The sequence below is a fragment of the Mustela nivalis genome, assembly GCF_964662115.1.
Source record: "Mustela nivalis genome assembly, chromosome: 17".
NCBI classification, from domain to species: domain Eukaryota; kingdom Metazoa; phylum Chordata; class Mammalia; order Carnivora; family Mustelidae; genus Mustela; species Mustela nivalis.
Window position 1 is genome coordinate 57,135,772 of NC_139036.1, and position 117,654 is coordinate 57,253,425.

General features: G+C 53.7%; 7 protein-coding genes and 3 long non-coding RNA genes across 26 annotated transcripts in view; 5 read left to right on the forward strand and 5 right to left on the reverse strand.

Annotated features, from left to right (window-relative positions):
* Positions 1 to 1,239, forward strand: part of LOC309851852 — a 3,011-nt gene extending 1,772 nt beyond the window's left edge. Inside the window, exon 3 of the long non-coding RNA XR_014304956.1 lies at positions 1,078 to 1,239. This is a non-coding gene — a long non-coding RNA (uncharacterized lncRNA). The remainder of the gene's footprint in view (positions 1 to 1,077) is intronic.
* A 5,701-nt stretch (positions 1,240 to 6,940) lies between these two features.
* TRIM65 (tripartite motif containing 65) lies at positions 6,941 to 12,220 on the reverse strand. 2 transcript variants are annotated; one of them, XM_082705240.1, is made up of 6 exons: positions 11,451 to 12,220; positions 10,092 to 10,187; positions 9,607 to 9,840; positions 9,349 to 9,523; positions 9,182 to 9,247; positions 6,941 to 8,725 (listed from the first exon to the last, which is right to left on the reverse strand). In XM_082705240.1, exons 1-6 carry the CDS (start codon positions 11,856 to 11,858, stop codon positions 8,151 to 8,153), a joined length of 1,554 nt encoding a protein of 517 aa, XP_082561366.1. In that variant the 5' UTR covers positions 11,859 to 12,220; the 3' UTR covers positions 6,941 to 8,150. The 2 variants fall into 2 exon arrangements, with proteins under 2 accessions (XP_082561366.1, XP_082561367.1); XM_082705241.1 differs by having other exon boundaries at positions 9,106 to 9,247; positions 11,451 to 11,923.
* LOC309850825 lies at positions 11,691 to 12,596 on the forward strand. The gene is made up of 2 exons (XR_014304452.1): positions 11,691 to 11,826; positions 12,217 to 12,596. It is a non-coding gene; the product is annotated as an uncharacterized lncRNA (long non-coding RNA).
* A 1,083-nt stretch (positions 12,597 to 13,679) lies between these two features.
* On the reverse strand, positions 13,680 to 19,690 carry MRPL38 (mitochondrial ribosomal protein L38). The gene is made up of 9 exons (XM_082705254.1): positions 19,542 to 19,690; positions 19,255 to 19,434; positions 16,754 to 16,888; positions 16,464 to 16,672; positions 15,880 to 15,952; positions 15,704 to 15,749; positions 14,614 to 14,772; positions 14,237 to 14,373; positions 13,680 to 14,038 (listed from the first exon to the last, which is right to left on the reverse strand). Exons 1-9 carry the CDS (start codon positions 19,606 to 19,608, stop codon positions 13,902 to 13,904), a joined length of 1,143 nt encoding a protein of 380 aa, XP_082561380.1. The 5' UTR covers positions 19,609 to 19,690; the 3' UTR covers positions 13,680 to 13,901.
* A 1,320-nt stretch (positions 19,691 to 21,010) lies between these two features.
* FBF1 (Fas binding factor 1) lies at positions 21,011 to 44,613 on the reverse strand. Of its 11 annotated transcripts, none has more exons than XM_082705180.1 (31): positions 44,463 to 44,613; positions 43,975 to 44,039; positions 43,158 to 43,243; positions 42,571 to 42,598; positions 41,507 to 41,548; positions 39,761 to 39,854; positions 38,644 to 38,704; positions 37,812 to 37,862; positions 35,833 to 35,974; positions 35,306 to 35,383; positions 34,410 to 34,529; positions 33,963 to 34,101; positions 33,693 to 33,826; positions 32,837 to 32,936; positions 31,318 to 31,797; positions 30,106 to 30,204; positions 29,670 to 29,758; positions 29,443 to 29,501; positions 28,530 to 28,685; positions 28,332 to 28,432; positions 27,998 to 28,201; positions 27,245 to 27,352; positions 27,021 to 27,160; positions 26,814 to 26,932; positions 25,881 to 26,003; positions 25,602 to 25,787; positions 24,997 to 25,173; positions 24,778 to 24,915; positions 24,568 to 24,685; positions 23,076 to 23,185; positions 21,011 to 22,482 (listed from the first exon to the last, which is right to left on the reverse strand). In XM_082705180.1, exons 3-31 carry the CDS (start codon positions 43,158 to 43,160, stop codon positions 22,399 to 22,401), a joined length of 3,483 nt encoding a protein of 1,160 aa, XP_082561306.1. In that variant the 5' UTR covers positions 43,161 to 43,243; positions 43,975 to 44,039; positions 44,463 to 44,613; the 3' UTR covers positions 21,011 to 22,398. The 11 variants fall into 11 exon arrangements, with proteins under 11 accessions (XP_082561306.1, XP_082561296.1, XP_082561302.1 ...); XM_082705170.1 differs by having other exon boundaries at positions 27,998 to 28,204; XM_082705176.1 differs by having other exon boundaries at positions 27,998 to 28,204; positions 31,318 to 31,794; positions 44,463 to 44,603.
* Positions 44,614 to 48,216: 3,603 nt separating this feature from the next.
* On the reverse strand, positions 48,217 to 70,496 carry ACOX1 (acyl-CoA oxidase 1). 3 transcript variants are annotated; one of them, XM_082705233.1, is made up of 15 exons: positions 70,242 to 70,496; positions 69,814 to 69,973; positions 64,500 to 64,660; positions 57,896 to 58,056; positions 55,783 to 55,890; positions 54,840 to 54,959; positions 54,583 to 54,698; positions 54,035 to 54,204; positions 52,779 to 52,941; positions 51,911 to 52,101; positions 51,243 to 51,422; positions 51,004 to 51,109; positions 50,705 to 50,848; positions 50,345 to 50,551; positions 48,217 to 49,655 (listed from the first exon to the last, which is right to left on the reverse strand). In XM_082705233.1, the coding sequence occupies exons 3-15, from the start codon at positions 64,562 to 64,564 to the stop codon at positions 49,605 to 49,607; spliced, it is 1,782 nt and encodes a 593-aa protein (XP_082561359.1). In that variant the 5' UTR covers positions 64,565 to 64,660; positions 69,814 to 69,973; positions 70,242 to 70,496; the 3' UTR covers positions 48,217 to 49,604. The 3 variants fall into 3 exon arrangements, with proteins under 3 accessions (XP_082561359.1, XP_082561357.1, XP_082561358.1); XM_082705231.1 differs by lacking the exon at positions 64,500 to 64,660; XM_082705232.1 differs by lacking the exon at positions 57,896 to 58,056.
* A 150-nt stretch (positions 70,497 to 70,646) lies between these two features.
* TEN1 (TEN1 subunit of CST complex) lies at positions 70,647 to 89,409 on the forward strand. Of its 2 annotated transcripts, none has more exons than XM_082705290.1 (4): positions 70,647 to 70,778; positions 79,387 to 79,507; positions 82,464 to 82,618; positions 88,972 to 89,409. In XM_082705290.1, exons 2-4 carry the CDS (start codon positions 79,419 to 79,421, stop codon positions 89,091 to 89,093), a joined length of 366 nt encoding a protein of 121 aa, XP_082561416.1. In that variant the 5' UTR covers positions 70,647 to 70,778; positions 79,387 to 79,418; the 3' UTR covers positions 89,094 to 89,409. The 2 variants fall into 2 exon arrangements, with proteins under 2 accessions (XP_082561416.1, XP_082561415.1); XM_082705289.1 differs by having other exon boundaries at positions 70,659 to 70,790.
* Positions 89,330 to 93,984, forward strand: CDK3 (cyclin dependent kinase 3). The gene is made up of 8 exons (XM_082705259.1): positions 89,330 to 89,508; positions 90,031 to 90,156; positions 90,450 to 90,527; positions 90,601 to 90,721; positions 90,821 to 90,991; positions 91,086 to 91,187; positions 91,440 to 91,643; positions 93,280 to 93,984. Exons 1-8 carry the CDS (start codon positions 89,420 to 89,422, stop codon positions 93,403 to 93,405), a joined length of 1,017 nt encoding a protein of 338 aa, XP_082561385.1. The 5' UTR covers positions 89,330 to 89,419; the 3' UTR covers positions 93,406 to 93,984.
* Positions 93,985 to 94,291: 307 nt separating this feature from the next.
* On the reverse strand, positions 94,292 to 110,832 carry EVPL (envoplakin). 3 transcript variants are annotated; one of them, XM_082705136.1, is made up of 22 exons: positions 110,488 to 110,832; positions 107,954 to 108,053; positions 107,467 to 107,621; positions 107,242 to 107,368; positions 106,359 to 106,484; positions 106,114 to 106,152; positions 105,824 to 105,985; positions 105,614 to 105,721; positions 105,339 to 105,434; positions 104,007 to 104,132; positions 103,349 to 103,495; positions 103,004 to 103,158; positions 102,735 to 102,832; positions 102,291 to 102,463; positions 101,198 to 101,376; positions 100,967 to 101,105; positions 100,645 to 100,838; positions 100,133 to 100,283; positions 99,130 to 99,213; positions 98,912 to 99,022; positions 98,709 to 98,801; positions 94,292 to 97,994 (listed from the first exon to the last, which is right to left on the reverse strand). In XM_082705136.1, exons 1-22 carry the CDS (start codon positions 110,583 to 110,585, stop codon positions 94,554 to 94,556), a joined length of 6,102 nt encoding a protein of 2,033 aa, XP_082561262.1. In that variant the 5' UTR covers positions 110,586 to 110,832; the 3' UTR covers positions 94,292 to 94,553. The 3 variants fall into 3 exon arrangements, with proteins under 3 accessions (XP_082561262.1, XP_082561263.1, XP_082561264.1); XM_082705137.1 differs by lacking the exon at positions 110,488 to 110,832 and adding an exon at positions 110,244 to 110,258; XM_082705138.1 differs by lacking the exon at positions 110,488 to 110,832 and adding an exon at positions 109,050 to 109,068.
* Positions 110,833 to 113,881: 3,049 nt separating this feature from the next.
* LOC309850837 lies at positions 113,882 to 116,536 on the forward strand. Its single transcript, XR_014304463.1, has 2 exons — positions 113,882 to 113,979; positions 115,757 to 116,536. It is a non-coding gene; the product is annotated as an uncharacterized lncRNA (long non-coding RNA).
* Positions 116,537 to 117,654: the final 1,118 nt, after the last annotated feature.

Consider the following 117,654-nt stretch of genomic DNA (forward strand, 5'->3'; position numbering starts at 1 on the left):
TCATGACTGTTGCTGTTTGCCAAGCCCCAGGATCAGTTGGGAGGCTCAGGCATAGTGCCACCAAGCTCCAAGGCTTGGCAGGCAGGCTGCCCAGGCTCGCTGAGATCACAGACCCGCCTGGCTCTGGAGGGGTGAGGGGTGCCAGTTGGGCTGGGGCGTGTTCATGGACAAGTGCCAGCCGGCCTCCGGCTTCCCAGCCCAGAGCCTGCCCAGGAAGATCTGCGTCCCTAGGAAAGTATAGAGCTGTGATTTGTCAAGACAGTGGTGATGTTTTTTTTTTCTTTTCTTTCAAGATTTTATTTAAAATCTTTACATAGGGACACCTGGGTGGCTCAGTGGGTTAAAGCCTCTGCCTTCAGCTCAGGTCATGATCCCAGGGCGCTGGGATCAAGCCTTGCATCAGGCTCTCTGCTTAGCAGGGAGCCTGCTTCCTCCTCTCTCTCTGCTTGCCTCTCTGCCAACTTGTGATCTCTGTCAAATAAAATCTTGAAAAAAAAAAAACTTTAAATAAAAATTTTAAAAATTTAAAACCTCCAAGCCGAAGGCGGAGGTTTTAACCCACTAAGCCACCCAGGTGCCCCTCCATCATCGTAGCTTTAAGATTGCCCAACATATTCATTCTCTTTTTGGAATGAATTGGCTCCTAAGGGGAGAAGGTAATGCATTTTTGAGGTCTGCAGGAGCACGCTCACGCCTGCGTCTCACTCTGCCTTTGCAAGAACTATGTCTTAAAGGATGAGAAATGGAATTCCGACAGTTTACGTATCTTGCTAGAGGTCACACAACTCATCCAGAGGAGACAGAATGCAAACCCAGAAAGTGAAACCTGACAATGATCCTACACCTCATATATGAACCTGTCTACAGGGCTGCAGTATTGCTTGAAAGGGAAAGAAAACGGTCAGACTGAAGCAAAAACAAGCAAAACCTCCCAGCAAATGGGAGTAATGAGCCAGCCATTCCCAGCCTCGCTCGCGTCGCGTCTGTGAAATTGACACGGGACTCAGACCATGTCCCAAGGTAACACTGAATGGTTTTGATGTACTTTTCTTTTTACGTTTGTTTATTTATTTTCAGTAATCTCTACACCCAACGTGGGGATCGAACCCATGACCCCAAGATTAAGAGTCGCATGCTCTTCAAACTGAGCCAGCCAGGCACCCCGTTTGGATCTGTATCCATTTCAAAATAATAGAATTTTAAAAGTAATTAAACTTTTTAAAATTTAAATTCAATTAATTAACCTATAGTGAGTGTATTATTAGTTTCAGAGGTAGAGTTCAGTGATTCATCAGCTGTTTGTAACACCCCGTGCTCACTACATCACGGGCCGTCCTTAGTGCTCATCGCCCGTCACCCCATGCCCCCAGCAGCAACCCTCAGTTTGTTTCTTATGATTAAGGTCTCTTATGTTTTGTCTCCCTCTCTGATTTCCTCTTGTTCTGTTTCCCTCCCTTCCCCTATGCTCCTGTTTTGTTTCTTAAATTCCACATGAGTGAAATCATATTGTTTTTCTGATTGAATTATTTTGCTTAGCATAATACCCTCTGGTTCCATCCACGTCATTGGAAGTGGCAAGATTTTTCATTTTTTTGGTGGTTGAGGAATATTCCATTGTATCTATATACCCCATCTTCTTTAGCCACTCACCTGTTGATGGACATCTGGGCTCTTTCCCTAGTTCAGCTATTGTAGACATTCCTGCTATAAACATTCGGGTGCATGTGCCCCTTTGGATCACTATGTTTGTATCTTTAGAGTAAATACTCAGTAGTGCAATTGCTGGGTTGTAGGGTAGCTCTATTTTCAACTCTTTGAGGAACCTCCATGCTGTTTTCCAGAATGGCTGCACCAGCTTGCATTTCTACCAACAGTGTAAAAGCATCCTCACCAATATCTGTCGTTTCCTGACTTGTTAATACTTTACTACTTTTGGCCATTCTTACTGGCGTTAGATGGGATCTCATTGATTTGATTTGTATTTCCCTGATGTCAAGCGATGTTGAGTATTTTTTCACGTGTCTGTTGGCCATTTGTATGTCTTCTTTGGAGAATTATCTGTTCATGTCTTCTACCCATTTCTTGATTGCATTATCTGTTCTTTGGGTGTTGAGTTTGATAAGTTCTTTATAGATTTCGGATATTAGCCCTTTATCTAATAAGACATTAGCAAATATCTTGTCCCATTCTGTCAGCTGCCTTTTGGTTTTGTTGACTGTTTCCTTTGTTGTGCAAAAGCTTTTTTTTTTTTTTTTTAAGATTTTATTTATTTATTTGACCGACAGGGATCACAAGTAGGCAGAGAGGCAGGCAGAGAGAGAGGGAAGGAAGGAGACTCTCTGACGAGGGGCTTGATCCCAGGACCCTGGGATCATGACCTGAGAAAAGGCAGACGCTTAATGACTGAGCCACCCAGGTTCCCCAAGAGCTTTTTTTTTTTTTTTTAAGGTTTTATTTATTTATTTGACAGAGATCACAAGGAGGTATAGAGGCAGGCGGGGTCAAACGGAAGCAGGCTCCCTGCTGAGCAGAGAGCCCGATGTGGGGCTCAATCCCAGGACCCTGAGATCACGACCTGAGTCGAAGGCAGAGGCTTAACCTACTGAGCCACCCAGGGCCCCTGCCCCAAAAGCTTTTTATCTTGAAGTCCCAATGGCTCATTTTGCCTTTGTTTCCCTGACCTTTGGAGACTTGTCCAGCAAGAAGTTGCTACGGCTGAGGTCACAGAGGTTGCTGCCTGTGTTCTCCTCTAGGATTTTTTGATAGATTCCTGTCTCACATTTAGGTCTTTCAACCGTTTTGAGTCTATTTTTGTGTATGGTATAAGAAAATGGTCCAGTTTCATTCTTCTGCATGTGGCTGTTCAATTTCCCAACACCATTTGTTGAAGAGACTGTCTTTTTCCATTGGACATTCTTTCCTGCTTTGTCAAAGATTAGTTGACCATAGAGTCGAGGGTCCATTTCTGGATTCTCTATTCTGTTCCCCTGATCTATGTGTCTGCTTTTGGGCCAGTACCAGGCTGTCTTGATGATGACAGCTTTGTCATAGACCTTGAAGTCCGGAATTGTGATGCCATCACGTTTGGTTTTCTTTTTCTACATTCCTGTGGCTATTCAGTGTCTTTTCTGGTTTCATACAAATTTTAGGATTATTTGTTCCAGCTCTGTGAAAAATATTGGTCGTCTTTTGATAGTAATGTGTAGATTGCTCTGGGAAGCATAAACATTTTATGCTTAAAATGCTTAAAATATGTTAAAATATTTTAATGTGCTTAATATGCTTAAAATATGTTAAAATATTTTAACAATATTTGTTCTTCCAACCCATGAACATGGAACATTTTTCCATTTTTTTTGTGTCTTCCTCAGTTTCTCTCATGAGTGCTCAATAGCTTTCGGAGTACGTATCTTTTCCCTCTTAGGGAAAGGTATCTTATGGTTTTTGGTGCAATTGTAATTGGGATCGACTCCTTAATTTCTTTCTTCTGTCTCATGGTTAGTATATAGAAATATAGCATTTCTGTGCCTTGACTTTATCTCCTGCCATGTTGCTGAATTCCTGTATGAGTTCTAGCAATTTTGGGGTGGAGTCTTTTGGGTTTTTCACATAGAGTATCATGTCATCTGTAGAGAGAGTTTGACTTCTTTGCTGATTTGGGTGTCTTTTATTCCTTTTTGTTAACTGCTAAGGCTAGGTCTTCTAGTACAATGTTGGACAACAGTGGTGAGAGCGGACACCCCTGTCCTGTTCCTGCCCTTAGGGGAAAACCTCTGTTTTTTCTCACTGAAAATTTCGCTGTGGGCTTTTGTATATGGCTTTTATGATATTGAGGTATGTTCTCTCTATCGCTACACTGTGAAGAGTTTTAATCAGGAAAGTATCCTGTACTTTGTCAGATTTTTCTTTTCCTGCATCTCTTGAGAGGATCATACAGATCTTGTCCTTTCATTTATTAACGTCGTGTATCACAATGATTGATTTGTGGATGTTGAACCACCCTTGCAGCCCAGGAATAAATCCCTCTTGGTTGTGGTGAATACTCTTTTTAATATACTGTTGGATCCTACTGGCTAGTTTCTTTCTTTCTTTCTTTCTTTCTTTCTTTCTTTCTTTCTTTCTTTCTTTCTTTCTTTCTTTCTTTCTTTTTTAAAAGATTTTATTTATTTATTTGACAGAGATCACAAGCAGGCAGAGAGGCAGGCAGAGAGAGAGAGGAGGAAGCAGGCTCCCTGCTGAGCAGAGAGCCCGATGCGGGGCTCGATCCCAGGACCCTGAGATCATGACCTGAGGCGAAGGTAGAGGCTTTAACCCACTGAGCCACTCAGGCGCCCCGTACTGGCTAGTTTCTTGGTGAGAATTTTTGTATCCGTGTTCATCAAGAATATTGGTTTGTAATTCTTTCTGGTGGGGTTTGGATTGAGGTCTGGTTTTGTCTGGTTCTGGGATCAAGATAATGCTGTCCTCATAGAAGGAGTCTGGAAGTTTTCCTTCCATTTCTTTTTTTTTCTGGGACAACTTCGGAAGAAAAGGTATTACTTCTTCTTTAAATGTTGGGTAGAATTCCCCTGGGAAGCTGTCTGTCTCTTGTTTGTTGGGAGATTTTGATAACTGCTTCCGTTTCCTGGCTGATTATGGGTCTGTTCAGGTTTTCTATTTCTTCCTGTTTCAGTTTGGGTAGCTCAGTTTTTAGGAATGCATCCATTTCTTCCGGATTGCCTAATTTGCTGGCCTAGAGTTGCTCATAACATGTTCTTATAATTGTCTTTCTTCAGTGTTGGTTGTGATCTCTCCTCTTTCATTCATGATTTTATTTATTTGGGTCTTTTTTCTTTTTGATAAGTCTGGCCAGGGGGTCATCGATCTTATTATTTTTTTCCAAGAACTGACTCCTAGTTTCATCAATTTGTTCTACTGTTCTTTTGGTTTCTATTTCATTGATTTCTGCTCTAATCTTTATTCTCTCCTCCTGCTGAAGTTAGGTTTTATTTGCTGTTCTTTCTCCAAAAAGTAAACAATTTTATGAGCCTTGTAACAAAAGCTGGCCGTTCTGTGTCCCAGCTGCTCCAGATGCTTGCTCCCATGACTGCCAGCTTCAACATCTTAGCTATTACTTTTTGCATTTAGTGCCTCATCTGCAAAGCACATGCTCGTTAGCCTTGAAAATCCTGGTGGATGTTCATGCCCAAGTTTCTGGAGACTTCAGTTCTTTACCACTTCTCTTCTGTGTTGAGTTCCCTGTTGCTTGGGTCTCAGGTCTTCCTTCCCCTTCATTGACTTTACTTCTTTCCTTTGGAAAAGCACATCTTCTGGGGGCTTCCTGAGAATGGATGTGAAAGTGCCTACAATGGTCTTTGTTCAAGCTCTGACACTGTTTGGCTGGGTATAGAATTCTAGAATGGAAATCCTTTGTCCTCGGAGTGGCTCCATAGTCTTCTAGCTTCCTCTCCCATGTTACTAGAAGCCACATCTCCTACATTCGCCATGCTGTTCCCTCCCATCCCTTCCTGCCTGGGGAACAGCAACCTCCAACCCAACTCCCTCAACTCCCCTGGCACCTGAGATGTCTTTTAAAATCTCTCCTGTCCCCTTGCCCTGTCTCGGTGTGCCTGTGTGCCCATCCTCCTGATTCGGCCTCAAAGAAGCCCCAATACTAGAGGGGCAGAGATTTTGGAAACACCCACAGTCTAATCAAATCCCCCTCACAAATGTTACACCCCAAAATCCATGCTCTTTTTTCCCCTCCTAATGTGTTTTTCCTGGAGAGGAGACAGACTTCTGTCAGAACTGGGTGGATTGAGGGCATTTCATTTGAAGCAGCTTTCCAATAATTTGCAAATGCCTGCCCCATGCCTACTTGAAAAGCACAGTCTACAAAAGGGCCAGCGGCATCTCATCTCATAAATAAGGTCAACAGTCACAATAAGGAACATTCCTACAGAACAATATGGAAAGGACTGACGACCTGATGAAACACAGTATCATAGAATGAAGACCCCAAACCCTTCCCACCACAGAAGCAGAGGGGGCTCTCTTCCTTTCTCTCCCTCTTTCAGAGCGTGGGAGCAGCCTGTCGCACATGCGTGCTGGGGCTTTGGGCTGGGGGGTGGGTTGGGGGTGGTGATGGTCAGAATCTGTACATGGCGAGAGCCACCAATGCCGGCCACTGGGCCAGCCCAATCCTGCTTCCCTCCCTGCTGGGTCTCTCAGCAACTGTTGGCCAAGCTGTGCAGCAAGGTGACTGTCTACTGTCACTCAGTCAGGATGTGCACTGCGAGAGCCCCCTCCCCATGTCTGGGGAGTCCCCAACTTCGGAGTCCTCCTCGAAGCTTGTTGCCCGGGCTGTACTGACCAGAGGCCTGGCCCCGCTCTTGAACAGAGCCACAGGCTGGGGAGGCACCTGCAGGATGGGGCGTGCAGCTGGGGGCCACAGCTGGGGCCACGGGATTGCATGTGTTATCCTTTAAAAAAATTCTTGCAAAATAATTATTCATGAGTATGTAAAAATGCACATATAGCACCAACAGCTGTAAAGCCAACATCCTTGTAACCACCACCCAGATCAAGAAGTGAAGTGTTCTGAGTAACAGAATTACAGCTGCTCTAGGTCGCAGCGCCCACTTCCAGAAACACTAACAAACATACGTCCTGGTATCATCAGGAAAGCATCGTTGGAGTAGGAAAAACACAATCTTTTCTACTCGAAGTAGGAAAAACAAAACAAAAACAAAGTAGGAAAAACAAAAACAAAGCCAGTGCCAGCCCAGCGCTATACAACAACACTGTACTTAGTCCCCACACCCTGGGTGATGGGGGCAGGGGCCAAGGCTGTGCCCAGCTAAGACGGCTGATCGGAGCGGGGGCGGGGAGGGCCTGCCTGCCTCAAGGTTGCTTCATTTTGACCACATGTATACAAAACAGAATCTTCAGGTGCTCATCATTATTATTATTTTTGAAGATTTTATTTATTTAAGGGGGGAGGGGTAGAGGGAGGGAGCGGAAGGGTCTTACGGAGACCCTGACATCACGCCCCGAGCAGAAACCAAGACACCCAGGTGCCCCTTATGCTTCTGTTGAGTAACTCCACTGAACTCAGCCTACTTACATAGCCACGGACAGGGGCAAAGCTTCCTGCTCAGAAATACACATTGTGGTGGAATTTTTACAGCCCCAAATAAAACAATGCCAACATGTCTGATATGGGGTCCCCTGAGCAATCCAAAAGTAGAGTGTCCTTACGAGAGCTTTCATAGGCAGACAGGGCACACAGTAGAGAGTATCCTTGGCTTGCCCAAGTTTGCCCCTCTGCCACCTTGCTTTACACAAGACCTCCAAAGGTACCTGTCCGCACTAACCAAAAGAAATCCGGAACCATGCTAATGCAGGTCTTTTAGGAAAGCCAAGCGGCAGAATTTGAACTTTTGGAGAGTGGAGGGTACCTGTATTAGGGAAATAAATTCTGATATTCATTAGAAAGATTGTTTATATGGTAATCATTCAGGGGAAAATATTAATACCATGAAAAATGGGTATGCTAAATTACAAAAATGCAAAAAACACTGTTTTTAAAATGCAATCATAAGGATGTACAAAGGCAACGAAGATCTACCAAAATGTTAACAAAAACAAAAATAAAAGAGGAAAGAAGTAAAAAATCATTTTCTTTAGGTTTTCTGCAGGAATTGTCCATGCTTTGTGGCCCCCCACGACCTCCCGCCCACCGCCCCACTCCTTTGATCTACGTCACCTTCTCGGGAGGCCAGCGGGCCGCGGAGTGCGTCCGTGCACCACACTGTGCGGGGAGGCCTGACTGCGCATGCTCTGCTGCAGGACCAGGAGCCCACGGGCGCTGCGCCAGCCTCAGACCGCCGCGGCAGCGTGGAGAAGTGGGCTCTGCTTGGGCAGCGTCCTCTCGTTTTAGTCCCTTTCTTGTCCCCGTGTCCTTCAGTGATGCTGGAGAGTGACCTCTGGTTGGGGGCGCCCTCCCAACCTCTCTTCCCAAGTGGCGCAGCCTAGTTGAGTTGATGTTCTGGCCCAAAACTCGTCCCATTATCGCTGTGGCCTCAGGCCCCAAGCTAGGGGCTGGGCAGCTTTTGCGCACAAAGGTATGGTGGCCCGTTCCTGGCCCAGAGCTCCATCCCGTTCCTTCCTCAGCTGGGCTCCGAGGCCTCTTCCTGGAGCTCCGAAGGGAGCCTGGCCTCGGGCCGATGGCACAGGGTCAGAGTCCTACCCTCCAGGAGCCAGAAGACAGGGTAGAGGGGCTGGGTGAAGATGGCATGGAAGGTATGCAGGGGCTGGGCCCTGGGCTCCAGGCTGTAGAAGGTGAGGCAGCCAGAAGCCAGGTCCAAGTCCATGCCCAGGAGCCGCCCCGACACCTCTGGGAGGAGCTGGGCCTCCCCGTTGTGCCAGGCCTGCGCCCTGTCCTCCTGAACACAGAGCCCCCAGGAGCTTGGCCCGCGCCCGATATTGTCCGTGTGGGGCCCCTGCTTGCGCCGCGTCAGGTCTGGGTAGGCGACGCCCAGAGTCACCGAGTGGTTAGATGTGCGCACCTCCCAGTAGTGTCGCCCGTCCTGGAAGCTCTGGGTGCACCGCACCTGCCAGAGCTCGAAGCTGCTTGGCCCAGCCAGGTCCCGGGGCTTGTGACGGTGCTTTACCTGCTGGTCCTGCCGAGATACGTAGAGGTGGCGATTGGCGCTGTCCGGGTCGAAGGTCAGATTGCGGTAATCTGTCAGGGACAGACGAACGGGTGGAAGGTGAGCGGGCAGGCGCCTGTGAGCCTTCACTGTACTGTCCCCAGAGGCAGAGATGGCAACTGGAGCTCTGCCAGGGCAAAGCCACACGGCTGTCAGGCGTGCAGCCAGGGGCGATGTCCCCACAGCAGGCAGCCACCTCGTTTCAACGATGAAAAAAAATGAGTCTCCCCAAGGTAACCTAACTCGGTAACTAGTGGGAGAATCATAACCAAGCCCAGGTTTGCGGGGCCAGAATCTGCTTACATGCTCTGTTGGGTCCACGTGTAAGAGCCTGTCCTCCTAGGACAGGTGCACAGAGGGGGAAGGGCATGGGGCAGACACGGCATGTGCCCCCCCCCAGGTATACACGCACCTTCCCAGACATGCACAGTGTACACATGAACGCACAATGCACACACGTCTATGCACACACATGCCGGTCTCCTTACTCTGCCAGAGTTTCCTCCTCAGTGGACAAACTGGGCTTGGGACTGGTGCCAGGGGACCTGGGCCCTCTAGGAAGCAAAGAAGTGTTAGGGCAGCAATGGCCGGGGGAGTCCTGGTGGGCAGAGTTCTGACCCGCCCCCCAGCCCACCCGCCGTGGGGTCAGCCTTACCCACAGGGCCTGAATCAGCAGCCTCAGCAGGTGCCCTGGGGCGGTCCCCCTCCTCCAGGAGGAGGCCACACAGCTGGCTCAGTGACTCCTTCAGGCCGGCCAGCTGCTTATCTTCGTCCCACTTCAGAGGAGTCAGAGGCCCAAGAGGCGCTGGGGGGGCCAGGAGCTGCGATTCCTGAGCCCCAGGGACAGTTGCAGTGAGCCTGTGCGCTGGGGGCAGGGACGCTGGTCTCCCCAACCTGCCCTGAGGCCTGCTACCTGGAGGAAGGTGCGGTCATCCAGCTGCTGCAGGAGGTCCCGGACCCTGCGGTCATAACAAACCAGGGCCTCCCGGTGGCCCCGCAGTCGCTGTTCTGCTTCCTGGGCCTGTGCTAGTGCCTGGGTCTCAGCCACCTTGATGTCCTTCAGTGCCAAGGCCCGTCGCATCTCCAGGGCCTGCAGCAGGCGGCTGAACTTGCCCGAGATCATGGAGGCCAGGGTGCAGGCTGAGCTCTGTGTGGGCGAAGGAGTGGTGGCCTAGGGCGGCCCAGGCCAAGGCTGCCCTCTGGGCTGAGGGGTGGGGATGTGGGGAGCCAGGGCCCCTGGAACCTTTCCCCCGACCCTGCTTAGTCCCTCCCTCCCTGCTGCCCAGAGGCATTTTCAAGGCAGCTCACACCTACGACCCAGTGTCCTGGGAGGGCCTGGGGGCTGCCCACAGGACACAGCCTGAGCACGCAGTGGGGTAGAGCAGGTGGGCCCGGTACCTGGATCTGGCTGCTTTGCTGCTGCAGCTCCTCCAGCTGCCTCTCCGCCTGGGTCACCTGCTGCTGGCTGACCTCCAGCGTGGCTCTCAGCTGCGCCTGGGTGCCCACCAGGGAACAAGTGACAAGAGGGGACTGGGGATAGCTGTGAAGTCCTCCCCTCAATCAAGAAACAGGAGGGGATATGGGGAAACCCCTCCTCGTGCTGCCCCAGGCAAGGCTGACCAGTGGACCGGCCCCGGTCTGAGACAGGCGTGAACGGGGTCAGAGTCCCCGGGAGACCCAGACAGAGCCCATTCCCAACCCGCAGCGGGGAGGTACACAGGCAGAGCAGAGGCCTGGGGCTTTAAACCTGGCCTCCAGTTCTCTTGCAGGCTGAGCAACCTGGAGAGAGCACCCAAGGTCTCTGGGCTGTAAACATCCCGCACTACCCCCGTCACTAAATAGAGGGAGCCACACTTCCGGCTTCCGCAGCCGTGCAGGGAAGGGGGGACAGGTCCAAGCACCGAAGCTATGACCAGCGGGCAGTGTGGCACACGCACAGGGCGGGTTCTTCCAAATGCCTGGCCAGCCAGACCTCAGCCCCAGCTCTGGGCACGGGGAAGAGTTCACCCCTGTTTGTGACTCCTCTGGTGCCCTGGAGGGTCAGAATGTTGTGCTCTTATGGGAGCAGGACAAAGCAGCATTCCCAGCCCCTGGTCAAGAGTCTTTTGCTTCTGCTTCTCCAGGCCACACTTCCTTTATGAGTCAAGGGCCATCAAGATCCCCACTTCACAGATGAGAAAACAGGACAGAGAAGTTGTTAAACTGGCCGAAGCTGTCAGATCTTGCCAGACCCATTGTCTCTGCCCAGGCCCATGGCCTCCCCCACTGTACAATGTGCCACAGGCAGGAAGTGGGGAGGGGCACTCTCCTAGTTCCACCCGACCGTCCCCCAGGGATGCACGTCTGTCCTCTCACACCTTGGGCGTGCCCCTTCAGCCTGCACCTGCCATTTGCTTGTACCATCTGCCACTCCCTCCCTCCCTGTCGCTGTCACCTGCTGGCCTGCGCTACCCACTTGCATGGCCAGAGCCTCAGCGGTAACATCTCACCGTCATTCTCTGTGACTTCTGAAGCCACAGGGGCGCCCTCCAGCGCGCTAAAATAGTCGCCTGCAGAGCTCTTTCCTTCACTCCATTTCAGCCCCTCCGTGCTGGGGTCGTAACCCTGGGCCTGTCACCAACTCCGAAATCTCTATTCCAAGCACCTGTTTTCCCCTATTATTCGGGAACACACACGAACATCCCAAAGCCGCCTCCTGCTGAAGCTGCCCGCCCCAGCCTGGGCGCCGAGAGACAGGGCAGGGGACCCCCGTGTCACCTCGCGCTCCCGACGCTCATCGTCCAGTAGGGCCCGCTCGTGGAGGAGACACTCGTCCACGGTGCACGCGCTGCATATGCAACGAGCCTCGGTGCGGCAGAAGAGGTCGAGCGGCCGCCCGTGCCGGGGACAGCGCGCGCCCAGGGCGGAGCCAGAGGCGGAGGCCGAGTCCGGGCCGGGCCCCGCGCGCATCGCCTCGAGCACTGCGCTGAGCGCCACATTGCGGCGCAGCTCGGCGCCGTCGGGGAAGGGCTTCCGGCACTCGGGGCACGCCTTGTCGCAGCCGCGTCCCCAGTCCCCGATGCAGGCCCCGCAGAAGTTGTGGCCGCAGGACAGCGTCACCGGCTCCACGTAGAGCCCCAGGCAGATGGAGCAGGTCAGCACGTCCTCCAGCCGCGGCGCGGCCATGGCGAAGGCCGCAGCGAAGCTCTGCAGGCGGGGGCCGAAAGCGGGCGGGGCTAGGGGCGGGGCCTCCAGGGTCGGGCGGGCGGGGCTGCGAGGGGTGGGCGGGGCGGCGAGGGGCGGGCCCCGCGGGGCCCCGCGCGGGACGCGGGTCCTCCCGAGCCTGCCGGGGAAGCGAGGGCGCGTCTAGCTGGAGCGGGATCGGCTCTCGCCTCCCCTACCACCGACCTGGGCCCTCGCGGCTCCCACTTTCTTCCGTTCGTCCGGGCTCCGAGCCACCCTTGCTGCCTCACGCCGCCCCGGGGTGGGAGTTGGGGTCCGCCTGTCGGTGGTCCCATCCTGGGAGCTCCACCCTTTCCCCCAGACCCTCTAAGCAGCTCCTGTGTAGGGGAGCGGCCCCCGCCTCCAGGGACCAGAAACTTTGGGAACCCCGTTGGGCTTCGGAGCCTCTTCCTGGCTGAAGTCCCCCACGCAACACCTCTGGGCCCATCTGGAAACCTGGACCACAGCAGCTACTTCCCGGCCATTTTGGCGATGAAAGGAGACCGCACGAGGTCGCCCGGTCCGTGAGAGCGCTGGGCACGGGCTGGGCACTTTGGCGGGCTCTCCTGCCAGAAAGTGCTCTGCGGCCCTATTCCTTGTGCTGTTTCAGCCATCTGCCAGATTGGGGTGTCTCCTTTCTCTAAGCTGCGACAAACTTTGGTGCTTTTAAAGTAAACAGTGAGGTGGAAATTTCTGGTCACCAACTCAGAGACCAATCGAGTGTTTTTCTTCACCCCCCCCCCCCACAGTTCAATTGCTCTTGGAATCCACTCTCCGTGTGGGCCCCCTGCTGGGGAGTTCATTGTTCGCAGGTGGGGAGTTCTGGGAGCTTTTATTTATTTATTTAAAGATTTTATTTATTTACTTGACAGAGAGAGATCACAAGTAGGCAGAGAGGCAGGCAGAGAGAGAGGAGGAAGCAGGCTCCCTGCTGAGCAGAGCAGGATCCTGGGATCATGACCTGAGCGGAAGGCAGAGGCTTTAACCCACTGAGCCACCCAGGCGCCCCTCTTTTTTTAATTTAAAGAGTTTATTTGAAGGAAAGAGAGCAGAGAGCGAGCACACAAGGGGTGGGGGTGACCAGAGGGAGAGGGAGAAGCAGAACCCCTGCTCAACAGGGAGCCCAATGCAGGGCTTGATTCCAGGACCCCAAGATTATTACCTGAGCCGCCCAGACACCCCTGGAGCCTCACTCTTTATAGAGGATTAGCAGAGGAGAGGGGTTCTGGGTCTAACCCACCTGCCCTGGGGCAGTGTGCTGGGCCACAGGGAGTTGAAGGAGGATTAATTCCTGTTTTTGCTAACCAACCTGGCCTAATTTTGAGGCAGGGTTCCCTCTCGTGCAATGCAGCACTCCAGCTTCTGTGTTGTAATACGGGGAAGGTAGGTCTCCTCTTGACTGGCTACTTAGAGAGAGGAGAAAAAACACACTAACCACACAGAAGGGTACAGGGGCTTCTGGGTGTGCCCAGAGGTCTCACACCTGCTGCCCAGAGCACCCCAGCCTGCCCCGGGAGCCTGCCACTAGCCATGCTGTGAATATCCAGCCAGAAGCCAACGCTCAGGGCTGGCAAAGCTCTTTCAAGAGCTCTGTGGGAGCAGCCAAGCCCCACTGCCTTTCTTCTGGACCCATCTCCAGCCCCCTGATCTCAGGGCCCGACACCCTTCAGAGGCAGAGTTGAGGGGCTCACCTCCTGAGGTAGGAGCCAGTTCTCTTTCCATCCACGGAGGATTACAGAGCCATCGTGGGGTTGGAGCGCTCCCAGAACACAGATCCAGACTAGCTACAGCAAAAATCCTCTTTATTCACATGTCCTACCCCTGCCACCACTCCCAACAGTTCTTTTCATTCCCAAACCCTGGCCCTGCTGGGAGAGCCACAAAGGGGCTGCCTCAGGCAGGGCCTAGAAGCCCACAGCCCCGCCCAGTGGAGCTGTGTCTTTATTGTCCCTGCTGGCGGATCCCGAGGCCTGGTCTGCTTTCTGAGGTGGGTGGCACTCTGGCCACTTAGTAGATGCCGTAGGTGGGTTCGTGACTGTCCCTGTACCGGTCCAGGTAGCGCAGGGGCTGCCGGTGGGGGAAGCGCTTCTGCTTGGGGTGGTAAGGGGGTGGCCGCACGAACTCAAACACAGGCTCCCGCATGTCTGTAGGAAGAGGGGGTACGGGTGTGGACTGACGCTGGACTGAGCCCCTTTCCCTCGTCTGTTAGCCTGCGACTGCCCAGCCTGCCCACCCAAGAAGGGGCGTGCCTGCCAGTGGCACTTCCCCCTGGCAGGTCAGGAGAGGCCTGTGAGCTCAGGCCAGCTGCCCCTGCCCCCCCCCCCAGCCCACTCTGGCCTTACCCAGAAGCTGGTGGAAGATGTGGGTGACCGAATCATCCCAGCGGCACTGGAAAAAGGCCAGGCCAGCTGGTGTCATGGCTTCCTGGTGCTTCTTGTAGAAATCAAAGGTATGGAAGGTCCGCTGGGCAAGCTGGTAGCTGTAAGAAGATGGGGAGCATTTAAGAGCAGGGAATGGGGCCTCAGAGCCCCACACCCCTCCTGCAGCCCCACAGGGAATCCTGAGAAGCCCCTTAGGATCTGCCTAGCACGACTACCCACCTGCTGCCCACCTCAAGCCCAAGTTAAGGGACAGAGAACCGAGCAGGACAGACCATTCCTTGGGAAGGTGGCCCGAGAGGGGATAGAATGTGTTTGGGGGGTGGCAAGGGGGAGATTACCAGGGTGAGGGCCGGGTGTCCCCAGAGAAGTCAATTGGCTTATCCTGCTTGAAGAGCAGGAAGGCGAAGCGGTGGAAGCCGGAGCCGCGGGCAGGGAAGGGGGGCAGGTATGGACAAGTCTCCTGTCCTTCAGCCATGCTGTTGCCTGGGATATTGGTTCTGGAGAGAGGAAAAGTATCCATGAATTATCATGGATAATTCCCTAGATACTGATTTCACTTCCTGGGAGAACAAACCCTAAATGATCTTCATCCGACAGTCAAGTAGGAAGCCCAGCTCTGGGACCCCCTGGATAGATTCTAAACTTGTGAAGGAAACAGGAGGGGCTCAGAGGCTGGGGACGGATTCCTAGAGACGGTCAGGGAGAGAGTGAGGTCTAGCAGACCATTTACGAGGCCGCAGCGAGCCAATGGGGCCGGCTGGAGAGCCACACCAGCTCGGGCTGCATCTCGGTTTCCTGAAGGCTCCGGGGTTTGTGAGGGAGCATCTGCCCACCACGACACCATGATGGCCACGGACCTGCCCCACACAGAACTCCCCAGAGGGTCCCTCTGCTCAGACCGGTAACTGCAGTGACTAAAAATGAGAGAAACCAGCCTCCCAGTCACGCCCCAATCACCCAGAAGTCCCAAAGCTGGGGTCAGCCGCCTGACCTCCACCACCCTGGTGCCAGAGCCAAAGGCCACTGAAAAATAAGAAGAAACCCAGCTTGGGCGGCCACAACTGCCAGAGGCCTCTCGCCGTACTGTCACAGAGCCCCTCGGGGTGGCTAAGGCATGGGGTGGCATCGCCCTAGATTTCCAGAGGGGGAAAGGAGTTCAGGGAGACAAGAGGCCTGTGAGAACAGCCTATTGCCTGCTTTTTCTTCTGGACCTGTCTTCAGCCAGTGGATTACAGGGCTCTTGCCAGCATCCGGAAGCAGCAGTGTGGGCCGCCACCTCGGGGGTGGCGGGGACAGGGTGGAGGTTTAATCGAAAATCCCACCGCCAATCCCGGGTGGAGCCCAGACTGACGTTCAGGTGCAGCTCTTTCCAGCACGCCAGCGCCTCCTCACACGTCTCTGACCCCTTCCCCCCACCCAGGTACTCACACCAGCCAGTGGACGTATTCGGCATCTGGCTCCAACAGGTGTCCGTCTGCACACAAAGAGACCCCACTCACTGCGGGGCCCTGCGGCCCTTGGCCCTGGCCCCACCCCCAGGTCCCCAGAGCCCTGGCTCCTGGGAGGTGAGGGAGGCAGCGGCCTGGCGAGCCCCAGACGCCTACCCAAGTTGGTGAGCAGCAGTGTCCACATGGAGCCCTTGTCTGCCTCATAGGTCACCTCCGGGGCCTGGGCAGCCTGATGGGGAGAAAACAGGGACAGTGTCACCCCCACCAGGGACAGACCAGCTGCTGTAAACTGACCTTCTGGAGGGCAGGAATCTGAGGGAGCTTTGGAGAAGGGAGAGCCCACCCTGAACCAAACGCCCCTGACGGTCCTTTGAGGGGGCAGGTCAGCAACGAGAAGCGCGTAGAAGGAACCCGCACAGTTGCCTGGCCAGCACTCCCTCTGAACCACAGGGTGGTCGGCACATCAATGCGCAGGGGCTAATGGCAGGAGCACGTCAAGATGGCGCTTCTTTTCATCTTATATTCCTTCCTTCGTAATCACCGTGCTGCTGTTTACCAGGAAACCAAAAGGGGGAGACGGAGAACAGAACCCCAAACCGGCCTACACAGGTACCATGCTTATACCCTTAACCACCGTAAAACCACCTCTGGAAGTGCTTTCAAAAAGGAGCTGTCTGGGGTCCCGTGGTGAGACGTGTCTGCACACACAGTGTGGGAAAGGGGGACGAGCGAGCAGTTACCTCCGTGGGCGTGACCTCATTGCCGAGGTACACAGGCATCAAGTCGTCCTCACCCACGGCATAGGCCACATGCAGGGGGACTCGGGGCACAAAGGTGGCACCGTGGAACAGGTCTCGATAGAGGCCACAGTACTCAGCCAGACGCTGCTTGTGGTAGGGGCCACAGGTCTTCTCCCACTCGGCCCGCACAGCGTCCAGCGGGATGCGTGCTATAAGGGATGATGCTGGTTAGGATGCCCGGTGGGGGCAGTGACACTGACACGGTGGGGCCCCTCCCTGGGAGGGCTAACCTGTGCGGAGGCGGGCGGCTCGCTCCTCCTCTGAGTTCGCTCGCAGCTCTCGGAGGACCTGTTTCCGCTCCAGCAGCTGTTGGGTCCGGCAGACCTTGGGTGGGGGCAGCCCAATGTCAATCTTGTCTTTGGGATCTGGGGAGGGAAGATATGATGGAGAAAGTGGGATCAAGTCTCCGTGAAGCTTCCAGTCCTACCTAGTCCATTTCACTGGCCCAAGTTCTGCTGGTAAGCTACCCTTTATTCACAAGACTAAATCATACTGTGCAGTCGGTTTCACAGACCCGAGTAGGGTCCACCTGCTAAGCCAACTGGATTAGACTTGAGACTGCATTTTCTGATCCCTAAACCAGGTCACACTGTCTAGGTCATGGATTATACAGGTAGATGATCATCTCAATTATGGTGGGGATGACCTTTAAGCCTGTTTACACCTGGCCACGGGCATCCATCTGAGTCCCTGGCAGAATCAGCTGAAGGTATAAAGACTTAAAAGCAGCAGGCGCGCCTGGGTGGCTTAAGCCTCTGCCTTCGGCTCAGGTCATGATCTCAGGGTCCTGGGATCGAGCCCCGTATCGGGCTCTCTGCTCAGCAGGGAGCCTGCTTCCCCCCTCTCTTGGTCTGCCTCTCTGCCTACTTATGATTTCTCTCTCTGTCAAATAAAGATATAAAATCTTAAAAAAAAAAAAAAAGACTTAAAGAAGCATTTCTCATACTTTAACGGACTCACCATACAAGTCACTTGGGAAATTTGTTAAAATTCAGATTCTCAATCAACGGGTCAGTGTAGGGCCTGACTTTGCATTCCTAACAAGCTCCTAGGTAAAGTCTGTGCTGCTAGTCTCAGAACACACATTGAGTACAAAGGCCCAAGATGACTTTCGATCCAATACTTTTTCTGTTTACATTAGACAGCAACAATAAGATGCACTGAACCCTGATTAAAGATGGATTTGTCTAAAAAAAATCCAATGGACAGTTTTTTTTTTTTTTAAAGGTTTTATTTATTTACAGAAAGAGAGAGAGAGCAAACACAAGCAAGGGGAGTGGGAGAGGGAGGAGCAGGCTTCCTCCAAGCAGGGAGCCCCATGCGGGGCTCGATCCCAGGACTCCGGGATTGTGACCTGAGCCAAAGGCAGACTCTAACGACTAAGCCACCCAGGCGCCCCAACTGCGACCTTTAATATGACAAATTTGTGACGGTTATTTTATTTTACGCCGAGGAAACTGAAGCTCAGGCAAGTCACTCTGAGATAGGGAAAATGAAGGACTCCACAAAAATACGCTTTTTGCTCCTTTTTCTGCTTTTTCTTTTTTTTAAAGTAGACTCTATGCCAACATGGGGCTTGAACTCACAACCCCGAAATCAAGAGGTATGTGTTCTACCAACTGAGCCAGCCACTCACCCCTTCCTGCTTCTCTTTTTGCTAGGACCCACACCCCCACTTTATGGATGTCTTTTGTAAGGAATGAGGAATTAATGATGTCTTTAGAATAGCTAACATCTAAAGAAGAAGCAGGTAAGAATGACCCCATGAAGCCACAGCATGCGTGTTCCAGACAACCAGCTCTACACGTCTCAATGCCAAGATTCCCGGACTCCAAGGAATAACTCCTGGGCCCTTATCTTCGTTCTAACTGGTTCCTGGATGCCTGAGAGGACATATGCACCAGACCGCCATCCTCAATAAAACCCCCAGGCCCCAAGCAAAGAAGAGACTCCCTCCTCTCCTTTCTGAATCTCCCGGACACTGTCTGTACCTGCACTCTTTCTATACCTTCCAGAAACTCTGCTTGCACCTTCTGCTGCCTGGAATTTGATTCTCATCGGTTGTGCATCAGGGATCCTTCTCTAGGTCCCTGGACCTGGCCTGCCAGCATCGACTCCTACGAAGCTGATCTGGGTTTAAATCAGGCTCTGTGGATTCTATCCGTGCATCCTCGACCATCATAAAACTGCCTCCCTAAATGCCTTCCAAAGGGATGTACTCAGGAAGTACGTTGCTCAAGGGCAGGATCCCCGAGTCATTTTGCCCAGAGCTTTCAATTTCATTCAGGAAAGAACTGCACACCGATGTGCCCAGCACTATGCGGGCGCAAGGACCAAACAGTGGTCACGTCAGGCAAGATCCCTGTCTTCAGGGATCCCAATATGGGGAGAGGACCAGTGAAAAGAAAGTCAGGATAGAGTGTGGCCAGGGCTACACACAGTATTTTAGGACCACAGAAGAACGTTCTAACACGGAATTTGGGGCGGGGAAGAAATCTGGGAAGGATTTTAGAAGTATAATAAGGTTGAACTCTTAACAGCGGGGTAAGGGGATCTTCCAAATAAAGGAACCCAAAAGTGTGAAAAATCCTGCTGGGACTAAACCGCCCAAGCTGCGCACGTGGGCGCTGACAGACCCCCTCCGCCGGTGCTCGGGGAGGACGCCGGCGGCTCCCCAGCCCCCCGAGACGCGAGGCCGGCGCTCACAGCGCCTGCTCCGGTCGCCCCGCACCTGACTCCTCCCCGAAGTATTCCCGGTAGGTCCGCCACCAGTGCGGGTTCCTCGCCTCCTGCTCCGCCCGGCGCCGGTAGCGGTCGAAGCTGCGGTATTTCTCCAGCCGCTCCAGGTTGCTCACGTCGATGTCCTCGTTGGGCATCGGCCCTAAAGGGGCGGTCCGGCGGCTCAGGGCGGCTGCGGGCAGACAGCGGGACGTGAGGCTAGGCGCGGACGCTGGCTCGAGCCCCGGGGCTCGGGGTACACGGGGACCTCCACGAGCCCCCCCACCTCAGACCCCTCACCCGAGGTGCTGAAGCCCCGCCACCTCTGACTTCCAAACAGCGCGGCTCGCCACCAGGGCGCCGCCATCTTCCCCCAAGACGGCCCGCCGCCGCCGCCGCCGCCTAGGACCCCGCAGAGGTGGCCGGAGCAGCGCCTGAGCGCCCCGCCCGGCCCCGCCCCCGGGCTGGCGTCCTACGAGCCCCGCCCCCGCCGGGGCTCCGATTCCTCCTTCCCGAAAGGGTCGAGGTATTTCCCATAACCCGGCGACGGCGTCGAGCTCCGGAAGTGCCCGGTGGCCGGCGGGGCGGAGCTTCGGGCAGTGAGGAGGCGTGCGCTGCAGCCTGCCCCTCTGCAGAGGGCACCGAGAGCCTCCCAACACCGAGGCAAGCGGCGCGCCGGTCCTCGAACCCCGGCGTCTTGTATCCTAGGACGCTCCAAGGACGGGCTCGCTTGGAACTGAACTGTTTGAAAGTTGAGCACGGATTTCCACATGCATCAGTGGAAGCAAATAACGAGCACGGATGGCTCGTGAAGTGGAAGGAGGGCCCCTACCCCCCCACCCCGTGTCTTTTCTCATTGTCACTTAACACCTGTACTTATGTCTACAGCAAAATGGGTTAAGCATGTTATGACCTCGTGCAGTTTATAACTTTGAAGGGAGAAGGAGCAGCAGATACACAGCTGTGTAGCCCTCTAGTCTGTGGGCTGGGGTAAAAATTGATGGAAAGAGAAGTAAGCTACCTTCCACACCTTAATGCCAGGGGCAGGGACACGGAGCAGTCAGAGGCACTAAGTATCATTACAACAAAGGGCGGTGACCCGTCTCTACTTAGCTGTCTCATCCAGTGACACCACCCAGTGGTCCAAGCCAGAAATCTGGGGGTCCTCCTCCACACCTCTTCCTTCCTGACCCTCCATGCTAGACATCAGGTCCTGTGGGGTCACGTTTTCATGACGCCTGACTGCCACCCCCAGGAGTGCTGTCCTCCGTCTCCCCTGCAAGCAGCCTTCTCACCTGCCCCCTCCAGTGTGTCCCCAGCCTGGATGTGATTTCTAAAGTGCAAATAGAGGCTCACCGTTTAAGAGTAAGTGCGTACCCGCTGCCCTGAAGGTAAACGAGGCCATACAGACTGGCTTCCTAATTCTACTCTCATTTCTCTTTGTCTTGAAGGCCAAGCCCGCCCCTGTGGGTCTCCTTGCCGGGTGTCCCCTCTGTCAGGGGACTCAGTCAATGTCAGCTCCTGCCAGCTGTGCCCATGCTTACAGCCCTGCAGCTCTTCACACAGGGGCAACTCCTCAAGGTGTCTGTGGAGAGACGAAGCCGAATTCCCAGCTTCATGACGTTTCCAAGGGGACACTGATGCTTCCCTCCCCAGTGGAGGCACTACCCCAAGCAGCAGCTTGGAGATCTCGTGCCCCACAAGAGCTCGGTGTGCAGCATGGTCTTCTGGAAGGAGGCAGCGGAATGAGATGGCTGAGACACTGGGGCTTTGGAATCTGCCTCCAAGAAGAGGCCCTGCTATTTACTGTCACCTTGGGCAGGCGATTTAATCTCCCCAAGCCTCTGTCCCTTCATGTGTGAGGTAGGACAGAAGTCAGTGCAGCGATTCCAGAAGGTCCCAGCACCAGACAGCTTCACAGCAGTAACGGTGCTATAGGGGAACCCGTCTAAGAAATAAGCATAAACTCTCAGGAGTCCCGGCAAGTTCTAACAACGCAGTTGCTAAGAATACACCAATTTAATGGGTCCAAGACGAAGGCTGGAAATTGCTGGTAAATGAAGATACTTCTGAACGCTGTTCTGAAGAAGCAGAGAGACAAACGCAGCCTGCTGGTACCCCTCAGCCTCGTCCTGCTCTGCCCTTTGTCCTCCAGGGGAAGGTAACCAGTCGCTGGCCGAGGGAAGCCGCTTCAGGAGTGACCGTGGTTCTGTTAGTGGAATCCATCCATCCTCGAGTTTGCTGAGACAGTTGCCAAGCCGCCGCCCCTCTCCCGGCACCCCCGCAGGGAGAAGGGCAGAGGCGCCCTCCCAAGGGGCAGCAGTCTGGGTAAGGCCCCATGGGGGTCCTCGGGGCTCTCCACCCCCCACCCCAGCTGCAGCAGGGGCTCCCTTGTCTTTGGCCCCAGCTGCTCTGGCTTCGTAGCAGGTGGACAGGAGAGAGGCCTCTCTACTGGTCCCTCACCTACCCCACTGTCACGCCCAGCCCTGCCTCTGGGAAGCCCTCGTTACAAGAAATGACAGGCCAGAGTTTGTGAGGGCTGGTCAGTGAGTCGGGCAGCTTGGAAGGAGGCGGGGACTTTCTGCCAGCCAACCTGAGAGCACAAGGCTGCGAGGTAACACCTGGCTGGGAACGTGCCCTCCCTGCCTCCTCTGTGACCCCACTCGCCTCCTCGGTCAGGAGGATAGAAGGCGCCTCAAAACATGTGCTCTGACTCTATGTCCCAGTTAGGGAGGCAAGTCCGTGCTGTCTCAGCTGACCGCTCAGACAGAGACGCCAAGAGCCTGCCCGTGGTGTCTCTCAAAAACACTCCCCTGCCTCAGAAGAGGCCCAGGAGAAAACATCTCCCAGCCACCTGCCTGCTGAGGACGGGGCTGGGGGGCCCACAGAGCCCAGTGAGCCCTTGGATCTGAGCTGGAGGCCCGGGGGAGGAGAACCGAGGCTGTGGCTGGCTGGGTCATGGGGCACCCTTGGCATCACATCTCCCCAGAGGCCACTGGTCCTCAGGCCCTAGAGGCTGGATGTGCTCGCACCCTGTCCCCAGGAGAAGCTGTAATAAGGCTGTGGGCGCTCCCTCCTCAGAGTCGGCAGCCAGGGCGGCTGTTGGGGGAGAGCTTTCTGGGGTTGGAGGCCTCCGCCGAGCAGCCAGCGGCGCCCTTCAGGCTGAATGGGAAGTCATATTGTAGGAGGCTTTCTTCAGGGTCTCCAGGAAGAACTGCTCATTCTCCAAGAAGTCACGGTCCTGAAAGCAGAACTGGGTAAGCAGTGCCCCCCCTCCCCGGATCCCTCCTGCACCCCCTTCTGGGAACAGGGATGCTGGCTCGCAGGACTGAGGGCCACTTGCTCCCTGGCTCTGGGATGCAGTGGGGGTGGGGGGGCACAGAAGTGAGACACAGCCATGGTGAGGCCCCTTGTCAGCACATGACTTCACCTCTGTAAGCCTGTCTCTAAACCGGGGATAATAACATCACCCGCCTATAGGACTGGGGCCCGGGGGATGGGTAGGGGCTCGTACTGCACAAACAGCTTTCAGCACGGAGCCCGGCACCCAGGGAATGCTCCGTAAGTGACCTCTCCTATCATTCCGATCACAGGGTTACTGGGAGGCTCAACCAAGATGGTGCAGGTGCTTCCCACAGAGCCAGGCCTGGAGCACGCGTCTTAGACATGCTCGGTGGGCATTCGGCCCATTATTCCGGGGTAGGGGGTGCTCAGCCCTCCCTGCAGCCAGACTGGGCTCCTTCCTCCCTCCCACCAGTGGGAAGAGAGGAGCCCTGGGCCCCAGGGGGCAGTGGGCAGCTCAGGCTGGGGCCGCCTGCTACTCAGGACACTTACCTGCTCAGCTGTGTGCCTCAGCAGCACCAACTTGGCGTGGAGGTGCGAGGGGCCCAGGCTGGTGGGGGGTCGGCCGCACTGGGACGTGGTGGGAGCAGGAGCCACAAAGGCTGCAAAGGTCGGGGCGGAGGAGGAGGTCAGGGGTGGCGGCGTAGCGGAGACAGCAGAACAGCCACAGCTTGACCCCTGGAGCCTTTCGCCATTGTGGTGGCAGCAGCCGGGCTAACCTTCTGGGCACTTCCACCGACTCTCAAAAGCCTTTGAAAATGCTCATGGGCGGCGCCTGGGTGGCTTAGTTGTTAAGTGTCTGCCTGCAGCTCAGGTCATGATCCCAGAGTAGTAGGATCGAGCTCCGAGCCCCACATCGGGCTCCCTGCTGGGCGGGAAGCCTGCTTCCCCCTCTCCCACTCCCCCTGCTTGTGTTCCCTCTCTCACTGTGTCTTTCTCTGTCAAATGGATAAATAAAATCGTTAAAACAAAACAAAAACAAAAAGAAAGATGCTCATGGGATCCTACCTGGCAAGTCCAATGCTAGGTATTTTCCCAGCAATAATCAGGCAAAGGTGTAGAGAGAAATAATCAGGGAAATAATCAGGCAAAGGTGTAGAGAGAGAGATATATATATATACAAACAATTCATTGAGGTGTTGATCTTAGTGACAAAAATACCCACTCAGTAGGGGATCAATAAAAACACAGAACATAACGGACAACGATGCTGATCAAGAATTATGGTCAAATGTCAGGTGCCTGGGTGGCTCAGGGGGTTAAAGCCTCTGCCTTCTGCTCAGGTCATGATCCCAGAGTCTTGGGATCAAGCCCCACATTGGGCTCTCCGCTCAGCAGGGAGCCTGCTTTCCTCTTTCCTCTCTCTCTCTGCCTGCCTCTCTGCCTACTTGTGGTGTGTCAAATGAATAAATAAAATCTTTTTAAAAAAAAAAACAAGAATTATGGTTAAATGTTTAATCACTGATAGGAAAACATGTTGCTTGTGCATGTTTCTGAATGAAAGAAATCAAGCTAGAAAACAACGAAGATGATCTTGATTTCTTTTTAAAACACACACAGTGTAGAATGCTGTGCCCCAAAACGTTAAAGAATGAGGTTGAGGGACGCCTGGGTGGCTCAGTTGGTTAAGCAGCTGCCTTCGGCTCAGGTCATGATCCCAGCGTCCTTGCTCCGCAGGGAGCCTGCTTCTCCCTCTGCCTCTGCCTTCCACTCTGTCTGCCTGTGCTTGCTCTCTCTCTCTCTGACAAATAAATAAAATCTTTAAAAAAAAAAAAAAAAAAAAAAGAATGAGGTTGAGAGTAACTTTTTACAAAGCAGCTTTCCTCTCTCTTATCTCTTAGTTTTCCCTAACGTGTTGCTTGTGTAACCAGGGACTGGCGAGAGGACTTGAACAGGCCCCGACCTCCAGTGGAGGGAAGCTGCTCTGGGCACTGGCCCCCCCGCGGCCAGCCCAGCCCGCGGCCCATCCTTTGGAAGCACTCACCACTCAGGCAGGAGGCTGCCGGGCCCTGGGTCCTGGGGAGCAGCATCGAGGGGCTGGAGGGCAGGTCCTGTTGGACATGGTCCAGCCGCAGCCTCTGCTGGGCCAGACTCAGATGCTCCTGTCCCCGACCCCGGAGAGAGGAGGACGTGGCTGTGAGGGCGGGAGGTGGGAGGGGGTGGAGGGGTTGGCCGGAGCTGGGGGGTGGCTTGCCTGGTGCACGCGCTGCTCCTGCTGCCACAGCCGCTCGTGCTGCTCCTGGACGAGCTGTAGCCGAGCCTGTTGCTCCTGCTGCACCTGCCGGGCCTCGCGCAGCGCCCGCTGCCCCTCCTCCAGCTTCTCCGAAGCCACCTGCGGGAAGGCCCCGGGGTCAGCGGCGGGGGCTGTGGGGGGCTGCGTGGGCACCCCCCACCCAGCCCAGCCGCCAGGCACCTGGCTCATGCTCTCCACTTCCTCGGCGCGGAGCCTGGTACGCAGGGCGGCGGCACTGACCCTCTCCTTCTCCAGCCTCAGCTCCTGGCGCTCCCGCTCCACAGCCTCCCTCTCGGCCGCCAGCTGATCTTCCTTGGCGCGGAGCTCACTGGCCCTGATCTTTAGCTCGGCTTGCTCCTGGAGACCGCAAGGCCTTGGCTCCGTGCCCCCCTCCAGAGCAAACTCCCCCCACCCCCCTCCTCTGCGGCTCCAATCCACCCTGACGGGGGAGGCGGTGGGGCAAGGGAGTCCCAGGACAGGTCAGAGAGGTCTGGGGCCAAGCCTCGGGGCTGCCTCTCACCCTGGGGCTCAACTCGTCTGAACCCCAGCCTCCTTGCTTCTAGAATATCTAAGGGGAACGTGATGACGACTGAATGCGAGAACGTGTATAAAGCACGGAGGGCAATCGAAGCTGTTATTACGAGATTATTGTTTTCATTTCTACGCTCCTGTTATCTCCAGGCACTCTGCTAGGCGGAGTGCATCCCCAGAGAGGAGCAGTGGGGGCCGGGGAAGGAAGGGCAGGGCTGCTGAGCTCTCGGCTGCCCTGGAGGTTTGCGGTCTACCTTGGCCAGGGTGACGAGGGTGCCCTCCCGCTGCGCGTCTGCCTGCAGCGCCCTCTCCGCCTCACGCTCGGCCCGCTCCTTACTCAGCTTCTGCTGGGCATAGAACTCGGCCCACTCGGCCGCGAGGCGCCGCCGCTCCTCCCCACACTTGTGCATGACGGACTTCTGCTCCTCCAGCAAGGCGCTCTGGCATGAGGGGGCCCGGGCACGGGGTGAGCGTCCTTAGGCTTGTGGCAGGGGTCACCACTACACCGCTGTACCCGGCATGGTTGCACTCACCTTGGCTTTCTCCAGCTCCTCCCGCTCCATGGAGATCTGCTGGACCATGACCTTCCTCTGCTCTTCTAGAGCACGCTGCATGGACTCAGCCCGGGACTGCTCTGCATTCACCCGCCATCGCTCCTGGGGGCCAGGTGAGTGCTGAGAGCACAGGTTCCCTGGATGCTCCGCCCGCCCCCCTGTCCGGCCTGACTGCGCCCCAGGGAGCTGTGCAAACCACCCCCGCCTCCGCCTCTCCTACACTATGCCCCAAACACCTCTAGAGAGAGGTGCAGGAGGACAGGTGCCGAGCCGGGCTCCCAGGGCCCAGCTGCTGGGGCTGGAAGCCCAGCCCTTGGTGAGCTACACCAAGGCCTAGGAGCTCCGCGCTACCGCTGAGAAGCACTGGGCCGCCCCACAGGGCTGAAGAGCAGCTACAGCCCTGGTCCCCAAAATGCCAGCTGTGGCACTCTGCCTGCCCATCTCCCGTCCACCCCAAGGGCAGGTGTGAAACGGTGTATGTCAGGGACTAGGGGCCACGCTAGCATGAGCTTAGGAACTTGACTGTGCCTGGCCCGGGCAGGGGATTAAGTCACCAGAGGAAGAACTGAACACGTAGGACTCACGACACAAACACACCTGTTATCTCATGCTGATAAGTCTAGGGGAGAGACAGGAGCGCCTCGGTGGCCATCTCTGGCCAGGGGGGAATTTAAATTCTCTTCTATTTGCTAACTGCATTTTAATTTTTTCAGCATAATATATCACGTTATAACCCAGCATGAAGGAAAGGATATGCAGGAGTTCAAAAATGCATCTCTTAGAGCCCAGGGGGCACAGGCTTCAGTGGATGGAGGAATGTGACGGGCCTGGGCAGGAAGGGCGGGAAGGGGAGCGCGGGGGGCATCCCTGGGGTGCCGGGGAGACAGGCCCCGCCGGCGGGAGGGCGCGCACCTGCTCCAGCAGCCGGCTCTGCTCATTCAGGCGCGCCTCCATCTTCCCGATGATCTCCTGGAGCCGGCTCCTCTCCTCTTCCATGTCCCGCTGCTGCTGGCCCAGCCTCTCCTGCAGCGCTGGGGGGCCACGGGGCGCTCAGGGCCCGCCCACTGTCCCAGTGGGATGGAGGTGCAGGGAGTGGGGAGCCCACGGTCCACCTGGTACCTCGGAGCTGCTGGTCCCGCTGCCGGAGCCCCAGCTCCCGCTCCTGGGCGGTGGTGAGGTGCGAGGCCTCCACGCGGGAGGACAGCTCGTGCAGGCTGCTGGAGAACTTCTCCATCTGCTCGATGATGCCGTTCAGGGACCTGGGGCCGTGGGGACTGGGTCAGTCTGGCCTCGGGGGCCCAGCCCGGTGACTTGAGCCGGTGGGGCCCGGACGGCGCCCATACCGTGTGTGGGAGGTGGCGCTGGTGACCGCGTCGATCTCTCGGTCCTTCAGCAGCTTCAGCCGCTGCAGCTGCTCCTCGTGGTCACGGCGCATCTCCAGGATGGAGGCCCTGAGGGGAGGGGAGGCAGTGAGCACGGGCGCTGAGCTACGCCAGCGGGCTCGGCAGTCAGTGCTCGCGAGGTCCTTCCTTCTCGTCCTCCTCCAGGCACTGCCTCTGCTTCCCTGGCTCCCCATCCTTGTGCGTGTTGGGACCTGCATGCCACAGGCATTCTAATGGGGAGACTCCTTCTGTGACTTAGCAAAGGACACTTGACGTCGGTGTGTAGGTAGCCTTTTCCCGTCCGGCCAGTCTGAGAAGTGGGGAACAGCCTGCTCTGCCCACCGACCGGCTCCTTTATGTGCCCTTTCTTGGTTTTGTTCTCATCCAGACGGGCGCCTGGACGGACACGCCGGGCCCAGGAGTGTGAACCTCTTCCACGGTCTGTCCGTCACCAGACTCGGGCGCTAGCAGGCGAGGGCCTTGCCCTGTGCTGAGCTGGGTGGGGCCCTGCAGGGACGCCCATCCGGCTGCTGGAGGAGGGCTGGGCCCTCCACCCAAAGGGGGCACTGGGCCAGTGTGCCTGGCCTCGGTCCTCACGTGGAAGGGAAGGGGTCACGCCTCTGCTGCTCAGCCACGGCTCAGGGTCTCAGACTTCCTCTGGCTGTCCTCAAAGACAGCCGGGCTCTGCCTGCACCCCCGGGGCCTCGCCCTCACCGCTGCAGCTCCCGGAGCCGCTCCATCTCCTGGTCCTTCTCTTGCATGGCAGCCGCCAAGCGCCGCTGGTGCTGGGCCGTGAGCTCCGCGCGGGCCTGCTCGGCTTCTTGGCACTGTGACAGATAGCGGGCCGACAGCTCCTCTTGCTCCCGCCGCAGCCGCTCATCCCGTTGCTGGTACGAAGTTTCTAGCACCTTCACACGGCTTCTGCCAACAAAACACACAGCCATGGGGCTCAGAGGGTGAGGGCGGACAGCCGAAGAGCCGCTCCGGGCACATCGGCTAGGGCCAGCCCCGAGGCTGGGGAAGCCCGGGCGGGAGGAGCGGTGGGCACCTGTGAGCATTCTCGATGAGCTCCAGGTCGGCCTGGTGCTGCTGCTGCAGGCTCTCCAGCAACAGCCGCTGCTGGGCCCGCTCCAGCTCCAGCTTCCGCACCTGGAGAGGGCGGGAGGGTGGGGAGGTGGGCTCCCTGGGCCACCCTCCAGGTCGCACAGCCTTGCCCCCCGCAGCCCGGAGCTCCTCTGTCCTTCACCTGGGCCTCCAGCTCCGCCAGCCGGGCCTGGCTCTGCAGAAGGTCGGCCTGGAGTTCGGCGGTGCCGCCCCGCAGCTGCACCTGTGCGGCCAGGAGCTGCCTCTGATATTCTGAGCCCGGCAACAGGCTCCGCGCCAGGGACTCGGGGAGCAGGGGCTGGAGGAGAGGGGGGAAGATGGTCCAGGTAGGGCACAGGGACTCAGCGGAGCGCAGCTACCTCCGGCCCTCCCAGGCCCTGCTCCTGATCTGTGGCCGCAGATGGGGACCGAGATGTGACACCAGGAGGCCGAGGATGAGGCCTTGGAGTTGTGCGGTCGTTGTCTGTCCCGTCCTCCCTCAGCACATGCTCCCCAGCAGGTGTTCCAGATTCTTAGAGCAGCAGCTGAGCCCCAGCAGCATCTCAGCTGTGACAGAAGCTTCCTTTGGCCAGGCCGCGTGTCCAGATGTTGGGCGCCTCTGGACTTCCTGCAGGCTGCCCGCTGCCCACCACCTCCAAAGGTGCTGCTGGGTTCCTGGGGCTTGGTCTCTGGGGTCTCCTCCCGGCCAGGCCCAGAGGTGACGGCCTCCCATGCCTGGGGAACAGGCGGCACAGCACGGGGAGGCGGCAGCCATAGAGGCCGCTTTCTAGACGGAACAACGGGACACCCGCGGCCCTGCTTTCTGATTGGGGGATTCCTGGCTGCCCCCGTACAGATGCCAACCTCTACCTCCCTCCCAGAGTTGGCAAAGTAGCGGCCACATCTGCCTGACAGTGGCGAGGCTAGAGGGTGAGGGAAGCGCTGGCGGGGGGCATCAGACCCGCCGACATGCAACTCCCTGCAGGCCATCGGCTCAAACCACGGCCATTGCCTCTGACCACCAGAGGGTGGCTCCGTGGGCCCGAGGCCTATTCCTGTGTGTCCGCCCTGCCTACCTGGATGGGCACAGGGGGCCCTGGGTGTTCCTTGGAGCTGGGGACACAAGCTGCGGGCTCTGAAAATGAGCAGCAGAGAAGTGAGCAGGAGGCCCTCCGAGGCAGGGAGGTCACATGTGTCCCTCTGACTTCGGGAGTCCGGCCCTATTTGTCTTCCCAGACCCCAAAGGAAGCTCAGCACCTCTTCCCCCGACAGAGGGGAAGCACAAACAAAGCAGAAAACCAACCAGTGCTGCAGAGGTCTCCGAGAGCTGTCCCCCTCTCTGGGTCACCTCCAGGGAGGGTCAAGGCAGTCTGGTTCCACGTCACAGGGGACCTGAGGACACAGAGATTGCGGGGGGCAGTGGTGGCAAGGTGAGCAGCCTGCTGTGTAGAACACAGGGAGGCCAGGAGAGGGTTGGCATGGGCTGTGAAGGAATAGGTTCAGAGAGCTGACTGGAAAGGCCTGGTGGCTGGCCATTTACTGAGAATGAGGACTTGGTCGCATAAAGGAGACGGGGCTGGCTTCAGGTCCCCTCGGTGGGTAGGCCCCATTCAAGGTGTCAAATACCATATGTCAGATGCGCTGAGTCGGAGCCCAGCACGGCTGCCCCTCATCTCTAAGGACGGAGGCCCATGCAGGCCCAACCCAGCCTCTCACCCGCCCTGGCCCCTGGGACATACCCGGAGGCGGCAGGCCTTGTTGGTAGCTTCTGTGCCGCTGTTCCCAAGGGCCCTCCAGCGGCTGCTTGCTCAAACACCTGAGTGCTGGGAACAGGTTGGCTGAGGAAGTAAATGTTACAGCAAAGGTGGCAGAAGGTTCCGTTAGGCTGGACATGGCTGGGCCGGGACAAGGCCAGAGTATGAAGCTGCTGGCCATTTGTCCCCTCAGCGCCTCTCCTGTTCCATCATCCATCTTAGGAATTCTCCTCCTGAGTCTGAGCCCCTGGGCTTCCAGGACCCCTTCCTGACGGCAGAGCCTGCTAGGACACAGTGGATGGCAAGGACCATCTGTTGACAGTCTAAGGAAAAACAATCCACACCTTGCAGACACCAGAGTTAAGTTCAAGTTCAAGGTCTTATTCTGGCCCACATGGTTTTGTTGAGTTAGACGGGGGCTCTGCTTACTCTCTGGCCAGGTCCAGCTCCCTTTGGACTCCTCTCTTCTGCTGTCTGTGGTTCCCGCCCACCTTGGTTGGCTCTCAGGGCCAAAGGGAAGCTTTTCCCTCGGTTTCAGATGGAGGTCAAAGCTACTCTCCTCCTTGACCCCAGCCCTGGGGCTGGGTTACGTCCCAGGCCTGTCACACAATTGCCTACTTCACCTCTTCCTCGCTCGGGCCACACGGCATCTTGCCACTTCCTCCAGACGATCCCAGTCTTGCCCTCTTGCTCCGAGAGGTCACTCACTGTCCTGCCCCACAGGACTGCCACTTGGTGGCTTTTCCCAGGAGTCGCCCCTTACCCACTGTCTTCTCTGGGACTCCCCCAAAGCACGAACACATGTCATGTCCCTTAGCTCAGGCCAGCAGAGGCCCCAATAATTTGGACACGAGGTTTTTTGGGACCCCAAGGGCACCGTGGGCAGGGCCCTTGCTCAGAGGCACCAGGATGGCTGCGCCTTCGTCACATCAGGTTACCCTCTGGCCCCACCTGATCAAGTCAGCCCTTGTGCACACGGCAGTCAGGGTGGAGTGTCGACAGCCCCCGCCTCCGATCCCCTCGTGTCTGCACCGGGGCAAGGATGGGGGCTCTCTCTGTAGTGTCCGGAGAGGTGAAGAGGCACAGCTAAGAGGCGGCGCAGGCCGGCACTCCTGACTGAGGCACCAAGACGGGCAAGGTTGGCCCCCCACACCCCTACCCGGCCTTCCCTCCCTTAAATAGAGGCCAAGCCTGTACCTGCTGGAAGGGGGACTTCCTACTGCCCCCACCAGGTTCTTCTGAACTCTGGAGGCCTCCGTGTGCTCCTCCCTGGCCAGACCTTGCGACTTCTTCCGGGACAAGGCGTGGCTCAGCCAATCCTCTTCCTCCCTCTCCTCAGACGCTCCCAGCTGGGAAGCCTGGCTGGCTTTGGCAGGGAAACCCGCACCCTCCGTGGGTGGCTTTGGCCCCACAGAGGAGGAGGGCAGTCCAGCTGGGGCCGAGTGCCGGCTTGGGGCCGAGTGCTGGCTCTTGGAAGGGGGCATGGAAGGAGTGGAGAGTGCGGAGCCTCCCCTCTGAGGCTCTCTGACGGGAGAGGAGGGGAGCAGGTCGCCATCCTTGAGGCCCAACCAGTCGGCTCCTCCCTTCCTGGGGTGCGTGGGGCTGGAGGCCGCTGGCGCGCTCTGCATGGAGCCTGGTTCCCCCTTGGTGTCTGCACCACCTTCTGCTAAGAACCTACTTTAAGACAGAGAGGAGGGGGTCTAAGACAGGGCAAGCAGTCATCCTAAGAGCCCCCCTGACCAGCCCTTCCCTCTATGGCTCCGGGCTGACTCCATGGCCCACATGAAGGAGTGAGAGGTTCCCTGGGGCTCCGTGCAGCCAGCCGCCGCCCAGCGAGCACAGTGCCCACGCCAGCTCAGGCACAGTGGCCAGCTGAGCGCTGCGGGTAGAACGCCATCAAACGCAGACATCTTGAATTCTACCACGTGAACAGGGGACAAGTCCACCCCTAGCAAACAGCACCGAAGGACCACCATGGGCACGTCCAGAGAACAATGAGCTAGAACAAGTGGTTTAGGTTTTCCCAACAATAACGTTTGTGTCCGTTTATTTGGCCACTGCCTAGAAGCATTACAAGCCCCTGGCAGCGTGTTCTGAGGTCTAAGAATGTACTGGAAGTGGGAGAAATGTCAATGCGTGTGTAGGGTTATCTAGCTCGGAAGTGGCTGGCGAAGCCAACACGGCGTGGCATTGACACACGTGGCCGCTTACGCCTCCTCAGTCAGTTTGAGATTATTTCCAAATAGAAGACTGAAAATGTATCCCGGGAGAAAAACTCCAGATTCTGAAAATTCTATCCACTAACTGGAAGTTTTGCTACGCACAGGGATGCGCCTGCAGCCAGGCATCACAGTGGACCCCACGGCTGTTCTGGGGGAGCAGGTGGCGGGCAGGAGAGGCCACTAAAGTTCACGGTCTCGCTACCCTGGGACTGAACCACTTTCAGTGAGGTCGGCTGACCTCAGCTGTTTACGGCTTTAAGGGTTCCAGGTGGTGCGGGGGGCACCTCCTCCTTTTCCTTTCAAGGAGGCCGGAAGGAAATGGGCCTAGATGGGCAGGACCGGGCAGACCGCCCCCTGCTTCAGCACCCGCAGACAGCCACCCCTGGGCCTCGTACACCTGGGTCCCCAGTAGGACTGTTGGAGGGATGGGGGAGGCTGGGGCCCCTCCTCCTTCCTGGTGGGCACCTGCCAGGCTCTCTTCAGGCCCTGCTTACCTGACCGACTGCCGGCGGGACTGGCGGCCCTCGCCGGAGCCCACGGTGGGCTGATAGGCCCCAAAGGTGAAGTCCTCATCGCCCCAGGAATCTTCCTTGTCTAGAAATGAAGAAGCCTGTGATCTTGAGCAAGGGAATTTGACGCTTTTGCGGCTGCAGAGCTCTGTTTGAAAAGACTGAGTGGCGGGGCGCCTGGGTGGCTCAGTGGGTTAAAGCCTCTGCCTTCGGCTCAGGTCATGATCTCGGGGTCCTGGGATCGAGCCCCGCATCAGGCTCTCTGCTCAGCAGGGAGCCTGCTTCCCCCTCTCTGTTTGCCTCTCTGCCTACCTGTGATCTCTGTCTGTCAAATAAATAAAATCTTAAAATAAATAAATAAATAAAAAGACCGAGTGGCTAGCATGATATGTCAGCAAGTGTGTAGGGGTGAAGCTGCCATAGGGGAGGCAGGGTGTGAGCTCGAGGCCTCAGGATCCTGCACGCCGGGCATCACCCGTGAAAAAGGTACCGGTGGCGTCCTGCCCCAGGCGGTGAGAATGGGTTCTCAACAGCTGGCCCCTCGGCCCACATTTTGAGAAACACTGCTCTAGAGCGATCTTTTCCAAACTGTGGGCTGCTACTTATCGGCAGGTCAAGAAAACAATTCCGTGAGTCGCAACCAATGTATTTACACATCTGCTAGTGCAAAAATAAAAAAATAACAGAACACTGAACACGGCAGTGATCGTCCCGTGACTCTTGCCCCGGTTACGACAACTTGTGTCGTGATACACGCGATTTCTCATTACGAGCTGCAGTACGAGTGTGGTCTAGGAGCCCCCCCCCCACCTCACTGCCCCTGCCCCGCAAGCGTCCTCACCCTGGGGCCTCTGGTACTTCTTGTCCAGCTTGAATTCCCTGTGCTCCCCAGTGCCCGGACGGGCCAGGAGTTTGGTGGCAGTGCCCCGACCCAGCAGCTCATCCAGCCTGGAGCGAGCAGGACGGGGCGCTTCCCTGCGGGACGGGACACACGCTGGTACACGTGAACGCGGGGGGCGCCGGGGGCCCTGTGCCGTGCCCGCCCTCTAGCTCTTCGCTGGGCCCCAGGCAGCTGTATGCACTGGGGTTCCCCGCTCCTAAGGACCCTTACTGGTCGCCCGTCCGCCTCCTCTCTGCTATGGGGCTGTCTCCAAACCCCAGGGTAGCCACAACATCATCATCTTCATCAAACAGCACTTCTTCTTTCTTTCGGATCGGGGTGTCCCCAGGAGTGAGCGGGATAGATGGACCTAGAGGACAGAACACAGTGCACAGGTGCCCACGGCCCATCGTGCCCTCAACTATGGTGTCTGAAGGGGTTGAGGGGGGTGCTTTTCTGCGACCTGGACCTCTGGGTGTGGCCGCAAGCAGTGCACGTGTCTGGTCTGCATGCGGGATCCGACTCCCCCCACCACCCCAAGGCTCCCACACCCCACCCCCTTGTTCAGAGACACTGCTAATCTCTTGGTCCAGGATCTGAGACCTGTGGTCCCGGCCTGGTGGGGTCTCTGGTTGGGCCAACTGCCTCTGCCCAGGACAAGCAACAAGCCCACACTACCTTGATCTCTGACTGGGGCCGGGCTCTTTTCGGAAGCCATTTTACTCTCGGTCTCAGGGGACTTCTTGGTGATTCCTTCCTCATCGTCAGAGAGCAGTCCTGCCAATGGGTCTTCCAAGTCTCACAGCCAGAAGGGAAAGCACAGGTCAGACTGCGTGCTTTGTTCAGGAAAACAAGCCCTACACCATGTTGGTTGGGGGGGCAGCTATCACTCTAGGGGAGGTTTCTAGCTGCTCTAATACACGAACAGGCCACTCGGTACCCAGAGGACACACATCAGCCTTGGCAAGGAGACAGGGAGCTGGGGAGCAGCCCTGGGCCTGCCTGGGCGCCCCCAGACTCTGTTGTCTGTGCAACCTTCTGGAAACGTCCCCCAGGCATCAGCAGTGAAGTAAAACATTCATGCATTTAGAAAAGGAAGGGAGGGCGCCTGGGTGGCTCAGTGGGTTAAAGCCTCTGCCTTCGGCTCAGATCATGATCCCAGGATTCTGGGATCGAGCCCCACATCGGGCTCTCTGCACAGCAGGGAGCCTGCTTCCCTTTCTCTCTCTTTGCCTGTCTCTCTGCCTACTTGTGGTCTCTTTCTCTGTCAAATAAATAAATAAAATCTTAAAAAAGAAAAAAAAAGGAAGGGGAACTCTTCTTATGCTTTATAAAACCATCAGGTTGATGTCTGGCTTCAAAGTCTTGCAAATAAGTGACCCAAATCTCCTTCACCCAACACAACACCATCAATCCCTCCCTGAATTCCTGGGAGCTGAACCAGTGGCCCGTGCGGTCTGCTCCTCCTCTGACACACACGGCAACCTGACCCCAGGAAGCGAGTGAGCATTCCCAGGATCCTCCACTCTCAAAACCAAAGTGTCCCAGAAGCGTGACCGCAGGGCCTACCATACCTTCGAAGGAAAACTTTCTGTACTGATGCCCAAAGCTGCTGGTAGAGGGAGGGGGCTTCTTGGCGGGAACAGCATCTCCTGTAAGAAGCAAACAGAAGGCAACGTCATAAGCTTCGGCCTCTCCCAGCCAAGGTCCTGTCACACCATGACAGAAGGACCCCGGGACGGTGTGCCCTTCTGCCTGGGGGGCTGAGTGCTCATGGCCGTGGAGAGGACACCTCCCTAGTTCTCAAACAGGCTTCTGCCAGGGAACCGTGGTCTGGAGCCACGTCCTGTCCCCCAATCACATGTCACCCCAAACAGTCATGAACTTGGGAGGTACACAGGCTCTCACCACATTCCCCAGCTGAACTCAGATGGTTTCTCCGGGAGCTGCCACGTTGAACTCAGAGGGCCTGGAATCACACTAGGAAGCTGTCCCCTCCCCGACCACAGAGAGAGAAAACCCACAGGAATGAGAGCTCCCTTCTGAGTACCTTCCCGGTCCCCAGAGCGTCCCTCGATTCAAGGAGCGCTCTCCCACGCACCTTTCTCACTGGCTGTCACTATGCTGGCAGGTTTGCGCTGACTGGGCAGCTCTTCTTTCCCAGGACCCTTTGCAGCTTTTTTGCTAGAGGCCAGGTTAGACTTCGTCAGACCTAAGAGATCGGCATCCATGTCGTCCAGGTCCTGGAAGAGCGGGAGGGAGGGAGGACTCCTGAGCGATGCTCAGCTAGGCGGTGCTGAATGCCCCTGTGTTCCGAATGGCCTCGTGGTGATCCGCCTTCCATAGTCCATGGGGGACAAGTGGGGACCTGGTGTCGGGAACTGACCCTGACTGGCTTGCAGAACAGGAGAGAGGCCAGGCCGAAGCACAAGGTCCCCACCGGCTCTGTCGCAGAAGAGCCCAGACTCGGGTGGCACCTCCACGCCACTTCCGAGCAGGGTCACCAACACCCGGTCCCCACAGCTTCTCACATGGGCTTAGTAAGTGTGTGTGGGGGGCTCTCTTCACAGTGGGAACAAGACAGCAGGACCCCAGAACTGAAGACTCCCAGAGGGACTGCCGCTGGGCCGTGACAAAGGGCCAGGCACCCGGCCAGCAGAGGAAGGCCGTCAGGGCCTCCCGCCACCACCCTCCCCTGCACAGACTTGCCAAATGTTGACCCTCACGAGGGGACGAGGACTTCCATCTGGGAGGGCGCTTGGCACCCCCGGGGCAGAGGTGTGACGAACACAGAGGAAAGGGGAAACTATGCAGGAAAAAGGGGAGTTGGGAAAGAAACCTGGACGATGGGGAGGCCAAGCGAGCTGGGGGGTGCGGGCCCAGCTCATGGTTCTGGAGGGGGAGACCTGAAGTCACCACCAGCAGCTCAGAGGACTGGAGGGCTGCGGCCAGGGGGGCCGACAGGCAGGCCCCGGGGGAAGAGTGATTTCAAGATGAGGTTAAAAAGGCTGAATATGGAGCCAAGAAGGGAACAGACTCCAATTCTTTAGCGCTCCCTTCCCACGCCCTCCACCCAAGGCTGAAAGCAAGCGCTCAGCCTCGGCCTGGGACCAAGAGTTAACAAGAGGGACGAGCAGCATGAGGTCAGGCGGGAGGGTGCTGCTGGCCAGCAGGGCAGGCGAAGTCAAGGCGACTTAAGGTTTCAGACCCTGGGTAGGCCACCTGAGCCCTGGGGGATTATCTTATAAACTCTACAGAATTTATGTCTTAAAATTCCATTCCCAAGCTTAGCTTTGGGCTTGATCCCACGAGCGCACAGCTGGACTGATGGGGCCTTGGCAGAAGATGTGGAGAGAAACACAGGGAACAATTAAGAAGCAGCCTTAGAGGGGTGCCTGGGTGGCTTAGTGAGTTAAGCCTCTACCTTCGGCTCAGGTCATGATCCCAGGGTCCTGAGATCGAGCCCTGCATGGGGCTCTCTGCTCAGCGGGGAGCCTGCTTCCCTTCCACCCGGCCTACTTGTGATCGCTGTCAAATAAACAAATAAAATCTTTTTTTTAGAAAAAAAGCGATCACAAGCAGGCAGAGAGGCAGGCAGAGAGAGAGGAAGGGAAGCAGGCTCCCCGCTGAGCAGAGAGCCCGATGCGGGGCTTGATCCAAGGACCCTGAGATCATGACCTGAGCCGAAGACAGAGGCTTTAACCCAATGAGCCACCCAGGCGCCCCAATAAATAAAGTCTTAAAAAAAAAACAAAACAAAAAAGCAGCAGCCTTAGAGGAGATAGTCTCTCCTTCTTTTCCCTCCGCGCGGTTGTGTCCCTGAATGGGAGCCAGCCCACCGCACTTGGAGCCTGGTGCGTGACCATGGCTCCCAGGGCATGAATCTCCAGCCACCAGGAATATGGACTTCTATCCAGAAGGACATGAGGGCAGCAGCTCACGGATGAGCTTGTCTCTCAACTAGGAAGGGCTCGGGAACACAAATTGTAAAGGGAAGCATGCGAGGGACAGGGAAGGCTTGGCACAGGACATTCCTACCGCCCGCACCCGCTCCCAGAACTGTGCAAGCTGGTTCTGTACCTTCATCGTCTGAAGCAAAGTCTGCGGGTCCGCCTCTGAGACGTCGGACACCTAAGTCCGCGGGAGGGCAAGGACACATGTTAGCTGAGGCCCAGTGAAGCTCTGGTTCCTTGTTCCCTTGCTTCTGCGACGGCTGAGGGCTGAGCAGCGGCAGAGCCCTGCCAACGGGGCACCGGCAGGAGGTACTGCCTTCTGCTGGGACTGAAGTGTCCCCAGACGTCAAAACTACCCACGTGTGGAGACCCAGAAAGCGCTGCCACTTTCCGTCCCTCCTCAGTGGAAAGAACCCTTCCACGACAAGCCGTGGCTATGCCACTTCCCAACTATGCAACCGGGCAGCCGGGCAGCTTACTGGGGGAAGCACACTTGTAAGGGCAACACCCGAGACTCCGACACTTCCTGGGAGCCCCACTTCCCAGCTCATCCCACTGGGAGGAAGGAAAATCCCATTGGGTTCATATTTGAGTCCACTTGGCAGCCCTTGGGTATTATTTTAAGAACACACTGGCGGGGCACCTGGGTGGCTCAGTTATTAAGCATCTGCCTTCAGCTCATGATCCCAGGGTTCTGGGATCGAGCCCCACGTCTGGCTCCTTGCTCGGAGGGAGGCCTGCCTCCCCCTCTCCCACTCCCCCTGCTTGTGTTCCCTCTCTTGCTGTGTCTCTGTCAAATAAATAAATAAAATCTCAAAATAAATAAATAAATAAAAAGAACACACTGGCCTCGCAAAACTTCTAAACCTTTGTGTGAGCCACTCCCGGCCACCATCCCCATGTCATTGCTTCTGGGGTCGGGGGGAGGTGGGGTGGAGAGCAGGGTGGGCCAGGCTCACCTCAGCGTCAGGTCCTGTGAGGCCTGCCGTGGTGCCGAAGGCGTAGTCCTCCAGGAGGGACCTGCGAAGAGATTGACAGACAGATAAATAAAATAAATAAAAAAATCTTTAAAAACAATCTGTTAAACCCATGTGGGGAGCATAGCGTTGATGACAGACCTGTCTGATCACCATGCGGGACACCTGAGACCATTTCAACACTGGAGATCGACTGTACTTCAAAAGAACAAAAATAGGGGTGCCTGGGTGGCTCAGGGGGTTAAAGCCTCTGCCTTCGGCTCAGGTCATGATCTCAGGGTCCTGGGATCAAGCCCCACATCAGGCTCTCTGCTCCTCAGGGAGCATGCTTCCTCCTCTCTCTGCCTGCCTCTCTGCCTACGTGTGATCTTTGTCTGTCAAATAAATAAATAAAATCTTAAAAAAAAAAAAAAGAACAAAAATAGCCACAAGATGGAAAAACAAGTGTTAACAACAACAGATAAGAGAGGAAAAACAGAGACTCTTGGGTGGCTCAGTCAGTTAAGCCTCTGCCTTCGGCTCAGATCACGATCCCAGGATCCTGGGATCGAGCCCCACGTTGGGCTCCTTGCCTGGCAGGGAGTTCTGCTTCTCCCTCAGCCTGCTGCTCCCCCTGCTTCTGTGCTCTCTCTCTCTCTCTCTTTCAAATAAATAAATAAAATCTTCAAAAAAAAAAAATAAAAAAGAGAGAGGGAGAGAAACAGAAGTGCGTTGGCTAAGATGAAGGCGGAGGGCAGAGCACTCAGAAAAACTTCCTCTCAAATGTCGGGAGCAATTTGGAAGAACAATCTGAAAGGCACGGATCTAGGCCAATTCTCTTACTCTGGGGTTGAGAACACTGACGCTCAGAGAGGTTTGGGAATCATCCAAGATCACACAGTAAGGAGCATTATCGGTGGGACTGGCAGCCAGGACTTCTGAGCCCTGGTCAGCTGGCTTTCCACTCCTCGGGTTCCTTCGAGGCCAAGGGGCGGAGGGGAGGGGAGGGACACCGGAGAGCAGGAGCGGGGCACACAGCAGGTGGACAGCGGGGAGCATGAGGAGGTCACAGTACTTGGACTGAAGGGGTGATAGTCACTCAAGCCAGGCCTGCTCTTACTTCGTTCTAGCCCTGGAAGAAGGGAGCACCTGGCCCGCCCCTGTGGTGTCTCGGGCACGTGAAGCTAATTTAACAGGCTCCTCAGGTAGGGTCACTGCGAAGAGAACAGAAATGATGCTATTTGGCTAGTGAACTGGAGTCAGAAGACTAGAAGTTCCCCACCAAGATCTCCCAGAAAAACCTTCTCCCAGGAGGTTCACCCTAAAAGCCAGTGGGGGCCCACTGAGGAGCCCAAGTCCACTGCACCCCACGAAGGGCAGGAAGAACGATCCACTTCCAGCACCCAGAGCTCTCGGCTGGAACACAAGGCCCAGGCTCCGTGGGTTCTTCTGGGCCAGGTTGGGGGAGCCTCAGCCCGGCCGCCCCCAGTGAGCTCTCCATGCCCCAGGAACCCTGCTCCTCAGTACAGCAGAGGGGAACATGCACCATATCCAGAACATGTAAGAAACTCTTCCAACTCAATAGTAAAAACACAACCCAAGTTTAAAAAAGGATCTGGAGAGACCTTTCTCCAAAGAAGATACACAAATGGCCAATACGCCCATGAAAAAGATGCTCAGTGTCATTGGTCACTGGGGAATTGGACACCACAAGCAGGCAAGGGTGGGGGGGGACTGGGGAGTTGGGGGGGCTGGTGCCGGGCTGTGAGGAGCACGTGTGACAGAATGAGCCCTGGGTGTTACTGGAGAGTCACTGACCTCCACCTCTGAAAGGAAAAACACTCTGGAGGTTAATCAGTTGAATTTAAATTTAAAGAGATGAAAAAAAAAAACCCACGATGAGATGCAACTGTATCTGTCCACACGAGGGCGGGCCTGATCAAAAAGACAGAAAATCAGCAAGAGTGAGCAGGGGATGTGGAGAGACTCGAACCCTCCCAAGCTGCTGGTGGGAAAGCAAAATGGTGCGACTGCTATGGAAAACGGTCTGGTGGTGCCACCAAAAGTTAACCACAGAGTTACCATATAAATGATTCCATCACTCAGGATACGCCCTCAAAAGAACTGAAAATGTATGGCCACATAAAAACGTGTACTTGAACGTTCCTGAGAACATCACTCCTAAGAGCCCTGCCCAGATGTGGAAACCGCCCAGGTGTCCACCTGCTGTGATGGGCGGATGGTCGAGCCACACACTGGAAGACGGTCCAGCCACAGGAAGGAATGAAGACAGGAGCGGCTCAGCGTGGGTGAACCACGAGAGCACCGTGGTGAGTGAACCAAGTCAGGTGCAAAAGCCATGTATGGAGTGATTCCGTCTTGTACGGTATTTCTAGAACAGGGAGGGAACGTGGCTGTCTAGGGTTGTGGGAAGGGAGAACAGGAGTGACTGCTTATGGGTGTGGCGTTTCTTGATGAAAGTGTTCTGAAATTAGATCGCAGTGATAATTATGTAACTTTGTGAACATACTAAAAGCCAACAAATTGTCCACTTGAAAAGAGTGAATTTTCTGTGAATTAAGATTTCAATTAAAAAAAAAAAAGGAGGGGCGCCTGGATGGCTCCAGTGGTGAAGCGTTCAACTCCTGATTTCCGTTCAGGTCATGATCCCTGGGTCATGAGACTGAGCCCTGAATCAGGCTCTGCGCTCATAGAGGGGGCGTCTGCTTGGGATTCTCTCTCTGCCTCTCCCTCCGCTACCTGCCCCACTCTTGATGTCTCTCTCAAATAAATAATAGATCTTAAAAAAGAAAAAGAAAAAAAAGAACAAGACTAAATCAAGGGATTCTGCAGAAGGAGCACTTACTCTCGTCCCCTAAAAGGTCACCAAGGACATCATCAATGGAGCCTACAGCAAAGAGAAAAGGAACCGTCACGACTTCAGGAGGAAAGAAAGTCCTTCACAAGCCTCCTGACTTGAGACCTCCTCCCAATTCCAGGCTCTTTACCACCAGAGCATTCAGATGCTGGGACTGGGACCCAGCTCTCTCTGCGTTAACCATGAGACATTTCCCAACTCTCTAGCAACAGATCGCAATGCCTTGTCGAAGGACCCCAGGGTAGAAATGGAAAATAACTCTCTCAAAGGGTAACGGTGAGCATTTTCAGGAGAACCTGCATTCTATGGGACACACTGGCCAACAAGCCAATCTTCCAGACTCTGAATAAAGCCCCATGTGCTTCTTTGAGAAAAGCGTCCAAGATTTCTAGGCAGACACAAGCCTCTTTTGTGCCAATAGCGTTCTCATGCCCATCCATCTGAGACCTCCCCCTCCCCCAGTACTTGTCTTGAGACATACCTCCTTGGCCACTTTCCGAAGGGGGGGACCTGGGGGTAACCCAAAGTACAAGTACTAAATGAGGATTTGCACCCAGCTGAAGTGCCTTTACCATCCTCAATGCCAACTGTATACTTCTTGATATGGAGCCTGACAAGGCGTCCCTGGGGCCCCGCCCCTATTTATTCCTGGATTACTCTGAGGGCCAATAGGCAGCACAAGGAGTCCCCTATGAAGACCAAAGCTTCTTGTGCAATTATGGCGGAAACTGGCAAGACTCATGTCAAGAACATTTAGATACAGGGGTGCCTGGGTTAAAGCCTCTGCCTTCGGCTCAGGTCATGATCTCAGGGTCCTGGGATCGAGCCCCACATCAGGCTCTCTGCTCAGAGGGAAGCCTGCTTCCTCCTCTCTCTCTGCCTGCCTCTCTGCCTACTTGAGATCTCTATCTGTCAGATAAATAAATAAACAAATAAATAAATCTTAAAAAAACAAAACAAAACATTGAGATACAGACATGTCTAGGTTATTTTTGGATGAAAGATGGAGTATTATTTTTGCCTTAAGCGTGATATCCGATTTTTCCACTTACCTTTCAACCCCTTCTTGGTTTTTGGTGCCTAACATTGGAAAAACAAATCATATTAACAAAATCAGAACAGTGAACGTGGCTGAAACCAAGAATACAGAATAAATTGTTGTGCGTTTTGCCAGGTCACCAGAGGAAAAGGAGCACCAGTGGCATTTAGAGACAGAAGCTCTTTGTACTTTCCCAGAGTCTCTGAGAATAGACTCATTCAGAGCACGGAAACAGCCCAGCTGTGGACTCCACTGTGGGCGCCATGGCAGGGGGCGGGGGGAAGAGAAGAGAAGTCTCTCCTCTTCCCTGATTTCCAGATGCCACCTGCAAACCCTCCCAGGAAAGAGGTAACACGACTGGGAAGGTTTTCCTCTCTTCTGTGTCCCTGACTTCTCAGCACCAGCAAGGGACACAGACTGCTTCCGGCTGGCTATCCAGAGGCTCAGAATATAATAAGTGTGGTATCAATTCTACCTCTACCTCTCATCATTCTTCTCTAGGGACCATATCCTGGTCCTTGTCACCCAGCCCCTAAAGATCTCCAGGCAGTCAAGACTGTGGGGGTGGGAGCAGGGGGTGAGAGCCTGCATTCTGCCTACCATCTCAAGGCTCTGGGAGCTGCTTGTAGCTTGTTCACAGCGCTGTCCAGCTCATCTGAATTCTGCTCACATCAGGCTCATTCTCCCTAATGAAGAAAATTCAAGTGGTTGCTTAAAAATGATGTAGCTTCAGGGGCGCCTGGGTGGCTCAGTGGGTTAAAGACTCTGCCTTTGGCTCAGGTCGTGATCCCGGGGTCCTGGCATCGAGCCCCCGCATGGGGCTCTCTGCTTAGCGGGAGGCCTGCTTCCTCCTCTCTCTCTCTCTCTGCCTCTCTTGTGATCTCTGTCGGTCAAATAAATAAATAAAATCTTAAAAAAAAAAAATGATGTAGCTTTAACAGTGCTTGGGTCCAAGGCCCATCAAAGTGTCTCTCACTTTACCCCTTCAAGGGTTTAAAATCTAGTTCCATAAATTAAAAATTCCTGATAGGGAGAGCTACTTAGATGAGAAGCAAAGTGCTCGGGGTGACTTAACGAGCTTGCCGGAGGCCTGGAGATCACTCACATAAAGTGCACTGGTCCTCAAGTCTTACCCTGAAAGAGGGTGCAGGAGATGGTAGGTACCCACTCAGAAAGGAGCTGGGTGCCTGGCGCCATGGCCCATACGGAATCCCAGGCAACACCCACGGCCACATTTGTGCATTCGGCACAAGGAGCGGATGTGAGCACTGGTTTTACTCGTTGAGACTATTTTCACCGACGGTGGAAAATTTCCCCTTCACGCTAACTGTAAAGCCGACTTAATCCATTAGCAGCCAAGGGTTTGCCTCAGACTGTCACCCTCTCCTTACCCGACCTGAGCATCACCAAGACCGACCTTCCCATGCCTCGGAAGAAAGGAGTCAGAGGGGGGTCATCTCTGTTTGTCGGGTGTTGCAGGTCCTGTTAATAGAATGCAAAATTCATCTGGAATTACTTACAGGGGCCATTCTGAATGTTTGTGTTTCTCTTTCTTTGTAAGGGCAATGTTCACACGACCTACAACTCCACAGTTTTTGTCTCACACCACATCTGAGAGCTTCTGCCACCTCCTAGGGATTCCGACCCAGCCTCTCAGAGCGGGGGAGTCGCTCAGAAGTTTGCGAAGGCCAAAAGTGCCACGGGGTACCATCGCGTCATCGCCTCTGCTCAGCCAGGTCCGTGCCCGGCATTTAAAAATCCTGAGCAAGGGCCCTTCCGGGTCACCCTCTAGGTCCGGAGGCTCCGCGCCCCTCCCTGCGTCACCCCCTCCGCGCGCCCACCCCAGCTCAACCCCTCGCGCCGCCTCCTCCCCTCCCAGCCCCAGAGATCTCCCGGGTTACGCGCCATTCCCCGCGGAGGCGCAGCCGCTAGCCATAGCCGCCGGTCCAGACCCCACTCGAGCCCAACTCGCTTTGGCCTCCCACGCCGGAGCCCCGGGGACGCCAATATCTCAGTCGCTCGAAGTTCCAGAGAGCGGCGAGGCGCGAGGCATCCTGGGAGTTGTAGTCCTCGGTCTGTTCATTAACCAGAACCAAAGGAGCAGGGAACGCTGAGATAAACTACATTTCCCAGAGTGCCCCGCCGTTAACCTCTGTTCGCGCCCCGGCGCGTTGCTAGGAGCTGCCTCCACGCCACTTGGGGAGAAGGGCGACCGGCTTCAAGGCCGTTGGGCTTCTTCCTCTCGCAGGCCCCGGGACTGTCGGGACCTGGGTTCCAGTACCTCCTCTGAAGGCTGACCCGTGGCCGGGTGGCGGGGGTGGGGCATGAGAAATGTATTAAGACTGAAAACTGACGTGTGAAACCGTGAGCAATTATGTGTCCCACACCTCAAAGCTTAGGGAAGTGGCTGACGACCTACTGGCTCCATTGTGAAAATCAAAGCGGCGGGCGCCTGGGCGGCTCAGTCGGTCAAGCGTCCACCTTCGGTTCAGGTCACGATCCCAGGGTCCTCGCATCAAGCTCCGCATGGTGGACTCCCTGCTCCGTGGGGGTCTGCTTCTCCCGCTACTTCTCTCCTCCCGCTGCTTGCTTTCTCTCAAATAATTTTTGTTTTAAAGATTTTATTTATTTGATAGAGATCTCAAGTAGGCAGAGAGGCAGGCAGAGAAAGAGAGGGGGAAGCAGGTCCCCTGCTCAGCAGAGAGCCAGATGGGGGGCTCCATGCGAGGTGAGATCATGACCTGAGCCAAAGGCAGAGGCTTTAACCCACTGAGCCACCCAGGCGCCCCTCAAATAATCTTTAAAAAGTATCAAAACGGTGGAGCCAGAACAGAACCCAACATGGTCACCCAATAAAGGCACATAACACGTGTTAACCACAGGTTTTATTGAGGATTTTTTTCAATTTTACAAAGGAAAAAGGTTTGGCTTACCCACAGCCCACGCCAAGCAGGGCTGCTGGGTCACAGCTGTCCAGTCATGGTTCAGAAGTTCTGGCCCCGAGCACCTCCTCGGTACTCGCACCTGCTCTGACAGGTCCAGCCAGGGATGGGTAACAATACATGCTAAATGCATCTTGTCAGGTAGGAACCAAACGCAAACCCTAACAGTAAAGGGGGGAAAGGGAGCAAGGAATTATACACTCTGAAGAATACAAGTAATATCCTTGAATCTACAGCAATTGGAACTAAAATGTTTACGAAGTAGTGAGCAGTCTGAACGTTATGTGGAAGGTTGTATGTTTGCTACCTGAACTGTGAAGTAGTCAACTGTATTGTGGCAAAACCACCTCTTTTGGTTCAGAATTCTTAAAATCACTCCCCAATTTTTCATGATCTTCCTAAAATAATCAATGGCCCAATTAAATGTGTTGTTTAAAAAATTTTTTTTTTTTTTTTTTTTTTTTTATTTTATTTTATTTATTTATTTGTGAGAGAGATTACAAGTACGTAGAGAGGCAGACAGAGAGAGAAGAGGAAGCAGGCTCCCCGCTGAGCAGAGAGCCTGATGCGGGGCTTGATCCCAGGACCCTGAGATCATGACCTGAGCCAAAGGCAGAGGCTTTAACCCACTGAGCCACCCAGGCGCCCCGTTGTTTAAAAAATTTTTGAGAGCCAGTGAACAATGGTGAGGAAGAGGGTTAGAGGGAGAAGGGGACTCCCTGCTGAGCAAGGTGCCTGACATGGTGCTCGATCCCAGGACCCGGGGATCATGACCTGGACAAAGGCAGACCCTTAGCCAACAAAGCCTCACAGATGCCCCGGTGGCCCAACTAAATTTTAAGCAAAATAAAAACAAAACAAAAAAACCCTTGGACTCTGGGAATTTGCAGGTCTGCAACAGCTAACACCTGGTAACTCTAGATTCCTCATGTTTCTGTTTACCATCATGGAGCACAGGATTAGGTAGTGAGACTTTATAGTGTGTAGAGCTAAAAGCAGAAGTCTACTGGTATTTTAAAATAAAAAATTATTTCAGTCATTTATAATGTGACTTGGGTCAATTCCTCCAAGAATGTAGTAAATACTTAGCTGAAATGACCTCTGCATTATTTCATGAAAAATCATCAAAATCTTTGAGTAAGGAGAATCAACAAGACTCTTGGTCTCAGGTGTTAGAACCCATTTCCTGGCACTGCTTGACGGCAACTATGACTGGGCATGCCCACCACATTTATAAAGATTAGCAGGAGTGCACACCTGCACCTTATCTCTGCCTTCCTAAAAGCTGGACAGAAAGCGCTCGGAAAAGGCGGGAGGGACTGTGAGCCATAGCCATCTAACCAATTTCTGTTCTCCATGATTTTGAACGGGTCCTGTTTCTCCAGCCAAAGCCCTGAGCTGAAGAAATCCCAAGAATGAAGACCTAGCCTATGTTTAGGATCTGTAAAATGCCTCCAGGTATATGAAATTTCAAATTACAGGCAGGGAGTTCTCAGAAAGCATATGAATATAGTTAATGTTGTAATTAAGTCAATGTTCTGAAGATAAATAGATACTTAGCACTGCTATGTTCTTAAACCAAGAACATGAAAGGCCCCAAAGGCTTTGGAACCAACTGTGCTTTGAAGCCCTAAGGTTCAAACACTGAACTACTCCTCTGGATCGATCTAGTAGGGCATGAAGCAGAGCTCCCAACACTTCAGGAAGAATCAACCTTCATCCACGACAAATAGCAAAATCCTATTAAACCTCAAAATTCTGAGTTCTGTTCATAACACTTAAAAAAAAAAGGCTTCTATCAGTATCTAATAGAAAAAAATATCTCTTAGCATGTTATCATTTTGGAGAAGAGTAGGTTGAGTACTTTTGGTGCAAGTGGCTCACAAAAGAACCAAACTCACCTGCAACAGAGACCTGGCTTCTTTGGAAGATCAGACAGGACCTGTTGGTTGTTTGAAGAGCTGCCGCCAGGCCCGCGGGCCTCCACTGCAGAGAGCAAAGTTTATGTTGTCTGCACCTGGTAACTTCGTAAACCTGGACCTTAAAATTCTTCGTACGTTTAATTATGTGGCATTCTCTTTTTCTTGTTATAGTACAAATTAAGAACGTCTTACTATATTCTTAGGTTACAGTGAATAAAGTACAAGACAAAACCCCAATGTTAATAAAAACAGTATCAAATATCAGATTTTGCTTTTAAATACTCCTCCCGGTGCCGTAAAGGCGGCTGGGCAGTGTTCGCAACCTGCTCACACCCACTGGGCGCCAGCCCAGGCGTCTGCAGCTGCACCAGGTAGGTGGGGTATCAGATCCCAACTACAGATGTTTGTCTGGGAATAAGGTATTTAGCCACTACTTCTAAAGCAATTCTACATTTAACAGATCAGTATTATGCATTTTACTCTCCATTTCCAAGAATCTGAATTATGGTCCAGATATATCTCAAAGAAATGAACAGAGTTTGCTACTTCAATCTTAAAAAAAAAATTCCCAGTCAGCTCTCTTGGTGGAAGGATTAAGGCTTAGTGGCCAACGAGTATTCTGACCGTGAGAGTCTCATATAACTGGTTCCACTGTGATAGATTTTATGCTGGGTCCCAAGGTAGGAATGACATTTCCCCTAAATTATACCACATTCTCCAGACCGATTCTCACTGGTTTTGTGAGACAGATGTCACAAATACAGTTAATAGGTTAAAAAAACAGAACAAAACAAAACAAGTGATGCTGTTTTACTTCGATTTTAAGAAAAAACTTCATTAGGAATTACGTGTTTAACCTTTAAATGCAGAATGATTGTGTAAATTAGATTTCAGCTCAAAGAACAAGATCACAATTCAGATCAAACGCCCAGGAAGAGACTGAAAACAAAGCCCATGTATAGTAAGAAAGACATTCTGTGAAATTTGCATTTATCCCTTAGCCATAGTTTTGATGATTATATTGATTCGATGATTTAAATCCCCAAACCAGACGACATGGTTTGTCACAGTTTTCTGTGGTGCTCCTGGGCAGAGGAGGTGGCCTGAGCGTCTACCTTTGCACTGCTGAACACTGTATCCTCCAAGCATTCAAATGGTTTAGGACAATGGCAGGATATAGAAAATCTGGATTGTTCCAAAATAGCCAGTGGTAGGGACAACACAACACAGTCCCAGTAGCCGCGACTAAGAGAGCTCTCCTTCTACCACAAAGGAGCTGTGACTCCTTTTCCTTTCTTAGCATCTCGTTCAGGACAGGGAGGGGGACAGAGATGAATCACCACTGCTGGAGATGCCATCAGTGGCCAAGGGTCAAAACTGCGCAGATAATTTTGCTTCCTGCCCCTTCCCGAGAAGTCTAGGACAAAGCGAGCTGTTGTGCCACCGCACCGATGACTTAGGGATCTCTCAAATGGAAGACTGATTTCTAATGACATGGGACAGTGACCCTAGGCGAGGCCTGTGCCGAAGAGCTCCGCGTGCCGGGAAGATGCTACCGTGAACAGAGGTGGAAGCAACAGGTCGGCAAAGAGGGGTGAACAGCTGGAGTCGTGTCAGTGCGCCGCGCACACACTTCACTCGCACTCAAGTTTCCTGATTCGCGTCTTTCCCCGAATCCCTTCTCTTTAGTCCTGCTGCTGAGCGAGGGCCCGTAGCAGGAGTGGTAGGACGTTTAGCAGAAAAGGTGGGAAGGGCTTTACCCCCCATATAAAATACCTTTGCTTAAAAACACTTATATACCCAGTGATTAGCGCTTAAGAGGTGAAAATAATAAACTACTCAGTAGTTAAATTCTACGAATTATCCAAGGTCATGGCCTACTGGGGTCAGCAGCACTACAGATGGAAGTCACGCTGTATCTCTTAAAGCTCTTTCTGGGGCTTGACAGGCCTCTTGCCGTGTTAAGTGCACTTCAAACACATCTGGGTTTTTTTTTTTTTCATTTAATCTCTGAAATCTGTTCATTTTTCTTCATGTATCAAAAGAGGAAAGGGCTCAATTTATCATTTGCTCCACAGCTCTCTGAGTTTGGTAAAGATTCCAAGCAGATCTGCATGACAAGTGTTAAGGGGTGTTGAGTCCAGCTGCTTCCTGGAGCGAGTGGAACTTGTCCCCACGACCCTTCAGAGCTTGGACTGCAGTGGCTTCAGGTACTTGTAGTAAGACTCATGGACCTGCAGGGAAGGGTGAGAACAGGAGCAGTGAGGAGGGGCTGCAGCGTAAACCAGCGCGCTTTCACCCGAGAAGGTGGAGAGACACGTACTGAGATATCCACGGATAAAGTCATCTGCTTTCTTGCCTTTGTCTCACCACAGTTCCCAGGGGAGATGCAGGGGAGGGGAGTGTTCAAGTGAAACACAATGGCCAGGAGACTAGTCACTGAGGTGTGACAAAGGGTACACGGGGGTTGTATGACAGTATTCCATTTTTGTATATGTTTGAATGTGTCCAATACTTTTTTTTTTTAAGATTTTATTTATTTGGTAGAGAGAGACAGCAAGAGAGGGAACACAAGCAGGAGGAATGGGAGAGGGAGAAGCAGGCTTCCCACCGAGCATAAAGCCCGATGCGGGATTTGATCCCAGGACCCTGGGACCATGACCTGAGCCGAAAGCAGACGCCCAACGACTGAGCCACCCAGGCGCCCCTGTCCAACAGTTATTAAACAGTCAAGGAGATGAAAGACCTGTGATCTATAGGAACGACCCAGTTCCCTTCTGAATCTGTTCCTTAAAAAAAGGGACTGTCCAAAGAGGCCACAGGAGCTTCCAGAACTTTCACAGAGGACTCACCTCTGAGGTCTTTCCTGCCATAATATTTAAATGGAGAAGTTCAAAAGGTGGAAAGACACTGTTTTTTGTACCTCTGATTTGTTCAGTGGGGATTTCTTGGCCCACTCAAACAAATTTTCATACACATTCCCATCGTAACGGCCAAGCACAGAGCCGAGTGTCACATCCTGAAAATCAAACGCGTCCACCAGAGCAACAGCATCTGGGCGAATTGCAGTCAGCAACTCCTTTATGCGTTGATTTACTTGGGTAATTTGAGACTCTGTCATGATGCTTCCCTAGAAAAGATAAAATAAGCAAACAAACAAAGATACACATATAAAGACACATTCATAGACATGTGCACACACACAACTACAGAGTAGACCACAGTGACTTTTCTACAAAAAAAAAAAAAAAAAAAAAAAGACTTAAATTCAGATAATACTCACCTGAAGAAAATCCCCTGCCTTCTGACTGATTCCATAGAGACAATACAAGAGACATAAATTCCTTAAGACAGAGTGGACAGATTTATCTTGAATTTTGAGGAGTTTTTCTGAGAAGAGCTTAACCGCCACATAGTGGCAATGTGCCTAGATAAAAAGAAAACGCCAGAGAGCCTTTGGAAAAGATTCAGCGCACAGCAACAAGGGTTTCTGCACTAAGAACACGGGGTGGGGGAGGGGGGGTGTTGTGAAGGCTGGGGAGGGAGAGAGGGAAGATGAGAGACAGGGGAGCTACCACTGACCTCGCTGGCTCGAACAAGGTCCACGGAGGTTAGGTTCCATGCTACCTCCTTGCTTTCTCTCTGAATCACTTCATTTTGAAGGTTTTTTGCAGCAATTTCTACCAATCTGTTAAGAAATGAGAGAAAACTGGAGCTTGCAGGAAATGCTAGGCAGGACTCGGGCTTCCCGCTCTTCCGTCAGGCCCCAGCCCCTAGAGGCTCCCCGGGCGGCCGACCCCAGGGCAGGTGGGGGGGCTAACCTGGCTGCACGAAGCTTGTACGCTTCCGTCAGGCTGTCAGGGCTGTCGATGTCCACCACGGTTGGCCACACTGCCACCTGCCGTGGCTGGATGCGATGAGTGGGCAGGTCATTCAGGTAGGACACCATGCCGCCCACCAGCTTCCCTGAGTGCACCTGGTCGTAACTTTTCATCAGGAACCTAGAAACCACCAGGACACGTGCTCTCAGCACCTACGCTTCTCGGTAGAGAGACACTCTTGCAACAACTTTAAGTAATGCAACAGGTGTCTTGACTTGCTCGGCCGCCCACGGGATAACACGGGCGGGTGAGATGGAGGCAAAACCACCTTTCTCAGGAACAAATGTAACGTGAAGCACAAACGTGGGAACAGGAACCGACGAAGAGGACTCAAGCAGTCTTAGTTATGTGAGAGACAGAGACACAGAGAGAGAGCGAGAGAGACAGAGAGAGAGAGAGAGAGCACACGCGCGCAGGCAGGGGCAACAGGCAGAGGGAGAGACAATCCCAAGCAGACTCCACACTGGGTGCGGAGCCTGGCACCAGGCTCAATCCCGGGACCCTGAGACCACGACCTGCGCCGAAACCAAGAGTCGGACACTTAACAGACAGAGCCGCGAGGGCGCCCAACACCATAAGGACAGCTAAAGCACAGAGCGGGTTCTCACCTCGCTGTCTGCAGCATCATGACGGTGTTCTCGCCCTCAAAGGTGCAGGTGGGGGTAAAAGTGACGTAGATATTCGGAAGGCCGCTGCAGTGAGAGTAGCCGTGCCCGCCGCACGCCATCCGACAGGCTTCAATAGCGGCATTCGTTGTCCAGGAGGTGAAAGCCTTCAGGCCGGCGACGAGGGCGTGGAGCTGAGGGGAAGCGAGGCTGTCAGGGAGCAGGGGGCGCCCCCAGTCCCAGCCACCCCAGGAAGCCCTCCCTTCCTCACCGGACAGTGCCAGCCACGCGCCCCATCCCCTGGCATGCGTGCAGACTAGAGCACGGCCGTCTCAGTGGACTGAATTTGTACTGTTCCCCACACTCCCTTCCACAATGTTCCACTTGGCAAAAAAGTCACCACTATGTTCCTTTGATTAATAAACGACCACCGTGGTATCGTGCTTCTGAAACTTAAAAACAAAACCCAAGGGGCGCCTGGGTGGCTCAGTGGGTTAAGCCGCTGCCTTCGGCTCAGGTCATGATCTCAGGGTCCTGGGATCGAGTCCCGCATCGGGCTCTCTGCTCAGCAGGGAGCCTGCTTCCTCCTCTCTCTCTCTATCTCTCTGCCTGCCTCTCTGCCTACTTGTAATCTCTGTCTGTCAAATAAAATAAATAAAATCTTAAAACAAACAAACAAACAAACAAACAAAACAAAACCAAACCCACATATCTTCTGATCTGGTTCACTTTCAATGAAAAAAATGGCTGAATCTTTTGAGAACATGTGGATTCTTCTCAAGAAAGCCCTCCATGTAGTTTTCCCTGGATGTTATCCAACCAGCGAATATCAAACAGAAGGGAGCCCGCAAGTGAATGAGAAAACACATACCTCGGGCAGTTCACTCAGATCCCCTTGGCCAATACCCTCGTTAATCCGATGGTAGGTCTCCTTCACGTATGCACCCACAAACTGGAAGGCATAGGCAGTGGCCAGGAGTGGGAAGAGTTTATACTGCTGGGTCTGAAAATCCAAAATCTGTGGTTCTGGTTCACTAAAGGACAGAGAAGAAACAAAAGTAAACATTGACACAGAACTTAATACGCACCAGATTCGGGTCTACACACTTCGACATACTGCGTACATTCTCCCCATTCCACCGAGGGGAAAACAGGTTAAGAACCTGTCTGAGGTCACACAGCCAGTAGGTGGCGGATCCTCTCTCAATTGAAATCTAGGTTATCTGGCTCCAGAAAACCATGTTCTCAACTACCTTGCTGAACTGCCTAGGCAGATCAATTTTCCGGCTGTGAAGTTCACATCCATCCTCGTCTCTGCAGTATGACAGAAACTATCGCACGGCAACATTCAAAAATCAAAGTTAAGTTCCCAGAAGGAAAGCAATGATAAAGAAGTCTAACACACTACATGGCTGAATAAACTATTTTAACCACAATTCTGGAAAAGACCCAATGCACGGAGTTAAATATCTGACAACTAAGAAGGTCAGCTCTTACCGATTTCGTTACTCCTTCAATAGGAGTTAGAAAGGTCATGAGGGAGTCAGGCTCAAGTGAAAGGCAGCAAGACCGCACTGCGGCTATGAACACAGTCGGAGCCCCATTCATGCCATTCCCACCGTTCAGGACTTTCAAACTGCCTTTAGTGTTCTAAACATTTCATTTTTTGTTTAAAGATTTTAGTATTTATTTGAGAGAGAGCGAGTGAGCTTGAGCGTGTGTGCACACAAGCAGGGGAAAAGGGAGAAGCAGGTTCCATGCTGAGCAGAGAGCCCAACATGCTGCTCGATCCCACAGTCTGGGATCTTGACTCGAGCTAAAGGCTGACAACTTAGCCTCTAACCCAGGCACCTCTAAACATTTCATTTATAGAGTTCTAGTAATATTACTGATTTTCTTAGGTTAAAAATAGTAAGGTGGCTACCCTCATCTTTCTACTTAAGAAAAGGCAGCAGACCTAAGCACACTGCCCCCCTTCTAAGGAGCAGACCCAGCACACTGCCCCCTTGGCTGATTTTGCATGGCCAACTCACAGTCTCGAGATCACATTTGGGGATTTTGATATTGGAATGGGGTCGAAGGGGGGGGGGTCTTCAGCACTGAGCCCATCTCAGATGCCTCCCTTACCCTGGCTTGATTTCAGACTGATGCCTCACAGCGCTATAGCGGATAGCAATGGTGCAGGCCTTGGACAGGGACCGGGCGGCTTCTCCCACGAGGAACGACCTCACAAAGACCATGGTCCCATAGGTCAGCTTGTTACTTACAGGCTTCACGTACGTGCCATCAGGCTTCACCTGGACAAAGAACACAGGACTGATGCTTCCTTCTGTTAAAACTCGAGTGGCAGTCTGTGCTCATGATTCTCAAAGGGTGGTCCCCAGAATGGCAGCATCTCCTGGGAACTTGCTAGAAACACAAAATCTCATCCCCACTGGACACAGCCCTCCAGAGGGTTCTAACACATGCTGAAGTATGAGACCCACTGGTTTAGCAAACTAGAATATGTTCTTCATACCTGCCAACTGCTTTTGATTTCATGGTCATTAAGAAAAGCAGCATCAGAAGTAAAAACATGTTACTACTTTCTCAAAGAACAGACCCTCGCAACCCCGTGGTGACGGACAGCTACCGACCGAAACCCCACGTCGGACACCTCTGCTGCGCCAACATACCTGGGCGTACTTCATCAGCATGTTTTCTCTGGGAATACGGTAATTGTCCATCTTCAGGTAGCCGTTGTCCATCTCATCATAGCCAAATTTGGGCCCGATGTCTCCCACGGTAATACCTAACACAGATGAAAGGCAATCACAAGGTGTTCATGCTCCGCAATTCCAGGCTTGCCTGGCTCTCTCGTTGTGTTACACTTTTAGCAGAAGAATGTCATCAGTTTAGTTTCGCAACTCAACAGCAGATGAACGATTCTAACCTGGCAAAGGCTTATGCGTCCCAATTTCACGAATGGGTACGATGAAGGCGTGTAGCCCGTAGCACTTCCCCTTAGTGATAAGCTGGGCAAGAACTATTGCATGATTCGAAGTCTTTCCAACTGTAACATCAGAAAGGAGACAGAAGTGAGCAAACTCTTACACCTTTCAAAGGACAGAAATAGAAAAGATGGGGGGAAACCGTACGTAAAAACCAGCCTCCATCGATACAGTGGACCCAAGAAGCTTCTGATAGTACCACACCCAGTTTTCTGAAAGAAATTCACTTAAGCTGATTGCCATTAAAATATATCGAATTCTGGCAAAGAAATCCTTCATTTTATATATATAAAAGCTTTTATACTCACTTTACTGAGACATTATGGACCTACAGTGTTTGTAAGTTTAAGGCATACAGCTTGTTTATTCGCTAGTAATCCTTCATTAAAAAAAAACTTCACTAAAAAATTTACTTTCTTTTCTACTTATCTCTCATTCATTCACATGAAATTTTTTTTAGGATAACCATAAGAACATTAATTTATTTCCTTTTCCTCCCTTAATGAAGTGCTTTCCAAAACAGTGGCCACTAGCCACAAGTGGCTATTTACATTTAAATTACTTATAACCACACAAGGAATATGAAGCTGGTTTAAATGGTGACTAAGGAAACTGCTAATGATGGGAATGCTCAGAGGAAAACTTAAAAGAGAGTAAGACAGCCGTCTCTCTGCGCCTTTAAGTGGAGGAAGGTCTACAACAGGCACCACAAGAGGCTGTTGACGGCTGTGAAGAGTCTGAGACTTCAGCATTTCCCGTATTCCAAAACGATATTCTCATATACGCTAAACACTTGCATTTATAATTAATTATTAATTATAATTATTATATAAGTCTTGTAGTAACTCTTCAAAACACCCAATAAATGCTAAGAAATTCACATACGTCCACCAGGCCACCACTTGATGGAGGTCACAGTAGGGCTGTTGAGAATGAACTCCTGAGTTTCAGGGTCGTAAGTGGCTGTGGTTTCCAAGCCTCGGAGATGAGTTCCTAAGGAAATAAGTTACATTCACCTTGGCTAAAATATGGGAACAAACAAGCACAGGGTAAAATCTCCCACCCCGTCCTTTCAGCTCTATTACCTCAGAGAACAACAAAATCTAACAACAAGAAGACATCTGTAGATAAGCTACAAATGGTTAATAACCAAGATACATACTTCCCTGTACTATTTTTTTTTTTTTTTTTAAGTAAACCCAGTTGGGGCTTGAACTCATGACCCTGTGATCAAGAGTCACTTGCTCTACCCACTGAGCCAGTGCCCCAGAATCTCTATACTCAAAGCCGGCAGCTTCTATCAAGGGAAAACAAATGTCAAGCATGTTCTACCTGTGTACTTCAGTTAATGCACCTCTAGTTAGATCAAAAGAAAATGTAAAGGCAGCTTAGAATCTTATTTTCACAAGGTCATAGGATAGGAACGTAACAGGGAAGTTAACTGCCTTTCTAAAAATAACATCTCTAAGTTTAAGCGTGCCAATTTCAACCCATGTATGCTGTCTACACACCAGTTCAACACTCTGGGCTTCTCTGTTTACAAAGACTAAGATAACCGGTGACAGAAAGAGACTCCAGCCAAAGTTCTCATAAATTAAAGACTTATTTTAGAATGATTGTTAGAACGGAAAATAAGAACTTTAAAAAGATATAGCCACCATGGGGAAAAGAGACCTGGAACAATGACTTTTTTTTAATTTTTTGATTTCTAAAAGTCTGATAATAAGGTCTGAATGCGCTCTGTGATATCCAATGTCAGGCCTTAACTTTGACCTGGCTGGTTCATTACTGTGAGTAGTCTCATGTTCCCAGTCTCATGTTGACTGGAGATGGACAAAGATTTGTGCTTTAAATCCTAATACAAATGCGCCAAAATCCTATGAAAACAGTTACAGATAAATGTTCTAAGTGATACTTCCTCTAATTATACTATCCCAAAGCAAATGCTGAGAACCTTTTCCCAAACTGCTTAGGTAACTCCAGATCTCATTAAAAACTTAAACTTTGGAACACTTAGGAACTTCCAAGTTGAGGAACAGAAATGATCACTTCATGTGTGATCCACAACCTTCTCCAGTACATGTGAGAACCAAGGAACCAGACACTTTCAGCAAAGAAGTTTTTATAGGAAAAGAAGTAACAGAATAATAGAAAAGATAATGACAAAATGTTTGCAAATACACAATGGACTGGGTCTTGTGAGAACCCTGTAAATTACAACTTTGCAGCAGGAGCCAAATTAGCTATACAATTAAGATAAAGTTGCAGAGAAATGAACACGTAGCAAATATACATTAGATCGGTTGTGAAACCTCAAAGTCGGAAGAGAAGATGGAAGGAAACGAACAGCAAACAGACACACCAATTCAGACCAGATTCACAGGGACAGCCCCTCCCTCCAAAACCAACTGCCTGGAAGTACGGCTTATCTTTACCCCCCCCCCCCCAATAATCTTTGGCCAAGCTGCCTTCAGAACATGATTGAATTTACTGAATCAAGGCACAAAAAAGATCAAGGTATAAAATGTTCACATTATGGTAATATAAGCCACTCATTTCCCTCAAGCAAGTCAGAGAGCACCTGCACTACTGATCTGTGCTGCTTCTGGAATCTGGGCATGCTCATTAAGGTATCCATAGGAAAGGTAATCAGACAGTGATGGAGAAAGATGGATTCGGATGCTACATGCACCTAATTCTACACAACTCCAAGGAACTTGGAAAACCACTCAGTAAATAAATCCTGACTCGTTATTCTTGACCCCCAGAGGGGAACCATGAAAAAGAATAATCAGCATAGTTCTGTGATAACATAACCTTTCCTTTCCACTGACCAAAGCCATGTCTATGCCAAGACTCGCGTGTGCAGAAACCCTGGCCTCTGCAGGGGGATCAGGGCACACGGGTGCGCCCTTGCTACACGCGAGGGGCTGTCCACCTACATACCTAAGCCTGCAGAGCCCCGCCCAGCCCCGAAGGTAGACTGAACGCATCGTACCATGGCCCATCTCTGTCTGGGCATAAGTGCCAATGATCTCCAAGTTCCAGGCGGGAATGAAGAAGCGCTCCTGCTGCTCCGCGGTCGCCTGGTGGAGTAAAGTGGGCAAGAACATGCCCAAGTGGAGATCCAGAGGCTCAGGCCGCCCTCGGTGCACAAAACTTCGAAGCAACACCAAGGACGGGCATTTGAGAGAAGAGTCATCAGGTGTGAGAGAAACGGCAATGTACAGAGTGAGAGGAAGGAGAGAAAAAACCTTCTGTAAGTATGAATTAGTTGGGTGGACATCATCATGGGTGGGAGTGCTGCCCCTTTCTGTATGACTTTCACCAACTCTCGGCAAATTTCATTTTTCTTAAGTGGGCGAGAAGTTTGTTCTTCCGCTGCTCGGCTCTGACACAATCGGTCTTGGCGAGCACTGGCTGCCGATTCTGAAGCCTGTGCCGCAAAAACGTGCAAGGCAGGGAGAGGAGTCCAGCCTTGCAATAAAGCAAAGACAATAAAAAATCTGAAGCGGTAGTATGGGATGGAGAATTTAAGCTGTGCAATGATTTACTCTGATGAGGTGAGACGGGGGAACTGTTCTCTCAAATGGACAAATGCTCCCCCAGACGAAAGGCTTTTCTAGAAGCAATTTTAATTGCTTCTAGGCTGGAATCCTTCGTGTGTGTCCATAAAACAACCAGCAAAAGCCACATTCCTTACATAAATCTGTTTTTTAAAAAAATCTGGTTGTTTCATTTAGGTTCATCACAAATATCCAGCCATGCCCTGTTGAAACAATTTAATGCAGAAACTGGCAGCACTCCTCACCCAGTGATTAATATCAGAAATAAAAAAAGACATGCAATTTCTCGGAAAAGACCACAATAATAATTACAAATAACTGATTCATGCATAACAAGCCAATTATATGGGGATTATCACTGCTGATAATAAACACCTTAGTTTTAGTAATTCTGAATCCATTTATTTATTTATTTACGACTGAGCCAGACAGGCGCCCCTGAATCCACTTTCTTCTTCTTCTTTTATTATTATTATTATTTTAAAAGATTTTATTTATTTATTTGACAGAGATCACAAGCAGGTAGAGAGGCAGGCAGAGAGAGAGAGGGAGAAGCAGGCTCCTTGCTGAGCAGAAAGTCCGATGCGGGGCTCGATCCCAGGACCCTGGGATCATGACCTGAGCCAAAGCGGAGGCTTTAACGCACTGAGCCACCCAGGCGCCCCCTGAATCCACTTTCTAAAGTCATTCTTTTCCACTTAAAATTTGCAGATGCCTTAGACTTCTGTGTGAATTACTTTCTAGTGGGAAATAGATTGAAATGTCTTCGTTATCTTGTCACATTACTGGAATCCCACTGAACTTCCAAATCTAGCTTAACCGACTCTATACTGCTCCTTATTATTCTCTTTAATTATCTTAGAAATTAGCCTATGTGACCTTTCAGTTTTAAAACCTCTCAGTTTGGGGCACCTGGGTGGCTCAGTGGGTTAAAGCCTCTGCCTTCGGCTCAGGTCATGATCCCAGGGTCCTGGGATTGAGCCCCACATGGGGCTCTCTGCTCAGCGGGAAGCCTGATTCCTCCTGTCTGCCTGCTTGTGATCTCTGTCAAATAAACAAACAAACAAATAAATAAATAAAATATTTTTAAAAAACCCCAAACCAAAACACCCTCTCAGTTTGTCCAGAAAGGAAGAAGGCAAATGCCAGTGGAGCACTGGCTGCTCGCAGAGGGCTGACCAGCTCGGTCTTCTGATTGCAATGGTTACTCCGTTACCCAATCACAGAAAAGTCAAAGGTTGTTTGACCCACTTTTTAAAAAAATTAGGCTGAGGTGAGGGAAGTGCTCTCAGATCAGGAAGATAATGGCAGAAGGAGGACAAGAATCCCACCACCTGATCACATCTTCTGATTGTGGAAATTCTCATACAGCTTCCTATGGATTTATAAGCATTTCAAAATAAAGAGTTAAAAACAGTGGAAACCCTCCAGAAAAACACAGTGGCGTGAGGAGTACTCTCCCTCACAAGAAGGAATGCCTTCGCCTCCGGGTTTTAATTTAAAAGAACCGGTGCCTAGGAAGAAAAATCAGCATACACCTGGGACCTGATAGGAGGAAACCGGTGGAACCAGGACTGACCCCTGTGGCCTGGGACCTGCCACTTTCAGTGCTGAAAGCCTACTTGGCATTGCTAGAACCCAGAGCGATTCCTGGGAAGGGACGGGCCACTCTGATGCAGTCCACCAGACCCACAGGAGGGGGTCTACATCAGTATGCTGGAAAAACCAATGCCAGCGTTACCACAAAACACACAGAATAGGGCAGGGGAAACTACTGTAATCAGAAACCGCTCTGAGACTGAAGAACGTTTTTAGGAGAAAAAGATCTCTTGTGACTAGGGTAAGGATTATGCACAAGTGGATGAAATTTAGACATGTTACAAGGGGAAAGTGACCTGGATAGTTTCTTTGACTTGAAATCAAGTATTTGTTGTAAAAAGTTGGTTATGCATGATAAAGATTATATATTATTTTTAAATCCTTTATTTTTAAATCACAAAGCTCCAACACTTTACTTTGATGAAGTGCTACTGTTAATCTTTTTAAAACCATGACACTGAAAGGCCTTTCCAGTCTCTCCCTCTACACGACCTAGGGCTGGCAGCCAATGCTGAGGACAAAATGATTAGATTAATAATACATTAAAAAAGGAAGGACTTAAAATAGCATCTCTGTGGGCAGCATGATTATAATCCTAGGAATCAACAACAAAATACCACCGATAATAAATATATTTTAAAAAGCTGTACGCTCTAAGGAAAAGAAAAAAATCACTGCATTCTTATCCATCAGGACGCTTTAAGCAGAAATCTCAGTAAAGAGAAAAGCAATTTACAAACACAACAAAATATTTAAAATCTGTTACATAACTTTGCTCAGGATATTAACGATTTAACTAGGGAAAAAGAAATCAATACCTAATAGGATGAATAAAAGAAGTTATACCTAACAGGAAAGAAATTGGTCAAAAAGTCAGTCCTTTATTATAATAAAGATAATACTTCCCAAGAAATACAAGGATTTAATTTAACACGGATTTGAAATTCCTGCAGAATATAATTTAGAATTTAACAAATTAAGACTGGATTTCGCCTAGAAGAATAAATATACAAGAACACCAAATATGAGGGTCTTAAAATATAACAGGAGGCTTATCCTATCAGATTTTTAAATATCTTGCAAAGCAACAATGAACCAATCTTTATGATGTTAGGAGAAAAACAAAGGGACTAATAAATATATGTTAAGGTTCCAAAAATAAACTGAAACTATTAATAAAACTCTATGAAGAACTGGAAAGAACAACCGGGAAAAAAAACTACTAGCTAATAAACAAAAACAGCATGGGATTCATTCATCATTCTACACCATATACAAGTCAAAACATTAAACATAAATTGAACAAAAATACTGGAAGAAAATAAGAGAATAATTATCCAAGATATGAAGAAAAAAAATGTGTACCCATTCAGAGAAGGATGCATTCTATACGTAAAGCCAAAATGTTTAACAAAACAGAAGGCAAGAGAAAAAATACTTGAAGCATCCAACATAATCATGTAAGATCAATGTACAGATTTTATCCAATCAACACGCAAAGGAGAAAAACCCAGTTTATACACAGGAAATACAGACAGTAAGCCAACAAGTCCAAGCCCGCTGGCATTGGAAAATGAAAACTTTAACTCTTAGATATGTATTAAAGTAGCAAAAAACATTAAAGCAACCACATTGATGGGGCTTCTGGAGACAGAGCACACAAATAATTTGCTAAATACACTATAAACCAGTTCTGTGTTTCCAGAAGTCTTAAACTATGCAACAAAAGCTATTGAATGGTCCCTCCTTTCAATGCAGTAGTTTACTTCTGAGAAAGTTATTCTGAAGGCATAACCTCAAAGGCCCTGGTTTTTGCAGTTTATATTGTTACAAACCATCATGTGGGGAATTAGAAGAGCCTCCAGACATAGGGAGCGAGCCACATGGGCTCCAACGGGGAAGAGACTCAGTGGGAAGGAAGACAGGAGACAGAGAAGTGAAAATACGGGGGAGAAAGACTAGTGATGGGCACAACCACGTTCACTATTTCTCAAGTCCCAAAGGAAGAGAGTGCGTTAGTTCCTATCTGAGTTCTGCACCAATCTGCAAGGAAGATAACTGGGTATTGCAGAAGCTCTATTTTCTTGGAGGACAACAGCAGAGAACAAAGGAAGGAGAATTGCCATAAGTTGGCCAAGAACTTGAAGTGACCACGTACCTGTGAAGACCAAGCATACTACCTGCTTTGGGACCTGGAGAAATGCAGGGTCAGGAGGGTTCCTGCTGGGCCACACTCCATGGACAGTCCCTTCGGCACCAGAACCCCCGGCAGAGGGCGCGCCCTTGAGCCCGGACCTCTGTCCTGGAGTAAAGAAGGCTCACGGACCCCTAGACCAAGCGGGTGTCGCAGTTTGTGGGCCTCTACAGACAGGCGAGTTATTTAGAGGAGGGACGAGAGAAAGCAGGTGATGGAGATGTCGTGCAGGGGACTGAATTTTAAGACTCTTCAGGATCCTGTAAGGTGCTGGAGCAGGGCTGTCTCCTCAATCCCAGCAGCATCCTAGAGCCCAGAGAATCCCACCTTGAAGGCAGAGCCAATTCCGAGACACCTGAGGTAATCACTGTTGGCCGGTCAACATTCTGGTCTTCAGATCGAACCTTCCACCCTCCATCTGCACGATGTCTCCATGCATGTTTCCAGTCTCTCTGATGTCAAAGGACTGATTGTTCTACACAAGGCTGCACTGTCACAGAACACAAATTCACTGACAGACTGACTGGTGCCCCCGGGGCAAAGGACAGCAGTGGGCGAAGCCCAACAAACCCCAATGTGAACGGACAAGGCCCCAGCGGGGAACAAGACCTAATGTCACAATTCTGTTCACGAAAATGCAAGAGATTAACACAAAGTTGGTTCAAGTACAAGAAATTACCTGAAAGAGAGAAGCAATAAGGGAAAGAAAATTCACAAAAAATGCCAACTCACCCAGAACAACACAGGACCTCAGATCAATTTCTGGGCTCCTCAGACCAGAAACTTCAAGTCCTCGTTTTTTCCTCTCCTTCAAAATTTAGGGCAAGTATGCATTTACAACGTACTTTATAGAAGCGGAAGGGTTAGACCAGAGACACACATATCAAACTCATTTAGCCTCAGAAAAATTTAGATCTTTATGCCCCCATGAATAGCATGGACTAGAAGTCAAAGAAATTCCACAAGGATGCATACTTAAACAAAAGAAGGGTTGTGTACCACAAAGCTATTTCAAGATTACAACACACACACACACACACACACACACACACACACACACTCCCCCTTTCCCCCCTAGCCTCCAGGCCTCCAGCCCCTACCCCCCAGACAGGAAGACCTGGATGATGTTCCATTCCTTCCCTTAGGAACCTTTCTTCAGGCTGCTGATTTCAGTATCGGCTATCCTAAAGCCGAAGGGCTGGGTGTTCGGGCTGGGTGTTCGGGAGACAACGTCACAACCAGAATCTGCAGCTCTCAAGGGGATTATGATAAAGAACATTTCCTTAAACTATTTCACCAAACCCAAAAGCACCAAATCAAACACAAAAATGAAGTTTTCATGCTATTTGCGTCTCCTTCTCTCCTTATTTACATAATGGTGGCCTTATGATAAATTAGGGAACGACAAGGCAGCTCAAATCTGAAACCCCCAAACCTCCCAATGGCCTTTGTCTGTGAAAACGAATGTTCTTTTCATTCAGACCAAACACAAACTTTCTGAAAGGAGCTGGCCGTTTATAAACATTTTTTTTAAGTGGACAGCACGCCCAGCATGGAGTCCAATGTGGGGCTCAAACTCACGACTCTGAGATCAAGACCTCAGTTAGACGCTTAACCGACTGAGCCACCCAGGCGCCCCATTATTATGAACAATTTAACCAAGAATGACTGGCAATCCAAAGTCCAGAAATATGTAAAGAAAACAAGTATAAAAAAAGACTGCTGTAACCAAATGAAAAGAATCATGCACTTTTTCCCAACCTGCCTTCTAAGCCTGCTAGTGGGCAATGAAAGAAAGAGTAATTAAATGCTCTAATCCTCTGTCCCCCTTAAAGTCCACATTTTTGGCTTCATGAAAGCAGAGAGGCAACCTTCAGATATTGCTAAGGCATTAACACTCCCAAGAATTTCCAACAAAGTCTCTCTTTATAATTAGACGCCATCGCAATTTTGCCACATTTTCAATCTCATCTTTCCAAACTGTTCAACAGCCATTAAAATGGGGTATACGCAGTAAGGGTAAAAAGACTTTTAGAAATAAGAATGAAGGATGTTTCAGGCTAGAGTCTTGGACCAGTTTGTGGGGAAATGACTATGAGAAAATGAGAAGCTGAATTTTAAGGCTTAACAACTGAAAGACAAAATCCCAAAAGTGTAGCAGCAGGAAAAACCAAACATCAGGAGTCATTTATCAGTTTAAGTCCTGAGGTGGGTTACCCCCTGACCCTCAAATGTGGACTAACCGTGGCCCATTTCCGTCTGGGCGTAGGTGCCAATTATCTGGAGTCCTTGGGATGAAAGCAGCCATTTCTCCTGCTGAGCAGTGGTGCCCTGATTCAGCAAGGTAGGAATAAACATGGAGAAATTGAGGCCCACAGGTTCCACAAAATTGACCATATGTACTCTACAGGAGAGAAAAGAAAAGGATCTCAGCCTTACTCCAGAAACTGCATTCTACCACACATTCTTGCCAGACAACTATGGCCTTCAGCATTGAGGCTGGGAAAATTTCAACCATTCTCTTAAGAAATTAAATGTAAAATTTACCCTTTTCCCACCTAAAAGGCCAAATCCAGTGCTATCCACCCCTTCCCCACCCAAGTCGTTTCACAACCAGAATTCTTTAATTCTACACTTCAGCCAGGAAGCAAATACTACCTCAGGTTTTAGCCTAAGAATCCCTTTTGGTTTTTTTGGTTTTGTTGGTGTCATCTGTTGGTTTTATCGTATTCTCTGGAGTGGGTGTGTTTGCTTTATTTTCAAGTTTTACTTGTCTTGAAAATCAAAAAACTCCATGGAATATTTATTTGTAGAGCTAGGAACAACATCTGCTGAAGAATAGATTAATCTTTCCCTAGGTAACACCAAAGCCAACATCCAGGATAGTAAATACACATTCCAGGGCCAAACCACAGATCTCTAAAGGTCTTCAGAGTCTGAAGGTGGCTCAACAGAAATGGGAGAATGTCACACATTTATCTCTGACGGTGTCTGATGTTTACTCCAGACTAAGGGAACTCCAATCACACTGAAATTCTGTCTCCAACTATTTTCTCATAAAACACAATCTTGAGGGGCGCCTGAGTGGCTCAGAGGGTTAAGGCCTCTGCCTTCTGCTCAGATCCTGATTCCAGGGTCCTGGGATCGAGCCCCGAGTCGGGCTCTCTGCTCAGCGGGAAGCCTGCTTCCTCCTCTCTCTCTCTCTGCCTGCCTCTCTGCCTGCTTGTGATCTCTCTCTCTGTCAAATAAATAAATAAAATCTTAAAAAACAAAAACAAAAAACACCGCAATCTTGAAACAGTCAAAATACAAACCATCTATACCAGTCAGCCGTGGCTATACTGTGAAAGGTCTTACTGGTGTCTACTTTGTTCTATCTCAATAAAGAGCTCAAAGTACAAAGTAAGGAGCACCTAACTGATCCTCATGACTGCTAGAGGAATGAATACGAAGCAGTGTCACCAGTTTATCGTGGTCTGTCCAGTGAGCAAGGCCTGAATTTAAAAAAAGGAGGCAGAAGGCTGCCAATTCACTTTGAGGCTCGAAGATCACCTTTTAGGGGTGCTGGGGACAGACTGAAACACCTAAGGAACGCTTGCATCCAAGGAATATAAAAAACGCCTTTTTAACCTGGAGGTTCCATAATGTTTACACCAATATTGAATGTCAATTTAAAGTGACTGGAGGGCGGAGCGCCTGGGTGGCTCAGTGGGTTAAGCCTCTGCCTTCGGCTTGGGTCAAGATCCCGGGGTCCTGGGATCGAGCCCTGCATTGGGCTCTCTGCTCAGCGGGGAGCCTGCTTCCCCCTCTCTCTCTGCCTGCCTCTCTGCCTACTTATGATCTCTGCCTGTCAAATAAATAAAATCTTTATTAAAAAAAAAAATAAAGTGACTGGAGGGAGAGGAAAAAGGGGAGGTGTGAACAGAAGTGAGTCAGCTTCCAAGTGACTTGGGTCAACAGGAGCTGGTGGCTGCTGGACAGTGGAGAAGCAGTGCCCGCCACACCGAAGTGGGAGTTCAAAGCCTGATGGGGTAGATAAATGCGGATGTCATTCTCTCAAAGGAAAGAGCCCCACAGCATTCCCCAACAATTACATTTCACTAAAAGAGGAAACGAACTTACGAGAGTTTCTGAGGAAGAGAAGCAGTTGTTTAGGTGCCCAAAACAGGGGCAACATAAGACACTCCTATTCCCTGGAAGGGAAGGGAGGCTGTGGGGTTGGTTATGTGAAATCATGATACCGACACAATATAATTCTAAGAAATTCAGAGGGAAAAACACAAAACAAAAACTATGGACTGTTTATGTTAATAAACATACTGAGATTCTTTTTTGAGGATACTTGAAAATCAACTCATGAACAAAATATTAGTGCTCATTTTTCAATTATGTTTAATCACTCCTGAAGATGCTTTTCAAGCAATCGGCTTTAAAAACCTGGGGTGCCTGGGTGGCTCAGTGGGTTAAGGCCTCTGCCTTCGGCTCAGGTCATGATCCTAGGGTCCTGGGATCGAGCCCTGCGTCGGGCTCTCTGCTCCGCAGGGAGCCTGCTTCCTCCCCTCTCTCTCTCTGCCTGCCTCTCTGCCTACTTGTGATTTCTCTCTGTCAAATAAATAAAATCTTTTAAAAAAGAAAATAAATAAATAAATAAAAATAAAAACCTAAGGAGGGGGATGCCTGTTAAGTGTCTGCCTTTAGCTCAGGTCATGATCCTGCAGGCCTGCAGTCCTGGGATCAAGCCCTTGGGGTCTCTGCTCGGCGGGAAGCCTGCTTCTGCTCTCCTACTACCCCTGCTGTGTTCCCTCTCTAGCCGGCTCTCTATCAAACAAATAAATCAATCTTAAAAAGAGAAAAATTAAGAAATGAAAAACCTAAGGAGGGTAACAGAAACCATGGCTGATCTTCATTAGAATTTTAAATTACTTTAGTTTTCTTTTCATAGGAAACAGGATAATTAAAAGACAAAATTGTGGGAGAGGAGATTAGGAAAACAATTTTTACATTCCCCGAACAGCAAGGTTTTTTCACCAAGGCCTGAAGAGAACAATTCTTCTGCTGCTCAAGTTGAGAAATCTCAAAGTATCTTACTAATTTTCCATCAACTTCAAGATATTCCCATATATGGGGGCACATGGGTGGCTCAGAGGGTTAAAGCCTCTGCCTTCAACTCAGGTCATGATCCCAGGGTCCTGGGATCAAGCCCCGCATCAGGCTCTCTGCTCAGCAGGCAGCCTGCTTCCTCCTTTCTCTGCCTGCCTCTCTGCCTACTTGTGATCTCTCTGTCAAATAAATAAATAAAATCTTCAAAAAAAAAAAAAAAATCCCATATATGAATTTTGAGATATGAGAAATAATTATAAAGAAACCAGTAAATGCTTAGGGTGCCTGGGTGGCTCAGTCATTAAGCATCTGCCTTTGGCTCAGGTATGATCCCAGGGTCCTGGGATTGAGCCCCACGTCAGGATCCTGGCTCAGCAAGGGAGTTGGCTTCTCCCTTTCCCATGCCCCCTGCTTGTGTTCCCTCTCTCACTGTCTCTCTCTCCGTCAAATAAATAAATAAAATCTTAAAGAAACCAGTAAATGTTCAAAATCCCTTTAAAGAGAAATACTACTATATTTCATCAGTTCTGGCAATACGGCACCAACGGAGCATTTACAAAATCAGACGCATCTTACAAGTAACAGGAGGTCATAGCTAATTGGCAGCACTTTTTCTTTCTTAGTGGTACATGAAACTTGGGTGTGAGCTACAGTCAATGGCGGGCTTGGATTCAACAGCATTTAGTACTGCCAAGACTCATTTTCAATCCCCTTCTTTCACATAAGCTGATCTCCCTGTCCTATCCTAGAAATACAGGAAGGATGTCAAAAGGTGTGTTAAACTTTGTACTCTAGAGCCACCTGGCTCTCTCGGGCTCCGGTCATGCAAGATCCCGGCGTCCTGGAATCAAGCCAGGCCCGGAGCCTGCTTCTCCCTCTCCTCTGTCTGCTGCTTCCCCTACTTCTGCTCTCTCTGTGTCAAATAAGTAAGTAAAATCTTTAAAGAAACAAAACAAAAAAATCCTTTGTACCCTATAATCCCCAAGCAGCAAGTTCTGTATCATAAAAAGTGACAGGCAAAATAACCGGGTCATGTCATCTGCTGTTTTAAGCCACATAAAGGCATAGGCTCTGTTTCATTGTGACTTCACTCCACTCTGCTTACACACTACAAACCAACACTGACTACGGTATCTCATCAATTCTGAAATGCACTGCATCGACCACTTAGAAGTAAAACAGAACAAATCTCTTTTGTGGGGATTGCTTAAAAAAGGGTAAAATCTTACATTTTTGAAGTTTACCTAAAACCCAACTCAGGTGATTCAGAAACATAATCTTCCAGGAGGCACTCTACCTCAATATCCCCACAGCCGTGAGTTACAAATGTCAAAAGCAAAAAAGGACATTTGGAATTTGATAAACAACTTTGATTCTGACTACTGAAAATAAGTAAATCATAATTTTATGACTAAAGGGAAGAGGAATTCTCAGTCCTAAGGCATACAGTAAATGATTCCATTCCCCCAAACACTAAACGGGTTAGACTGAAAAAATTAGATATTAAATGTCTGAGAGGCAGTAGAATAAAGAAGAAATTTCCATCACTGTATAAAGGCAAAACTTGTAACATGTTCCCTTTTTCTTGGCTCTTGAATACATACCATTCGTATCATTTAATCTTTATTGATGAAAATAATGGACTTCTAAAATGCTAAAAGCTCCCCAAAAAAGTAAGTGTCCAGAAATGAATAAGAAGTCTAAGACAGCATAGAGGTCAAAGAAATCTTGTACTCGGGTCCGGTAATTAGTGCTCATTGGGATAAAGGGAAAAAAAAAAAAGTGCTTTACTTCTAATTAAGAAACAAAGCACAACAAAAAACAGATGGCCTGGAAAAAGAAAAAGAACTACTCTTTCCAGCATTAGTACCAAGGCATGGTTTTAGGAGGTCTCCTATGCCCTTTAAGTAACACGAGCCATTTAGATAACACGGCCACCAAACTGAAGAATGCTAGGTTCTTTACATATTCGCTCTGAAGTTTGACTCGTGTTCTTCATCTACCCCACACGGCCCTTCAGTCTAAACTCAAGCTTTATACGCTCATACTGAAATGCAATCTGTTATTGCTCCAAAACGGGGTTTGGTCTTGCAACCAAAAATCGAACTCCGCTTCTAAATTTAGCCAACCTTCTCGCTACAAAGAGCAAAGGCATTTTGCAATGTGCAATTTAAATCACTCCGCACGGAGATGTCTAGGCCAAAGGCAGTGGTACTGATTGCTGGGAACAGAGACGGCAGCCTCTCCATTCCCGATCAGCATTCTGCCAACGTCATCCCTTTAAAAGGCCTCAACACGGAAGCCAACGCCGGTTTTCGCTCACATCACTTGCAGGTGGGGTGCAAATACGCAGGCTGAGCCGTCCGACGTCCAGCACGATGAAGAAGGACACCGCGGGCTGCGCGTTTAAAAGAAGGTTTGCGCTCGGGCACTTAATCGGGGCGCAGGCATACCTACTTTTTAAACCACATGATCTCCTCGGGGTCCGCGATGCCGAACTCCCGCATCTTCTTCACCATGTTGGCACTTTTCCTAACGGCCACCTCGTAGCGCTGGCTGCGGGTGAGGAAATTCAAGTCCTCGTGCTGGAAGTCCGGGTCATTCAGAATCAGGTTCTCTGGAAGAGGGCGAGAGGGCATCAAGAGGAAGACCGAGACGCAGGGCGCCGCGACGCCTCCTGGAATCCCTGCGGGTGTTCCGAGCGCGGGCAGGTGGGCCGACACCCCTCACCCCGCCACAGGCCGGCCCCGGGGGTGGGGGTCCCGGCTCCCCCCAAAGCTGAGCCCGGCGCAGCGGCCCACGCTCCACAGCGCCCCCCGACTCGTCCTCGAGCGAGTGTGGGGCCGCGCCCGGGGAAGGAGGGAGGCCTGGCCCGCCGCCCTCACCGATCTCTCGGCGGCGCCGGGTGTTCTCGGGGCTGCCGTCCAGGACGTGCGTGAGCAGCTCCGGGTTGAAGCTGGCGGCTTCCCGCTCCCTGCGAAGATCTTGGTTCATGGTGGCGACACGCAACGGCGGTGGCGGCAGAGGTCGAAGCGGTGGCGGCGGCGGCGACGACGGGTCTGCAGCGGCGGCGCGGAGCCGGCCCTAAGAGCCGCCCCAGGACCGGCGAGGCCCCGCCCTTGCCCGCCCCGGCCCGCCCCTTCTCCTTCGCCGCGGGCCAGGCGGAGGCGGAGACGGAGGCGGCGCCGGCGTGGGCGCGGCGACCGTACCCTGCGGTGGGGCGGGCGAGTCCTCCGCTCTCGTTCCCGGGATCCCTAACAGCGGCCCCCCGCGGGGAGGCAACCCCGGAAGACCGCCAAGAGATTGCCCCGGGGGCGGGGAGGGAGGCCAGCCGGGCGCTCCTGGTAACCCGCCCCTCCCTCGTCACGCGACCGCGCGGGGCGGAAACGGGGCGCCCACGGGCCGCAGCGACGCCCCAACAGGTTGGCGAGGAGGTAGGGAAGGGGCGGGACAAGGCGGCTGAGGAGGAGTGCGCCTGCGCCGTGGGCCGCGTGGGTCGCGCGGCTTCCGGGTCCAGGGGCTGAGGCCTGAGGGCGGGCGGGGGTGATTTCAACTTCTGGGCCGCGCGGCGTGGCGTTGCCGGGGAGGGTTGGCGTAGGGCTTCGCCGGACCCTCCCGGACTGGAGGAAAGAGAGGAGGAGGACAAAAGTCGCCCTGGGAAGAGGCCTCCAGTGGTCTCGTGTTAAGATAATCGCCTCCTTGCTGCCAGAAACGCTGGCTTCGGGGAGCTGGGTGTGGGGTGCGGGCCCTCCTCCCCGGGTATGGGGTGGGTGCGGGCCGGAACGGGACCGAGCGGGCCGCTCACCCGGCTTGGAATGCAGACTTCGTTGCCTTCGCGGTTACCACCGTCGTCATCAAAGCAGTAGATGTCCAGGTGGAGGAAACCTGGTTTCGGAGCATTTGTAATGAAAAGCAAAAGCTCCCCCATCCCCGGAGGCAGCGGCTTTTAACCAGTTGTGGTTTTAATTCCGATTACGTAAAATACGTGCTAGCTCTGGATTTTAGTTAGGTTTTGAGTTCCTACCACTGTAGTGAGGATGAGCTCGCAACGCCATCTCCTTTATCTCCCTAGCGCACCCTTAGAACCCGAAACGGGATAGTCATCCACTGCTTTTTATTTTTTATTTATTTTGTCATTTGCTTGACAGAGATCACAAGTAAGCGGGGAGGGGGGGGGGGAGCAGGCTCTCCGTGGAGCAGAGAGCCCAACGCGGGGCTCGATCCCAGGACCCTGAGACCACGGCCCCAGCCGAAGGCCGAGGCGTAACCTGCTGTGCCACCGAGGCGCCCCATCCACTGTTTTTTAAAAACTATGCGCTTCGGCCTTATTTACTGCATCAGTTTTTAGGAGCAGTCCTGGGAATAGGGTAAGAGAAATGAGGCACTCACCTCCGGTGTAATTTAAGGGAGCACTAAGCAAGATCGAAGATCGTTATTACTGATTTTTCTTTTTGCCCCGGACTCCCAAGATTTCAGGGCTAGGCAGTGCTACTGATTGTTTCTAATGCCCCGCCCCCTGCTCCCCACCCCACCCTATTAAAATACTGAGTTGGCTGCTGTGTGTGGATTGTAGGCCTCTTGGGAAAAGCTTGCTCTCCAGGTACCACCAATACAACATTGTAAGACGAAATGAGGTGGTTGCTACTCACGTAAGGAAAAACCCTGCAGAGCTTTGGCAGTGTCTAGAGCAAGGTAAAGCCAGAATTCATTGAGGGTTGTAAGTTTGGTCTAAGGTATGTCTTTCAGTGCAGGACTGGGTAAGAACCCTGTACAAGGTTACAAGATTGGTGGAAACATCAAGGCCGGGGAACTCATAACCTCAGAAGGCAGACTGGCTGTTAGTGGTCAAACCATTTGCCTGGGCTGGACAGTCAAGAGGAGTAAAACAGACAAAATGCTAATGAAGGTCTGGGACCGCAAAGCCCCGGTGGGAGGCAGCAAGATGTGGTTTGGGTTCTCTGTGTCTGGGCGAGTGTGGGGGTAGATGGTTTTCTTCATGAATACACTCATCTATTCAATAAATATTTAATAGGGGCGCCTCGGTGGCTCAGTGGGTTAGGGCCTCTGCCTTCGGCTCAGGTCATGGTCCCAGAGTCCTGGGATCGAGCCCCGCATCAGGCTCTCTTCTCAGCGGGGAGCCTGCTTTCCTGCCTCTCTGCCTGCTTGTGATCTCTGTCAAATAAATGGGTAAAATCTTTAAAAATAAATAAATAAATATTTAATAATGCCCAGGCACGGTTTTAAGCACAGGGGATACCTGAGGAATAATGCCTTTACGGAGCCGATAATCTGGTGGGAGACAGAGGCATTAAACAAGTAAACTAATCTCGCTCTGAAATTCTATTACTTAGTCAACGACAGTGGAGAAAAGAAATCGAGCTAAGGGGACAGAGAGACCAGGAGCGGTGGGCCGTGCTTCTTTAGATACGGAGAACAGTCAAGGCCTTGCTGAGGAGGAGGAGGAACTGGGCCCTAAATAGGGAAAGAGAACTGGTTCCGTGAAGGTCTGGGGAAGACTGCTCCAGTCTGAGGAGAAGCACGTATGGAGGTCTCGAGGGTGAGGGCGAGCCAGAGGAAGTGTGATGGCCAACGTGAGAGCCAAGACGTAGCCCATGTGGCATTGTGGGCTAACACAGAGACTTTCAGTGTTAATAGGAATTTACCATGGGAAGCCTTTAATCGATTTTCAGTGGGGTTTTGTGAGCTGATTTACATTTTTAAATATTAATTATGGAAATATTCAGCCATGTATAAAGGTAGAAGGGATAATACAATAAACCCCATCTACGGTTCACCCAGGTCCAATAATTACCCCCTGTACCTCCCCTCAATTCCTCTCCATGTTAACTTAAAGGAAATCTGATATCATACCCATAAAGACTTTTAGGATATATCTTTAAACTATTTTTAACACACTCCCAATACCATTATCACAATTGGAAATTTTAAACATTTCTTGCAGTCATTACAATCAATACTCAATTGTTTCGTAAAAAACTCTCCACAGTTAGTTTGTTCAAATCAAGGTCCAAAGTCTACCCATCGCAGTCGGTTGATAAAGAATCCTTAGCCTCTTTTAATGCATAAGTTTCCACTCTACAATTTTTTTCTTCCACTTATTTGTTGAAAAAGCTAGGTTCAAGCAGCACCTGGGTGGCTCGGGACATGATCTCGGGGTCGAGGGATCGAGTCCCGCATCGGGCTCCCTGCTCCGTGGGAAGCCTGCTTCTCCTCTCCCACTGCCCCTGCTTGTATTCCCTCTCTCGCTGTGTGTCTCTCTCTCAAATAAATAAATAAAATCTTCAAAAATAAAGTTTGTAATACTTCTCATGTGATAGAATTTTTTTTTAAAGATTTTATTTATTTATCTGTTAGAGAGAGTGAGCACAGGCAGAGGCAGAGGGAGAAGCCGGCTCCCTGCTGAGCAAGGAGCCCAATGTGGGACTCGATCCCAGGACCCCGGGATCATGACCCGAGCCGAAGGCAGCCGCCCAACCAACTGAGCCACCCAGGTGTCCTGAAATTTTTTTTTTTTTAAGATTATTTATTTATTTACTTATTTGACAGAGAAACAGTGGGAGAGGGAACACAAGCAGGGGGAGCGGGAGAGGGAGAAGCAGGCTTCGTGACCTGACCCGGAGGCAGGCTGGAGGCAGGCTCTTCCTGATGGAGCCACCAGCCCTGCCCCAACCATGTGATAGACTCTTTTGAGGCCATAGTTCAAATCCTGTGGTGTAATGTGAGTTATAGTGGGGTTTTTTTTTTTTTTTTTAGTTGTAGTGTTGAAGACTCATTGTGCAATATGAACTAACAAAGAATCATGGCTTTAAAAACACTTATGAGAGGTGCCTGGGGGGCTCAGCCAGTTAAACATCTGCGTTTGCCTCAGGTCATGATCCCAGGGACCTGGGATGGAGCCCTTTGTGGGGCTTCCTGCTCAGCGAGGAGCCTGCTTCTCCCTCTTCCTTTCCCCCTCCGATCATGCTCTTCCTCTCAAAGAAATAAAATCTTTTAAAAAATAAAATAAAATCATTTATCAGTTGCCTCAGTGTTAGTGGGCAGAGTAAGGTGCCGAGTCTGTGGTGTGATCCGAGAGAGGAGGTGCAGGGCCCTTCCCACAGGCCTTGCTCAATGCATCTCTTCTATCTGGCTCTTCCTGACTTTCTGTCCTTGTTTTAATAAACTGGTTATCTACTCTAATTGTAGAGTAACAAACATGCACAATCGAGATTCTTATCTCCAAGAAGGAAACCCAACGCTAATAAAAGCTATGACAACTTAGGTACAGCTATTACTTTTCTGACCTTTAGTCCTACTTAGCAATCGCTTCAGAAAAAAAGGAAAGAAGCAGTCACTGGCGGGTCACCCTCCTTCCTTTCCTTCCTGTACAGTATTTCTCAAATTTCCCAGTTGTTAAAAAGAGAAGACTATGTCACTTGTTCGTGCTGTGGGTTTTTCTCCCGGCAGTGGATGTTTTGTCTTGGGGAGTGAAGAGTGCAAAGCTCTACTGTACAGGTTATACCATTCCTCAGACTTGCAAAGACAGTACTTAAAACCTAGCTAAGCTGTAAGAAAAGCCAGTCTTTTTTTTTTTTTTTTTTTTTAAGATTTTTAAAATTTATTTATTTGAGGGGCACCTGGGTGGCTCAGTGGGTTAAAGCCTCTGCCTTCGGCTCAGGTCATGATCCCAGGGTCCTGGGATCAAGCCCCGCATCAGGCTCTCTGCTCAGCAGGGAGCCTGCTTCTTCCTCTCTCTCTGCCTGCCTCTCTGCCTACTTGTGATCTCTGTCTGTCAAATACATAAATAAACAAAATCTTAAAAAAAAAAAAAAAAGATTTATTTTAGAGGGGGCAGGGGTTGGGGGGGGGGACACAGAGAGAAAATCCTCAAGTATTCTCACCACTGGGCACAGAGCCCAATGCAGGGTTTGAGCCCAGGACCCTGAGATCACACATGACTTGAGCTGAAACCAAGAGTCAGATGCTTAACCGACTAAGCCATGCAGGTATCCCTAGGAAAATTACTCTTAGAAAAGAATCTAAGTTTTCACCTTTTTTTTTTAAAAAGATATTTATTTATCCATTTATCAGAGAGAGAGAGAGCACCCACAAGTAGGCAGAGAGGCAGGCAGAGGCAGAGAGAGAAGCAGGCTCCCCGCTGAGCAAGGAGCCTGATGCAAGACTCGATCCCATGACTTGAGCCGAAAGCAACGGCTCAACCAACTGAGCCACCCGGGCATCCCAAGTTTTCACCTTTTTACTAGATTGGACAGAATTGTCACCATTATCCCCAAACAGGAACCAATACATTTTTTTCTTCTCTTGACTGATATTTGGTTTTTTGGTTTTGCTTTGTTTTTTGTTTTTTTTTTTTGTTTGTCTTTTTTTTGGTTTTTTGCTTCTCTCTCATCCCAAAGATGAATAGGGGGTGCTGTCATTACTGGGGACAGGAACGGTTCTGCTCCCTGGTCACAGGAATATGGAGCTTCTGCTCCTAGGACAGTAGGACTGGGCCTTGGCCAGTTGCCCGGGGGCTATTCTGTACCCAGCTGTCTTGAAATGATCTTTGAACATTGACCAAAGCCAATTGTGCAAGGTTCTAGCTAACATTAAGTTTCTTTGCTTGTCCCTTTTTTCTCTTTTTAAAGTGAGCTCCATACCCAGAGCAGAGCCCAGTGTGGGACTTGAACCATGACCCTGACTGAGATCAAGACCTGAGCTGAGATCAAGAGTTAGACGCTTAACTGACTGAGCCACCCAGGCACCCCCAACATTGAGCTTCTGTGCAAAAGCTGTATCATCTGGCTTCTGCAAGGGTCTGACTTGGGATGATTTAATTGCCATTTCCTGTGTTTCTGTCTCCTTTGGCTTATCCTATCGAACAGTTGAAGCCCATCACCTTCAGGGTCCCTTTGTCACTGAATAATTATTCCTGAATCCCCGCTTCTCTAACATCTTCTACATGTGGATCCTGATGTTCTAGAGTGTTCTTTCACACATAAACAGTTGTACATATTATATGCACTTGTGTGCTCCTTACCTTTTTTCCTGATGGTCTGTCTTGGAGATCTTTTTTTTTTTTTAAGATTTTATTTATTTATTTGTCAGAGAGAGAGAAAGAGAGAGAGTAGACAGAATGTGGCAGGCAGAGGCAGAGGGAGAAGCAGGCTCCCTGCTGAGCAAGGAGCCCAATGTGGGACTCGTTCCTAGGATGCTGGGATCATGACCTGAGCGGAAGGCAGATGTTTAACCAACTGAGCCACCAGGTATCCCTATCTTGGAGATCTTGCCATATGAGAGTATACAATGTCCCATCTTCAGAAGCCTGCCAGGTGTCCTTTCTGTCATTATCACATGACTCATTTAAAAAAATAAAAAAATAAAGATTTTATTTATTTATTTATTTGACAGACAGAGATCACAAGCAGGCAGAGAGGCAGAAGCAGGCTCCCTGCTGAGCAGAGAGCCTGATGCGGGGCTCAATCCCAGGACCCTGAGATCATGACCTGAGCTGAAGGAAGAGGCTTCACCCACTGAGCCACCCAGGCACCCTTCACATGAGTCATTTAACTGGTGTTATCTTTCTTTTTAAAATCACTAACAAAAACTCATAACCCTAGTCTAACCATGAGAAAAATACTAGACAAACCCAGATGGAAGATCATTCTACAAAATAACGTGAGTAGTGTACCTCAAAACTCTCAAGACCAAAAAAACAAGGAAAGTCTGAGAAACTGTCACAGCCCAGAGGCATCCAAAGAGACAACTGAATGTAATGCAGCATTCTGGATGGGACTAAGGAACTGAAAAGCAACATTAGGGGGAAAAAAACTGAGGATCCAAATAAAGTACGATGTTGAGTTAATAACCTGTCGATACAGATTCATTAATTATGACCAATGCATCATACCAAGGTACGATATTAATTATGGGGGGAACTGGGTATGACGTACCCTCTTTACAGGTTTGGGTTTTTTTTTTTAAGAGGTGGGGAAAGGAAAAGGGAGAAAAAGAATATAAGCAGGCTCCTTGCCCACAACTGCCCACTCAAGTTGTACTCTGTTTCTCAAATAAATAAATAAATATTTTAAAAATAAAGAAGTAAAAGAATAAATCATATTCTTCATCAGTGATGGGGCACCTGGCTGGTTCAGTCAGAAGATCTCCACGATCAAGACCAGAGCTGAGATCGAGTTGGACACCCGACCAGCTGAGCCACCCAGGCGCTCCTTCATTGTTTTTTAAATAAAGTTTTTATTTTAGAATAGTTTTAACTTTAGATTTCAGAAAACAAACCTGTAGGGGCATCTGAGCGGTTCAGCCAGTTTAGCATCCAACTCTTGATCTTAGCTTGGTTTAGGCCCCACACTGGGCTCTACACTGGGTGTGGAGCCTACTAAAAAAAAAAAGAAAGAAAGAAAAGAGCACCTGGGTGGCTCAGTGGGTTAAGCATCTGCCTTTGGTTCAGGTCATGATCCCAGGGTCCTGCATCAGGCTCCCCTGCCGTGCAGGGAGCGTGCCTCTCCCTCTCCTGCCTGCCACTTCCACAGCTTGTGCTCTCTCTCTCTCCATCAAATAGATAAATAAAATCTTAATAAAAAAGGAAGGTGCACTTTATGTACAATTTTGAAAGAATCTCAGAATATATTGGGACCCTCCGTAGCTCAGTTGGTTAAGCATCTGCCTTTGGCTAAGGTTATGATCCCAAAGTCCTGGGATTGAGTCCTACATCCTGCCTGCTTCTCCCTCTGCCTGCTATTACCCCTGCTTGTGCTCTCATTCTCTCTCTCTCTCTAATACATAAACAAAATCTTTTAAGAGAATCCCTCTTTTTTTTTTTAAGATTTTTTTAATTTATTTATTTGACAGAGAGAGATCACAAGTAGGCAGAGAGGCAGGCAGAGAGAGAGAGAGAGGAGGAGGAGGAAGCAGACTCCCCGCCGAGCAGAGAGCCCGACGCGGGACTCGATCCCAGGACCCCGAGATCATGACCTGAGCCAAAGGCAGAGGCTTAACCCACTGAGCCACCCAGGCGCCCAAAATCTTTAAAAAAAATATTAAGTGTAGGGGTGCCTGGGTGGCTCAGTGGGTGAAAGCCTCTGCCTTTGGCTCAGTTCATGGTCCCAGGATCCTAGGATCGAGCCCCACATTGGGCTCTCTGCTCAGTAGGGAGTCTGCTTCTCCCTTTCCCTCCATGTGCTCTCTCAAATAAATAAATAAATCTTAAAAAAATAAAAATAAAGGTTTACTTATTTATTTGAGAGAGAAAGTACACATATGCATGGTGGTGGGGCTCATGGGGCAGAGAAGAGAGAAAGTCTCAAGCAGACTCCACGCAGAATGAGGAACCTGACCTAGGGCTCGATCTTATCACCTGAGATCACGACCCAAGCCGAAACCCAAGAGTCCCACACCCAAAGGACTGTGCCTTCCAGACACCCCAGATCTTTTTTATATTGTTTTGCTTTTTTAAATTAGTGAATGCATAACTGATCAAAAAAAAATTGTTTAGGGGCTCCTGCGTGGTTCAGTGGATTAAACCTCTGCCTTTGGCTCAGGTCATGGTCTCAGGGTCCTGGGATCGAGCCCTGAGTCAGGCTCTCTGCTCAGCAGGAAGCTTGCTTCCCCATCTTTCTCTGCCTACTTGTGCTTTCTCTGTCTCTGTCAAATAAATAAAATCAAAAAAATTGTTTAATATTAAACTACCACTCTTAAATATCTTTAAATATAAATATATATATATACATATATATATATATATATTTTAAGATTTTATTTATTTGACAGGCAGAGAGGCAGGCAGAGAGAGAGGGGAAGCAGGTTCCCTGCCGAGCAGAGAGCCTGACTCGGGGCTTGATCCCAGGACCCTGGGATCATGACCTGAGCTGAAGGCAGATGCTTAACGACTGAGCCACCCAGATACGCCCTTAAATATCTTTAAATATTAAAGTACCACGGGAACTAGCCTTTCAGGTGTCTCTGGTCTTAAGTATCTGCTAATCTCAGCCCGTGGTCTGGTTGGTTTTTCAGGAGTCTTCAGAAATCCGTTCCAGTTCTTGGCGATGCTGCCCAAACCTGGGATCTATTACTTCCCCTGGGAAGTCAGTGCTGGCCAAGTTCCCGACGGGGGCACACTGAGAACATTTGGCAGGTGAGAACGTGGTTTTTTTTTCCTCGTGTGTGGGGATATTTCAGTTCCTTCCCCACACATACCCCAGGCCTGCCAGAAAAAAACAAACAATTAAAATGTTATTTTAAGTTTGTCTAGTTTTTTTTTTTTTTTAAGTTTTACTTTTTCAAGTAATCTCTACCCAACGTGGGGCTTGAATTCACGACCCAAGATCAAGAGTCGCATGCACCTCTTACTGAGCCAACAGAGCATCCCCATCAACGTATTTTATTTCTTAAATGCCAAAACATGAATTTGTTTTCATTGGAAAAAAGGTAGATAGTCCGTAGAAGTGTGAAGAAAGCAAGCAAAAGTACCAGTAATCCCACTCTCTGGACCGCCACTGCTAACCTTTTGGTGATTAATTTAGACACACTCATGTGTATGGATGTACGTGAGCGTGTGAATGGGTGTGTGTTCACACCATGTATGTATCGCATCATCAGGGAAGTGCAAATTCACACCACAGCAGGATACTCCTACGGGCCCAGTGGACTGGCTGGATTTGCAAAGACTGTTGAAACCAGAAGCCGATGAGGGTGTGGAACAGCTGTAATTCCTCGACTCTCCCCATGGAAATGTCAAATGGCACAACTACTTTGGAAAACAGCCTGCAGTTTCTTTGAAAAGCTAAACACATGTTTAAACACGGGGTGCTCAGTCAGTAGAACATGCAACTCTCCATCTCAGGGTTGTGAGTTCGAGCTGCACGTTGGGTGTAGAGATCACTTTAAAAAAATAAAACCTTTGGGCTCAGTGGGTTAAGCCTCTGCCTTCAGCTCAGGTCATGATCTCAGGGTCCTGGGATCGAGTCCCACATCGGGCTCTCTGCTCAGCAGGGATCCTGCTTCCCCCTCTCTCTCTGCCTACTTGTGATCTCTCTCTGTCAAGTAAATAAATAAAATCTTTAAAAAAATTTTTTTAATTAAAAAAAAATCTTTAATAATAATAATAAAATATAAATAAATAAAGAGTCTTAGAAAGAAAAGAAAGAAAGGAACCAGGCCAAAAAAAAGAAAAAAATTACATGTTGTATGGCTCTATTTATATAAAAGTTTAGGAAATGCCAAAAAAAAAAAAAAATTCCAAAGTGGGGGAAAAAAAAAAAGCAGGCCTGTTGCCAGCAAGGATTGCCTGGGTATACCGTATTGGAGGATTGTGAAAATGCGCTAGGGAACAATGTGTTCATTATCGATTGTGTGGACAGTTGCTCAAGTGTATGTGGCGTCAAAGTGTGTCCTTTAAATATCTGTGGTCAACTTTAATTCAGTTATCCCAAGTAAAACCAGAGGGGGAAAGCACATGTGACAGAATCTTAAACAGGAGGAGGGCAAAAGACTTGAACAGACACTTCACAAAAGAGAGTGTACATAACACCTAGCAGTCATCCAAAAAGTAAACAGTTTTGCATATGACAGTTAAAAAATGCACATATAGGGGGACACCTGGGTGGCTCAGTTGTTAAGCCTCTGCCTTTGGCTCAGGTCTTGTTCTCAGGGTCCTGGGACCGAGCCCTGCGTCTGGCTTTCTGCTCAGCGGGAAGCCTGCTTCTCCCTCTCCCACTACCCCTGCTTGTGTTCTTCTCTCACTGTTAAATAAATAAATAAAAATCTTTAAAAATACATATATACACATATATATACACACACAAATGGATAATAAGTATATGAAAAGATAGTAAACATCGTTAGTCACAGTGCAAATTAAAACCACAACAGGGGCGCCTGGGTGGCTCAGTGGGTTAAGCGTCTGCCTTCTGCTCAGGTCAGGATCCCAGAGTCCTGGGATCGAGCCCCCGCCCCCCTCCCGCTGCTCTCACCCGCCCCCAGCCTCTCTTTCACTTCTCTCTCAAATAAATTAATAAAATCTTTTAAAAACCAACCAACCAACCAACCAACCAACAGCCACAACGATACAGTATTTTCCTGCCCACTAGGACGGCTAAAATTAAAAAGACTGACCATACCAAAGTCCTGGCCAGATGTGGAGCCACTAGAATCTTCAGTTGCTGCTGGGAGTGTAAAGTAGCACACCCGTTTTTGAAAAACAATTCGCTCATTTCTCTTAGAGTTGAGCAGACAGGTTGGTCGAATGACTTCACGATCCCACCTGGGTATTTACCTAAGAGAAATGAAAATATATGTCAGCAAAGAGATTGGCCTGCAGAAGTTCCTGCCCGTTTATTCATCATAGCCCGACACCGGCAGGAAACCAAACAAGCTGATGAACGGATACACAGACTGTTTTCAGTCATTTCAACAGAATTGCTGTTGAGGGATAGAAGGAGAAAAGCACTGATTTACCCAGCAGTACAGTGACTTTCGAAACCGCCATGCTGAGTGAAGGAAGCTTGGCACGAGAGAGGACGTGCTGTTGTGCCCCCATGTACATGAGGTGCCCGAGTGAGAAAACGAACCCGTAGATCAGCGGTTGCCTGGCGTGGGAGATGGGGAGCTTGAGTAGTGGCACAAGGGAACTTTTGGGGGCAATGGAAATGGGCCACATCTTAATTGGGATGCTGGTTACACCTGTGTATACTTTTGTCAACACCCCTTAAACAGGTGCCTTATGGGGCGCCTGGGTGGCTCAGTGGGTTAAAGCCTCTGCCTTCAGCTCGGGTCATGATCTCAGGGTCCTGGGATCGAGCCCCGCCTCGGGCTCTCTGCTCACCAGGGAGCCTACTTCCTCCTCTCTCTCTGCCTGCCTCTCTGCCTACTGTCAAATAAATAAATAAAATCTTTTTAAAAAAATAAACAGTTGCCTTGTAATGCATGTATTTCCATCTTCACAGTTTAGACTGAAAACAGTTTCTCTGACTTGTGGCGCCCTTTTTATTTCTCTGATCAGAGACCGATGGGTTTGCCAGAGCCCTTTGAGCTTTCCGCGTTTGTGCTGTTTGTGGACAGAACTGATTGATTGCACTTTCCCTGACCTGCAGGTTGTTGCTCTACGACATGACCCAATCTCGAGTGACCCTGAGAGCTCAGCACGGATCTGACGAGCACCAGATCCTGGTCTGCACCAAGTTGGTGGAGCCGTTCCAGGCCCAGATGAACTACCTGTACCTCGTCCTTGGAGAGCTGGAGCACCAGGGTAAGCCCCTGGCTTCATGTTCCCTTTCCACGCCGGGTCCTGGGCGGGGCAGTCTTCGGTTAGGACTGGGTCAGGACTGGGTCTGGCTTCTGACCGTGCAGGAGTCCCTCCCTGGGGTTAGCTTCCCTCCAGATCAGCCCACAAGTTCAAGGACTCCTGGAAACAGATGTGATCAGGCTCAGTGGACCTGCTCCTGGGGCGTGCAAGGGGAGAGAAATCATTAATTTCTAAAGGCCAACCATGTGCCAGGCCTCATCCTACACCATTGCCTTCGGTCTTTTTTTTTTTTTTTTTTAATACTTTATTTATTTGACAGAGCGATCATAAGCAGGCAGAGAGAGAGGGAAGTAGGCTCCCTGCAGAGCAGATGTGGGGCTTGATCCCAGGGCCCTGGGATCATGACCTGAGCCGAAGGCAGAGGCTTTACCCACTGAGCCACCCAGGTGCCCCGCCTTCAGTCTTTTTGAATTTGCCGAGCTGGTCTTAAACTGAGTCTTACTGTTGCTGTTCCACAGATGAGAAAAGTCAGGCAAGGAGAGGACGGGGCTCGGGAGTCAGAGTAAGAGAAACAGAAGGAATCCCAGCAACCAGGGGAATCTCTCTGGCATCAAAAGTTGAAGGCTTGGGGCATCTGGGTGGCTCAGTCGGTTAAGCATCTGCCTTTGGCTCAGGTGATGATCCCAGCATCCTGGGATCAAGTCCCAAGTCAGGCTCCCAAATCAGTGGGGAACCTCTTCTCCCACTGTGTGCTCCCTCATCTCTCTCTCTCGCTCTGTCTCTCAATTAAATAAATCACATCTTTAGAGTTGAAGGTTGCAGGGGCGCCTACGTGGCGCAGTCGTTAAGTGTCTGCGTTTGGCTCAGGTCATGATCCCGGGGTCCTGGGATCCCCACATCAAGCTCCCTGCTCTTTGAGAAGCCTGCTTCTCCCTCTCCCACTCCCCATACTTGTGTTCCTCTCTTGCTGTCTCTCTCTGTGTCAAATAAATAAATAAAATCTTTTTTTAAAAATACTGTAGTTAAGGGGCACCTGGGTGGCTCAGTGGGTTAAAGCCTCTGCCTTCAGCTCAGGTCATGATCCCAGGGTCCTGGGATCGAGCCCCACGTCAGGCTCTCTGCTCAGTGGGGAGCCTGCTTCCTCCTCTCTCTCTGCCTGCCTCTCTGCCTACTTGTGATCTCTGCCTGTCAAATAAATAAATAAAATCTTTAAAAACTAAATAAATAAATAAAATAAAATACTGTAGTTAATATCCTCATGCACAGTCTTTGTCCATTTTCTGATTATTTCTCCATGATCGTTTCCTAAAAGTAGAATTGCTCTATTGAAGGATGCAAACATGCCAACTTCCTTTCTAAAAGTCACCGTGGGTTTTTTTTTTTTAAAGATTTTATTTATTTATTTGACAGACAGAGATCACAAGTAGGCAGACACACAGGCAGAGAGGAGGAAGCAGGCCCCCTGCCGAGCAGAGAGCCAGATGTGGGGCTCGATCCCAGGACCCTGAGATCATGACCTGAGCTGAAAGGCAGAGGATTAACCCACTGAGCCACCCAGGTGCCCCACGGTGGGTCTTTTTTTTTTTTTTTAAAGATTTTATTTATTTACTTGACAGAGAGAGACACAGCGAGAGAGGGAATATAAGCAGGGGGAGTGGGAGAGGGAGATGCAGGCTTCCTACCAAGCAGGGAGCCCGACGAGGTACTCGATCCCAGGTACCTGAGATCGTGACCTGAGCCAAAGACGGACGCTTAACAACTGAGCCACCCAGGGGCCCTAGTCATGATGGTTTTTATTTATATATATTTTTAAAGATTTTATTTATTTATTTGACAGAGAGAGAGAGAGAGACAGCAAGAGAGGGAATCCAAGTAAGGGGAGTGGAAAGGGAGAAGCAGGCTTCCCACCGGGATCATGACCTGAGCTGACAGCAGATGTTTAAAGACTGAGCCACCCAGGCACCCCAGGGGTGATGGTTTTTAACTCTAGATGAAATGTGCTAGAAAAAATGTTATTAGATGGTGCTTACTTTAATTACCTTTGATTTAATAGAAGTGAATCTTTATTTAGGGCTAAGCTCGCGGAGTTCCGGCCTTCGTATTGATTTGAGAGAGACATCAGGAATGGGGGTGGGAACGTGTACAGAGGGGGTTTTGCACAAGTGATTTCCACGTTAACCGCAGCCCAGGTCCCTGAGGCTTTCTCCTGTACCCCCAGCCCTCCAGTGCATCCTGGGAGCTCCCGGGAGCCCACCGCCCAGTGTCCGGGATGCTAAGGCGCAGACACAGAGAGGGGTGAAAGTCGGGTGAGGCAGCAGGCCCGGACAAGAACAGGACCGGGAGCGGACAGTTAGAATCTCTTGTGGGGGGGGGAGAAAAATGGGAAGAGACCTTTGTATGTTCAACACATGTAACTTTTTCTATTGACTGTTCCAGTGAGATGTGCACAGAAATAGAGTGGTAGAGCCCACAGTCAGCCGTTGCTGAGTCTCCGCTGCCTGCATTTACCTATTTATTTTGCTGGGGTCTTTTGGAGCAAAGCTGATGTCACTTCATTTCCCCATAAACACGTCCATGCCTCTACCACTACCCATCATACCCAACAAAGCAGCTGTCCCTCGACAGAATCGCCACCTTGTCCGCGCTTACCCCCTTCCGCTCCATGGCTTCTCAAACTTGGCTAGTTCAGATCCCCTCCAAATTCCATTTGTTGCATTTGGCTAACAAACCCCAAGTCTCTGTACGAGTTCTGCCCTCCCTTTTTTTTTTTTTTTTTTTTTTAATGCCATTTATTAGAGAACTTGGGTCTGGAATCGACTGATTGGTTCCTCCTGGCTACCCTAAACCTTCTTTCCCTTGCCTTTTTCTGAATGGACTGTGGTTCAGGGACAGCTCTCATTTGATGAGGAAAAGTTCTTTAGAGAAGATCTAAAGTCACCTCTTTAAAAGTCCTGATGAAATAATGAATCCAGGCAACGATGTTATCACTGGCCTGCTCCTATCGCTCGCTCCCTCCGTGCAGAAAGGGCAGGGCGGCAGGAACGCTGCACAGCAGGGATCGGCCAGCAGCACCCGGCCCTGCCCCAAGGCCATGCTGGAGAAGCCGGTGGATCAGCGGCCACACAGCTGGAGGTCATAGGCAGCAACACCTCCAGGTGACCTTGCCCCCCCCCCCCCAACCTGAACCCGAATGATCAAGCCTCAGGTCAGGCAGCATTCGCCCTGGGCTCTGGCTCCTTGCCTGCTTCTCATTCTTTTCATCACCAACTGTGAGTTTTTTTCTTAAAAAAAAAAGCTTTCCCCCTGGGGCGCCTGGGTGGCTCAGCGGGTTAAAGCCTCTGCCTTTAGTTCAGGTCATGATCCCAGGGGCCTGGGATCGAGCCCCGCATCGGGCTCTCTGCTTGGCGGGGAGCCTGCTTCCCTTCCTCTCTCTCTGCCTGCCTCTCTGCCTACTTGTGATCTCTATCAAATAAATAAATAAAATCTTAAAAAAAAAAGCTTTCCCCCTAAATTTCTAATTTCTCAGTAAGACGTGTTCATCGTTTGCAGCTGACACACAGTTGTAAGAGCATGTGGCTCTTGATCTCGGGGGTTGTGCATTCAAGCCCCACATGGGGTGTAGAGATTACGTAAATAAATAAAAATTAAAAGGAAAAATAAAGGGGCACCTGGGTGGCTCAGTGTTTAAAGCCTTCTCCTTCGGCTCAGGTCATGATCTCTGGGTCCTGGGATCGAGCCCCACATTGGGCTCCCTGCTCGGCAGAGAGTCTGCTTCTCTCTCTCCCTCTGCCTGCCACTCTGCTTACTTATGCTGTCAATTAAATAAATAAAATCTTTTTAAAAAAGAGAGTGAGAAATAAATAGTGCCACCTTCTTGAAATTTGTGCACACAGAGAGCTGAGGAGGCCAAAAAGGTGAAGAAATGCCTACTACGTGAGAAACCCACTGGTTCTTTAAACTTTTTTTTTTGACAGATCACAAGCAGAGAGGCAGGCAGAGAGAGGAAGGGAAGCAGACTCCCTGCCAAGCAGAGAGCCCAAGGTGGGGCTCGATCCCAGGACCCTGGGATCATGACCTGAGCTGAAGGCAGAGGCTTTAACCCGCTGAGCCACCCAGGCACCCCTGAAACCCACTGGTTCTGACACTTCTTGGGGCACCAAGGCTTCCTGTGCAGGGTGGAGGTGTTGGGACACAGCCTTTCCTCAGTTCTGCTCCAGAGTCCCTAGAAGTCCCAGGTTGCAGGTGACTTTGCCTACAGCTAGAGGCTGCCCTCGAGCCCTTGCCATAAATCCCATAAACTCTACCTGCCTGGTTTTCTTTTCTTTTCTTTTTTTCCTAAGATTTTATTTATTTATCTGACAGACAGAGAGATCAAAAGCAGGCAGAGAGGCAGGCAGAGAGAGAGAGAGAGAGAGGAGGAAGCAGGCTCCCCGCTGAACAGAGAGCCTGATGCGGGGCTCGATCCTAGGACCCTGAGATCATGACCTGAGCCGAAGGCAGAGGCTTCAACCCACTGAGCCACCCAGGCGAGGCGCCCCCTGCCTGGTTTTCTTGGAGCTGACCGCTGCTTCCTGCCCTCTCAAGCCTTCCTGTTGTGTCTTTTGGAACCTTCACTCCGCCCAAAGGCTCCCTTTTACGCCCTCAGAGGCTTTAACCCACTGAGCCACCCAGGCGCCCGTCAAGCTTATTCTATACTAAAATAATAACACTGTCATCAGCTTCTGCTCTGTATCCCTACCTCTCTCTGACCCGCCACCTGCTCGGGCAGACGTCCTAAAGGAAGCTCTGTTCTTCCTCTCACCCCTTCCCTCTCTCCTGCCCACGCCTCCACCCACTGCATTCCTGCTCACTTGTCATTCAGTGCCTCCATTGCTCTGCGTTCCTCCAACTTGCAAGATATTCCCCTAAAGGACTCTGTAGCCGTCTTGTCTGTAGACTCTCTCCTCCCCGCCCTGCAGTAGTTCTTCAAATGCTGTTCCTTGATCACAGTTATAAGGACCTGTAGATGGACCGCTGGATCTGCCCCGTTCGTCCCTTACGACAATCCTGTATCTTAAGGTCACTCCATGTTTAATGTTTTTCACTGGGGCTCCTGGGTGGCTCTGGTCAGGCTCTAAGTAGTCTAAGAAGTCTTCTTCGGGGTCTTTTCTGGTTCCACACAAATGTTAGGATTATTTGTTTCATTTTGGCTCCTCAGTGTAAATCTAGGAGGGAGGGTTTTCCCACACTGACAGGAGGAAAGAGCTGATAGGCATCATGTAAGGAAAGCTCTGTGCAGAGCGCCTGGGTGGCTCTGGCAGTTAAGCGTCTGCCTTCAGCTTGGGTCACGATCCCAGAGTCCTGGGACCGAGTCCTGCATCGGGCTCCCTGCTCCACAGGGAGTCTGCTTCTCCCTCTCCCTTGCTCGCACTCTCTCTCTCTCAAAATAAATAAAATATTAAATAAATAAATAAATAAATGAAAAGAAAGGAAAGGGAGGGAAGAAGGAAGGAAAAGAGGTCTAGACTAGGAGGAAGGCCAGGCATGACCTATCTAACCAAAGAGCCTGTATCTCAAAACCACATCAAAAGGAAACAGGTTATCTAGCACATTGAATGTGTTTGTTGACCTGACCAGAGCATATAAAGAACATGGATGAAAAAAAAATTAAAAAAAAAAAAAAAAAAACCCTGGGCACCTGGGCGGCTCAGTCAGTTGAGCATCTGACTCGATCTCAGTTCAGGTCTTGATCTCAGGGTTGTGAGTTGTGGAGCCTGCTTTTAAAAAAACGAAAACACAAATAAGCAAACGTGTCAGGGCAGGCGCAGTTGTCTTTTCTGCTTGCCATCACCGGCACGCTGACAGGTCTTTCCATCGGGTCAACACAGCATGTGCCAGAAGCACCTCCCAGCCCGTCGTCTGGGGTGGGGTGACTTGGCCCTACAAGGCCAAACTCTCATCTTGGATTTACTAATTATGCGGTTCTCTTTGCCTCAATTTCCAATGTCAGTGGGGCCCAGTATGCCCCAAGGGGACCCTTCCCTTAGTACAAATGGAGAAGTGGGATGGTGCACTCGAGGTAGGGAAGGAGTCAGGAATTAAGATGACAAAGGACAGAGGTTGAGGGGGCAGCTGTCCGGCCATTCCTCCGTGGAGAAGTGGGATTTGCGGGCTATGCCCTAAGTTTGAGACACATGCGATAGTGTGCAACAGGCCCACTATTCTGAGGCCCAAGTAGAGAAGAATTCCCAGTATCCAGGATGCCATCCTTTTAGCTCATCCTGAGAGCAAGTCCGGGGGAAGCAGCTGCAATGCATCCGGGGCGTTGCTGACCCGGGGGTCAGTCCCTGCTAGTGCCTTGTGCTTGTGTCTTTCAGATGGAGGGTCCGTGGTGAAGGCCCGGGTGCTGACTTGTGTGGAAGGAATGAATCTACCCTTGTTAGAGCAAGCTATCCAGGAGCAGAGGCGATACCAGCAAGAGAGGGACAGCAGCCAGTAGCAAATTGCACTTCCTGGCAACTGTCCCCCCCCCCCCCCCAGCGTGCTCCTGAGGCCAAGCCCACCAGAGATGCCTGAGCAGAGAAGATGCAGACCTTCCCCAGAGTGACAGCCCTTTCCTGGAGCCTGAGAGAAGAGGAGGGGTTGCTTATTTGGATTGTTACACACACACACACACACACACACACACACACACACGCCGGGCCAGGAGCCTGTGGGAGGCTGAGCTGTGGGGTGCTGGGGGCTGAACCTCAAGGGGGCATATGGAGGGTTCTGGAAGGTACTCATGAATAAAGGCCCCAGTGGGGGAGACCTTGCATTGTGTGCATGTGGTGCAGCGCCGGCGGGGGCCAGGAGGGGGAGCCGTGGAGCCAGCAGCCTGCCAGCAGTGAGGCCCCTGGAGCACAGGGTTTCTGGTGAATTCTGGGCTGGGGTTTGTGGGAAGGGTGTTAGGTTCCCCCATGGGCCCTGGGGGTGGGCTCCAGATGCAGGGGGGCTGCCCCCACTGAACTTCTGCCCTCAGAGAAGGCCGGGCTATCCCAGAAGGTCGGGGCATGGCCCCTCAGCCTGGCCGTGCGGCCTAGGGCAGGGCTGTGGCTCTAGAAACCCTTCCTGACCCCTGACCTCTGTCCCGGGGCTGACTCCAGCCCCCCAGGCCACCCTTCTGGGAAGCCTTGGCCCCCAGAGCCTGGGCCTGGCAGGGCCCAAGGCAGGAGCCCTGCTGAGAAGTTTGGGCCCTCCTGCGCCCCGTAGCCGGGTGCCTTCCTGCTTGGGCTGGGGGAGGCCTGGGCTGGGCTGGTTCCTGGGGATTGGGGGTGGGGCAGTGGGAGGCTGGGCCCGGGTGGGGGCTGGGCAGGGTGTTCTGTGGGGGCCAGAGGGGCAGCAGGGGTGCTGGGTGTGGCGGTGAATGCCCCAGGCGCCCTCTGTTTCCTGGGCAGCTCTGCGGCTATGGATGTGTTCCAGAAGGTAGAGAAGATCGGAGAGGGCACCTATGGGGTGGTGTATAAGGCCAAGAACAAGGAGACCGGGCAGCTTGTGGCCCTCAAGAAGATCAGGCTGGATCTGTGAGTGCCGCCACGGCCCCGGAGACACCAGACCCCTCCTCCCGCTGGGGGGCGACCCCTGTCCCTCACCTCAGGGCCTTATGCCCAGCTCCGCGTCTGCCCGTGCGGGTGGGGGCGGTGGAGGGGACATGGGAGACGGCGGTGGGGGACACGGGGGCAGCCCTCGCCGTCCTCCCGGCCACACCTCGCCCAGGGCCCTCTTGCTGGGGGCCAGGCCCTTCTTTCGGAACACGGAACACACGGGGACTCCCTCGGGGCAGAAGCCTCCACTGCCCTCCCCTCCTTTCCCGCAGGGAAACGGAGGGAGTCCCCAGCACGGCCATCAGGGAGATCTCCCTGCTCAAAGAGCTTAAGCACCCCAACATCGTCAGGTGAGGTGGGCAAGGAGGTGGGGAGGCCGGGTCCGCCCGGGGGGCCGCGTAGTGACCGGTCTCCCCTGGCCAGGCTGCTGGATGTGGTGCACAGTGAGAAGAAGCTTTACCTGGTGTTTGAGTTCCTCAGCCAGGACCTGAAGAAGTACATGGACTCGGCCCCAGCCTCCGAGCTGCCGCTGCGCTCGGTCAAGGTAGCGAGGGAAGGCCGGTGGGAGGCCTGGAACGCCGCGCCCAGCCAGCCCGGCTTCCGCTCACCGCCAACCCCACTCCGCTCACTCTCGCTCGGGCAGAGCTACCTCTTCCAGCTGCTGCAGGGCGTGAATTTCTGCCACTCGCATCGGGTCATCCACCGAGACCTGAAGCCCCAGAATCTGCTCATCAATGAGTTGGGTGCCATCAAGCTGGCGGACTTTGGACTGGCTCGAGCCTTCGGGGTGCCCCTGCGCACCTACACCCACGAGGTACTGCCGCACAGGCGGGAGGAGGAGGGCAGCCGAAGGGGGCATCACCGGGGCACTCGGCCGCCCCACTGGCGCTGTTTTCTCGCCCCCACAGGTGGTGACACTCTGGTATCGCGCCCCCGAGATCCTCTTGGGCAGCAAGTTCTACTCCACGGCCGTGGATGTCTGGAGCATCGGCTGCATCTTTGCCGAGATGGTAGAGGGAGGGACAGATGTGGCCACGGGAGGCCGCAGGCAGGGTCCTGCTGGGGTAGGGCTGGGACTCCCATTCTCCTGAGAGAGGTGGCCTCGGGTGTTTGGGACTGGCTGCGTGACTAAGGAAGCAAACCGTATTCCAGGAAAAAGCCGGGATTCTTAGCACAGCCCTGGGAAACTTACTTTATCTGGGGTTGGATTCTGTAGGATTAGAGGAGGGACCGGACCCCACACCTCCTCTTTCTCATTTCAGGTGACCCGCAGAGCCCTGTTTCCTGGTGACTCTGAGATTGACCAGCTCTTCCGAATCTTTCGGACCCTGGGGACACCCAGTGAAGCCGTGTGGCCAGGGGTCACCCAGCTGCCCGACTATAAGGGCAGCTTCCCCAAGTGGACCAGGAAGGGGCTGGAGGAGATCGTGCCCAGTCTGGAACCAGAGGGCAAGGACCTGCTCATGGTAGGTCCAGGAGGAGGGCAGGGGAGGGCAAGAGCGGCCACTGCGCCACCAGAAGTGTCTCTGTCAGCCGACCCCGTGTCGCCCCAGAGCCCCCTGAGTCCAGCAGGGACTCTTTTCTGACCCTGAACACAGCCAGCTTGTCCCTGTCTCTCTTGATCGTTCAACCCGGAGGCTCCTTCCTGGACAAGTCCAGCATTCACGTGTCCTTTCAAAACATCTTTCTTCTGATTAGCTTTTGTTTTTATGCTCTGATACTTGTCCCCCACCCTTTTTATGTATTTATTTATTTATTTATATTTATATTTTTATTTTTTTAAAGATTGTATTTATTTAGTTGACAGAGAAAGATCACAAGTAGGCAGAGAGGCAGGCAGAGAGAGAGAGGAGGAAGCAGGCTCCCTGCCGAGCAGAGAGCCCAATGCGGGACTCGATCCCAGGACCCTGGTGCCACCCAGGCACCCTTATTTTTTTTTTTTTAAGATTTTATTTTATTTTTTTTAGATTTTATTTATTTATTTGACAGACACATCACAAGTAGGCAGAGAGGCAGGCAGAGAGAGGAGGAAGCAGGCTCCCTGCCGAGCAGAGAGCCCAATGCGGGACTCGATCCCAGGACCCTGGGACCATGACCTGAGCCGAAGGCAGAGGCTTTAACCCACTGCACCACCCAGGCACCCCCACCTTTTTTTTTTTTTTTTTTAGATTTTTATTTATTTATTTGAGAGAGAGAGAAAGAGAGCAGGGGGGAGAGGGAGAAGCAGGCTCCCAGATGAGCAGAGAACCCGACACGAGGCTCGATCCCAGGACCCTGGGATTGTGACCCAGAGCCAAAGGCAGACGCTCAACTGTGTCACCCAGGTGCCCAATTCTTACCCTTTTTCTGTGAGCTTCTGCCGGTGGGGAGCACACCTCCTTGCACAGTCACTGCTCTTCCCGTGAGGCTGTTTCCTGCTCTCTGAGCCCCTACCACAGTCCAAGCTACCCTATGCTATAGCACCATCCTGACCTACTGGGCTGGCCCAGGCCAGACTACCCAGAAGGCCTCCGGCAGAACCGTCCATTGCCCGCAAAGACTCGGGACCACATCTGTCTCTTTAATCTAGTGTTGGGCCAGAAGGAGGCAGGGCAGTATTTTCATCTTTCCAGGGGCCTGCGTGTGTCTACCAGCCCAGCGCCAGCAGGAAGGCGTATGCCTCCAGCCCAGGCTCTTAGCGCTCCATCCGGCTACCGCCAGGCAAGGGGTCCTTCCACAGCCTAGCTGGGGCTTAGAGTTCCTAATATGCTCCCGAGACAGGTTTGACCCTCTCCTTCCTGGAACCTAGAGAGAGAAGTCTGTCTGCACCAGAAGCAGGCACAGAGGCCAGGGAACCCCAGGTGGGAAGAAGGTGGACGGACTCAGCCTCTAGTCTTAACGGAGCCGGGGATGACTTTCCGGGCCGGCCTAGAACTAGTTCCTTGTCCCCGGATCCCGGGAGTGGCCAGAACTGGCTGGCGAGCCCGGAGGCAGTGGTTACACGCAGTTCTAGTTTGAAGGCAGCTGCTCTGGGGCTCGGGCCGCCACCTGGGGCCTGGAGGGCATCTCCTTTCCCGGCGTGGCCACACGGCTCAGTGTTTGCTCCTCCTCCTTCCTCCCCAGCAACTCCTGCAGTACGACCCCAGCCGGCGGATCTCAGCCAAGGCCGCCCTTGTGCATCCATACTTCTCCTCCACGGGGACCCCCCCGGCACCCCACCAGTGCGTGCTGGAGCGGTTCTGCCGCTGAGAAGGCCGGAGCCTCCCAGCCTCTCTCCAGCCGCTGCCCCTGCTGCCTCCCCAACCCACTGCCCCAGGAAGAGAACAGCAAAGCTCTGAGTTTGGCCTTGGCCGCCAGAGGGCTGAGTTTGAGTTAGTTCTACCCACAGGTTAGCAAGTTCCCGTGTTGTTGGTTGGTTTGACGTTGCCATTTCCAGATGGGGGCACGGGGGATCGGTAGAGAATGTGTCCCTGGGCTCTGGAACAAGAGTCGCCCAGGTGAGGGCGAAGCCTGCGCCGGCTGGCAGCAGGATAGAGCCAGACCCGCCCGCCCCGCCCCGCCCCGCCCCGCCCCGCCCCTGCCCCAGCGAAAGGGTGCCCCCTGCTGGTCATTATGGCTTTAAAATGTTTTGGGGGGAAGAGTTGCATTCCAGGGAAGAAAGCAAGTTAAACAGGAAGCGGGGCAAGGGAGAGAGGACATTTTCCCCGATCGCGGCGTGGGTGAGAGTGTGCGTACCTGTTCTGAGTCGTCGTCTTGTACTTAGCATATACTTAATGTTTGTTTGCCTCTGGTTTTAAGAACAGGAAATAAAAGTGATGTATTCCTGAATTTTCCAGTGTTTTTCTCCTCGAGGGGTAACCAGGGACTTGACGAGGGGGAGGTAGACAGAGAGCCGGAAAGCATTCCCGGCCCGACCCGAGAGACCCAGAACAGAGGTGATGGGGAGAGGCTGTTCATGATCTTCCCATGACCTGGCAACATGCCCTCCCAGGTCCAGGGAGCCGAAGCCCCTGCAAGCACCCGTTGTTCCCTTGGCAGGACTGGTTGGCGTGTCCACATCCCACCTGGGAAGGACCCCGAGCCATCTGTCCCTTGTGCTCGTGGCTCAGACAAATCAATTCTGCATTCCCAAATGTGCACTAGACGCTGGGAGAATTCGTTTATTGGAAGCCTTGGTTGGGGGGGGGGGTAGGAAAAACAGCTGTGCTGATCTCGGGGTCTGGGGATGGACTGGGCATCAGAGTTAGGGGAGGGGGCCCAACACCACAAACTTTTGAGTAATAGCACCGTGATCAGACAGAGGGAAGGCCCGCCCCCTCGGGTTGGGCTGCTCTGGGGTAAGGGGTGCCTGCGTCCCCCTCCCCACCACACGCGCTCCCCACGACTGCTTGGGCCCCTCAGCGCCGGCAGCGCAGCAGCCGGGGCGAGGCGGGGCGGTAGCAGTGGTACCCCTCCAGCGTGGCGGGGAGCAGCAGCAGGCCGCTCAGGGGGTCTCTCCGGCAGCGCCCCATGGCCTCCTTGTAGCTTATGCGCTCCTTGGAGATGGGGTCTGTCAAATCCTTCTCGTAGCTGGCCTCCTCCCGCAGGAGCTGGGCCAGCTCTTCGCTGATCATTCCGGAGAGCACGGCCTGCGGGACAGGGATGCGGCCGGTCCTCTTGGGATCGATGAGCCCCCCAGTCAGGTGCTGCGCCTGCAGGTGCGGGAGCGCGCTCTCCTGCGGCATCCAGCCCTTCTGAACGGCCTCGCCCACCGACAGCCTCTTCTTGGTGACCGGATCCTCGATGCCGGTGAAGGCCTTCTGCGCGTTGAGCAGCCTCTGCGTCGAGGAGTTCTCGATCAGCCCCCTCTCCATAGCCTTGTGCACGGAGTAGCGCTCCCGGCTGAGGAGGTCCACGATGCCCCCGGTGGCCGCCTGGGCCTCCAGCAGCTTCTGCCCGGTGATGGGGTCCAGCATGTTCTTGGCCACGGCCGTCTTGATGGTGCATTTGTTGTCTGTGGTTGTGTCATAGATGCCGGCGATGGGGAAGCTGTCATCGGCGAGCCCGAGAGAGACGCTGGGAGAGAAGAAGCCGGGGCTCTGGGGGGCGGGGGAGGCGAGCGGGGACTTGGAGATGATGGAGCCAATGGAGAGTGAGGAGCTGGGCTTAGTCTCCCCGGCCACGAGCAGCGCGAACTCAGAGATGGGGAGGTGGCCGTCCTTGTAGAGATGGTACTCCTCCTTGGAGATGCGCCGGCAGCGCAGGGCGGCCTCGATGGAGTACTGCTTCCCGCTCTTGCGGTCCAGGAGCACGGACTCCTCGCCACAGGGGCCCGAGGTGGTGACCTCCTCCCAGTCGCACTCGAGCTCCTGGAGCTGGAGGTACTGGCCTCGGTCGATGACGCCCCTCTTGTAGGCCTCATACGGGGACATGTCCTTGCCGGTGTCAGGTTCGAGGATGGAGATCTTGGTGGAAAGGTTGGTCTCTCGCGTCTGGGTCTCCTGGTGGAGCTCCTCCCTGCTCACCTTGGCGTGGAGGTCCCGGAGGGTCCGCTCCTTCTCATAGATCTGGTCCTTCTCGCAGAGGATGGCCGCCTCGAGCTGCGAGAGCTCCTGGCCCCACTGGGCCGCCTTCTGGCGCTCGCTCTCCGTCTTCTGGTTCAGCAGCTCTGCCTCCTCCTGCAGCTGCAGCACTTTCTGCTGCTTCTGTCTCTCCAGCTCCCGCAGCTCCTGCCGCAGCTGCCGGCGCTCCTGGTCCGCCTGGTCCCGGGCCTTGTGGAGCTCAGCCTCCTCCCGGGCCCAGGTCCGACCCAGCGCCTCCGCCCGGTCCAGCCGCTCCCGGAGGTGCCGCACGTCCTCCTCCCGGCTCTGGCGGGCCGCGCGCTCCCTGTTGAGCGCCTCCCACGCCCGGGACCGCTCGCCCTCCAGCACCCGGTCCTTCTCCACCCTGATCACCTCCTTATAGATGGTCTTCTCTTGCGACTTGGTGGTCTGGAGGACGTCGATCTGGACCTGCAGGTTCTTGCACTCCCGGTGCAGCTCTGTTACCTGCGTCTTCTCCTGGTCCAGGTCCTGCCGCAGGGCCTCCGTGGACTTCTCCAGAGCCGGGTCCTTCTCCAGCTTGACCACCTCCTCCATGATGATCTTCTCTTGCACCACGGGAGGCCGCTTCTCGAGCTCCTGGATCCTGAGGGTCAGCTGCCGCAGCTCCCTCTCGGCGGCCAGCTTCTTGCTCCGGTCCTCGCGGAAGCTGAGCAGGCTCTCCTGCTCCTGCACGGCCGCCCGCAGCTGCTGCACCTCGCGCTCCAGCTGCCGCCGCCGGCCCGCCTCCTCGTCCAGGCTGCGGCTCAGCCGGCTGTGGTCCTCGCGGAGCTTGGGGTCCTTCTGGGTGACCACCACCTCCTGCACCACCACCTTCTCCTCGGGCCGCCTCCTTTCCAGCAGCAGGTACCTGTTCTGCAGCTCGTGGACGGCGTCCTCGGCGGCCCGCCGCTTCTGGGCGGCTTCTCGCACCTCCTGGCGCAGCCGCTCGGCCTCCTTCTCCAGGACCGGGTCCTTCTCGTGGCGCACCACCTCCTTGTTCACCGTCTTGGTCTCCACCTTGGACCGCTCCCGCCGCCACTCATCGCGCTCCCCCTGCAGCCGGATGAGCTGCTCCCGGGCCCGCCCGCTGCCGTTGACGAGCTCGTTGAGCTGGGCCTTCAGGCGGTCGATCTCCCGCAGCACCTCGGGGCTCCGCTCGTGCTTCACCACCTCCCGGGTCACCTCCTTGTACTCCACCGTGGGCTTCCGGGCCCGGAGCGCGGCCAGGTCGGGCAGCAGCCCCTCCACCTCCTGCTCGGCGCGGCTCCTCCTGCCCGCCGTCTCCTGCAGCTGCGCCCGGAGCCGCGCCATCTCCTGCTGCGTCTCGGGGGCCACCTGGAAGGTCTCGTGCACGCGCTCCTGGAGCTGCACCTTGGGCTTCTGCTTCTCCAACGCGCTGCACTTGGCGCGCAGGTCCTCCAGCTCCCGCGCCAGCGCCGCGTCCCTGCTCCTGGCCTCCTCCAGGAGGCCCCTCAGCCTGGACGCCTCTTCCAGGAGGCCCGGGTCCTGCTCCACCGTCTTCACCTCCTTCACGATCACCTTGGGCTCCACGGCGCCGATGGCGCGCTCTTGCTCCCTAATGCGAGCCTGCAGCTGGGCGGCCGCGTCGGCCGCCGCCTTCCTCCGCCCCGTGTCCTCCTCCACCTGCCGCCTCAGGGCCTGGGCTGCCTTGAGCATTTCCAGGTCCTTCTCCACCTTGACCACTTCCTTCACCACGACCTTCTCCTTCACGCTCGGCGCCTTCTGCTCCAGGGCCAGCAGCTCCTTCTTCAGCGCCTCTAGCCGGGCCGAGACGGCGGCGTTCTCCCCGCGCAGGTGCTGGATCTCGCCGCTGAGCTGGGCCGCCTGGCTCTCCAGACCGGGGTCCCTCTCGATCTGGGTGACCTCCTTGGTCAGCAGGTGAGGCTGCATGGCCCTCCTCTTGCTCTCCAGCTGGACGACCTTCTGGGCCGCGGCCTCCAGGTCTGCCTGCAGGCTGGCCCGCTTCTTGCCTTCGTCCTCCAGCTGGGACCGCGCCCTGGACAGGCTGCTCTCCAGCTGGGGGTCCCGGTAGAACTCCACCACCTCCTTCTCTTCCAGCCTCTCCACGGGCCGCTGTGTCCTCAGCTGCAGCAGCTGGTCCCTCTGCTCCTGCAGCTGCTGCTGCACCTGGGCCACCCGCTTCCTCTCCTCCTCCAGCTGCGACTTCAGGGCCTCTGACTCCCTCCCTGCTCGGGCTGGGCCCGCAGACCCCTGCTGTGCGCCATGGGTCACCTGGATATCCTCACTGAGCTCCTTCTGCAGAGTGAGAGGAAGAAGGGAAGATGGGGGGGGGGATGAGCCCCATTTCCACCAGCCCCACCTCCCCCTGAGATCAGAGACCCCTCCCTGCTTCCGGGGACTTCTGGTAGGTCCCAGGGACTGGAGCTGCAGACCAGAGGTGTTTGGATGCAGGACTGAGAGGACCCTTTGGGCCCATGACGTTAGGATGCAAGGCAGTGTCTGGGCAGAGTTTGCACTAGAACGTGCGAACAGGACAGGTCTCCTTTCCAAACATTCTCCCCTCTCCTTCCATCTAGGCTCCCGGACATGGGCCCACACTCCTCTGGGTAGGAAAAAGCTGGCAAGTCCTTCAGCCAGACTTGGAGAGTCACAGAGGGCTTCTGTCTCCTGGTCCCCCAGGCATGGAGACCTAGGTGGCCGTTGTGGCCAGTTCTACCTAAGGCTGAAGATGGGGGGATTTTCTCCTGTCCCCACCAGTGGACTGCCCAGTGGTGAAGCTGTGACCGCCCTGAATGACCTCTCCAGGGCCTGACTCTGCGCTGGATACCAGCTGCTGGGACGATGGGAGGAGGTGGGGAGCTGCTCCCCCTGTCCGCGCCCCCCCAGCCGCTCAGACCCTGGGGCTGCGGGCTGCGGGACTAAGAGGAAAGGAAGAGGGGGCTGGGTCGGCGAGCAGCCCGGGCTGCCTGGTAAGGGGACTTCTAGTAGCAGGGGCTGCTGCCGCCATACCTTCTCCAGCATCTTTCTGGCAAACTCCAGCTGGCGCAGCTGCTGCTGGTGGGCAGCCGCGAGCTCCGTGTAGGCCTTTGTCAGGCTCTTCTCCTAGAGAGGCCGAAGGAAGGTCAGAGGAGGGCAGGGTCCGCTCCAGCCCTAGCAGCTGCAGAGCTTGTGCCAGAGGGGACACCAAGCCCCACCGGCCTGCCCCGTCTCACCTGCGCCCGGATGCTCTCCTGCAGCGGAGCCACTCGGGCTCTCTTGGGAGCTGACCCTGCCTCCGTGGTCTCCAGGGAGCAGCGGTAGGTGTCTGCCTGCAACTCATAGTCCTGAGCAGGGAGGGAAGGATGACAGGCTCACGTCGGTGGCGGCCGCTGGGGGTGGTAGAGCAGGGGACTGGCAGGAGGGGGGAGGGGAGAGGAAGGAACGTGCTCACCTGCAGAGCTGCCTGCAGGTCCTGGGAGAGGCGGGACACCATGGCCCTATCCTGCTCTCGGCCCTGGATCTCCTGGTGCAGCCTCTGCCAGGGAGGAAGTGACAGTCAGGGAGGTCAGCAAACAGCGCTGACCCAGTCTCCCCTGCAGGGGCCTTGGGTGCCACCAGCACCCCACAGGGGCAGGAGGTCGCCCGGAGAACTGCCTTTCCAGGCATGATCCTCTCCAGGAATTCTTCCTTCCGCTTTGGCAGAGTCCCTTCCTTCCGCCTAGTGCCCCTCCGACTCAGGTTCTAGAAGGCGGAGGTTCTCACCCAGCGCTGTGCCTCACAGCCGCCTAGAGAGTCTGTTAAAACAGAGACGCAAGGCCCCGTCCCAACCCGAGTCTCTGGGCAGATCTGGCTGGGCCCCAAGAATGTGCATGTCTAAGTGTCTCGGTGATGCTGGTGCTGTGGGTCCAGGGACCACCCTCTGAGAACCCCTGCTCTGTCCCACTTGTTCTTCAGCCTCCTAATCAGCAGGCAGCTCTAAGAATGTCCCAAGCCGCCCTCCTGACATCACCCCTCACTGTCATCCTCCTGCAGCCCCAGGCCCTCGCCCTCCAGACCTCTCATCCTGCCCCCACGTGTCTTGCCGCGGGCTCTCTCTCCGCCAGAGCACTCAGCAGCCTCATGGCCTGTGGTGCACTGGCCTCCCCCGGCAGACTGGGCTGCTCGCCATCCGGCCGGACCCGCAGCCTTTGGTTCATGGCCAGTACATAGCCGGGGACTGGCAAGGATGGGGAAAGGGACGCGGTAGGAGTTGGAACCCCCAGGAGCATAGAGCTCGCTGCCCACCTCAGACCAGATGGACACGGCCTTGCCAGGCGGAGCATTTAGAGTGGGGGTGGGGGGTTGGTGGTCACCCCGAGGGTCTGTGGTCTGAGCTCTGAGGCCTCTTAGAACACTGGCCACTAGGGGGCCACGTGCCCCCCAGGTCGCCCCCCCAGGCAGCCCCAGCTCCTCACCTTCTGTGCCTGCAGCTTGTAGGCGATCTGGCTGGGCCCCTCGCCGGGCCGCACCTGGGCGCGGGGCAGGTGCTCCAGCCAGAAGCTCAGGTTGTCCCTGCAGTTCTTGAACTGCTGGTAGGTGAGGCCGACATCCTGCAGCATCTTCTCCCTGCGGGAGGAGGAGGCCCGGAGCGGAGGTGAGCGCTGCCCTGTGCGGACAGGTGAGGGGCGCACGGAGGGGGCTGGGGGGCGCCTCCCTGCCCGGGATGAGTCAGAAGGGCCGAGTGACCCACCGGACTGATCCCCTCACTCTGGGCCTGCATTGGAGCTGGGCGTTCAGGGACGGACCAGACCGTCCCAGGCAGGGAGGTGGGTGGGCTTACCCTGGGAGACTGTTACTACCCCGTTTCAGAGTCGAGGGAACCAGCCTCAGAGAGGCGAAGTCACCAGTCCAAGGTCACACAGCTCAGGGGCAGCAGCCGCTGTGCGCTGTGGGGCATGCCCCGAGCCCCGATGGCCCAGCCACTCACCGCAGGTCCAGCTGGTCCCCCACAGCGTGGTAGCGGTCGGTGAGGGCCCTCGCCTGGCGCTGCTGGCGAGGCAGGTCTTGGCAGAACTCATGGAAGTTGTTCCGCAGGGCGCCGCACGCGTGCTCAGTGGCCTTCAGCTCCCGGTGCAGCCCCAGCACGCAGGCCTGCCGTTCCAGCAGCTCCCTCCGCAGGCGCTGGGAGAGGAGGGGACACGTCGCCATGCACCCTCGGGGTTCCACGAGTCGCCATGTGACCCCGCCCGCCCATGAATGCTTGGTGAGGCGGTGGCCCGTTGCCCACGGGAGGCCACCCGGCCCCTCACCTGCAGCTCGCTGACCCTGTCCTGCAGGGCGCCCGGGCCGGCGGGGATGGGGGCCTCCTGCGCCACGGTGGTCTCGAAGCCTCGGATGACCCTGTCCGCATCCTGGATCTGGCGCTCCAGCCCCAGGGCTGCTCTGGCTCTGTCTCCAGGGGGCCCAAGGTCAGGTGCTTCCTCAGCCGCACCCCGCAGGGCCACCCAGCTGTCCCCTTCCCCAGTCCCCAGAGCACTCACTTCTCCCCGTAGAGGTTGCAGAGAACCCGCACGTCGTTGTACTTGTTCTTGACACTGTTGAGGGTCACAGGCAGGTTCAGGGCAGAGGGGCCCACGGGCTGGGCGGACAGAAACGCCTCACACTCCCGCTGGGCTGCCTCCTTCTCCGCTTCCAGGCCCTGCAGCCGCTGGGCTGTGTCCTGGGGCAGGGAGGGACAGGGTTGGTCTCCTTCCTGCTGGGTCAACCCGACCCTGCCCACCGGGCCTCAGAGTGTGGTGGGGGAGAGCCTGGGCGCAGGCCCCAGACCCCGGGACAGTCCTGGCCCCAAGAGTCCTCATGTGGATGACTACGGGCCAGTCAGCCTGGCCGAGCCCGTCTCCTCATCTGAAGAATGATGGGAGGAAGCAGCGTGACCCCGTGTCGCTGTGCGCTGCACAGAACGTCACTGTCCTGCGCCATCGCCCCAGGTCAGACAGCAAAGCCTGAGCTCTGTCCACATAGGGTTATTCTGTCCCTCGTCGTCCGCTCATCCGCTCTGAAAGCCATCGGTGCCGGCTCTGCTGAGCCATGACTGGGAAATTTATGAACCAAACCCAAACCAAACCACCGGTTAGGAAGGACGGAACCCAGACTGCACCCCCCGCCCCAGGCGTGCGGAGGGACGGAGAAGGAGTTCCTGCTGACGGCGTCCACACGCGGCTGCCTGGCCAGGGAGGCGCCCCCAGCTGCCTCCAGGAGAAATCCCCCTGAAGCCACTCGGGCTTCCTTGCCGCGCTCAGACCGTCACCAGAACGCCTCTCGAGTGCGGGCCACAGGGCCTTTACTCTGGGCCCTGCCACTCTGGAACCTTCCGGGGTCTTAGCGCACCTCGTTCGGATGAGCTGGGTATTATTGTGTGTCTTTGGTGACAAGGAGACCGAGGCCCAGAGAGGTTAAGTGACTTGCCAACATCACAGAGCTGGTCCGTGAAGGAGCCGGGACTGGAGCCCTGGACTGTCCACTCCCTTCCTTGCCCCGGGTCCCTGCGGCTGCTCTCACACTCGCTTCATCCTTAGTTCGCACACCCCCAGCACAGGACTGCTTCTCCTCCCCGCCGTCCTCGCACCCACCCACCTTGTGGCTTTGGATGCGGCCCTCCAGGTCCTGCAGGGGTGTCTCGCGGCTCAGCGGGGCTCGGGCCCAGGCCAGCACCTGCTTCTCTATCTGCTTCAGGTCTCCGTCTAGCCGGGTCATCTGCGTCAGGAGCTTCTGGGCCTGTGGGTCTGCTGGGGCTGAGCCAGTGGGAGCTGGGGGCATAGGGAGCCATGAGGGTCCGAGGCCCATCTGCCTGAGGAGCAGCTCTCCCCTGGGTGCCCCCAGAGCGTCCTGTGGGGGGTAGGAAGGGAGAGGGACAGAAGGCAGGGCCTAACCAGGGGAGGGACAATGCTAGGGGCTTGCCGACCCAAGAGTTGGACTCCCCTAGCAGGAGTCCCTAATCCAGGATGATCACCTGCCCATTGCAACCCCCCCACAGTGGCCAACAAACCCCCCACCAAGTCCCCGGCCAGCCCTCAGTACCCTGCTGGCCAGTCTGTAGGGGCTGCGTAGCGCTGGCCACCAGGTGGCTCTGGACTGTGTCCAGTCTCTGCTTCAGGGCCTGCAGCTCCGAGGCCAACCTAGAACAAGGAGGAGATCAGAGAAGGATGTCTCTCCTCTCTCTCCAAGCCCTCCACCCCACCCCAGGAGTCACAGGTTTAGGAGGAGGCCAGGCAATGGCCTCAAACAGCACAGGACCTGGTCTGGGCCCACAGCCTGTCTCCTGCCCGAGGAGCCCCAGGGAGACCCACTTGGAGGCTCTGGTCACGGCTTCAGGGTCCGGAGCCGGGATGCAGAAGCAGGCGGCTGGGGCACGTTTGGTCTCCCCACCTGGGCCCTGAACGACCCAGGTGTGCTGGTCAGTGTTGTCCATCAGCAAATACCGCTCACCCCGCAGCAGCTGCACCTGGGGGACAGGTGGGGAGGGGCTCGTGGAGGTTCAGTGCCGGGAATAGGGAAGGAATAAGGCCAAGATGGGGGAGGGGTGGGGACAGGCCAGAGGCCGGGCAGGGCTGGGGAACGGTGGGGCTGGGGGCCCAGGGGAGGGGGTGGGACTGGAGGGGGCAGGGCGAGGGCGGGGTGGGCCGAGCACATACTTCTCCTGAGTCCCAGTCACAGATGCTGTCCACATGCAGGGGCTGCTGGGGCGGGTTCCTGCGCTGCGGCAGAGGTGCCACCTGCTGGCTCCGCCGCTGCAGGTCTTTAATGGTCTTCTCTGCGACAGCCAGCTGCTTCTTCTCTGCCTGTGGGGACCCAGGCTGCCCTTGAGGCCCGTCCCGTGCCACCCCTCCCAGAGCCAGGAGTCTGGTCTTCACAGAGACAGGGTCTCTAAGTCAGGCAAGTCAAAGAAGCCCCTCCAGGGGGCCCAGGATTCCAGACTCTGCTGGTTGGGGTGGAGGGGCTGCCTAACAACACTCAGGCCTCTAGAGTGGGGGCGGGGAGTGGCTCAGAGCTCTCCCGGGGGGTCCCTGTCACATTACAGGTGAGGAAGCAGGTAGGCACGTGGAAGCAGGTAAGCCTACCGCACGTGGAAGCCTATCTACAGCATGTGGAAACAGGTCCAGAGCGGGGACGGGCTTGCTGGTAACAGAGCAACCCCCTATTGCTGGAGCAGACATCCTTTTCCTGCCCTCCAGGATGGGCTCAGGGCAGAACTAAGCGCCTGGGAAGGATGAGGCCCAAGACCCAGGGGCCAGCCCCAATCCCTGGAGTGGAATGCAGGTGGCCTGGGCGGGGGGGAGGGGCCCCTCTCACCTCCAGTTGCTGCAGCAGCTCTGTGGGGGCACCAGGGGGCGCTCCAGGGGCTGGGCTGTACTGGGTGTCCAGGCTGGAGTTCACCTTTTCCAGGGTTTGGCTGACGGAGTCGGCCTCTTCCTGGAACTGAGGTCCTGGACAGTCAGGGGCAGCCCACTGCCCACCCACCCTGCAAGCCAGCTAAACGCAAATTGTCCCTGGCCCCGGAACTGTCAGCTTTCCAGGCCGTGGGGTCTTTTCCACTGGCTTTGGGGCTCCCTGAACTTGATTTTGTGTTATAAAACACCTTGGCTTCTGTCTTTCCTGCCCAGGGGGAGGAGGCCCTCTCCTGCTCACTCCAGCACCTGCAGTGGTCCTGGCTGGGGCCGGGGGTGGGTGCCGGGGTGTCGGGGCTGGAGTGGGAGCCGGGAGCACGCTCTGAAGCTGGGATCACCCATCCCGCAGCTGGGTGATGCGGCAGAACTCCTGTCCGTGGGCATAATAATGGTACGGTGGTTATGTAGGAAAATATTTTTTAAAAAAGGAAGAAAAAGGGGTGCCTGGGTGGCTCGGTCGTTAAGCGTCTGCCTTTGGCTCGGGTCATGATCCCAGGGTCCTGCGGTCGAGCCCTTGCATCAGGCTCCTTGCCCAGCAGGGAGGCTGCTTCTCCCACTCCTACTCCCCCCTGTTGTGTTCCCTCTTTCACTGTGTCTCTCTGTGTCAAATAATAAATAAAATCTTAAAAAAAAGGGGGGGGGATGCCTGGGTGTCTCAGTGGGTTAAAGCCTCTGCCTTCAGCTCAGGTTGTGATCTCAGGGTCCTGGAATTGAGCCCCGCATCGGGCTCTCTGCTCAGTGGGGAGCCTGCTTCCCCCTCTCTCTCTGCCTGCCTCTCTGCCTACTTGTGATCTCTGTCTGTCAAATAAAAAATCCTCAAAAAAAAAAAAAAAGGAAGGAAAAAACTCTTTGGCTTTTGTCTCTCTCAAAGCATATGTAACATTTTAGGTGGAAATTACCCCCCCCAAAAAATAAATAAAATAAGTCACTGTTGTGCATTCTTTCAATGTTTCTCAACCCCCTTTTCACAATCATCCCTTCTAAGAAGAATTGTGGGACATCTATCTTTTCCTTATCAATCTCGCTATAAAATTGTGACCCTACTAGATATGCCGTGTGCATTGGTGATGTATGTTTAAAAAGAGGAAGTTGTTTTCTCCCCCCTTAAGAACCAACCCTCCCTGGGAGCCAGATGACCGTGTGGCGTTCTCCAGGCCCTCTGTGCCCGGCCCGGGGCCCTGCGGCCGCCTGCCACAGTCTCCCCTGCCAGGCCTCATGTCCCCGCCCGCAGGCTCACCCGGCGGTAGGCTTCCACGTGCTGCAGCTGGCTCTCCTGACAGATGCACAGATTCAGAAAGTTCTGCCACTCCATCTTCAGGGCCTCCTGGTGGGTCTGCGGACAGCGGCACCAGCCCTCGGACCACGCCCGCCCTGATCCGAGCCCCTCTCCGCTGCCCAGACCCTGGCCACGTCTCCCTCTCTCCCCAGCCTCCCTGGGAAGCCCCAACCCCAGCCCCACCGAAGGAGGGGGCCGCTGTCCCTGGGACAGTGGGCGGGATCTGTCCCTCGCACCTGGATGGGTCCCACAGCCGGGTGGCCCAGCTCCACCATGCGCTCTCCGTCGTCCTCCAGCTGGTTCACGCTCTGCTCCTGGCTCAGCAGCTCGTGCTGCTTGAAGTGCTGGGTGGGCGGGGACAGTCGGGAGCATGGGTGAGGAGGGGACAGGTGGAGGAAGCCCCCCACCCCCCCCCGGCCCCCCAGCCCCACTCTCCCCCCGCCCACCTCGTACTCCCGCCGCAGGCCTTCGGGGTCCGCCAGGAGGTCGCTCCAGTCCTGCTGCAGGATGCTCTGCTGCTGCTGGGCCAGGGCGCTCAGCTGGCGCGTGCAGGCCTGCAGGTGCGTGTACAGGCTGCCCAGGCTCTGCCCACGCCACGAGGCCGCCTTCTGTGCTCGGGAGGGCAGGGAGGGGACGGGGTAGCGAGGGACGCCATCAGCCTGAGCCCAGAGATGCTGTGTCCCCCAAGGGTGCAGGCAGGCGGGTCTGCCCCACTCCCAGCCCTTCCCCTGCTCACCAGGAGGTCCCGGTATTGGCTCCTGATGGTAGCTGCGTCCTGCCTCGGCCAGTGGGGGGGGGGGCGGGGGCACAAAGCAGGCTCGGTGAGAAGCGGGGCGCGGGGGAGAGGGCAGCCCACACACCCTGCGCTCACCTCACCCCAGCCCGCATCCCTTGCCCCAGAGGGCCCGCTGGGCCACACCGGCTCTGATGGGGGATGTAGGGGCAGGGCTGCAGGGCCAGGTGGGGCTGGACGTCACGCACCGGCCCAATGAGGTTCCGGAGCTGCTGCCCGTAGGCCTCGATCTCCTTCTGCAGGATGTTGTGCTCGGCGATCTGCTGCTCCAGCTCCGCCATGCCCGGCCCGTACCGGCCCTCGCAGACTTGCTTCTGCAGGAGAGCCGACCGCTCAGCTCAGCCAGCGGGCTAGGCCTGTGCTTGTCCTCCCTGTGTCCCCATGTGGAGGACTGGAATCGGTCGTGTGGGCAGAGGGTGGACAGGCCAGCTGAGCGGCCTCGGGGAACGGCAGCCCGCTTGCCCGGGCTGAGGCCTGAGCATCTTTGTGACTATGGCCCCTGAGTCCCGCGGGTCCCCAGGACGCAGCACTCAGCCTCTGTAACACTTTCCTACCCTTCCCTGCCTCCTGCCCCCCTGGCCTCAGCACCTCCTGCCTGGAAAGCTCTCACTAGCTCTGGGACCCTGTGACACCCTCCTCCGCCCATGCCCTCCCCACTGGCCCTACATTGTCATCATGGCACCCCTTCTGTTTTGACATCAAAGCACAGCTCCTCACCCGATGTCCAGGGTGCCCATGACCTGGCTTCGCCCGCCTGCCCAGAAAACCCCGTTTCCCGCCACACCCCAGGCTGGAGCCTCTGTTTCTTCCTCTGGAATGTCCTCTCCTCACCACTTCACCCAAAGCCTAATTCGGCCCTCCCACCTCTGAGGCCTCTTCATATGCCCCCTCCTGCAGGAAGCCTCCCCGGCCTGCACTGTCTCCTCTGCTCTCTCCCTTCCCAGACCCTCCCACAGGTGCAAGTGCCCCCACAGGCCCCTTGACGACACACAGCCCGGTTCTGTTGTCTGATGGTGCCAGGTGTGACTTTGAGCTCCTGGAGGTGTCTCCAACGCGGGGGACAGCGCTGACCTGTTTCTGCTCCAGCACGCGCGCCCAGTCCACCCTGGGCCCCACGTCAGGCGGCAGCACTATCTTCTCGTACAGGGCACGGTACTCGGCACACTCCTGGGTCACCCGCTCGTGTAGCTGCTTGATGCTGGCAAGGAGGGGGCCAGCAGGTCAGGGCCGGGCCTGGGGCTGCCCTGGAACCCAGTGCCTCGTGCTAGAGCCCCGGCCCTGGCTGCGCCCACTCACTCCTTCTCGATCTCCTCGGCCTGCGGGTGCTTGAGGCGCCGGGCCTTGTCCACATCCAGGAAGAGGTCCTTCAGCAGCACCTCGGCCTCCTTTAGGCTGCGGCCCACCTCCTGCCGGTGCTGCAGGGCCTGGCTCTGCTCACTGTGCAGCCGGTCCTGTAGGCGGGGGACCACAGTCCGCCTGAGCCCCGCCCTGAGCTCCCCAGGCTGCACCGCCGACCTTGGCGCCCGCGCTGGCAGAGGGCCAGGCCCAGGGCACCTGTGGGGCGGTGCAGGGACATGGGGGAGACCCAAGCCCCACCCCCAAACCCCTCTAAGCCTCCGAGTTAGGAGTCCCAACAGAAAAGGAGAGCTGAGGCCTCTCTCCCACCAGGAGCAGGGAAGGATGAGCATTATCTGTCCCCCTTTAGCTGCCCCCAGTGGGCTTTCAGGGGCTTTAGTGGGCCTCCCACGCCCCCACGCCCTACCGCTTGCCCCTGAGGCCTTACCTGCTGCAGTCTCTTCTGGGTCTCCAGGATGTCCCTCTCCACCTGGTCGGCATTGGCCTGCATGCGGGAGATGAGCAAGGCCAGCTCCTGGGTGGCAGCCCTGGGGGGCCGGTGGGGGAGGACAGAGCCGGCGTGGTTGGAAAAGAGCCCTCTGTCCCACCTGCGCGGGGTCTCCTGTCTCCCTCTGCCCTGTCCTGCCCCCAGCTGCTGTCACGACCTGGGCGGGAGGCGTCTAGGACCTGGGGCGCTCTGGTCTCTCTCTGTAGGGGCCGAGACACCCGGCCCTGAAGGTGGGGGAGCACTGTCCTCACGTGAGGGTTCAGAAAGTGGGGGTCTCTGGTGTATCTGGCACCATGCAGCGGGCCAACATCACAGTCCTGGCAGCCAGTTCCCAACCCCGCCCGGCTCCCTGCCACTTCCTTGGGAGTGAATCATGGCTCAGCCACTAATACCCGAGCCAGCACGGCTGGGCTTCTGGGAGCGGCAGTTGGACTGGCTGTCTCCCCCCCCCATCCTCCTCCCACCCCAGGCCTGTCTCCCCGTCACCACCCTGGGCTTTGCTTACGGCCAGGCTAACAACCGTTTGGAGGGGCTGCACAGCACCGGGGCAGGGGGGAGACTGAGAGATGGGGTACCCTGACCATGCCCAGGTTTGAGGATTAAGTCCCAGATTAGGACCTGACTTGCTCGAGGTCACAGAGCAAGGAGCAGAGGATGAGCCTGATCTGACTCTCCAGGGTCCTTTCTAGGCAGCACCTGCTGTGTGCCTGAGCTCCCTCTCTGGGGCCTAGGGACCCACAGACCTAATAAAAGTAGAGTGATCCAAGGCACATAAGCATAGCACCCTATGAGGTTACAGTCCTGGGGAAGGGGAAGGCTTCCCTGAGCTGGACCTTGAACTTGGGGTCAAAGGATGAGCCCACCCCAACCCTCCAGACTCACCGCCCACCCCGGCCCAGGCTGAGGGGCAGTGCCAGTAAAGACCCAGTCTGAAAGAACTCTGTGGCCAAACAGCCTGGGTTTGCTCATTCTCTAGCACTACTGCTGTGTGGCCTTGGCCAAGTTACGTAAACTCTCTGTGCTCAAGGTTCTTCACTTGTAAAGTGGGGCTTTGACTGCATCGCAGCGCTACTGCGAGTGTTTGGAGAATGAACCCATCGGAGGCATCCAGGGCACAGCCTGCCTGGAGTGGGCGTCCACACGCGCTGGGTTTATCCCCATGGAATGCAGGCACCATGAAGGCAAGGAGCTGTCGGTTCTCTGTAAGGTGGAATCCTCAGTGCCTAGAACAGTCCTGGCACACAATAAATACGTGTTCAACCAGAGGGTTGCACACCAGGGAAGCAGTGAGCTGTTTGAGGGGCCGCAGCCAGAGCCGGCCAGGCTGTGTCGACAAACTTGCCAGCTGTCCCCAGCTAGGAGCCTACCTGGGGACAGGGAGCTGCAGGTCCTGACCCCTGGGCGACCTGTCCTCAGGCCAGGCCTCCTGGGAAGGCTGCCCCCACCGGGAGGAGCACACTCCACCCTGGGCAGGGCTGAGGAGCGCCAGGGAGGACTGGTCACTCCAGTGAGAGTCTTAACTGCTGTCTTTCCTGTCTGCCCACAAGCCCAGCCTCCGTGTCATCGCCCCGATCCGATCCCTATCAAGGTAATGAGCCTTTCATCTCCGCTCCCATCTGCCTCCTCCGCCCTGCGGAGGCCAGCGAGAGGCAAGAACGGGAGGGAAGCAGCCAAGTTGTCTGCGGACCATGGGGCTGCTGAGGGCCAGGCTGGGTCCAGCGGGGAGCTGGGGGAGCCCGGGGAGGCTCTGAGGGTGTCCTGGCCTGCGGGCCCTCCCCTTTCCCAGTATCACCCTCTCCTCCTACCACGCGGTACAAGAGTCACCCCAACACTGTACCAAAACTCACGGCCGGAGGGGAGGGCCTTCTGACAAAAGCTGCAGCTTGGGCTCTGCAGCACAGGCTTGCCTCCCCGCACTAGCCACCCCTACCACCTCCCTGCACCAGCCCCCCCCCCACCCCCGTCTCCCTGCACTAGCCACCCCCTGCCCCCGTCTCCCTGCACTAGCCACCCCCTACCCCCGCCCCATCTCCCCGCACCAGTCCTCCCCCGCCTCCCCGTCTCCACCTCTTGGCCTCAGTCCTTCTGCCCACCCAGGGCCCAGGTTCCAAGGGTCAGCCCAGCCCAAGCGGAGCCTCGAGGTCGAGTCACAGACAGGGAACCAAGCACCCCGGTGTCCCAGGCCCCTGGCCCCACCCCATCCAGTGTGTCTCCTGCAGAGCACCTGTACCCACGGCCCTCAGGCTCCCTGGACAGTGTGCGAGCCCCCCGCCAGCCCGGCCTCTTGCCAGCGCTGGAACTCCGTCCGGGCTTGGGAGACATTCCACCCCACCACCACCCCCAGACTTTTGGCCTCGGGACACTAAATGCCAGCACTGGGCTGGTCCTGAATTCCGGGCTGCCATCTCCAGGAGGCTAGAGCACCTGGGCCTGGCACCACCCCCGCCCCAGTCCGCTGCCCCAGCCCCGCTCACCGGCTGTGCTTGCTGGGGGAGCCCTTGGGAGAGCCCTTGGCTGGGGAGCCCTTAGGGGACCCCTTCCCCTGGGAGCCTTTGCTCAGACTCTTGAACATGGTCGTAAAGGCAGGTGCCGGCTCAAGCGGGGCTCGGCTGGTGCAGGCAGGTGGCGGTGGCAGGCGTGTGTCCTCCCCGGCTGCTTAGCTGGGCTCTGGTGAGGTGGGGCGGTCAGGCCCAGGGAAGGCAGTTTCTGGGAGGCCCCTCCCCGAGGTGAGGCTGCGAGTGAGCGCGGGCCAGGCCGCCACGCATGCACCCCACACAGCCCACCCTCGGCTGCTCCTGCACGACCAGTTTGGGAGGAAAGGGCACAGCCCAGAGGGCGGGCCGCCCGAGCCTGCCCGACTCCCAGAGAAGGTTTGGACTTGTTACACCCACACACCCAGAGGGAACCCGGGATCACACCCAGACGGGGAAACAGCCGGCCCGGGAGGGACAGGGCTGCAGACAGGCAGGTGCTCACACATGCTCGGGGACGGAGGCCCGGCCTCAGAGCTCGGGCTGGGGGTGAGTAAGCACCTGCAGGCACACAGGGCACCCGGCTCTCGGGCTATCGGGCACGTCCCCACCCCTAGCTCTCACCCACCCCATCCCGGGCCGTCTGGCCTCGGCTCTGCGCCCTCGACCACTGCTGTGGGGCATTTGGGGGCATTTAGCCCGGACAACCAGCACAAGGTCCATTTTTTTTTTTTTTTTTTTTAAATTTGACAGAGATCACAAGTAGGCAGAGAGGCAGGCAGAGATAGAAGAAGGGAAGCAGGCTCCCCGCTAAGCAGAGATTCCCGATGTGGGACTCGATCCCAGGACCCCGAAACCACGACCCAAGCCGAAGGCAGTGGCTTAACCCACTGAGCCACCCAGGCGCCCACAGGGTCCATATTTAACAGTGGGCACCACGCAGTCGACTCGCAGACAACCCTGCAGTTCCACTGCCTGAGCTTCCTGGCTGGCTCAGGGTCACCCTGTCTTTGGCTCTGGGATCCCCCGAAGAGTCTCAGACCAGCTCCCGAGGGGCTGGGATGCCCCCCGTGCCCCTCACCCTAGGACCCCCAGCATCAGCTTCCAGATGCTGCTCAGCCTGGGGTCTGGTTGAGCCCCCTGGCAGCCCACCATACTTGGGTCTTCTCCCTGCCTCTCCTCACTCGGTCCCCCAGAAGTGGCTCCAGGTGGCTCTTCTGGAGTCAGATGGGGCGGTGGACAGAGGTGCCGGTTTACTGGCCTCTTCCCGCATTGAGTGCCAGGGAGGCGTCCGGACAGCTGCCTTCCCGGCGGCGCCCCCCCACCATTTCCAGGCCCTCCTCTCACTGGCCCAACTGGAAGAATCCTTCTGCAGCTCCAGAGCCACTCCCCAGAACCATTACAGCGCTGGTGGAGGGCGGGCAGGACAAGTAGCAAAGGGGAGGGAGGCCGTTGTGCTGGCTTTGGAGCCCGGGGATAAGCTGGCAGGCCCAGCTGAGGGCTGGATCCCTCCGGTTAACAGGGCAGGGGGAGAACCGAGACTGGCCCGACGTCCCAGCGGGACGAAGAGGCTGGAGTCCTTTTTGGCTGAGTTTCATGGACACGCCACTGAACCTGGTCCTGGAGAGAGGACCCAGGAGTCACCCTTCCTGGCGGGGGAGAGGCTGGGGGTGCAGCGGGGGAGGGGAGGGCACCAGGGGGCCTTGACAGTAGCAACAGGGAAGCTGAGTGTCTCTGAAGCTCTGTTCCCGGTTCAGTGTTGTGCGCTGGAGACAGAGATGGAAGACCAGCCCCAGAGGCCGCGCAGCCCCTGCCCAGCCCCTCCTCCACGTTACTGCTGGGTGACAATTTTCTTTGAACCACTACTTGCAGGTGTGCAATCAACTGTCCTCAGAAAGAGGCCACTGCTTAAACTACTGAGGGAGCCAGGAATCAGCACTGAACAGGCCGACGACCTCTCATCTCTGACCACAGAGCTCACGTCCTTATTTTTGAGATTCGATGAGTGGTGGCAAGGCCCAGGAGAGCCAAGTCAGGAGGCAGGAGACTGCAGCTCTGAGCCCATGGTCCTGCCTCCCCGAGAACTCTGGGCCCCTTCCCAGGAGGTGCTGGTCACTGGCGGAAGGGGGCCCAGAGGGAAAAGATGTTAAGACTTCAGCACGGGGAGCAAAAGCAGCGGGGGGAGCCTCCCCCAGGTCCCAAAGCTGAGCAGGGGAGAGGGATGGAGACTGGGGGGCTCCCACGGCAGGAGGCAAAAGGCAGCCAGGCTGAGATCTGAAACGGTTGAGCTTTTGTCTCCAATGTCTGTGGTCTGCAGAAGCTCTCCTGGAAATAAATGAGCACCACGGGAGGCTCTCACACACTCGAGATTAAGGCTAACTGATTCACTGCAAGAAAAACAAGAGTTGAATTCCTGGCGTGACTGTCTAACACCGAATCAAATCAGCCTCCAGCTCCCCAGACGGGCTGACATGCCGCCGGCAGGAACGGCCTGGCCTTGGAGACACTCCCCGTCAGACGGCAGGACACTGACCCCCCCAAGACCAAAGCTCGGGAGGGACAAAGAAAGAACAGATGTCAGGCTTTAAATACATGAGAAAGACAACAGTCATTTAGAAGGCTGGCATGGGACAGGGCCGCCGTGGAGACCTGAACAGCCTCACGCGGCAGCCCCAAGACCTCGGCCACCGGATTTCAAAGACTCGGTGTGAAAGAAGATGTAAAATATCTCATCAATAATTTTTTATCTTGATTAAAGTCACAATATTTTGGATACACTGTGTTAAATGAAATGTACTTCTAAAAATCAGTTTCATCTGTTGCTTTTTACTTTTTTTAAACGTGGCTACCAGGAAACTTAAAATTACACACGTGGCTTGCATTTGTGGCTCACATTAAGTGAACATGCAGTTCAAAATCTCTGGGTAACTTCTGACTCCCCCCAAATTTAACTCTAACAGTCTGGTGTTGACCAGAAGCCTCACCAGCAACAGAAATGGTCAAATACATCTTCTGTGCGATATGTATCATACGCTGTATTCTCACAGTGAAGCAAGCTAAAGATGTCACTAAAATGTCATTAAAACGTCACTAAAATTGTAAGGAAGAGAAAATATATTTAGAGCACTGAACTGTATTTATATTAAAAAAAAAAAAAGAAAGAAAGAAAAAGAAAAAAAGCCCCAGATGAGCAGACCTGCACAGCACATGCTTTTCAAGGGCTAAATAGACAACTGTACCGAACAGCCCTGGCCGAGAAGCTGGACAGGGTCCAACAACTCCCAGCCTTCCCAGGCCTCGCCCTGCCTCATCTCCTCCTTTTGAACCAGGCAGGAAGCCCAGGGCTGGCTCCCTGTCCTGTCTCCAGGGCCTCCCCTCGCCTGGCGCTTGCTTTCTCCTCTATGGAGCGAGAGGCTGAGGCCCACTGGTCCGGGGTCTCCCCCCAAGCACTGTGCCAGCTCGGACTTCTCATCCCGGAGCCCAGGGAGCCGGCAGGTGGGCTGACACAGGCCACTCACAGCTCACGGGGTGGGAGGCCAGAGCAGGTGAGCTGGCGGCTCCCGATTCCAAGGCCGCCGTGCAGGCAGGCAGCCGGGAACAGGGTGGCAGCTTGGACAGTGTGCTAGGGCTTAAGCTACCCACTCTTTCCTCCAGCTCTCGGGGCTCCTGCAGGGGACATTCTTCTCGCTGCTGAAGCAGATGGTGGCAGTTCCTGACTTTGCCCTGGGAGCCACAACCTGCCATGCTCCCGTATGCTCCCGGATCAGGACAAGCTTTGCCATCTCAGGAAATTACCCTCTGTTTAAAAAGCTCTGCTACCAGACCGTTGGAGCCAAGCTGGCTGATAACCTCTCCGGTCTCACCCTTCCTTAGCCTGCCGGGGAGTGAAGGTGCCTCCGCCAGCTGGGCCCAGAGAGGACAAGGGCTGGTGCAGAGGGGAGCTGGGGCCGACTCGCCCTCTGTCTGCAGGTGCCAAGGGTGGCAGAGCTGTGGCCCCAGGAACCTACAGGGTGGTCTGGAGGAGGCTCTCTTGGCTGTGAGTGTGCCCAGCAAGCCTGCTAAAAACAGACGCTGAAGGTCAGCCTGGAGAGAAGCAGAAGGTGACCACAGCTTGCCTAACTAGAGCAGAGCCCGCAGGAAAAGGAGATGGTTATTTCTGTGGGGCCTTTTACAGGAGTGTCTAGAGGAAGCACTTCACACCAACCAAGCAACCAACCCTACCTGCTGGGATATCAGGGTCCCCCCTGCTAGACAGCCAGACGGAGGATACAGGATGACCTCAGCAGTCCCCAGGTCCCAAGCCTGCCCGAGAGGACAAGATCAAGGCTGTTCCCCTCTAGGAGTGATTCCCTTTCCTTAGCCTTGGGCCACAGCAGCCAGCCCAGTCCAGGTGCGGGACCAGTGCCGGGGCGGCCCATCTCTGGGCCACAGTGCAGCCTGTCGTCGCATGGGTGACCCCTGCGTTCTGGAAGTCTGCAGCAGCCCACTCACTGGCGAGCTGCTAGGCCTCCATCTCTCCCAGTTGCCCAAGGGCTCTGGGCTCTCCTGTGAAGTTCAGGTCTGCTGGCCACCACCAGGCAATCACAGCACTCGTGAGTCCAGCAGTGGGAGGGAGTCACCCCGGCCCTACAGAAGCGGCAGGGGCCGACTTGCCCTGGGCTCCCATCACTATCTGAGGAAGGAAAAGGTTGATAAAACAAAACAAAAAGAACTAATAACAGTCTTCGTAGTGGAGGAGCAACCATTCCTAATTAGTCTTTATGGCCAGGAAATTGGAAACACACAGGGCAGCTCTGCGGACTTGGCATGTTGTCCTGGTGACGCTGTTTAGACCTGGCAGGGCCTGGCTTGGGGAGGGCGGCAGAGAAAGGCCGCGGGGGCGCTGAGGGTCGGGAGAAGGCGGGGTGTCAGCAGAACGGGCCCCTGTGCTCTCAGCTGCCTTGGCCCCAACTCCCCGCACGGCAGCCCCGCCTCCTGGACACTGGGCTCCCACCGTCCCGCTGTCCCTGGGGAGAGCTGCTCACCGTGGGGCACTCAGGAGACATTCCTAGTTCAGTCCTAGCCAGGCAGGAGCTCTTCCTGCGAGGCCCTAGGTCCCAGACATGACAGCGCGCAGGCCACAGGCCACAGGCGGTACTGGAGGGAGAAGCAGGTGCTCTAGCGCCGCTGGGTGGGGGGCGGGGGGGGCAGTTGGGGTGAAAGGTGGGAAATGCCTATTTGTCAAGTGCCAAGAGGTACTAAGTAAGCCCTTTGCACATTTTCCTTCCCACAGTCGGAGAAGGAGATGACCCTCTTTTCCAGGCGAGGACCCCCAAGCCCTCTCCATTCCACAGATGAGCCAGAGCTGAGGAACATCACAGCGTTTGGGGACCGGTCACCTGCCTGTCGTAACCACCCTGCCTCTTGCCAGAAGACCCCTGGGAAAAGTTCAGCCAGACAGAAGGGATGTGGATCGTTCCCGAGCGTGAGGAGTCACTGAACCAAGCCCGGGCATGAGGACACGTCCTGCAGACAGCGCGGCTGAAGAAACCACCTGCCGAAAATGGGCACTCCAGAGAGGCCGGCTCCCCCTCCAGCGCCGCGGCCCAGGGCAGCGCAGGTCTCCGCACCAGCACAGAGCAGCTCGCCAGACAGACTGAAGGGCTGCCACAATCCTGCCCCCGAGCAAAAAAAACCCCAAACCTTAGATGCCGAGATCACAGTCCCTTAATAGCCGGAAAAGGTCAGACAAAAGGTTCTCACGAGTACTCTGTACCCCGACAGCGTTCGGCATCGGAGATCTCATCCGACTTACACCAGCTAATGACACCGCAGGGCTGCCCTGCACCCGGGGTGGGGGGGGGCGCGTGCCCCTCGCGCAGTCCCGCCCGCCGCCGCCCGCCTCTGACGGCCAGCAGAGCAGCAGGCTGGATTCTTCCAGCAGCTGCTGTCAGGATGCAGCCAGCGTCCTCTCCATCTCTGTGCTCGGGAACATCGATAAATTCTACAGCTCAACCTGGTTTCCGTCTCTTCTGTAGCAACAACTGTCTTAAAAATAAAATTAGAACCAACACATATTTTTGCTATCTTTGGGCGTTTTCCTAGACCTCTGAAGGGCCCAAGCTTGTGAAGGCTGGACAGCAACGTGTTTAGAATTCAGTCATCAGCGAGCTTTGGGTATTAATGATGCCAGGGGTGCCAAATCGGCCCTCCCACAGCAAGGACAGTGACCAGGCAGAGTGCAGCCCCTACCCCGGCAGTCCCCAGAGTCAAGTGTTTCCCCTAGAGGGGGGGTGAGGCCATCGCCCCAGTGGGAGGAGAGAGGGAGATCAGGATGGTGTCCAGCCATGGTGGGAAGAGGGACACACTGCCACCACAGGCTGTCCCCGCCCGGCCGTGAAAGGCTCGGGTTGCCACCAAAGAAAGGAGATGGAACCAAGCCTGGCAGTGTTTCATTTCCAACAGGGGACTCCAAGTTCTCAGTTTAAAGTAAAGAGAGAGAGGCAGTACCTTGAAACAGCACCCACAGAAAGAAGAAAACACCCGCGAAACTGAGCGGTCAGGGCCCCTCCGGCCCCGGCTGCCTCAACACTCTGTTCTTCCAAACAGAACCAACCAGGGTAGAGGCCACAAACTTGGCCAAATGACGTCTTTCAATCTGGTGTGCAGCATGATCTCCTGGTAACGAAGGGTAGTTTTTCACCACTCATGTTTCTGCAACTCAAGACCACCACTCAACAGACAAGAAAAATAAAAACCGTGAGCATGGTGGTTGTGAGGCAGAGCCCAAAGCGAGCATCCTTCCTTTCTAGATCTGAGACAGAAGCTTCTGGCAGGGTCCAGACCTGCTGAGCAAATACAGCTCATCCCGGAGAGGCATGGGGGCCCCTGCTGTAGTGACAAGCACAAGCAGCAGCCCAGGTACCCACATCTACTCCTTACACCCCAAGACCTCACTCTTGGGGTGGTTCAGTGGGTTAAGCCTCTGCCTTTGGCTTGGGTCATGATCTCAGGGTCCTGGGATTGAGCCCCACATCGGCTCTCTGCTCAGCAGGGAGCTTGCTTCCCCCCGCCCCTCCTGCCCCTCTGCCTGCTTGTGATCTGTCAAATAAAAAAAAAAAAAAGACCTCACTCTCATTCCCTGAGGACCGTGTGGTTGCTGGCATCTCGTTCTGTGCATCTACCCAGCAA

What these genes read in the sequence shown, in the direction of transcription:
- TRIM65 (XM_082705240.1), bottom strand. Translation starts at nt 11,858, where the DNA reads ATGGCCGCGCCGCGGCTGGAGGACGTGCTGACCTGCTCCATCTGCCTG. An exon ending in AGCAAAGCAGCCAGATCCAG is followed by an intron (nt 9,841 to 10,091) that starts GTACCGGGCCCA and finishes TCGCCCACACAG; the next exon opens with AGCTCAGCCTGCACCCTGGC. An exon ending in TGCTGATTCAGGCCCTGTGG is followed by an intron (nt 9,248 to 9,348) that starts GTAAGGCTGACC and finishes TTTGCTTCCTAG; the next exon opens with AGGGCCCAGGTCCCCTGGCA.
- MRPL38 (XM_082705254.1), bottom strand. Translation starts at nt 19,608, where the DNA reads ATGGCGGCGCCCTGGTGGCGAGCCGCGCTGTTTGGAAGTCAGAGGTGG. An exon ending in AGCCGCCCGCCTCCGCACAG is followed by an intron (nt 16,673 to 16,753) that starts GTTAGCCCTCCC and finishes CATCCCTTATAG; the next exon opens with CACGCATCCCGCTGGACGCT. An exon ending in CATCTTCCACCAGCTTCTGG is followed by an intron (nt 14,039 to 14,236) that starts GTAAGGCCAGAG and finishes CTCTTCCTACAG; the next exon opens with ACATGCGGGAGCCTGTGTTT.
- FBF1 (XM_082705170.1), bottom strand. An exon ending in CTCATCGAGAATGCTCACAG is followed by an intron (nt 28,205 to 28,331) that starts GTGCCCACCGCT and finishes TTTTGTTGGCAG; the next exon opens with AAGCCGTGTGAAGGTGCTAG. An exon ending in AGGAGCTGGAGAAAGCCAAG is followed by an intron (nt 25,788 to 25,880) that starts GTGAGTGCAACC and finishes CCCTCATGCCAG; the next exon opens with AGCGCCTTGCTGGAGGAGCA.
- ACOX1 (XM_082705231.1), bottom strand. Translation starts at nt 70,350, where the DNA reads ATGAACCAAGATCTTCGCAGGGAGCGGGAAGCCGCCAGCTTCAACCCG. An exon ending in CAGTCTGAAATCAAGCCAGG is followed by an intron (nt 52,942 to 54,034) that starts GTAAGGGAGGCA and finishes TCTGTCCTTTAG; the next exon opens with TGAACCAGAACCACAGATTT. An exon ending in ATGATGCTGCAGACAGCGAG is followed by an intron (nt 51,423 to 51,910) that starts GTGAGAACCCGC and finishes GGTGGTTTCTAG; the next exon opens with GTTCCTGATGAAAAGTTACG.
- TEN1 (XM_082705290.1), top strand. Translation starts at nt 79,419, where the DNA reads ATGCTGCCCAAACCTGGGATCTATTACTTCCCCTGGGAAGTCAGTGCT. An exon ending in ACACTGAGAACATTTGGCAG is followed by an intron (nt 79,508 to 82,463) that starts GTGAGAACGTGG and finishes CCTGACCTGCAG; the next exon opens with GTTGTTGCTCTACGACATGA. An exon ending in TGGAGAGCTGGAGCACCAGG is followed by an intron (nt 82,619 to 88,971) that starts GTAAGCCCCTGG and finishes TGTGTCTTTCAG; the next exon opens with ATGGAGGGTCCGTGGTGAAG.
- CDK3 (XM_082705259.1), top strand. Translation starts at nt 89,420, where the DNA reads ATGTGGTGCAGCGCCGGCGGGGGCCAGGAGGGGGAGCCGTGGAGCCAG. An exon ending in TGCGCACCTACACCCACGAG is followed by an intron (nt 90,992 to 91,085) that starts GTACTGCCGCAC and finishes TCGCCCCCACAG; the next exon opens with GTGGTGACACTCTGGTATCG. An exon ending in GCTGCATCTTTGCCGAGATG is followed by an intron (nt 91,188 to 91,439) that starts GTAGAGGGAGGG and finishes TTCTCATTTCAG; the next exon opens with GTGACCCGCAGAGCCCTGTT.
- EVPL (XM_082705136.1), bottom strand. Translation starts at nt 110,585, where the DNA reads ATGTTCAAGAGTCTGAGCAAAGGCTCCCAGGGGAAGGGGTCCCCTAAG. An exon ending in ACAAGCTGCAGGCACAGAAG is followed by an intron (nt 99,214 to 100,132) that starts GTGAGGAGCTGG and finishes CCTCCCTGGCAG; the next exon opens with AGGCTGCACCAGGAGATCCA. An exon ending in AGGAGAGCATCCGGGCGCAG is followed by an intron (nt 98,802 to 98,911) that starts GTGAGACGGGGC and finishes CGGCCTCTCTAG; the next exon opens with GAGAAGAGCCTGACAAAGGC.